A 144,179-nucleotide genomic window follows, 5' to 3' on the forward strand; every position below is an offset into this window, starting at 1 on the left:
GGGATGAGTGTGTATGGGGAGTGTAATGTGTGTGTGCGGCTGGGATGAGTGTGTGCGGGGAGTGTAATGTGTGTGTGCGGCCTGGATGAGTGTGTATGGGGAGTGTTATGTGTGTGTGCGGCTGGGATGAGTGTGTGTGGGGAGAGTAATGTGTGTGCGGCAGGGATGAGTGTGTGTGGGGAGTGTAATGTGTGTGCGGCTGGGATGAGTGAGTGTGGGGAGTGTAATGTGTGTGTGCGGCTGGGATGAGTGTGTGTGGGGAGTGTAATGTGTGTGTGCGGCTGGGATGAGTGTGTGTGGGGAGTGTAATGTGTGTGTGCGGCTGGGATGAGTGTGTGTGGGGAGTGTAATGTGCGTGTGCGGCTGGGATGAGTGTGTGTGGGGAGTGTAATGTGTGTGTGCGGCTGGGATGAGTGTGTGCGGGGAGTGTAATGTGTGTGTGCGGCTGGGAAGTGTGCGTATGGGGAGTGTAATGTGTGTGTGCGGCTGGGATGAGTGTGTGTGGGGAGTGTAATGTGTGTGTGCGGCTGGGATGAGTGTGTGCGGGGAGTGTAATGTGTGTGTGCGGCTGGGAAGTGTGCGTATGGGGAGTGTAATGTGTGTGTGCGGCTGGGATGAGTGTGTGTGGGGAGTGTAATGTGTGTGTGCGGCTGGGATGAGTGTGTGTGGGAAGTGTAATGTGTGTGTGCGGCTGGGATGGTGTGTGGGGAGAGTGTAATGTGTGTGTGCGGCTGGGATGGTGTGTGTGGAGAGTGTAATGTGTGTGTGCGGCTGGGATGAGTGTGTGTGGGGAGTGTAATGTGTGTGTGCGGCTGGGATGAGTGTGTGTGTGGAGTGTAATGTGTGTGTGCGGCTGGGATGAGTGTGTGGGGAGTGTAATGTTTGTGCGCGGCTGGGATGAGTGTGTGTGCGGAGTGTCATGCCTGTGTGCGGCTGGGATGAGTGTGTGTGGGGAGTTTAATGTGTGTGTGCGGCTGGGATGAGTGTGTGTGGGGAGTGTAATGTGTGTGTGTGGCTGGCATGAGTGTGTGTGGGGAGTGTAATGTGTATGTGCGGCTGGGATGAGTGTGTGTGGGGAGTGTAATGTGTGTGTGCGGCTGGGATGAGTGTGTGTGGGGAGTGTAATGTGTGTGCGGCTGGGATGAGTGTGTGTGGGGAGTGTAATGTGTGTGTGCGGCTGGGATGGTGTGTGTGGGGAGTGTAATGAGTGTGTGCGGCTGGGATGAGTGTGTGCGGGGAGTGTAATGTGTGTGTGCGGCTGGGGTGAGTGTGTGTGGGGAGTGTAATGTGTGTGTGCGGCTGGGGTGAGTGTGTGGGGAGTGTACTGTGTGTGCGCGGCCGGGATGAGTGTGTGTGCGGCTGGGATGAGTGTGTGTGGGGAGTGTAATGTGTGTGCGCGGCTGGGATGAATGTGTGTGGGGAGTGTAACATGTGTGTGCGGCTGGGTTGAGTGTGTGTGGGGAGTGTAATGTGTGTGTGCGGCTGGGATGAGTGTGTGTGGGGAGTGTAATGTGTGTGCGCGGCTGGGATGAGTGTGTGTGCGGCTGGGATGAGTGTATGTGGGGTGTGTAATGTGTGTGCACGGACGGGATGAGTGTGTGTGGGGAGTGTAATGTGTGTGTGCGGCTGGGATGAGTGTGTGTGCGGAGTGTAATGTGTGTGTGCGGCTGGTATGAGTGTGTGTGGGGAGTGTAAGTGTGTGTGCGGCTGGGATGAGTGTGCGTGGGGAGTGTAATGTGTGTGTGCGGCTGGGATGAGTGTGTGTGGGGAGTGTAATGTGTGTGTGTGGCTGAGATGAGTGTGAGTGGGGAGTGTAATGTGTGTGTGCGGCTGGGATGAGTGTGTGTGGGGAGTGTAATGTGAGTGTGCGGCTGGGATGGTGTGTGTGGGGAGTGTAATGTGTGTGTGCGGCTGGGATGAGTGTGTGTGGGGTGTGTAATGTGTGTGTGTGGCTGGGATGAGGTGTGTGGGGAGTGTAATGTGTGTGTGCGGCTGGGAAGAGTGTGTGTGCGGCTGGAATGAGTGTGTGTGGGGAGTGTAATGTGTGTGTCCGGCTGGGATGAGTGTGTGTGGGGAGTGTAATGTGTGTGTGCGGCTGGGATGAGTGTGTGTGGGGAGTGTAATGTGTATGTGCGGCTGGGATGAGTGTGTGTGGGGAGTGTAATTTGTGTGTGCGGCTGGGATGAGTGTGTGTGGGGAGTGTAATGTGTGTGTGCGGCTGGGAAGAGTGTGTGTGCGGCTGGGATGAGTGTGTGTGGGGAGTGTAATGTGTGTGTGCGGCTGGGATGAGTGTGTGTGGGGAGTGTAATGTGTGTGTGCGGCTGGGATGAGTGTGTGTGGGGAGTGTAATGTGTGTGTGCGGCTGGGATGAGTGTGTGTGGGGAGTGTAATGTGTATGTGCGGCTGGGATGAGTGTGTGTGGGGAGTGTAATGTGTGTGTGCGGCTGGGATGAGTGTGTGTGGGGAGTGTAATGTGTGTGTGCGGCTGGGATGAGTGTGTGTGGGGAGTGTAATGTGTGTGTGCGGCTGGGATGAGTGTGTGTGGGGAGTGTAATGTGTGTGTGCGGCTGGGATGAGCGTGTGTGGGGAGTGTAATTTGTGTGTGCGGCTGGGATGAGTGTGTGTGGGGAGTGTAGTGTGTGTGTGGGGAGTGCAATGTGTGTGTGCGGCTGGGATGAGTGTGTGTGGGAAGTGTAATGTGTGTGTGCGGCTGGGGTGAGTGTGTGTGGGGAGTGTAATGTGTATGTGCGGCTGGGATGAGTGTGTGTGGGGAGTGTAATGTGTGTGTGCGGCTGGGATGAGTGTGTGTGGGGAGTGTAATGTGTGTTTGCGGCTGGGATGAGTGTGTGTGGGGAAGGTAATGTGTGTATGCGGCTGGGATGAGTGTGTGTGGGGATTGTAATGTGTGTGAGGCTGGGATGAGTGTGTGTGGGGAGTGTAATGTGTGGCGCGGCTGAGATGAGTGTGTGTGGGGAGTGTAATGTGTGTGTGCGGCTGGGATGAGTGTGTGTGGGGAGTGTAATGTGTGTGTGCGGCTGGGATGAGTGTGTGTGGGGAGTGTAATGTGTGTGAGCGGCTTGGGTGAGTGTGTGTGGGGAGTGTAGTGTGTGTGCGGCTGGGATGAGTGTGTGTGGGGAGTGTAATGTGTGTGTGCGGCTGGGATGAGTGTGTGTGGGGAGTGTAATGTGAGTGCGCGGCTGGGATGAGTGTGTGGAGAGTGTAATGTGTGTGTGCGGCTGGGATGAGTGTGTGGGGAGTGTAATGTGTGTGTGCGGCTGGGATGAGTGTGTTTGGGGAGTGTAACATGTGTGTGCGGCTGGGATGAGTGTGTGGGGAGTGTAATGTGTGTGTGTGGCTGGGATGAGTGTGTGTGTGGCTGGGATGAGTGTGTGTGGGGAGTGTAATGTGTGTGTGTGGGGAGTGTAATGTGTGTGTGGCTGGGATGAGTGTGTGCGGGGAGTGTAATGTGTGTGCGAGGCTGGGATGTGTGTGTGGGGAGTGTAATGTGTGTGTGCGGCTGGGATGAGTGTGTGTGCGGCTGGGATGAGTGTGTGTGGGAAGTGTAATGTGCGTGTGCGGCTGGGATGAGTGTGTGTGGGGAGTGTAATGTGTGTGTGCGGCTGGGATGAGTGTGTGCGGGGAGTGTAATGTGTGTGTGCGGCTGGGATGAGTGTGTATGGGGAGTGTAATGTGGGTGCGCGGCTGGGATGAGTGTGTGCGGGGAGTGTAATGTGTGTGTGCGGCTAGGATGAGTGTGTATGGGGAGTGTAATGTGTGTGTGCGGCTGGGGTGAGTGTGTGTGGGGAGAGTAATGTGTGTGCGGCAGGGATGAGTGTATGTGGGGAGTGTAATGTGTGTGCGGCTGGGATGAGTGTGTGTGGAGAGTGGAATGTGTGTGTGCGGCTGGGATGAGTGTGCGTGGGGAGTGTAATGTGTATGTGCGGCTGGGATGAGTGTGTGTGGGGAGTGTAATGTGTGTGCGGCTGGGATGAGTGTGTGTGAGGAGTGTAATGTGTGTGTGCGGCTGGGATGAGTGTGTGTGCGGCTGGGATGAGTGTGTGTGGGAAGTGTAATGTGCGTGTGCGGCTGGGATGAGTGTGTGTGGGGAGTGTAATGTGTATGTGCGGCTGGGATGAGTGTGTGTGGGGAGTGTAATGTGTGTGCGGCTGGGATGAGTGTGTGTGAGGAGTGTAATGTGTGTGTGCGGCTCGGACGGTGTGTGTGGGGAGTGTAATGTGTGTGTGCGGCTGGGATGAGTGTGTGCGGGGAGTGTAATGTGTGTGTGCGGCTGGGATGAGTATGTGTGGGGAGTGTAATGTGTGTGTGCGGCTGGGGTGAGTGTGTGGGGAGTGTACTGTGTGTGCGCGGCCGGGATGAGTGTGTGTGCGGCTGGGATGAGTGTGTGTGGGGAGTGTAATGTGTGTGTGCGGCTGGGATGAGTGTGTGTGGGGAGTGTAACATGTGTGTGCGGCTGGGTTGAGTGTGTGGGGAGTGTAATGTGTGTGTGCGGCTGGGATGTGTGTGTGTGGGGAGTGTAATGTGTGTGTGCGGCTGGGATGAGTGTGTGTGCGGCTGGGATGAGTGTGTGTGGGGAGTGTAATGTGTGTGTGCGGCTGGGAAGAGTGTGTGTGTGGAGTGTAAGTGTGTGTGCGGCTGGGATGAGTGTGCGTGGGGAGTGTAATGTGTGTGTGCGGCTGGGATGAGTGTGTGTGCGGCTGGGATGAGTGTGTGTGGGGAGTGTAATGTGTATGTGCGGCTGGGATGAGTGTGTGTGGGGAGTGTAATGTGTGTGTGCGGCTGGGATGAGTGTGTGTGGGGAGTGTAAGTGTGTGTGCGGCTGGGATGAGGGTGCGTGGGGAGTGTAATGTGTATGTGTGGCTGAGATGAGTGTGTGTGGGGAGTGTAATGTGTGTGTGCGGCTGGGATGAGTGTGTGTGGGGAGTGTAATGTGTGTGTGCGGCTGGGATGAGTGTGAGTGGGGAGTGTAATGTGTGTGTGCGGCTGGGATGAGTGTGTGTGCGGCAGGGATGAGTGTGTGTGGGGAGTGTGTTGGCTGGGATGAGTGTGTGTGGGGAGTGTAATGTGTGTGTGCGGCCGGGAAGAGTGTGTGTGCGGCTGGGATGAGTGTATGTGGGGAGTGTAATGTGTGTGTGCGGCTGGGATGAGTGTGTGTGGGGAGTGTAATGTGTATGTGCGGCTGGGATGAATGTGTGTGGGGAGTGTAATGTGTGTGCGCGGCTGGGATGAGTGTGTGTGGGGAGTGTAATGTGTGTGTGCGGCTGGGATGAGTGTGTGTGGGGAGTGTAATGTGTGTGTGGCTGGGATGAGTGTGTGTGGAGAGTGGAATGTGTGTGTGCGGCTGGGATGAGTGTGCGTGGGGATTGTAATGTGTGTGTGCGGCTGGGATGAGTGTGTGTGCGGCTGGGATGAGTGTGTGTGGGAAGTGTAATGTGCGTGTGCGGCTGGGATGAGTGTGTGTGGGGAGTGTAATGTGTATGTGCGGCTGGGATGAGTGTGTGTGGGGAGTGTAATGTGTGTGCGGCTGGGATGAGTGTGTGTGGGGAGTGTAATGTGTGTGTGCGGCTCGGACGGTGTGTGTGGGGAGTGTAATGTGTGTGTGCGGCTGGGATGAGTGTGTGCGGGGAGTGTAATGTGTGTGTGCGGCTGGGATGAGTATGTGTGGGGAGTGTAATGTGTGTGTGCGGCTGGGGTGAGTGTGTGGGGAGTGTACTGTGTGTGCGCGGCCGGGATGAGTGTGTGTGCGGCTGGGATGAGTGTGTGTGGGGAGTGTAATGTGTGTGTGCGGCTGGGATGAGTGTGTGTGGGGAGTGTAACATGTGTGTGCGGCTGGGTTGAGTGTGTGGGGAGTGTAATGTGTGTGTGCGGCTGGGATGTGTGTGTGTGGGGAGTGTAATGTGTGTGTGCGGCTGGGATGAGTGTGTGTGCGGCTGGGATGAGTGTGTGTGGGGAGTGTAATGTGTGTGTGCGGCTGGGAAGAGTGTGTGTGGGGAGTGTAAGTGTGTGTGCGGCTGGGATGAGTGTGCGTGGGGAGTGTAATGTGTGTGTGCGGCTGGGATGAGTGTGTGTGCGGCTGGGATGAGTGTGTGTGGGGAGTGTAATGTGTATGTGCGGCTGGGATGAGTGTGTGTGGGGAGTGTAATGTGTGTGTGCGGCTGGGATGAGTGTGTGTGGGGAGTGTAAGTGTGTGTGCGGCTGGGATGAGTGTGCGTGGGGAGTGTAATGTGTATGTGTGGCTGAGATGAGTGTGTGTGGGGAGTGTAATGTGTGTGTGCGGCTGGGATGAGTGTGTGTGGGGAGTGTAATGTGTGTGTGCGGCTGGGATGAGTGTGAGTGGGGAGTGTAATGTGTGTGTGCGGCTGGGATGAGTGTGTGTGCGGCAGGGATGAGTGTGTGTGGGGAGTGTGTTGGCTGGGATGAGTGTGTGTGGGGAGTGTAATGTGTGTGTGCGGCCGGGAAGAGTGTGTGTGCGGCTGGGATGAGTGTATGTGGGGAGTGTAATGTGTGTGTGCGGCTGGGATGAGTGTGTGTGGGGAGTGTAATGTGTATGTGCGGCTGGGATGAATGTGTGTGGGGAGTGTAATGTGTGTGTGCGGCTGGGATGAGTGTGTGTGGGGAGTGTAATGTGTGTGTGGGGAGTGTAATGTGTGTGTGCGGCTGGGATGAGTGTGTGTGGGGAGTGTAATGTGTTTGTGTGGCTGGGATGAGTGTGTGTGGGGAGTGTAGTGTGTGTGTGGGGATTGCAATGTGTGTGCGCGGCTGGGATGAGTGTGTGTGGGAAGTGTAATGTGTGTGTGCGGCTGGGATGAGTGTGTGTGGGAAGTGTAATGTGTGTGTGCGGCTGGGGTGAGTGTGTGTGGGGAGTGTAATGTGTATGTGCGGCTGGGATGAGTGTGTGTGGGGAGTGTAATGTGTGTGTGCGGCTGGGATGAGTGTGTGTGGGGAGTGTAATGTGTGTGTGCGGATGGGATGAGTGTGTGTGGGGAGTGTAATGTGTGTGAGGCTGCGATGAGTGTGTGTGGGGAGTGTAATGTGTGTGTGCGGCTTGGGTGAATGTGTATGTGCGGCTGGGATGAATGTGTGTGGGGAGTGTAATGTGTGTGCGCGGCTGGGATGAGTGTGTGTGGGGAGTGTAATGTGTGTGTGCGGCTGGGATGAGTGTGTGTGGGGAGTGTAATGTGTGTGTGAGGCTGGGATGAGTGTGTGTGGGGAGTGTAACGTGAGTGCGCGGCTGGGATGAGTGTGTGGGGAGTGTAATGTGTGTGTGCGGCTGGGATGAGTGTGTGTGGGGAGTGTAATGTGTGTGTGCGGCTGGGATGAGTGTGTGTGGGGAGTGTAATGTGTATGTGCGGCTGGGATGAGTGTGTGTGGGGAGTGTAATGTGTGTGCGCGGCTGGGATAAGTGTGTGTGGGGAATGTAATGTGTGTGTGCGGCTGGGATGAGTGTGTGTGGGGAGTGTAATGTGTGTGTGCGGCTGGGATGAGTGTGTGTGGGGAGTGTAATGTGTGTGTGCGGCTGGGATGAGTGTGTGTGGGGAGTGTAATGTGTGTGTGCGGCTGGGATGAGTGTGTGTGGGGAGTGTAATGTGTGTGTGCGGCTGGGACGAGTGTGTGTGGGGAGTGTAATGTGTGTGTGGCTGGGATGAGTGTGTATGGGGAGTGTAATGTGTGTGTGCGGCTGCGATGAGTGTGTGTGGGGAGTGTAATGTGTGTGTACGGCTGGGATGAGTGTGTGTGGGGAGTGTAATGTGTGTGTGTGGCTGGGGTGAGTGTGTGGGGAGTGTAATGTGTGTGTGCGGCTGGGATGAGTGTATATGGGGAGTGTAATGTGAGTGCGCGGCTGGGATGAGTGTGTGGGGAGTGTAATGTATGTGTGCGGCTGGGATGACTGTGTATGGGGAGTGTAATGTGTGTGTGCGGCTGGGGTGAGTGTGTGTGGGGAGTGTAATGTGTGTGTGCGGCTGGGATGAGTGTGTGTGGGGAGTGTAATGTGTGTGTGCGGCTGGGGTGAGTGTGTGTGGGGAGTGTAGTGTGTGTGTGCGGCTGGGATGAGTGTGTGTGGGGAGTGTAATGTGCGTGTGCGGCTGGGATGAGTGTGTGTGGGGAGTGTAATGTGTGTGTGCGGCTGGGGTGAGTGTGTGTGGGGAGTGTAGTGTGTGTGTGCGGCTGCAGCTTGTCAGCCTCCCGGTCGAAGTGTTCCACGCGGGGCCGGTCGATATGTTCCACGCGGGGCCGGTCGATGTGTTCCACGTGGGGCCGGTCGATGTGTTCCACGCGGGATCAGTCGATGTGTTCCACGCGGGGCCGGTCGATATGTTCCACGCTGGGCCGGTCGATGTGTTCCACTCGGGGCCGGTCGGTGTGTTCCACGCGGGGTCGGTCGATGTGTTCCACGCGGGGTCGGTCGATGTGTTCCATTCGGGGCCGGTCGATGTGTTCCACGCGGGGCCGGTCGATGTGTTCCACGCGGGGCCGGTCGATGTGTTCCACGCGGGGCCGGTCGATGTGTTCCACGCGGGGTCGGTCGATGTGTTCCACGCGGGGTCGGTCGATGTGTTCCACGTGGGGCCGGTCGATGTGTTCCACGCGGGGTCGGTCGATGTGTTCCACGCGGGGCCGGCCGATGTGTTCCACGCGGGGCCGGTCGATGTGTTCCACGCGGGGTCGGTCGATGTGTTCCACGCGGGGCCGGTCGATGTGTTCCACGCGGGGTCGGTCGATGTGTTCCACGCGGAGTCGGTCGATGTGTTCCACGCGGGGCCGGTCGATGTGTTCCACGCGGGGTCAGTCGATGTGTTCCTCGCGGGGACGATCGATGTGTTCCACGCGGGGTCGGTCGATGTGTTCCACGCGGGGCCGGTCGATGTGTTCCACGCGGGGCCGGTCGATGTGTTCCACGTGGGGCCGGTCGATGTGTTCCACGTGGGGCCGGTCGATGTGTTCCACGCGGGGTCGGTCGATGTGTTCCACGCGGGGTCGGTCGATGTGTTCCACGCGGGGACGGTCGATGTGTTCCACGCGGGGTCGGTCGATGTGTTCCACGCGGGGTCGGTCGATGTGTTCCACGCGGGGTCGGTCGATGTGTTCCACGCGGGGTCGGTCGATGTGTTCCACGCGGGGCCGGTCGATGTGTTCCACGCGGGGTCGGTCGATGTGTTCCACGCGGGGTCGGTCGATGTGTTCCACGCGGGGTCGGTCGATGTGTTCCACGCGGGGTCGGTCGATGTGTTCCACGCGGGGCCGGTCGATGTGTTCCACGCGGGGCCGGTCGATGTGTTCCACGCGGGGTCGGTCGATGTGTTCCACGCGGGGTCGGTCGATGTGTTCCACGCGGGGTCGGTCGATGTGTTCCACGCGGGGCCGGTCGATGTGCTCCACTCGGGGCCGGTCGATGTGGTCCACGCGGGGTCGGTCGATGTGTTCCACGCGGGGTCGGTCGATGTGTTCCACGCGGGGCCGGTCGATGTGCTCCACGCGGGGCCGGTCGATGTGCTCCACGCGGGGCCGGTCGATGTGTTCCACGCGGGGCCATTCGATGTGTTCCACGCGGGGTCGGTCGATGTGTTCCACGCGGGGCCGGTCGATGTGTTCCACGCGGGGCCGGTCGATGTGTTCCACGCGGGGCCGGTCGATGTGTTCCACGCGGGGCCGGTCGATGTGTTCCACGCGGGGCTAGTCGATGTGTTCCACGCGGGGCCGGTCGATGTGTTCCACGCGGGGCCGGTCGATGTGTTCCACGCGGGGTCGGTCGATGTGTTCCACGCGGGGCCGGTCGATGTGTTCCACGCGGGGCCGGTCGATGTGTTCCACGCGGGGTCGGTCGATGTGTTCCACGCGGGGCCGGTCGATGTGTTCCACGCGGGGCCGGTCGATGTGTTCCACGCGGGGCCGGTCGATGTGTTCCACGCGGGGCTAGTCGTTGTGTTCCACGCGGGGTCGGTCCATGAGGTCCGAAAAGCAGCATACAGGGAGCTAGGAAGGAAGTTAAGAAATCGGACCTCGAAGGTAGTGATCTCAGGATTACTACAGGTGTCACGTGCTAGTCAGAGTAGAAATGACAGGATATATAGGATGAATACGTGGAGTATGGGTGGGGTTGCTGGAGGAATCATGGAGAGGTGGAGCATCACAGAGGGGCGGAGCATCATGGAGGGGTGGGGCATCACAGAGGGGCGGAGCATCATGGAGAGGTGGAGCATCACAGAGGGGTGGAGCATCATGGAGGGGTGGAGCATCATGAGAAGGCGGAGCATCATGGAGAGGTGGAGCATCACAGAGGGGCGGAGCATCATGGAGGGGTGGAGCATCACAGAGGGGCGGTGCATCATGTAGAGGTGGAGAACACAGAGGGGTGGAGCATCACAGAGGGGTGGAGCATCATGAGAAGGTGCAGCATAATGGAGAGGTGGAGCATCATGGAGAGGTGCAGCATAATGGAGAGGTGGAGCATCACAGAGGGGCGGAGCATCATGGAGAGGTGGAGCATCATGAGAAGGTGGAGCATAATGGAGAGGTGGAGCATCACAGAGGGGTGGAGCATCATGGAGAGGTGGAGCATCACAGAGGGGTGGAGCATCATGGAGAGGTGCAGCATAATGGAGAGGTGGAGCATCACAGAGGGGCAGAGCATCATGGGAAGGTGGAGCATCATGGAGAGGTGGAGCATCACAGATGGGTGGAGCATCATGGAGGGGTGGAGCATCACAGAGGGGCGGAGCATCATGAGAAGGTGGAGCATCATGGAGAGGTGGAGCATCACAGAGGGGCGGAGCATCATGAGAAGGTGGAGCATCACAGAGAGGTGGAGCATCATGGAGAGGTGGAGCATCACAGAGGGGCGGAGCATCATGGAGAGGTGGAGCATCATGGAGGAGTGGAGCATCAAGGAGTGGTGGAGCATCACAGAGGGGCGGAGCATCATGGAGGAGTGGAGCATCATGGAGGAGTGGAGCATCACAGAGGGGCAGCCCGGTAGCATTGTGGATAGCACAATTGCTTCACAGCTCCAGGGTCCCAGGTTCGATTCTGGCTTGGGTCACTGTCTGCACGTCCTCCGCATGTGTGCGTGGGTTTCCTCCGGGTGCTCCGGTTTCCTCCCACAGTCCAAAGACGTGCAGGTTAGGTGGATTGGCCATGATAAATTGCCCTTAGTGTCCAAAATTGCCCTTAGTGTTGGGTGGGGTTGCTGGGTTATGGGGATGGGGTGGAGGTGTTGACCTTGGATAGGGTGCTCTTTCCGAGAGCCGGTGCAGACTCGATGGGCCGAATGGCCTCCTTCTGCACTGTAAATTCTATGATAATCTATGATAATCATGGAGAGGTGGAGCATCACAGAGGGGCGGAGCATCATGGAGGGGTGGAGCATCATGGAGAGGTGGAGCATCACAGAGGGGTGGAGCATCATGGAGAGGTGGAGCATCATGGAGAGGTGGAGCATCACAGAGGGGCGGAGCATCATGGAGAGGTGGAGCATCATTGAGAGGTGGAGCATCATGGAGAGGTGGGGCATCACAGAGGTGCGGAGCATCATGGAGAGGTGGAGCATCACAGAGGTGCGGAGCATCATGGAGAGGTGGAGCATCACAGAGGGGCGGAGCATCATGGAGAGGTGGAGCATCATGGAGAGGTGGAGCATCATGGAGAGGTGGAGCATCATTGAGAGGTGGAGCATCATGGAGAGGTGGGGCATCACAGAGGTGCGGAGCATCATGGAGAGGTGGGGCATCACAGAGGTGCGGAGCATCATGGAGAGGTGGAGCATCACAGAGGGGCGGAGCATCATGGAGAGGTGGAGCATCATGGAGAGGTGGAGCATCATGGAGAGGTGGAGCATCACAGAGGGGCGGAGCATCATGGAGAGGTGGAGCATCACAGAGGGGCGGAGCATCATGGAGAGGTGGAGCATCACAGAGGGGCGGAGCATCATGGAGAGGTGGAGCATCATGGAGAGGTGGAGCATCATGGAGAGGTGGAGCATCACAGAGGGGCGGAGCATCATGGAGGGGTGGAGCATCACAGAGGGGCGGAGCATCATGGAGAGGTGGAGCATCATGGAGGCGTGGAGCATCATGGAGAGGTGGAGCATCATGGAGGCGTGGAGCATCATGGAGAGGTGGAGCATCATGGAGAGGTGGAGCATCATGGAGAGGTGGAGCATCATGGAGAGGTGGAGCATCATGGAGGGGTGGAGCATCATGGAGTGCAGAGCATTACGCAGAGGCGGAGATTTGCAGAGGGGCGGAGAATCACGGAGGGGCGGAACATCACAAATTGGCGTAGCATAAAGTCTCCAACCTGCTAATGAGACTAAAATCCATGCAAATGGGGGTTTTGATGGACCCGCCGCCGCCGGGTGCAAATATTGATATTGGCACCAGCGAGGAACTGGGGTTCGGTGTCGAAATCTGACGTGAAATGGACTTTTTCCATTTCGCGTGATTCTCCACCCGATCGTGATTCTCTCTTCCGGCTTCACAAAGCCCAATGACATTTTCTTCCCAATTTTTGGTTTGAGGAAATAGTTTCTTGCCCAGGACTGGATGTCGGACAGTTTGGGAAGTTAAACGCAGCGTTACCCTAAAATTTACAGATTAATCCTGTGATCTAGCAATTGGTTCTTTTTAACCTCAGTTTTCCAAGAAATCATTTCAAAGTTTGTTCTCCTGAATTTGAGATTCCAAACTCTAACAACTTTTCTATCGTACGTTTCTTTAACAGGAAACAAAATAAAAGGAGAAATGTCAAAACTGAACTTAATGAAGTTCAACTCAGTTCAGTCTGAGAGGGAGACAGTTCTACTCTTACACACGAGGGCGCATTTTAACTAAATTGTCAATGTTTCTATGAATCACATGTTTAAAAATTATTGAACATTACCAGACTGGAGAAAAGATCAGAGTGAGCGTCCTTTCAGACGGTTTATACACTAATGCTCTCAGTTACTGAGACATTCTCTTACCATCACTCCCTGCTCTCCACCAATGGGACATTCTGTGAATTGAAGTCCAATTCTCCCAGCAAGACAACGGGACAAGAATAGATTTACCAGCAAATCTATTAGGACACGTCAACCATGGAGAGTACGCAGTGGGGCAATGAGAGATGGACCTTTAGTTTAGTTAAATATTTAAACCTAGGGTCTGGAGTCGGTAGATGTTTAATTACCATGTTGTGCAAGTAAAACAGATTGTAAACAATCTAAACCTTCACCTCTCACAAGGAATTCTGCGTGTTATTAAATAAAACAAGGTCAAGGTTTCTTTGATTCACGCTAATTGTAGATTAACCGAGATGTTTAACAGTCAAACGACACCAGAGGAACAAGACTCACCTTGGGCGTCATTCTCCGACCCCCCGCCGGGTCGGAGAATGGCCGTTGGCCGCCGTGAATCCCGCCCCCGCCCCCGCCGAAGTCTCCGAAGGGAGAAAAGTCGGCGGGGCGTTAATGGCGCCGCTGCCGCGGAGAATGTCACGGGTCTGCGCAAGGCAGCCGATTTTCGGCCTGCCGATATTCTCCCTTCCGGATGGGCCGAAGTCCCGTCGACGTGATGACCGTTCACGTCGACGTCAATCAAACCTCCTTTTCATCGGCGTGACCCGGTGCTCCAGGCTCACGCCGACCAGCGAGGAGGTGAGTGACGGCCTGGGGGGTTGGCTCTGGGCAGGAAATGGCGTGGCCGCAGACTGATTGCCTGAGGAGAGGTGTGTCTCGGCTTGTGTGTGTGTGCGGCGGGGGCTGGGGGGGGTGGTTAGAGTAGGCTGGGCTCCGGGGGAGTGCCGGGAGGGGGTCCGTGCCGGGGTGGAGGTTGGGGGTTGGGGAGGGGGTCCGTGCCGGGGTGGAGGTTGGGGGTTGGGGAGGGGGTCCGTGCCGGGGTGGAGGTTGGGGAGGGGGTCCGTGCCGGGGTGGAGGTTGGGGGTTGTGGAGGGGGTCCGTGCCGGGGTGGAGGTTGGGGGGGGGGGGTCCGTGCCGGGGTGGAGGTTGGGGGTTGGGGAGGGGTTCCGTGCCGGGGTGGAGGTTGGGGGGGGGTCCGTGCTGGGGTGGAGGTTGGGGGTTGGGGAGGGGGTCCGTGCCGGGGTGGAGGTTGGGGATTGGGGAGGGGGGTCCGTGCCGGGGTGGAGGTTGGGGGGGGGGGTCCGTGCCGGGGTGGAGGTTGGGGAGGGGGTCCGTGCCGGGGTGGAGGTTGGGGGTTGTGGAGGGGGTCCGTGCCGGGGTGGAGGTTGGGGGGGGGGGTCCGTGCCGGGGTGGAGGTTGGGGAGGGGGTCCGTGCCGGGGTGGAGGTTGGGGGGGGGGGGTGCCGTGCTGGGGTGGAGGTTGGGGGGTTGGGGAGGGGTTCCGTGCCGGGGTGGAGGTTGGGGGGGGGGGTCCCGTGCTGGGGTGGAGGTTGGGGGTTGGGGAGGGGGTCCGTGCCCGGGGTGGAGGTTGGGGGGGGGGGTCCGTGCCGGGGTGGAGGTTGGGGAGGGGGTCCGTGCCGGGGTGGAGGTTGGGGAGGGGGGTCCGTGCCGGGGTGGAGGTTGGGGGTTGTGGAGGGGGTCCGTGCCGGGGTGGAGGTTGGGGGGGGGGGTCCGTGCCGGGGTGGAGGTTGGGGGTTTAGGGGGGTGTCAGTGCCGGGGTGGAGGTTGGGGGGGGGGGGTCCGTGCCGGGGTGGAGGTTGGGGGTTGTGGAGGGGGTCCGTGCCGGGGTGGAGGTTGGGGGGGGGGGGTCCGTGCCGGGGTGGAGGTTGGGGGTTGGGGAGGGGTTCCGTGCCGGGGTGGAGGTTGGGGGGGGGTCCGTGCTGGGGTGGAGGTTGGGGGTTGGGGAGGGGGTCCGTGCCGGGGTGGAGGTTGGGGGTTGGGGAGGGGGTCCGTGCCGGGGGTGGAGGTTGGGGGGGGGGGGGGTCCGTGCCGGGGTGGAGGTTGGGGAGGGGGTCCGTGCCGGGATGGGAGGTTGGGGAGGGGTCCGTGCCGGGGTGGAGGTTGGGGAGGGGGTCCGTGCCGGGGTGGAGGTTGGGGGTTGTGGAGGGGGTCCGTGCCGGGGTGGAGGTTGGGGGGGGGGGTCCCGTGCCGGGGTGGAGGTTTGGGGAGGGGGGTCCGTGCCGGGGGTGGAGGTTGGGGGTTGCGGAGGGGGTCCGTGCCGGGGTGGAGGTTGGGGGTTGGGGAGGGGGGTCCGTGCCGGGGTGGGTGATGGGAGGGCAAATGAGTTGGTCCACCTGGCCAGGTGCCAGCCTCCAACAGTTGGACCCATGCGGTCCATGCCACCTGGCTGGGGGGAGGAGGGGATATGGGCAATGATGACATGTCGTCGTTCCCCTCCCCCCCACCAGGCCGTCATGTTTTCAGATCATCCAGCGATGTTGGCCGCCGTGGTGGCAGCCGCTCATGTGTATGTTGCCCTGGATGAGGAGGAGGAGGAGGAGGAGGAGGAGGAGCGTGCCAGAGAGGCGGCGCAGGCTGCCGCAGAGGGGCAGGCGGCAGCCGCCCAGGCTGGAGGGACACCTGACCGACAGGACGAGGAGGGGGAGGAGGACGTCGCGGCCCCACGGCAACGGAGGCACCCGAGGGCGCCCCGTGTGTACCGGCCCCGGCAGTCATACCAGGACCTCACGGACCGGGAATGCAGGAGGAGACTCCGGATGAGCCGGGAAACCGTGGCACACATCTGCCACCTGCTGGCACACCTGTCACCGCGTGGCACTGGCGGGGGACACCCTCTCCCCGTGTCCGTCAAGGTTACGGTGGCCCTGAACTTTTATGCAACGGGGTCATTCCAGGCACCGAGTGGGGACCTGTCCGGCATATCGCAGACATCGGTGCATCGGTGCATCCGGGCAGTGACAGATGCCCTTTATGCCATGGCGCACCGCTACATCCGCCTTCCCCGTGGACCGGGCCAGCCAAGATGCCCGGGCCGTGGGCTTCTCTGCCATTGCCGGGTTCCCCATGGTCCAGGGCGCGATCGATGGGATGCACCTCGCTGTGCGGCCACCTGCAGATAACAGGGCCGTGTTCACCAATAGGAAGGGGACCTATTCGATGAACGTACAGGTGGTCTGCGACCACCGCATGATGATCCTGCACGTCTGCGCCCGTTACCCAGGCAGTGTACACGACTCATTCGTGTTGTCGCGGTCATCCATCCCCGGCATGTACGAGGGACGCCATCCCCGGCTGAGGGGCTGGTTGCTGGGCGACAGGGGCTACCCATTGCGATCGTGGCTGATGACGCCTATACGGAGGCCACGCAATGAGGCGGAGAACCGCTACAATGATGCCCATGTAGCGACAAGGGGAGTGATCGAGAGGTGCTTTGGCGTGCTGAAGATGCGTTTCAGGTGCCTGGACCTCTCTGGGGGCGCCCTCCAGTATCGGTCAGATAGGGTCGGCCGCATCATTGTGGTGTGCTGCGTTCTGCACAACATAGCCCAGCAGAGGGGCGATGTGCCGCAGGCAGAGGAGGGCGGAGTGGAGGAGCAGCAGGAAGAGGCCCAGTCCTCCCCAGATGAGGGGGATGGGGGCAATGGTCAGGGCAGACGGGGTAGACACAGACGGGTGGCTGTCCACCGTTACCGGCTGGCCCAGCGGGCACGGGACAGACTGATAGACGCCCGCTTCACTGACTAGATGGGCGTGGGAATCGGGTAGTATGGCCACAGACCGCACACCATGACAACAGCCGACCACCCACACCCCCCACCCATCCATCCACCCAGCACCATCACCCCCCTCCCCAACCCCCACACACCCCACCCGCATGCACACCACCCCCCCACTCCCAATTGCCGATCCACCGGCGGCACAACGGGCCGGGCTCACCCAGTTGCGGGTGGACGCGTGTCTATCGCAGGCCATGGAGGATGATGACAACCCGCCCTGCGGTGAGCTCCTGGCTCTACATCGTTGGACTATGTCTGACTCATGGCCACAGTACCACCATCCACCCGGACCATCCCTGCATGCGGCTGTGACACTGCAGCGCACGGTCCCGTCCTCTGCCCGGGGGATGTTGATGGCGGCCCAGGGGGAAGGGTGCAGACTCACCTGGGGCTGAGGTAAGACCACACCTCACACACACACTTGCGCTCAACGTACATGACACCCCCGCACACTTTGGACGGAGCACAAAGGCAGCTTCGGTAGGTGTAACATTGACTTTAATAACCAAAGGAGTTCATGCACGTGCCCTAGCGCCTAAAACTCATCTGTGCCCTGCACCCGTGCCAACTTACTCAGTGTCTAATTGTTTGGGTCTACGTGGTTCCCCAGACGGTACAGCAGAACTGGAGGTGGACTCCTGTGATTCCTGCCCTCTGACACTGGATCCCTTTGGCGGCCGTTTCCTGGGGCGTCCTGGCCTAGATGGGCCAGGCTGCGGCCCGGGCGACTGGGATGGCGAGCTGCCAGCCTGTCCTGCCCGTTGCCCACCCGATGCACCTGGGACGGAAGGGGGGAGTCCGAGGTGTCGCGGTGTACCGGGACCTCCCCTACAGAGGGAGCCGGGACGGACCCACACCACCTCCTCCTCCCCTCGGGGTGCCCGATGGCCCCCAGGCCTCTACATGGGTGGGGGGATGCGAACGGACTGGCCATCCGACGCGCCCCCGACATCTGGCGCTGCCAGTCCTGGAGGCCCGTGCTGGTATCGACAGGGGTCTGCAGGTTTGCAGCCATGGAGCCCAGGGGTTGTCGAACCCTGTCTGCGACAGTGCGACGCCAGCTCGCACATGGCCACTGGCGCCGATGCCCTCAGCGATGGCCTGCTGAGACTGGGCCATGGCCTGCAGAGACTGGGCCATGGCCTGCAGAGACTGGGCTATGGCCTGCTGAGACTGGGCCATGGCCTGCTGAGACTGGGCTATGGCGTTGAGCGCCTCTGCCATCTGGCGCTGGCACTGGCTCATGGCCTCCTGTGAGAGGGCAGCCATTTCCTGGGCCACAGACGCCGCCTGCACGGAAGGCCCCAGGCCTCGCAAACCGTTCCCCATGTCTGACACCGTCGCACCCATTGCCTCCACCGCGGACGCCACCCGTGCGGTGTCAGCCTGGGTGGCACGCATGACCGGGACCACTCCCAGCTCCTGGACGCGGGTGGACTCCTCCACCTGCGACCGCAGCCGCCGCAAGCCACCCGTCACCCTATTCGCTCGTCTCCGTGTCGGTGGTTGCATCGGATCTATGTGTGGGTGTGGTAACTGCAGGAACCCGGGATCCATCTGGGCGGCAGATGTTCGCTTGGCCTGGGCTGCCCTCCGACCGCCCGGTCCCTCTGCTGCTCCTACCTCCACCTGCTGTACCGGGACGGGCTGTGTTTGTGCGCACCAGTGAGTGTACCAGACGCCTCATCACTAAAGTGCCCAACCGTGGTGAGTGTTTCTGCGATGGTGGAGGGTGTTGGTGACAGCAGTGGCGTTGTGTCGTGCTCTTCGTCCCACTCTGAGTCCATGGCACTTTGGGGTGGGGGTTCGTCTCCACCCCATCCACTCTGAGTCACTGTCCGGTATTTCGTCTTCCCGGTAGGGGTGTCCTGGGTAGTGCTGTCCCGGGTAGTGCTGTCCCGGGTAGTGCTGTCCCGGGTAGGGGTGTCCTGGGTAGTGGTGTCCCGGGTAGGGGTGTCCTGGATAGTGGTGTCCTGGGTAGTGGTGTCCTGGCTCGGATGTGACGGGGGCCTGTGGCTGCCCCCCTCATCGCTGGGTGGTCGCTCCCGCACGTGACGGGGGTGTCGTCTCCCTGTTGCTCCAGGTCTCTCCGTCTCCCGTGGTCTCCGAGGGGCATCCTGCGGGCGTCGCATGCTGGAGGGTTCGGGTCTCTCCGTCTCCCGTGGTCTCCGAGGGGCATCCTGCGGGCGTCGCATGCTGGAGGGTTCGGGTCCTCTCCGTCTCCCGTGGTCTCCGAGGGGCATCCTGCGGGCGTCGCATGCTGGAGGGTGCGGGTCTCTCCGTCTCCTGTGGTCTCCGAGGGGCATCCTGCGGGCGTCGCATGCTGGAGGGTGCGGGTCTCTCCGTCTCCCGTGGTCTCCGAGGGGCATCCTGCGGGCGTCGCATGCTGGAGGGTCCGGGTCTCTCCGTCTCCCGTGGTCTCCGAGGGGCATCCTGCGGGCGTCGCATGCTGGAGGGTGCGGGTCTCTCCGTCTCCCGTGGTCTCGGAGGGGCATCCTGCGGGCGTCGCATGCTGGAGGTGCGGGTCTCTCCGTCTCCCGTGGTCTCCGAGGGGCATCCTGCGGGCGGTCTGCATCTGCGGGGATGGGTGCCTGGACCGTTTGGTCCTGCGATACACAATGAAGCATGCATGGTTAGACATCAGGCAGTGATCAGGTGATACGGTGAGAGGGGGATATAGGGGAGGGGGGATATGGGGACGGGCTGTTGGTGGCTCACTTGCTCGTGGGGGCCCCGACCTCTGCATCAGCAACCTCCCGGTCCTCAGGTCCGCCAGCCAGTTCCAGGGCCCTTTCCTCGTGTACGGTCAGTGGCCTCTCATCAGCGGGCCCTCCTCCAGTCCTCACATGCTCCCTATTGTTGTGTGCGCGCTTCTCCTGGGGGGGGGGGGGGTGGTGGCAGGGGTAAAAGGCAACAGTGTTAGGCAGGTATATGAATGCACGCCATCGGTTGCGCGTGCATTGCAGAGGGTAAGGTTAGGGCTGGATTCACTTGGGGATATGGGGGAGGGGGGACATGGGGGAGGGGGGGATATGGGGGAGGGGGGATATGGGGGATATGGGGGAGGGGGGATATGGGGGATATGGGGGAGGGGGGATATGGGGGATATGGGGGAGGGGGGATATGGGGGATATGGGGGAGGGGGGGAATATGGGGGATATGGGGGAGGGGGGATATGGGGGAGGGGGGATATGGGGGAGGGGGGATATGGGGAATATGGGGGAGGGGGGATATGGGGGAGGGGGGGATATGGGGGAGGGGGGGATATGGGGGATATGGGGGAGGGGGGATATGGGGGAGGGGGGATATGGGGGAGGGGGGGATATGGGGGATATGGGGAGGGGGGAATATGGGGGAGGGGGGATATGGGGGATATGGGGGAGGGGGGGATATGGGGGAGGGGGATATGGGGGAGGGGGGGATATGGGGGAGGGGGGGATATGGGGGAGGGGGGGATATGGGGGAGGGGGGATATGGGGGATATGGGAGGGGGAATATGGGGATATGGGGGGGGATATGGGGATATGGGGGAGGGGGGGATATGGGGGAGGGGGGATATGGGGGAGGGGGGGATATGGGGGAGGAGGGGATATGGGGGGAGGGGGGGATATGGGGGAGGGGGGATATGGGGGAGGGGGGATATGGGGGGAGGGGGGGATATGGGGGAGGGGGGATATGGGGGAGGGGGGAGGGGGGGGATATGGGGGAGGGGGGGGGATATGGGGGAGGGGGGATATGGGGGAGGCTCACTCTGCCTGCTCTGACGAGGTCGTTCACCTTCTTGTGGCACTGGGTGCCTGTCCGTGGTGTCAGGGCCACAGCGGTGACGGCCTCTGCCACCTCCCTCCACAGACGCCGGCTGTGGCGTGGGGCAACTCTGCGGCCGTGCCCGGGATACAGGGCGTCCCTCCTCTGCTCCACCGCATCCAGGAGCGCCTCCACATCGCGTGACTCGAACCTCGGGGCTGAGCGACGGCCAGCCATCCAGTCGGGTGTTGCGGTCGGCTGTTCCGGTCGGGTGGGGGGGAGCTGCGCGGCCTTATGAGCCGTCACGCCGTGCAGCGCGTATGACGCTGCACGGCGTGAACCACTGCGCAAGCGCGGATCCCGTTACGTCGCTGCTAGCCCATTTCGGGCCGCAGACTATCGGCCCATTTTTATGACGTGACGCAAGTGGGATTTGCGCCGTTTTTGCGCCGATCGGCGGAGTTTCCGCCGATAACGGAGAATTTCGCCCCACGTTTATATTACAAAGCATCTTCCAAAGTCTTGCTGCCCTTCTGACAAAAATGAAGAGGTTGCACGATATTGGGATTTAAAGTTTGGCACTGAGAGATGATGGACGCGATTCTCCGGAAACATTTCCAAGCGCTGTAGCGAGCGGGAATTGCCACGAATTTCCTGGCCCAGCGAGGCCGGGCAACACTGTTCAACGTTAATTGGTTCACTTAACGAGCCTGACGGGCTTCCTGCCCTGAATGCCGGCTCACCAGCTGATTCACGGGACCGCGCACGCCAGCCCCCACTAACAATGTCAAGCAGCACTTAAGATGCACTTGCTCAGCCAATCCCATCCTGCTTGCAGAGGCGACCTGCCCAAGATTCAGCAACTCTGACCTCAGGAGGCACCTGGACGCAGTGGAGGCATCAATGGGGCCGAGGTGGAGATGGTTGACAGCTTCAAATTCCTAGATGTGAATATCACCAAAAATCTGTCCTGGTCCATCCACATCGACACTGCGACCAAGAAAGCACAACAGCGCCTATACTTTCTCAGGAAACTAAGGAAATTCGGCATGTCCTCATTGACTTACCAACGTTTACAGATGCACCATAGAAAGCATCCTATCGGCTGCATCACAGCCTGGTATGGCAACTGCTCGGCCCAGGACCGCAAGAAACTTCAGAGAGTCGTGGGACACCGCCCAGTCCATCACACAAACCTGCCTCCCATCCATTGGACTCTGTCTACACCTCCCGCTGCCTGGGGAAAGCGGGCAGCATAATCAAAGACCCCTCCCACCCGGCTTACTCACTCTTCCAACTTCTTCCATCGGGCAGGAGGTACAGAAGTCTGAGAACACGCACGAACAGACTCAAAAACAGCTCCTTCCAGGGTCAGCACGGTGGCGCAGTGGGTTAGCACTGCTGCCTCACGGCACCGAGGTCCCCAGGTTCGATCCCGGCTCTGGGTCACTGTCCGTGTGGAGTTTGCACATTCTCCCCGTGTTTGTGAGGGTTTCACCCCCACAACCCAAAAGATGTGCAGGGTAGGATTGGTCACGCTAAATTGGCCATTAATTGGGAAAAAAAATAATTGGGAATCTAAATTCATTTAAAAAAACAGCTTCTTCCTCGCTGTTACCAGACTCCTAAACGACCCTCTTATGGACTGACCTCATTAACACTACACCCTGTATGCTTCATCCGATGCCAGTGCTTATGTAGTTACATATGTATTTTTATTAATTTCCTTTTCTTTTCATGTACTTAATGATCTGTTGAGCTGCTCGCTGTACCTCGGTACACGTGACAGTAAACAAATCCAATCCAATCCAATCCCAAGGATGTCCTGTTCCCCCAAGGATCCCGGAGGGGTCAGTCACACGCAGCCAGTGCTGCCTGGGCCGAGGGTGACGGTAGCTGTGAGCCGGGAATGTGACCGGGACGACTGGCTTCCAGTGTCAGAAAGGTCATCGACCTATCGTGGATGCACGAGTGAGTGGACACCAACGTCCCCCCCCAGGGAGCACCCCCTCAGGTAACCCCCAACCCTCCCTCCATCCCCCTCCCCCTTCAACACTCCCTCCACCCAACCCTCCCTCCATCCCCCTCCCCCTTCAACACTCCCTCCACCCAACCCTCCCTCCATCCCCCTCCCCCTTCAGCACTCCCCTCCACCCAACCCTCTCTCCATCCCCCTCCCCCTTCAACACTCCCTCCCACCCAACCCTCCCTCCATCCCCCTCCCCCCTTCAGCACTCCCTCCACCCAACCCTCTCTCCATCCCCCTCCCCCTTCAACACTCCCTCCACCCAACCCTCTCTCCATCCCCCTCCCCCCTTCAGCACTCCCTCCACCCAACCCTCCCTCCATCCCCCTCCCCCTTCAGCACTCCCTCCACCCAACCCTCCCTCCATCCCCCTCCCCCTTCAGCACTCCCTCCACTCCAACACCCCCCACTACAACCGTGAACCACGTGTGTGGCGAACGATGTCCTCTCCGTGTCCCCTCAGGAAAAGCTTTCCCAAAATCGGTGGGAGAGGGCCCAGGCTGGTGGTGGGGTGTCGGATTTGAGAATCCTCCCCTCCTTCGAGGAGCAGGCCCTGGAGGTGACTGAGGTGGCCAAGGGCAGGGCAGTCACCAACGCGGAGGCAGACAGATGCCGGAGAGGTGAGGAACCACGAGGCCTCACCCAGAGGACCTGTCCAACATGAGTTGTTACTGCTTTACTGACTGACCCATCCCTCCCACTGACCACATGTCTATTCCCACTGACCAGACGACGGTGCCGGCCAATCCCAGGTGGTCCCCCCTCCTGGCTCCGAGGAAACCACCTCAGAGGAGATCCCCGGGGACGTCACCGTAATAGTCGCGGCACAGCTGTCACCCCACCCTCCCCCAGCGCAGATACTCTCACCTCGGTGGGAAATGTTGGTGGTCAAGCTTCTGGGCCACAATCTGGTGAGCACCACACTGCTGCTGATGTACATCAGGTGGAGGCAGGAACCCCCCCAGGCGAGACAGACTCGTGCACTAGCACACCCAGGTCTCTCTGCACAGCAGCATGTTTTAATATTTTATCATTTAAATAATAATCCCTTTTGCTGTTATTCCTACCAAAATGGATAACCTCACATTTGTCAACATTGTATTCCATCTGCCAGACCCTAGTCCATTCACTTAGCCTGTCCAAATCCCTCTGCAGACTTCCAGTATCCTCTGCACTTTTTGCTTTACCACTCATCTTAGTGTCGTCTGCAAACTTGGACACATTGCCCTTGGTCCCCAACTCCAAATCATCTATGTAAATTGTGAACAGTTGTGGGCCCAACACTGATCCCTGAGGGACACCACTAGCTACTGATTGCCAACCAGAGAAACACCCATTAATCCCCACTCATTGCTTTCTATTAATTAACCTGAAGGGGCAGCCAGGGCTCGAACCAGCTGCCCCTCCATCCCAAGGTGAACCCCAGGGCCCTCTGGTCACCGGGTGGGGGGAGGGGGCACTGAGTGCCAACCCGGACCCATCTCATGGAGCGTCAATGGTGGCACAAGCTCCCCACGTTCCACCCCTCTGATGAGGCCGTGTCTCGGGGTCAGCACACGGGACAGGGTGGCCCCGCTGTACTTGTGCCGCTGACAAGTGAGCCGGGCCCTCCGACCCCAGAGCCCCCAGTGGACGCCCTCCAAGGGCATTGAAGGACACGGGATGAGGTAAGCAGCTGGCTGCCCCCCCCTCAGATGTGCATCCTGGGGAAACACTTAGATGTAGCGGGAGAGCTCGGAGGGCCAAGCACTTTGAGGATCACTGAGGGCACCGGGGGAGGGGGGAGGGGGTGGGGTTGGGGGCTGGGGGTTTGAGGGGCAGCAGTATCAGGAATGGAGTATTGTCCAGCACATCAAACAAGTCTTGACACAAATATTCCCTATCTGTCACTTTCTCCTGCAATGCGGCTGACCCCCAGACCCTTTGCCTGTCTCTCCAGACCACTCCCCCTCCTCCCCGTGGCACCCACCCACCCTCCGGCCGTGGCCGTTTCCCGGGAGCTGTGTCCCATCGCCTGGGTGTTCAGATGTTGGTTGCTGCGTGTGTCGCCTCCCGCAGTGTCCAGGCATCAGGGTCTGATTGGGACACTCGGCAATGCCTCCCACATGTTACATGGCCCACCCACCCATGGGGAACCCGCTTGGGTTGTGTCAAGCGCTCACTTAACCATGCTTGCCAATTCCCTATCAGTGATAGCCTTCAGCCGCACATCCAGGGCTCTCGGCAGTCGGTGGGGGTTATGGGTGATCAGTGGGGCAGACGGGCAGGGACAAGGGTTGCTCCAGGTATGGGGTTGGGATCCAGGGGTTGGCATGGTGGTGCCGTGAGTGATTGCCCCCAAAGAACCTCCCACCCTCCCATGGCGGCCCCCCCTCTGTGGACAGAACCCCACCGCCCGCCGAGCACTGGGTCGGCAATGCATCGCCCCCGGCCTGTTTGCCTGTGAGCACAGATGGCTACTCCCCTCCTCGGCTCCCCGCACAAGCCCTTCGCCAGGTTGACGTTTCCCAAAAGGAGTACTAATCGTCACCAGCGTGACCACTCGCTGGGGAGGCCGCTGGATATGGGGTGGCTCCCGTTAATTGTATGGAAATGGGGTTTAATCCATTTGCTTCTCGAGTGAGCGTCCCATGGACATCTCTGAGGCGAGGACTCGTTTTAAACTCACAAATGAGCAAATGCTTTCTACGTAACAGCTTCTCGTGGCGAGTTCTCCCTCTCACTCTCGATTTCATTCTCTGTAAAGATCTCGCAAAGTATTCAGATTACAAAAGGTGCTGAGTACGGTGTCAGTATTCACCTTGTTCTGATTCTCACTCAGCCCAACATCCCCCTGATTACTCACAGCGTGGGGCCAATGGGATTGAGCGTAGGGTCCAGTCCTGGGTAGACTGCGCCCCGTGTGGCTCCGACCCTCACATTGCCCAGAATTCATACTTCACTCTGATACCTCCGATAATATTTGGATAATTTCTCCGAGTCGCTCTCTGTTTAAAGCAGTGTGGCTGGAATCTCACTTCCTGGTCCCCGTTCATGACAGAATTGCTGGTGAGAGTTGAGGGTCAGTGTTGAGGGTCAGAGTTCAGGGTCAGAGTTGAGGGTCAGAGTTGAGGGTCAGAGTTGAGGGTCAGAGTTGAGGGTCAGAGTTCAGGATCAGAGTTCAGGGTCAGAGTTGAGGACGGCTGTAAAACCCACCAAGTGACACAAATCCTGGTCTGAGGGGCCAGTTTATGCACATTAACGCCACCAATGCTGTATCTTGACAGTGGATGTTGACACAGTAACCATGGTTACATCCTGCACAGCCTCAGGTTCTGAACAACAGCACCAGAATTCTCCATTTGGGAAACTCGAGTCTCCGATTTTGAGGCTATGTCCTGACGCCGGTCTGGGATCAGCGTAAAATGGGCATCCTCCGGGGGCGAGCATGCCGACCACCGATCCTCTGTGTGGCCCGGGGCGAGCATGCCGACCACCGATCCTCTGTGTGGCCCGGGGCGAGCATGCCGGCCACCGATCCTCTGTGTGGCTGGGGGCGAGCATGCCGGCCACCGATCCTCTGTGTGGCCCGGGGCGAGCATGCCGGCCACCAATCCTCTGTGTGGCTGCGGGCGAGCATGCCGACCACCGATCCTCTGTGTGGCCCGGGGCGAGCATGCCGACCACCGATCCTCTGTGTGGCCCGGGGCGAGCATGCCGACCACCGATCCTCTGTGTGGCCCGGGGCGAGCATGCCGACCACCGATCCTCTGTGTGGCTGGGGGCGAGCATGCCGACCACCGATCCTCTGTGTGGCCCGGGGCGAGCATGCCGACCACCGATCCTCTGTGTGGCTGCGGGCGAGCATGCCGGCCACCGATCCTCTGTGTGGCTGGGGGCGAGCATGCCGGCCACCGATCCTCTGTGTGGCTGGGGGCGAGCATGCCGACCACCGATCCTCTGTGTGGCTGGGGGCGAGCATGCCGGCCACCGATCCTCTGTGTGGCTGGGGGCGAGCATGCCGGCCACCGATCCTCTGTGTGGCCCGGGGCGAGCATGCCGGCCACCGATCCTCTGTGTGGCTGGGGGCGAGCATGCCGGCAGTGTAGAGCACCCGGCCCGAGCTGCCGATACGGCCGGAGGATTGCCGGGTCCGTGGCCGCGCATGCTCGCGGCGTTGGCCTGCAGCGGCCGCACCGTGTGCTGCCCCCCGCAGTGCCCCCAGCCCTTGACAAAGTCCCTCCTGCTCACGGATTGCAAACCCCCCGCCCCCCCCCCCCCCCCCCCCGATTGTGGTGGTGCTGGATTGAGAATCCGCAGCCGAGTTCCTGACGGATGAGACCACACGTGCCCCGCGCCATCGGGAACTCGGCATCAGGCAATGTCCTGAGGCCATCGATATGGTGGGTGGTATGGCGGGGGCGGGGCTTCGCAAAACCGGCACCGCCCCCCCATTTGATGGGAATCGGTGATTCTCCGGCCGATCGCTGAGCGCTATTCTGGCGACCGGAGAATCCTGCCCTCGGGATGAATCCTCACCCTCCCCATCGCCAGCATCAGGATTCCCCATTCCCGCCGTTGGCCAATGGGATTTCCCATCGGAGCCACACCACGTCACTGGGAACCCCGCAGATGGGAGTGCGCTGCAGTATGGGAATTCACCCAATATGCTCCCGTCAGAGATGAATCACCACTGACTTGGTCTCACATTGGGAGCACAAATCCGGAAGATTCACTATCCAACGTCATGAAGATTTATTCAGGGAAAGGATTGTGAGGGATTCCCTCTTGAATCCCACCATTATGAGCGGACAGCCAAATAGACGCCCCCCCCCCCCTGCAATGCAGTTCAGACCCCCCATTTCTTTTTCTGGGTCATTCCCCCTACAGTACAAGGGTGACCCCCCCCACCAATGCCCCACCGGATACCCCCATGTGAGAGACCCCCACCAGGCACCCCCAAATTACAGAGATCCCCCATAAGAAAGACCTCTACCAGAGACCCCCCAAAAGAGAGACCCCTGCTTGGCAGTCCCCATAAGAAATACCCCATAGCTGTGGGCTTCCAAGTACACAGCTGTGAAACTAACCACAATGTTTTTAAACATCTAGCTGTGATTGGCAGCTCCTGGACCATATCAAAGTCAGCTAAGTGCTTTTTGTAGAGACAAAGAGGAAGTGAGAGCAGTTAACGCACTTATCTGGTTAGTTTCACAGCTGGACCTTGAAAGTCACTGAAGGTGACGGTGATGAACAGAACAATGCAGACAGCAGCGTGTGTAAGAAGGCTGCCAATCACAGCCTAGTAAAATCAATTTCACTCGAAATGAATGACAGGCTTTCATATCAAAGACCGGAGGGATTTAAACCCAGCTGACTGGTTTTCTCTTTCCAGAAATTGCCAGGTGCTGCTTCCTGGGTCTGAGCCAGCAGATGCATTGCCCAGGTGAGTGTTAAAAGCAGGTGCATTGGCAAGGTGAGTGTTAAAGCAGGTGTACTGCTCAGGTGAGTGTTAAAGCGGGTATATTGCCCAGGTGAGTGTTAAAGCAGGTGTATTGCCCAGGTGTGTTAAAGCAGGTGTATTGTCCAGGTCAGGGTTAAAGCAGGTGTATTGCCCAGGTGAGTGTTAAAGCGGGTATATTGCCCAGGTGAGTGTTAAAGCAGGTGTATTGCACAGGTAAGTATTAAAGCGGGTATATTGCCCAGGTGAGTGTTAAAGCAGGTGTATTGTCCAGGTCAGGGTTAAAGCAGGTGTATTGCCCAGGTGAGTGTTAAAGCGGGTATTTTGCACAGGTGAGTGTTAAAGCAGGTGTATTGCACAGGTAAGTATTAAAGCGGGTATATTGCCCAGGTGAGTGTTAAAGCAGGTGTATTGCCCAGGTGAGTGTTAAAGCAGGTGTATTGCACAGGTGTGTTAAAGCGGGTATATTGCCCAGGTGAGTGTTAAAGCAGGTGTATTGACCAGGTGAGTATTAAAGCAGGTGTATTGCCCAGGTGAGCATTAAAGCAGGTGTATTGCTCAGGTGAGCGTTAAAGCAGGTGCATTGCACAGGTGAGTGTTAAAGCGGGTGCATTGCACAGGTGAGTGTTAAAGCGGGTATATTGCCCAGGTGAGTGTTAAAGCAGGTGTATTGCCCAGGTGAGTGTTAAAGTGGGTATATTGCCCAGGTGAGTGTTAAAGCAGGTGTACTGCCCAGGTGAGTGTTAAAGCAAGTGTATTGCCCAGGTGAGTGTTAAAGTGGGTATATTGCCCAGGTGAGTATTAAAGCAGGTGTACTGCCCAGGTGAGTGTTAAAGCAAGTGTATTGCCCAGGTGAATGTTAAAGCAGGTGCATTGCCCAGGTGAGTGTTAAAGCAGGTGTATTGCCCAGGTGAGTGTTAAAGCAGGTGTATTGCACAGGTGAGTGTTAAAGCAGGTGTACAGCCCAGGTGAGTGTTAAAGCAAGTGTATTGCCCAGATGAGTGTTAAAGTGGGTATATTGCCCAGGTAAGTGTTAAAGCAGGTGTATTGTCCAGGTGAGTGTTAAAGCAGGTGTATTGCCCAGGTGAGTGTTAAAGCAGGTGTATTGCCCAGGTGAGTGTTAAAGCAGGTGTATTGCCCAGGTGAATGTTAAAGCAGGTGCATTGTCCAGGTGAGTGTTAAAGCAGGTGTATTGCCCAGGTGAGTGTTGAAGCAGGTGCATTGCCCAGGTGAATGTTAAAGCAGGTGCATTGTCCAGGTGAGTGTTAAAGCAGGTGTATTGCCCAGGTGAGTGTTGAAGCAGGTGCATTGCCCAGGTGAATGTTAAAGCAGGTATATTGCCCAGGTGAGTGTTAAAGCGGGTATATTGACCAGGTGAGTGTTAAAGCAGGTGTATTGCCCAGGTGAGTGTTGAAGCAGGTGCATTGCCCAGGTGAATGTTAAAGCAGGTGCATTGTCCAGGTGAGTGTTAAAGCAGGTGTATTGCCCAGGTGAGTGTTAAAGCAGGTGTATTGCCCAGGTGAATGTTAAAGCAGGTGCATTGTCCAGGTGAGTGTTAAAGCAGGTGTATTGCCCAGGTGAGTGTTGAAGCAGGTGCATTGCCCAGGTGAACGTTAAAGCAGGTGCATTGTCCAGGTGAGTGTTAAAGCAGGTGTATTGCCCAGGTGAGTGTTGAAGCAGGTGCATTGCCCAGGTGAATGTTAAAGCAGGTATATTGCCCAGGTGAATGTTAAAGCGGGTATATTGACCAGGTGAGTGTTAAAGCAGGTGTATTGCCCAGGTGAGTGTTGAGCAGGTGCATTGCCCAGGTGAATGTTAAAGCAGGTGCATTGTCCAGGTGAGTGTTAAAGCAGGTGTATTGCCCAGGTGAGTGTTGAAGCAGGTGTATTGCACAGGTGAGTGTTAAAGCAGGTGCATTGCCCAGGTGAGTGTTAAAGCAGGTGCATTGCCCAGGTGAGTGTTAAAGCAGGTGCATTGTCCAGGTGAATGCTAAAGCGGGTATATTGCCCAGGAGAGTGTTAAAAGTGAGTTTTTGCACTGCTCTCTAGCTTCCAGGCAGGGGTCTTTCTTATGGGGGTCTCTGGTGGGGTTCTCTGTATTATGGGCATGGTCTCTGTAATTGGTGAGTCTCTGGTGGGGGGAGGGAGGGTCTGGTGATTGGGTGGTGGGCAGGATTTGCATTGTGGGGAGAGGGTGGCCCTTTGATGGACCTTCGGGCAATTCCCTTACCCCCTTGGTCCACCGTGAGGTCCACCTTTATAAATATCTGCACCAATTCCCGCCCATGTGATTCCTTGTCCGGAGGACCGAAGATTCACGGAGCCCGGAGAATATGGTGCTCAACCTGTTAATAGGTTGTAAATAGATCTTAATGACCCACCTGCATCCTGCCGCTGCTGCGGGACGCGATCCCCGATCCCCTCACCAGCACGGCACCGGAGGGTGGCGATCTGGATTCTGTGCCTGCTGGCAAATCGCCGTTCCTGTGTTGAGAAACGAAGCATCCAGCTCCAAATCTGACAGAGCTCTCTCTCCCCAAAGATTCAGCCTCAGTCTGGCTGACTTTACTGGTCTCAGGTAGGAGCAGCCTGATCCCTCATTTTACCAAAAGGGTCAGGGAGGGAGTCATTGACAGAGTCCTTCCCTTGATTGTTATCCGTGTCCGTGTGAGTATCGGTTAAAACATGAGGAGGGTCTAAGGTGGGAAAACTGGCAACGTTTATTGTGAATACTTCACAGCAACACCTGGAGCGACTGTGGGACCTTTGCATCAACAATGGACAGGGTGGAGCGGGCTGCGGAGTCGCCAGCCAGCATCATGGAGGACCCACTCTCTCAATGAAAGATTACAGCCCTAATTTCACTGCGAGGGTTTGGGTTGGTGGTGGGGAGAGGGGGGGTGGGGTGCAGGGACAACAATGAGTATGAGGCCTGGGAGATTTAAATCTTTAAATTCTCCAACATCGACAATCATCCAAAAAGCAATGGGAATGATGTCACCCCAGAGGGAAGGCGGCAATATTCCTGACAGAGAAGTCAGATGTTTCCAGGAACCCACAGGAATAATTCCTGTCAAGGGGAGTATGGGCTGGGGGAGTGGGCTCAGGAAAGCCCTGGGCCAAGGGAGGCCTAGGGGTAAAGGCTTGTGAGGCCTAGACCCCCCTTGTCTAAACCAGGAGCAGAGCCTGGGTGGTCTGTCTCTAATCCTGTCACTAATCTCAGTGCCCGTTTCTCTGGTGGGGAGTCAGGTTCCTAGTTTGAATAATGAAAGGTTACCAAGCTGTGAGTCACAACTGAATTCAGGGGCGAAATTCTCTGGAAACGGCGCGATGTCTGCCGACTGGCGCCCAAAATGGCGCAAATCAGTCGGGCATCGCGCCGCCCCAAAGGTCCGCATCATTGGGGGCCGAGCCCCAACCTTAAGGGGCCAGGCCCACGCCGGACGAATTTCCGCCCCGCCAGCTGGCGGAAAAGGCCTTTGGTGCCCCGCCAGCTGGCGCGGAAATGACATCCCCGGGCGGCGCATGCGCAGGAGCGTCAGCGGCCGCTGACGGCATTCCCGCGCATGCGCTGTGGAGGGAGTCTCCTCCGCCTCCGCCATGGTGGAGACCGTGGCGAAGGCGGAAGGGAAAGAGTGCCCCCATGGCACAGGCCCGCCTGCGGATCGGTGGGCCCCGATCGCGGGCCAGGCCACCGTAGGGGCACCCCCCGGGGCCAGAACGCCCCGCGCCCCCCCCAGGACCCCGGAGCCCGCCCGCGCCGCCTTGTCCCGCCGGTAAGGTAGGTGGTTTAATCTACGCCAGTGGGACAGGCATTTTAGCGGCGGGACTTCGGCCCATCCGGGCCGGAGAATCGCGGGGTGGGGTCCCGCCAACCGGCGCGGCGCGATTCCCGCCCCACCGAATATCCGGTGGTGGAGAATTCGGCAACCGGCGGGGGCGGGATTCACGCCAGCCCCCGGCGATTCTCCAACCCGGCGGGGGGGTCGGAGAATCTCGCCCCAGGTCTGTAAAATGGTGGCGATGAAATCAGAAATGAAAATGAAATGAAATGAAAATCGCTTATTGTCACGAGTAGGCTTCAAATGAATTTACTATGAAAAGCCCCTAGTCGCCACATTCCGGCACCTGTTCGGGGAGGCTGGTACGGGAATTGAACCGTGCTGCTCTCTTGCCTTTGTCTGCTTTCGAAGCCAGCTATTTAGCCCTGTGCTAAACAGCCTCTAATGATGAGATGCAACCCCCATCCTCCCAAATCCTCACCCCCCCCCCCCCCCATCATCTCCAAACACACCCAAATCTTCAGCCCACTCCGCCTGTCCCCACCCCAGCAGCCAGCCTGGTCTCTAATTATCTCTTGTTATTAACCATGTCCATAAATAGAAATGTTCACAATTGAGGAATTACAGACCAATAATTAATGTAAACTGTGCATTCATTAGTAATTAAACATTCAGCATGAGATTCCTGAGCATTTGCAGTGAGCCAGGGCAGTTATGATTACGGAGTGCTTTGCAGTATGCTGCAGTTTGCAATGGTCTCTGTTACTTTGCTCTGAGTTAGTCCCATCGTCCGTGTGAAAGACGCACTGTGACCTCCCCACATCAGTCACATGTCCTTGATTGGAGAGTTTGATAGTTTCTGTTCTTGTGAGCAGTTGCTCTGGGCGAGGTCTGTGAGACTGACTCGTTACCACAGTAACCAGGGCCAGAGTTGCTCTTGCTCTTTGGGCACAGTCTATGTATCACTGAAATGTTGGTCTCCTGTCAAAGTTCTTGATGAATTTCCGCTGGTTTGATCCATTGAAAAATTAAAACGCATTCTGGATTTGATGTTCTATTGACGAGTGTGTCTGGTGTTATTTGGGAGTTCCATCTTTAAGAAGACGTTAGTACTTTATAATAAAGGTGTCATTGTGGGTTGAGCTCTGTCAGATGAAGTTTAGCAATTCGGGGAAGCCTGCAGCGTGAGCCCTGTGTGTGACCGGTGCAACGCTAAAGGCCAGAGAGCTACCAGCAAGTGTGTCTGCTCCTATAGGGAGCACTGGGAGTTCGCACCCTGCTCAGGGCCAGTTTGTGATTATCACACTCCGCCCTTTTCAGACCAAATTTCAAACTTTCCTCCAATCTGACGCTTTCTCACAGATGGAGCCGTGGTGGAGTGTTGGTGTGTGTCTGGTGGAAGGAATGAGTCGGATAAACCATCTCCTCGTTTGGGGCAGTCATCATAGAACAAATACTGTCGTGGCTTTTCAGGACAGAGCTGAAATATTTCAGCTCCTCACTCAGCTGTTTAATCTCCTTCCGTAACACTGCGTTTGCTTTTTCCAACTGTTCACTTTCCTGCAAAGAAAAAGATAGAAACATTGGCAACATTTCTGGAAGTTTAAACATTGCTTTGGTCAAACATTGGGGGAGTTTTAAATAGGCAGGGGGTAAAGTCTGAACAATCGCAATCCGAACCCCCCCTCCAGACAGCGACCCAGTTCACAACGTTACTGTAATAATGAGGCCAAGGTGCTGATTGTCATTCAGATTTTTGAATGAACTCTGATGTGTCAGGTCTCCCACGGATCGGGAGCTTCATTGAAGTCAAAACATGGTGGACACAGGAGGTGACGACCTTTACACCGATAACCTGGATCTAGGACCAACCCGAGGCCTCAGCGCTCCGAAAGCTAGTGACATCGAAACAAACCTGTTGGACTTTAACCTGGTGTTGTAAGACTTTGTACTGTGCTCACCCCAGTCCAACGCCGGCATCTCCACATCATACTTATATTAGAGGTTGTACGGTAGAACCTGCACTACAAGTTCGCCTGTGGCCCCTGCCTGCTGGCTCCGCCCAGGAGGCGGGGTATAAATATGCGTGGCCTCCAGCTCGCAGCCATTTTGCCAGCTGCTGTGGGAGGCCACGCATCTGATACTAATAAAGCCTCAGTTTGGATTCAACTTTCGTCTTAAAGTCAAATTGATCGTGCCTCAATTTATTGGTGTCAGTTTCGAAGGATGGACCTCCAGATTAAACCAGATCGCCTGCAGCTGGATCCACACGCAAGCGACGCCAGAAAGGACTTCCAGCGCTGGCGAGCTTGTTTTGAAGCGTATATCAACGCGGCGCCGACCCCTGTTCCAGAGACTCAGAAGATCCAGATCTTATACTCCAGGCTCAGCTCCAAAGTCTTCCCGTTGATCCAGGATGCGCCAAACTACGCCGAAGCCATGACTCGACTCGAGGACAATTACGAGCAAAAGACAAACACGCTCTTCGCCCGGCACGCGCTCGCAACTTGTTCTCAACTACCGGGTGAGTCCATCAAAGACTTCTGGAGGGCCCTAATCCCACTAGTCCGGGACTGGGACTGCCAGGACGTTGCAGCTAAGGAACACTCAGACCTCCTTATGAGGGACGCCTTTGTGACCGGAATTGGGTCAGACATCATACGGCAGCGGCTCTTAGAAGGGGCCACGCGCGACCTCGCAGAGACTAAAACGCTAGCGCTCTCCATGACGGTCACCCTGTGCAACGTCCAGTCCTACGCCCCAGCCATGCGGCCCACCATTCCTACGCTTCATGGACCTCACAGGCAGCCGCCCCAGCGGGGGCACTGTCCACCCAATACGCCTGCGCTACACGCCAGCCAGCAAACCCCGGGGGGCCCCGATGCTACTTTTGCAGCCAGCAAAAGCACCCCCGCCAACGCTGCCCGGCCCGCGCTGCCCTTTGCAAAGCCTGCGGGAAGAAGGGCCACTTCGCCGCGGTGTGCCAGGCCCGTTCACTGGCCGTGATCGCCCCCCCCCCCCCCCCCCAGTCACGGACAATGGGCGCCGCCATCTTCTCCTCCCCCCAGACCATGTGCGATCAGTGGGCACCGCCATCTTCCCCTCCGCGCAACACGTGTGTTTCATGGGTGCCGCCATCTTGCTCCACGCCTGCAACGTGCGTTCCATGGACGCTGCCATTTGTAACCCCCAAGATCTCCGGGCGCCGTCATCTTGTGCACCCCTCAGCACATGGACACCACCAGCGTTCCAAGATCTGAACTCAACGGCTGCCCCATTACCCGACAACCAACCAAGGCTCGCCCCCATGTCACTCGACCAGTCTCGCCCGCATAACCTGACCAACGTATCCACCAGCGTGAAAATCGACGGCCATGTGACCTCTTGCCTGCTGGGCTCCGAGGAGCATCGAGATCTTTATACACCCAGATACGGTAAGGCGCTGCTCCCTCACGATACACCCCGCCAATCAAAAAATCTCCCTGGCCTCCGGATCCCATTGCGTAGCGATCCGGGGGTACTGCACGGTCACGCTCACAGTCCAAGGCGTAGATTTCCACGGCTTCCGCCTCTACGTCCTCCCTAACCTCTGCGCTGCACTTATCCTCGGCCTGGACTTCTAGTGCAACCTCCAGAGCCTAACCCTGAAATTCGGCGGACCCTTACCACCCCTCACTGTGTGCGGTCTCGCGATCCTAAAGGTCGACCCACTTTCCCTCTTTGCTAATCTAACTCCAGATTGCAAACCTGTCGCTACCAGGAGCAGATGGAATAGCACCCAGGACAAGACCTTCATCAGATCCGAGGTCCAGCGGCTGCTTTGGGAAGGCATCATCGAGGCCAGCAACAGCCCCTGGAGAGCTCAAGTGGTAGTGGTTAAATCTGGGGAGAAACACCGAATGCTCGTGGACTACAGCCAGACTATCAATCGGTACACACAGCTCGACGTGTACCCCCTCCCACATATATCTGACATGGTTAACCAGATTGCACAGTACCGGGTCTTCTCAACGGTACTCCCGCCCCTTTGAACGCCTCAGCATGGACTTCAAAGGCCCCCTCCCCTCCACCGATCGTCACACATATTTCCTCAGTGTGATCGATGAATACTCCCGGTTCCCCTTCGCCACCGTCATTAAAGCCCTCAATTCTATCTTCACTCTGTCCAGTTTCCCCGCCTACATCCACAGTGACAGGGGATCCTCATTCATGAGTGATGAGCTACGTCAGTTCCTGCTCAGCAGGGGTATCGCCTCCAGCAGAACGACGAGCTACAACCCCCGGGGAAACGGACAGGTAGAAAGGGAGAATGGGACGGTATGGAGGGCCGTCCAGCTGGCCCTACGGTCCAGAAATCTCCCGGCCTCCCGCTGGCAAGAGGTCCTCCCTGATGCACTACATTCCATTCGCGCATTACTCTGCACTGCCACTGACAGTACACCGCATGAACGTCTTTTTGCCTTCCCCAGGAAGTCCACATCCGGGGTGTCACTCCCGACTTGGCTCACAGCTCCGGGAACCGTGCTTCTCCGTAAACATGTGCGGCTCCACAAGGCGGATCCGTTGGTGGAAAGGGTGCACTTGCTCCAGTCAAGGCTGGTTTAGCACAGGGCTAAATCGCTGGTTGAAAGCAGACCAAGGCAGGCCAGCAGCACGGTTCAATTCCCGTGCCAGCCTCCCCGAACAGGCGCCGGAATGTGGCGACTAGGGGCTTTTCACAGTAACTTCATTTGAAGCCTACTTGTGACAATAAGCGATTTTCATTTTCAAACCCCCAGTACGCCGATGTGGCGTTCCCCGACGGCCGCCAGGATACCGTCTCCCTCAGGGACCTGGTACCAGCACGTTCCACCCCCACACCACCCCCGTCGCCCCCGGCCCCTCCCTCCCTGTCGCTCGCAGCACCACCCCCCAGGACCGTCCATCCTCCCCATGCCCACGCCCGTCGATGAAGAGGATTTCGGCACTCTCCCGGAGTCACCAGCGACCAGGTCAGCACCAACATCGCCGTCACCACTCCGTCGCTCTCAAAGAACCATCAAGGCCCCGGACCGGCTGAACCCCTGACCGGCCCACCGGACGCCAAGAGACATTTGTGTTGCTCTGTAAATATTAAAATCATGATTGGATATAGTTATCCACCAGCCCCGCCAGACTCATTTTTAACAGGGGATGAATGTGGTAAACCACCTTTGTACTTATATTAGAGGTTGTACGGTAGAACCTGCACTACAGGTTCGCCTGTGGCCCCTGCCTGCTGGCTCCGCCCAGGAGGCGGGGTATAAATATGCGTGTCCTCCAGCTCGCAGCCATTTTGCCAGCTGCTGTGGGAGGCCACACATCTGATACCAATAAAGCCTCAGTTTGGATTAGTCTTTAAGTCAAATTGATCGTGCCTCACCCTGTCACCCCCACCGTGAGGACCCCAAAACTGACCCAACCCCCCCCCCCCCCCCCGGGAGGACCCTGAACCCCCCCACACCCACCCCCGGGAGGACCCTCAACCCCCCCCCACCTCCACCGTGAGGACCCTGAACCCACCCCCACCTCCACTGGGAGGACCCTGAACCCCTCCCAGCTCCACTAGGAGGACACTGAGCCCCCCCCCCCCTCTCCACTGGGAGGATCCTGAGCCCCCCCTCTCCACTGGGAGGACCCTGAACCCCTCCCAGCTCCACTAGGAGGACCCTGAGCCACACCCTCTCCACTGGGAGGATCCTGAGCCCCCCCCCTCTCCACTGGGAAGACCCTGAACCCCTCCCAGTTCCACTAGGAGGACCCGGATCCCCCCCCCCCCCCCACCCCCACCGTGAGGACATCAGAACAGGAGCAGGCCATTCAGCCCCTCAAGCTTGTCCCACCATTGAAGAGATCATGGCTGATCTGTGACTGAACCCCCGATACCTGCCTTTGGCCCACATCCCTTAATAATAATAATAATAATAATAATAATCTTTAATAGTGTCACAAGTAGGATTACACCAACACTGCAATGAAGTTACTGTGAAAAGCCCCTAGTCGCCACACTCCGGCGCCTGTTCGGGTACATAGAGGGAGAATTCAGAATGTCCAAATCACCTAACAACACGGGCGGAATTCTCCCACCCCCCGCCGGGTCGGAGAATCGCTGGGGGGGGGGGGCGGCGCGAATCCCGCCCCCGCCGACTGCCGTATTCTCCGGTGCCGGGGGTTTGGAGGAATTGCGCTGCGCCGGTCGGCGGACATTGGCAGCGGCCCCCCCCCCCGGAAAATCTCCGGCCCGCGATGGGCTAAATGGTCGCCCGTTTCCGGCGGTCCCGCTGGTGTTACTCCAGGTATTTGCCGGCTGGACCTGGATGGGCGGGCAGCCTCCGGGGTCCTCGGAGGACGTGGGGGGAATCTGCCCCGGGGAGGTGCCCCCACGGTGGCCTGGCCCGCAATCGTGGCCCACCGATCCGGGGGCGGGCCTGTGCCGTGGGGGCACTCTATTCTTCCACGTCGGCCGCTGTGGTCCTCCGCCATGGCCGACGCGGAGATGAACCCCCCCCTGCGCATGTGCTGGAATGACGCCAGCAGACACTGGCGCTCCCGCGCTTGCGCCAACTCGTGCCGGCGGGCGGAGGCCCTTCGGCGCCGGTTGACGTGGTGCCAGCCCCCTCCCCGCCAGCCGGACCCCGCAAACCACTCTGGCGCCAGCCTAGCCCCTGAAGGTGTGGAGGAACAGGTCTAATTTATTCTCCTCGTAACTCAACCCCTGCAGTCCAGGTATCATTCTTGTAAACCTACGTTACTCTCCCTCCAAGGCTAAAATATCCTTCCTAAGGTGTGGTGCCCAGAACTGCTCGCAGTGACTCTGAGTGGGGTCTAACCAGGGGTTTGTAAAGCTGCAGCATAACCCCCGTGTCTTTATATTCCAATCCTCTCGGTATTAAGGCCAGCATTCCATTCGCCTGCTTGATTAGTTTCTGCACTTGTTCCTGACATTTTCAGGATCTATGCACCTGAGCCCCCAAGTCTCTTTGGACACCCACTGTACCCAACCTCTGTCCATTTAGAAAGTACTCTGCTCCATCCATTTTTGGTCCGAAATAGATCACCTCACACTTGCTTACATTAAATTCAATCTGCCACAATTTTACCCATTCACCTCGTCTGTCAATATCACCTTGCAATTTTATGCTATTATCTGGTCTGTCTACAAAGCCACCTAACTTTGTATCATTCACAAATTTGGATATATAACTTTCTATACCATCGTTCAAGTAATTAATGAATAATGTGAATAATCGAGGCCCTAACACCGATCCCGGTGGCATACCACGAGCCACTTCCTGCCAATTAGAGTAATTACTCATTATCCCCGCACTGTCCCCTGCACCGAACCAGTTTCCTAACCACGTCAATACTTTGCCCTCAACTCTGTGGGCTTTCCCTGAGTTAACAGTCTCTTGTGTGGGACTTTATCAAATGCCTTCTGGGAGTCCATATAAATAACATCCATAGACATTCCCCTGTCCACTACCATAATCATCTCTTCAAAAAATTCAGCAAGATTAGCCAAGCATGGCCTTCCTTCACTCATCCACGCCGGCTCACCCTGATTGCCCAACATTTCTGAGGTGTTCAGTTACCCCATCCCTGATTATAGACTCCAGCAATTTCCCCACCACAGATGTTAGGTTAACCGCTCTGTAATTCCCAGGTTTCCCCCTTTCACCTCTCTTAAACAGTGGAGTGACATGTGAAATTTTCCAATCCAGGTGGACGACAGAATCTCGGGAACTCTGGGAGATTATAGTTCGGGCATCTACAATGTGCTCCCCTACTTCCTTCAACACCCTTGGATGGAAACCGTCAGGTCCCGGCCCCCCCCATCTCCACTGAGAGGATCCTGACCCCTCACCTCCACTGTGAGGCCTCTGACCCCTCACCTCCACTGTGAGGCCTCTGACCCCTCACCACCACTGTGAGGCCTCTGACCCCTCACCACCACTGTGAGGCCTCTGACCCCTCACCTCCACTGTGAGGCCTCTGACCCCTCACCTCCACTGTGAGGCCTCTGACCCCTCACCTCCACTGTAAGGCCTCTGACCCCTCACCTCCACTGTGAGGCCTGTGGCATTCCCCCCATCCAGCATGAGGCATCTCACCCCACCCACCCACACCAGCTCCACCATGAAGCTTCGGAACACTCCCCCCCCCCCCCCCACCCCCCCACCCCACCCTGTTCCTGGGCTCTCCAACCATCCCCCTTACGTCTCCGCCCTCCCCCTACCACAGGAGACTGATTGGTAGTGCAATAAATTGACCAATCAGACTTGACTTCTGGGTGAGGGTGCAATGGGTGGTGTACTTATGAAGAACATCAGCTCCACAAGTGTGAGCAGGAATTGATTTTTCTGAGTTGCCCACACTCTTCAGCTCAGTCACAGCCACTGAGGTTAATAAGAATTCTGCTCATTTAGTAGCTCTGGTTTGGAGAGTCGCTGGACCGGGCATAAGCCAATGAACAAGTCGTAAGAGTAAATTTTCTGCAGCATTTTGAGTAAGAATTTAAATTATTCAAAAGCAGATTGTGGGGAAGAATATTGGAATGTTCGCCTGGGGAATCGGGGGTCTGAAACAATGACAGTTACTGAGGCACCGTGGTATTTTTCAGAAAGTTTTTAACAAGCGTTCTAATCATTATCAGACAAAAAGATCAGCAATTCTCTCCTCGCTCACGCTGCTTCTACCAAAGGGGGGCGGCAGATCACAAGGTGATGGAAATTCTTGACATTTTTTTTTCATGGAAACAGTTAAACTTTTCTCGCCCACACCCTCTATGATGCAAACTATTTTGTGAATTTGGATACTGAGTGCAAAGTCACACGTGAATAATACACTCACTCGCCACCCCTTCTCCCTCTCGGTGTCATTTTGTTTAAATTCGCTCACGGGACGTGGGCATCACTGATTGGGCCAGTATTTGTTGCCCATTCCTAATTACCCCAACTGAGTGACTTGCTCGGCCATTTCAGAGGGCATTTATGAGTCAACCCACATTGCTGTGGGTCTGGAGTCACGTGTAGGCCAGACCAGGTGTGGTAAACCACTGTGTTCCTATATTAAGGGTTGTCCGGTAGAACCTGCACTACAGGTTCACCTGGGCCCCTGCATGCTAGCTCCGCCCAGGAGGCGGGGTATAAATATGCTGAGGAGGTCGTGGACATCACGTTCAGTGAGTTGGTCACACCGCAGGTTAGGGTTGGTGAGGGAGACAGGGAATGGGTGACCAAAAGGCAGAGAAAGAGCAGGAAGGCAGTGCAGGTGTCCCCTGCGGTCATCTCCCTCCAAAACAGGTGTACCGTTTTGGATACTGTTGGGGGAGATGACACAACAGGGGAAGGCAGTAGTAGCCAGGCTCATGGCACCGTGGCTGGCTCTGCTGCAGAGAAGGGCAGGAAAAAGACTGGCAGGGCTATAGTCATAGGGGATTCAATCGTAAGGGGAGTAGACAGACGTTCCTGTGGTCGGAAATGAGACTCCAGAATGGTATGTTGCCTCCCGGGTGCACGGGTCAGGGATGTCTCAGATCGGCTGCAGGACATACTGAAGGGGCACAGTGAACAGCCAGTTGTCGTGGTGCATATAGGCACCAACGATATAGGTAAAAAACGGGATGAGGTCCTACAATCAGAATTTAGGGAGTTAGGAGATAAGTTAAAAAGTAGGACCTCAAAGGTAGTCATCTCAGGATTGCTACCAGTGCCACGAGACAGTCAGAGTAGAAATTCAAGAATAGTCAGAATGAATACGTGGCTTGAGAGATGGTGCAGGAGGGAGGGAGGGAGGGATTCAGATTTTTGGGACATTGGAACCGGTTCTGGGGGCGGTGGGACCATTACAAATCGGATGGTCTACACCAGGGCAGGACTGGAACCAATGTCCTAGGGGGTGCTTTTGCTAACACTGTTGGGGGGGTTTTAAACTAATGTGGCAGGCGGATGGGAACCAGGGGAGAAATTCTCTGGAAACGGCGCGATGTCCGCCGACTGGCGCCAAAACGGCGCAAATCAGACGGGCATCGTGCCGCCCCAAAGGTGCGGAATGCTCCGCATCTTTGGGGGCCGAGCCCCAACATTGAGGGGCTAGGTCGGCGCCAGACAAATTTCCGCCCCGCCAGCTGGCGGAAAAGGCCTTTGCTGCCCTGCCAGCTGGTGCGGAAATGACATCTCCGGATGGCGCCTGCGCGGGAGCGTCAGTGGCCGCTGACAGCTTCCCACGCATGCGCAGTGGGGAGAGTCTCTTCTGCCTCTGCCATGGTGGAGACCGTGGAGAAGGCGGAAGGAAAAGAGTGTCCCCACGGCACAGGCCTGCCCGCGGATCAGTGGGCCCCGATCGCGGGCCAGGCCACCGTAGGGGCACCCCCCGGGGCCAGATCGCCCCGCGCCCCCCCCAGGACCCCGGAGCCCGCCCGCGCCGCCTTGTCCCGCTGGTAAGGTAGGTGGTTTAATTTATGCCGGCGGAACAGGCATTTTAGCGGCGGGACTTCGGCCCATCCAGGCCGGAGAATCCAGCGGGGGGGCCCGCCAACCGGCGCGGCGCGATTCCCGCCCCCGCCGAATCTCCGGTGCCGGAGACTTCGACAACCGGCGGGGAAGGGATTCACGCCAGCCCCCGGCCTATCTCCGAACCGGCAGGGCGTTGGAGAATCTCGCCCCAGATTAGGAAGTTAGAGGTCAGTAAAGAGGCAGCAACTAAAGCCAGTAAGGTACTAGATAATAAACTCAATGTGACTAAGGGGAAGAGTAGACAGGGAAGAGATGATGAACGCAAAGGGACAGGTGGTCTGAGGTGCATTTGTTTCAAAGCAAGAAGTGTAGCAGGTAAGGCAGATGAACTTAGGGCTTGGATTAGTACCTGGGAATATGATGTTATTGGTATTACTGAGACTTGGTTGAGGGAAGGGCAAAACTGGCAACTAAATATCCCAGGGGGATGCTTCAGGAGGGATAGAGAGGGAGGTAAAAGGGGTGGAGGAGTTGCATTACTGGTCAGAGATGATATCACAGATGTGATTAAGGAGGGCACGATGGAGGATTCGAGCACTGAGGCAATATGGGAAGAGCAAAGAAATAGGAAGGGTGCAGTAACATTGTTGGGACTTTACTACAGGCCTCCCAAAAGCGAGCGTGAAGTAGAGGTCTGGAGTCTGGAGAAGGGGGTGTAGATAGCCTGGGTCACATTGTGATCCAAGAAGACGAGGTGTTGGGTGTCTTAAAAAATATTAAGGTAGATAAGTCCCCAGGGCCTGATGGGATCTACCCCAGAATACTGAAGGAGGCTGGAGAGGAAATTGCTGAGGCCTTGACAGAAATCTTTGGATCCTCGCTGTCTTCAGGGGATGTCCCGGAGGACTGGAGAATAGCCAATGTTGTTCCTCTGTTTAAGAAGGGTAGCAAGGATAATCCCGGGAACTACAGGCCGGTGAGCCTTATTTCAGTGGTAGGGAAATTACTGGAGAGAATTCTTCGAGACAGGATCTACTCCCATTTGGAAGCAAATGGACGTATTAGTGAGAGGCAGCACGGTTTTGTGAAGGGGAGGTCGTGTCTCACTAACTTGATAGAGTTTTTCGAGGAGGTCACAAAGATGATTGATGCAGGTAGGGCAGTAGATGTTGTCTATATGGACTTCAGTAAGGCCTTGACAAGGTCCCTCATGGTAGACTAGTACAAAAGGTGAAGTCACACGGGATCAGGGGTGAGCTGGCAATGTGGATACAGAACTGGCTAGGCCATAGAAGGCAGAGAGTAGCAATGGAGGGATGCTTTTCTAATTGGAGGGCTGTGACCAGTGGTGTTCCACAGGGATCAGTGCTGGGACCTTTGCTCTTTGTAGTATATATAAATGATTTGGAGGAAAATGTAACTGGTCTGATTAGTAAGTTTGCAGACGACACAAAGGTTGGTGGAATTGCGGATAGCGATGAGGACTGTCGGAGGATACAGCAGGATTTAGATTGTCTGGAGACTTGGGCGGAGAGATGGCAGATGGAGTTTAATCCGGACAAATGTGAGGTAATGCATTTTGGAAGGTCTAATGCAGGTAGGGAATATACAGTGAATGGTAGAACCCTCAAGAGTATTGAAAGTCAAAGAGATCTAGGAGTACAGGTCCACAGGTCATTGAAAGGGGCAACACAGGTGGAGAAGGTAGTCAAGAAGGCATACGGCATGCTTGCCTTCATTGGCCGGGGCATTGAGTATAAGAATTGGCAAGTCATGTTGCAGCTGTATAGAACCTTAGTTAGGCCACACTTGGAGTATAGTGTTCAATTCTGGTCGCCACACTACCAGAAGGATGTGGAGGCTTTAGAGAGGGTGCAGAAGAGATTTACCAGAATGTTGCCTGGTATGGAGGGCATTAGCTATGAGGAGCGGTTGAATAAACTCGGTTTGTTCTCACTGGAACGAAGGAGGTTGAGGGGAGACCTGATAGAGGTATACAAAATTATGAGGGGCATAGACAGAGTGGATAGTCAGAGGCTTTTCCCCAGGGTAGAGGGGTCAATTACTAGGGGGCATAGGTTTAAGGTGAGAGGGGCAAGGTTTAGAGTAGATGTACGAGGCAAGTTTTTTACGCAGAGGGTAGTGGGTGCCTGGAACTCGCTACCGGAGGAGGTAGTGGAAGCAGGGACGATAGGGACATTTAAGGGGCATCTTGACAAATATATGAATAGGATGGGAATAGAAGGATACGGACCCAGGAAGTGTAGAAGATTGTAGTTTAGTCGGGCAGCATGGTCGGCACGGGCTTGGAGGGCCGAAGGGCCTGTTCCTGTGCTGTACATTTCTTTGTTCTAGGTACAAATATGTAGACAGATTATAGAAAAATGTAGGAGCAATAGGGTGGTCGTGATGGGAGATTTTAAGTTCCCCAACATTGAATGGGACTCATGTAATGTTGGAGGCGTTGATGGAGCAGAATTTGTAAGGAGCATCCAGGAGAGTTTTTTTAGAGCAGCATGTAAATAGTCCAACTCGGGAAGGGGCCATACTGGACCTGGTATTGGGGAATGATCCCGGACAGGTGGTTGAAGTTTCAGTCAGTGATTACTTTGAGAATAGCGATCACAATTCCGTAAGTTTTAGAATACTCATGGACAAAGACGAGAGTGGGCCTAAAGGAAGAGTGCTAAATTGGGGAAAGGCCAAGTATAACAAAGTTCGGCAGGAGCTGGGGAATGTGGATTGGGAGCAGCTGTTTAAGGGTAAATCCACATTTGGAATGTGGGAGTCTTTTAAGGAAAGGTTGATTAGTGTGCAGGACAGACATGTCCCTGTGAAAATGAGGGATAGAAATGGCAAGATTAGGGAACCATGGATGACGTGTGGAATTGTGAGACTAGCTAAGATGAAAAAGAAAGCATACATAAGATCTAAGCGACTTAAATCTGATGAAGCTTTGGAGGAATATCGGGAAAGTAGGACAAATCTCAAATGCGCAATAAAGAGGGCTAAAAGGGGTCATGAAATATCTTTGGCTAGCAGAATTAAGGAAAATTCCAAAGCCTTTTATTCGTATATAAGGAGCAAGAGGGTAACTAGAGAAAGGATTGGCCCACTCAAAGACAAAAGAGGGAATTTATGCGTGGAGTCAGAGGAAATGGGTGAGATTCTTAATGAGTACTTTGCATCGGTATTCACCAAGGAGAGGGACATGACGGATGTTGAGGCGAGGGATGGATGTTTAAATACTCTAGGTCAAGTCAGCATCAGGAAGGGGGAAGTTTTGGGTATTCTAAAAGGCATTAAGGTGGACAAGTCCCCAGGACCGGATGGGATCTATCCCAGGTTACTGAGGGAAGCGAGGGAAGAAATAGCTGGGGCCTTAACAGATATCTTTACAGCATCCTTGAGCACGGGTGAGGTCCCGGAGGACTGGAGAATTGCTAATGTTGTCCCTTTGTTTAAGAAGGGTAGCAGGGATAATCCAGGGAATTATAGACCTGTGAGCTTGACGTCAGTGGTAGGCAAACTGTTGGAGAAGATACTGAGGGATAGGATCTATTCACATTTGGAAGAAAATAGACTTATCAGTGATAGGCAGCATGGTTTTGTGCAGGGAAGGTCATGTCTTACAAACCTAATAGAATTCTTTGAGGAAGTGACAAAGTTAATTGATGAGGGAAGGGCTGTAGATGTCATATACATGGACTTCAGTAAGGCGTTTGATAAAGTTTCCCATGGCAGGTTGATGGAACAAGTGAAGTCGTATGGGGTTCAGGGTGTACTAGCTAGATGGATAAAGAACTGGCTGGGCAACAGGAGACAGAGAGTAGTGGTGGAAGGGAGTGTCTCAAAATGGAGAAAGGTGACTAGTGGTGTTCCACAGAGATCCGTGCTCGGACCACTGTTGTTTGTGATATACATAAATGAACTGGACGAAGGTATAGGTGGTCTGATTAGCAAGTTTGCAGATGATACTAAGATTGGTGGAGTTGCAGATAGTGAGGAGGACTGTCAGAGAATACAGCAAAATATAGATAGATTGGAGAGTTGGGCAGAGAAATGGCAGATGGAGTTCAATCCAGGCAAATGCGAGGTGATGCATTTTGGAAGACCTAATTCAAGAGCGGACTATACGGTCAATGGAAGAGTCCTGGGGAAAATTGATGTACAGAGAGATCTGGGAGTTCAGGTCCATTGTACCCTGAAGGTGGCAACGCAGGTCGATAGAGTGGTCAAGAAGGCATACAGCATGCTTGCCTTCATCGGACGGGGTATTGAGTACAAGAGTCGGCAGGTCATGTTACAGTTGTATAGGACTTTGGTTAGGCCACATTTGGAATACTGCATGCAGTTCTGGTCGCCACATTACCAGAAGGATGTGGATGCTTTAGAGAGGGTGCAGAGGAGGTTCACCAGGATGTTGCCTGGTATGGAGGGTGCTAGCTATGAAGAAAGGTTGAGTAGATTAGGATTGTTTTCGTTGGAAAGACAGAGATTGAGGGGGAACCTGATTGAGGTCTACAAAATTATGAGAGGTATGGACAGGGTGGATAGCAACAAGCTTTTTCCAAGAGTGGGGGTGTCAATTACAAGGGGTCACGATTTCAAGGTGAGAGGGGGAAAGTTTAAGGGAGATGTGCGTGGAAAGTTTTTTACGCAGAGGGTGGTGGGTGCCTGGAACGCTTTGCCAGCGGAGGTGGTAGAGGCGGGCACGATAGCATCATTCAAGATGCTTCTAGACAGATATATGAACGGGCGGGGAACAGAGGGAAGTAGATCCTTGGAAAATAGGTGACAGGTTTAGATAAAGGATCTGGATCGGCGCAGGCTGGGAGGGCCGAAGGGCCTGTTCCTGTGCTGTAATTTTCTTTGTTCTTTGTTCAGCTAGCAGCCATTTTGTCAGCTGCTGTAGGAGGCCACACATCAGATACTAATAAAGCCTCAGTTTGAATTCAACTTCGTCTCCAGCCAAATTGATCGTGCCTCAATGTATTAGTCTCTGATTCAGAAGATGGACCTCTGGATTAAACCAGATCGCCTGCAGCTGGATCCACACGCAAGCGACGCCAGAAAGGACTTCCAGCGCTGGCGAGCTTGTTTTGAAGCGTATATCAACGCGGCACCAACCCCTGTTCCAGAGGCTCAGCAGATTCAAATCTTGTACTCCAGACTCAGCTCCAAAGTCTTCCCGCTGATCCAGGATGCGCCCAATTACGCTGACGCTATGACTCGACTCAAAGAGAGTTATGAGCAGAAGATGAACACGCTCTTCGCCAGACACGCTCTCGCAACTCATGCTCAACTACCTGGTGAGTCAATCGAGGACTTCTGGAGGGCCCTGATCCCACTAGTTCGGGACTGTGACTGCCAGGACGTTACAGCTAAGGAGCACTCAGATCTCCTTATGCGGGACGCTTTTGTAACTTGGATTGAGTCCGATGTTATCAGGCAGCGGCTCCGAGAAGGGGCCTCGCGCGACCTCGCAGAGACTAAAACACTAGCGTTTTCCATGACGGTCGCCCTGTGCAATGTCCAGTCCTACGCCCCCAACCGCGGGGCTCACTCCTCCTACACTTCATGGGCCCCACAGGCAGCCGCCCCAGCGGGGGCGCTACCCACCCAGTACGCCTGCGCTACGCGCCAGTCGGTGAAATCCGGGGGGCCCTGATGCTATTTTTGCGGCCAAGAAAGACACCCCCGCCAACGCTGCCCAGCCCGCGCTGCCCTTTGTAAGGCCTGCGGGAAGAAGGGCCACTACGCAGCGGTGTGCCAGGCCCGCTCAGCGGCAGCCCCCACTCCCCCCGTCCACGGACAATGGGCGCCACTATCCTCCCCTCCTCCCCAGGCCATGTGCGAGCAATGACGCCGCCATCTCCTCCCCCGCGCAACATGTGCGTTTCATGGGTGCCGCCATCTTGCTCCACCCCAGCAATGTGCGTTCCATGGGCGCCGCTATTTTGTGACCCCCAGGACCTCCGGGCGCCGCCATCTTGTCCACGCCGCAGCACACGGAGACCAACAGCGTTTCAGGACCCCGACGCAGCGGCCGCCTCACTACCCGACGATCAACCACGACTCGCATCCATGGTAATCGACCAATCCAGACCACACACTCTGATCAACGCATCCACCAGGGTGAAAGTCAACGGCCACGTGACCTCCTGCCTACTGGACTCCGGAAGCACCGAGAGCTTTGTACATCCAAATACGGTAAGGCGCTGCTCCCTTAAGGTACACCCTACCAATCAAAGTATCTCCCTGGCCTCCGGATCCCATCGCGTAGCGATCCGGGGGTACTGCACGGTCACGCTCACAGTCCAAGGCGTAGAGTTCCGCGGTTTTCGCCTCTACGTCCTCCCTAACCTCTGCGCTGCACTTATCCTCGGCCTGGATTTTCAGTGCAACCTCCAGAGCCTGACCCTTAAATTCGGCGGACCCTTACTACCCCTCACTGTGTGCGGTCTCGCGACCCTAACGGTCGATCCTCCTTCCCTCTTTGCCAATCTAACTCCAGATTGCAAACCCGTCGCCACCAGGATCAGACGGTACAGTACCCAGGATAAGGCCTTCATCAGGTCTGAGGTCCAGTGGTTGCTTCAGGAGGGAGTCATCGAGGCAGCAACAGCCCCTGGAGAGCTCAAGTGGTAGTGGTTAAGTCTGGGGAGAAAAATCGAATGGTCGTGGACTACAGCCAGACCATCAACAGGTACACGCAGCTCGACGCGTACCCCCTCCCACGCATATCTGACATGGTTAACCAGATTACACAGTACCGGGTCTTCTCAATGGTGGACCTGAAATCCGCTTACCACCAGCTCCCCATCCGCAAATCGGACCGGCCGTACACCGCCTTCGAGGCAGACGGCCGGCTATATCACTTCCTTAGGGTCCCCTTCAGCGTCACCAATGGGGTTTCGGTCTTCCAAAGGGAGATGGACCGAATGGTCGACCGGTACGGCTTGCAGGCCACGTTTCCGTACCTCGACAATGTGACCGTCTGCGGCCACGATCAGCAGGACCACAACGCCAACCTCGCTAAATTTCTCCGTACCGCCACTCTCCTAAACCTCACGTACAAGGAGAAGTGTGTGTCCCGTACAAACCGCTGAGCCACCCTCGGTTACGTAGTCCAGAACGGAGTTCTGGGGCCTGATCCCGACCGCATGCGCCCCCTCATGGAGCTTCCCCTCCCCCACTGCCCCAAGGCCCTCAAACGCTGCCTGGGGTTCTTCTCGTATTACGCTCAGTGGGTCCCAAACTATGCGGAAAGGCCCGCCCACTCATACAGTCAACCCATTTCCCCCTGACGGCCGAGGCCCAACAGGCTTTCGCCCGGATCAGAGCTGATATTGCCAAAGCTGGAATGCACGCTGTAGACGAAACACTTCCTTTCCAAGTAGAAAGCGACGCATCGGACGTCACCCTTGCCGCCACCCTCAACCAGGCAGGCAGGCCCGTGGCATTCTATTCCCGCACCCTCTATGCCTCCGAAATTCGGCACTCATCCGTCGAAAAGAAGGCCCAGGCTATCGTTGAGGCTGTGCGACATTGGAGGCATTACCTGGCCGGCAGGAGATTCACTCTCCTCACTGACCAGCGGTCGGTAGCCTTCATGTTCAACAACACGCAGCGGGGCAAGATCAAAAATGATAAAATCTTGTGGTGGAGAATCGAGCTCTCCACCTATAACTACGAGATTAAGTATCGCCCTGGCAAATTCAATGAGCCCCAGACGCCCTATCCCGAGGTACATGTTCCAGCGCACAAGTAGACCGATTCCGGGCCCTGCACGACAGCCTTCGTCACCCAGGGGTCACTCGATAGTACCACTTCATTAAGGCACAAAATTTGCCCTACTCAGTCGAGGACGTAAGGACGATCACCAAGGACTGCCAGGTCTGGGCGGAGTGCAAGCCGCACTTCTACCGGCCGGACCGCGCGTGCCTGGTGAAGGCCTCCCGCCCCTTTGAACGCCTCAGCGTGGATTTCAAAGGCCCCCTCCCCTCCTCCGACCGACACCCGTATTTCCTCAGTGTGTTCGATGAATACTCCCGGTTCCCCTTCTCCATCCCATCCCCGACATGACGTCTGCCACTGTCATTAAAGCCCTTAATTCTATCTTCACTCTGTTCGGCTTCCCCGCCTACATCCACAGTGACAGGGATCCTCATTCATCAGTGACGAGCTGCGTCAGTTCCTGCTCAGCAGGGGTATCGCCTCCAGCAGAACGACGAGCTACAACCCCCGGGGAAACGGACAGGTAGAAAGGGAGAATGGGACGGTATGGAGGGCCGTCCAGCTGGCCCTACGGTCCAGAAATCTCCCGGCCTCCCGCTGGCAAGAGGTCCTCCCTGATGCACTACATTCCATTCGCTCATTGCTTTGCACTGCTACTAACAGGACACCGCATGAACGTCTTTTTGCCTTCCCCAGGAAGTCCACATCCGGGGTGTCACTCCCGACTTGGCTCACAGCTCCGGGAACCGTGCTTCTCCGTAAACATGTGCGGCTCCACAAGGCGGACCCGTTGGTGGAAAGGGTGCACCTGCTCCACGCAAACCCACAGTACGCCGATGTGGCGTTCCCCGACGACCGCCAGGATACCGTCTCCCTCAGGGACCTGGCTCCAGCAGGTTCCACCCCCACACCACCCCCGTCGCCCCCGGCGCCACCCTCCCCTCCCCTGCCGCCCCCATCACCCCCCCTAGGACTGTCCGTCCTCCCCCTGCCCATCCCCGTTGATGAAGAGGATTTCGGCACGCTCCCGGAGTCAACTTCGACCACGACAGCACCAACATCGCCGGCTCCACTTCGTCGATCCCAGAGGACGATCAAGGCGCCGGACCGGCTGAACCTCTGACCGGCCCCCCGGATGACCAGAGACATTTTGTTTTCACTGTTCTGTAAATATTAAAGATTGCGAATTGTATATAGTTATCCACCCCCCCCGCTGGACTCAATTTTAACAGGGGGTGAATGTGGTAAACCACTGTGTTCCTATATTAAGGGTTGTACGGTAGAACCTGCACTACAGGTTCACCTGGGCCCCTGCATGCGAGCTCCGCCCAGGAGGCGGGGTATAAATATGCGTGGCCTCCAGCTCGCAGCCATTTTGTCAGCTGCTGTAGGAGGCCACACTTCAGATACTAATAAAGCCTCAGTTTGAATTCAACTTCATCTCCAGCCAAATTGATCGAGCCTCACCGGGTAAGGACATTTCCTGCCCTAAAGGACATTAGTGAACCAGATGGGTTTTTAAGATAATCGACAATGCTTCATGGTCATCGTTTGATATCAAATTTCACGTTACAAACTGATTGATTCAAGGTGTCGTAAATTAAAATTGTTTAATTTCTTTATTGCTACGAGATTGTGGGGGGGTCAAAGCTCCAGATTATTTCGACACTGATCAAAACATGCATGATGACACAGTGAGGGAGAGAATGGCGGGGGAGATAAGGAGATTTTTGTAAAGACTGAAATGGTTTCCTGGTAGAAGCAGCTTTCTGATTCATGCATTTCGGAATATAGGACATTTGTTAAATTAATGTAACCAACCAACTGCAGGAAGTGTGCAGTCATCAGCCACTTAGACACCAGATTCACTGCTTCCTCTGAAGTTTCACAACCACAAATGTATCTCCAACCGTGAGATTGTGCTGCTATTCGGCAAGAAACATTGCACGCGATGCAGATTGAGAGGAGTGAATATTACACAAACAGCACACACCTCCTGGGTCAACTATTTGGAGGATATGCAGCAAAGGAAATGGAAGCAAGGAAATATCCCACTGCTTCCTGGAAGTCCCGTGTGTATCCCAACTGAGGGGAAAGTCCAGGACAGATCAGCCATTGGTAAAATTATTGAATACATCAGAAACCTGGACACAGAAGGATGGACTTGACATGAATTAATCAAAGTTCGTCTTATGTTGTTCCCTTCACAGGTGGACATGGGATGGAAATTTTTGGGCACAGGGAGAGGCAGATTGAAGCAGGGGAGACCTTTACGCTGGTTGAAAGCAGCAGTCTGTTGCGATGTGTTTCGTTTCTCAGGGATGATGCGAGGACAGGACATGGCACCAAAAAATCAGAAGCATTGCAAGCAAAAGTGTTTTTAAAGCAGAGTTGTGAGAGGGTTGGACTGCTGGGGTGGTGCGTACAGGTAGAATTGGGGCTCTCGATAAAGAAATGGGGAAATATTTGAAGGAGAAATAATTGCAGGGAGTGGGGAAACAGTAGGGGAGCGGGACAAACTTGATTGTTCTCGGAAGGAGCAGGTGGACACTCGATTCGCTGAATGGTCTGTGCGATACGATTCGATATTCCCAGGACGTGGTTAGTCAGGAGACTGAAAAATAATTGTGTTCCCATTGCACCTTTTACATGATCAGGATATTAGTGAGCTTCTCATAACCGACGGTTTGATTTTTTAAATGTTATTACTTTGGCTAAGAACAGTGGCAAATATACCAAAAGCAAAATGCCTCAAAGAGAGAGAAATTAAGTTATTTGTTCACAAGCCCTTTGGTGAAATAGAAATATTTATCAGAAGTTCCTCAAATAAAGTAACTGAGTTTTCAAAGTGACCTGAACAGCCAAACATTCACAGCTCAACATCTGACAGTGCAGCACTCCCTCAGTACTGACCCTCTGACAGTGCGGCGCTCCCTCAGTACTGACCCTCTGACAGTGCAGCACTCCCTCAGTACTGACCCACTGACAGTGCAGCACTCCCTCAGTACTGACCCACTGACAGTGCAGCACTCCCTCAGTACTGACCCTCTGACAGTGCGGCGCTCCCTCAGTACTGACCCTCTGACAGTGCAGCACACCCTCAGTACTGACCCTCTGACAGTGCGGCACTCCCTCAGTACTGACCCTCTGACAGTGCGGCACTCCCTCAGTACTGACCCTCTGACAGTGCGGCACTCCCTCAGTACTGACCCTCTGACAGTGCGGCACTCCCTCAGTACTGACCATCTGACAGTGCGGCACTCCCTCAGTACTGACCCTCTGACAGTGCAGCACTCCCTCAGTACTGACCCTCTGACAGTGCAGCACTCCCTCAGTACTGACCATCTGACAGTGCAGCACTCCCTCAGTACTGACCCTCTGACAGTGCAGCACTCCCTCAGTACTGGCCATCTGACAGTGCAGCACTCCCTCAGTACTGACCCTCTGACAGTGCGGCGCTCCCTCAGTACTGACCCTCTGACAGTGCGGCACTCCCTCAGTACTGACCCTCTGACAATGCAGCACTCCCTCAGTACTGACCCTCTGACAGTGCGGCACTCCCTCAGTACTGACCCTCTGACAGTGCGGCACTCCCTCAGTACTGACCCTCTGATTGTGCAGCACTCCCTCAGTACTGACCCTCTGACAGTGCAGCACTCCCTCAGTACTGACCCTCTGACAGTGCGGCACTCCCTCAGTACTGACCCTCTGACAGGGCAGCACTCCCTCAGTACTGACCCTCTGACAGTGCAGCACTCCCTCAGTACTGACCCACTGACAGTGCAGCACTCCCTCAGTACTGACCCTCTGACAGTGAAGCACTCCCTCAGTACTGACCCTCTGACAGTGCAGCACTCCCTCAGTACTGACCCTCTGACAGTGCGGCACTCCCTCAGTACTGACCCTCTGACAGGGCAGCACTCCCTCAGTACTGACCCTCTGACAGTGCAGCACTCCCTCAGTACTGACCCTCTGACAGTGCAGCACTCCCTCAGTACTGACCCTCTGACAGTGCGGCACTCCCTCAGTACTGACCCTACGGCAGTGCAGCACTCCCTCAGTACTGACCCTCTGACAGGGCAGCACTACCTCAGTACTGACCCTTTGACAGTGAGGCACTCCCTCAGTACTGACCCTCTGACAGTGCGGCACTCCCTCAGTACTGACCCTCTGACAGTGCAGCACTCCCTCAGTACTGACCCTCTGACAGTGCGGCACTCCCTCAGTACTGACCCTCTGACAGTGCGGCACTCCCTCAGTACTGACCCTCTGACAGTGCGGCACTCCCTCAGTACTGACCCTATGGCAGTGCAGCACTCCCTCAGTACTGACCCTCTGACAGTGCAGCACTCCCTCAGTACTGACCCTCTGACAGTGAAGCACTCCCTCAGTACTGACCCTCTGACAGTGCAGCACTCCCTCAGTACTGACCCTCTGACAGTGCGGCACTCCCTCAGTACTGACCCTATGGCAGTGTAGCACTCCCTCAGTACTGACCCTCTGACAGTGCAGCACTCCCTCAGTACTGACCCTCTGACAGTGCGGCACTCCCCCAGTACTGACCCTCTGACAGCGCAGCACTCCCTCAGTACTGACCCTCTGACAGCGCGGCACTCCCTCAGTACTGACCCTCTGACAGGGCAGCACTCCCTCAGTACTGACCCTCTGACAGTGCAGCACTCCCTCAGTACTGACCCTCTGACAGTGCAGCACTCCCTCAGCACTGACCCTCTGACAGTGCGGCACTCCCTCAGTCCTGACCCTCTGACAGTGCGGCACTCCCTCAGTACTGACCCTCTGACAGTGCGGCACTCCCTCAGTACTGACCCTCTGACAGTGCAGCACTCCCTCAGTACTGACCCTCTGACAGTGCAGCACTCCCTCAGTACTGACCCTCTGACAGTGCGGCACTCCCTCAGTCCTGACCCTCTGACAGTGCGGCACTCCCTCAGTACTGACCCTCTGACAGTGCGGCACTCCCTCAGTACTGACCCTCTGACAGTGCGGCACTCCCTCAGTACTGACCCTCTGACAATGAGGCACTCCCTCAGTACTTACCCTCTGACAGTGCAGCACTCCCTCAGTACTGACCCTCTGACAGTGCAGCACTCCCTCAGTACTGACCCTCTGACAGTGCGGCACTCCCTCAGTACTGACCCTCTGACAGCGCGGCACTCCCTCAGTACTGACCCTCTGACAGGGCAGCACTCCCTCAGTACTGACCCTCTGACAGGGCAGCACTCCTTCAGTACTGACCCTCTGACAGTGCGGCACTCCCGCAGTACTGATCCTCTGACAGTGCGGCACACCCTCAGTCCTGACCCTCTGACAGTGCGGCACTCCCTCAGTACTGAACCTCTGACAGTGCGGCACTCCCACAGTACTGACCCTCTGACAGTGCGGCACTCCCTCAGTCCTGACCCTCTGACAGTGCGGCACTCCCCCAGTACTGACCCTCTGACAGTGCAGCACTCTCTCAGTACTGACCGTCTGACAGTGCAGCACTCCCTCAGTACTGACCCTCTGACAGTGCAGCACTCCCTCAGTACTGAACCTCTGACAGTGCGGCACTCCCTCAGTCCTGACCCTCTGACAGTGCGGCACTCCCCCAGTACTGACCCTCTGACAGTGCAGCACTCCCTCAGTACTGACCCTCTGACAGAGCGGCGCTCCCTCAGTACTGACCCTCTGACAGTGCAGCACTCCCTCAGTACTGACCCTCTGACAGAGCGGCGCTCCCTCAGTACTGACCCTCTGACAGAGCAGCGCTCCCTCAGTACTGACCCTCTGACAGTGCGGCCCTCCCTCAGTACTGACCCTCTGACAGTGCTGCACTCCCCCAGGACTGAGCCTCTGACAGTGCAGCACTCCCTCAGTACTGACCCTCCGACAGTGCAGCACACCCTCAGTTCTGACCCTCTGACAGTGCAGCACTCCCTCAGTACTGACCCTCTGACAGTGCGGCACTCCCTCAGTCCTGACCCTCTGACAGTGCGGCACTCCCTCAGTACTGACCCTCTGACAGGGCAGCACTCCCTCAGTACTGACCCTCTGACAGGACAGCACTCCCTCAGTACTGACCCTCTGACAGTGCAGCACTCCCTCAGTACTGACCCTTTGACAGTGCAGCACTCCCTCAGTACTGACCCTCTGACAGTGCAGCACTCCCTCAGTACTGACCCTCTGACAGTGCAGCACTCCTTCAGTACTGACCCTCTGACAGTGCGGCACTCCCGCAGTACTGATCCTCTGACAGTGCGGCACACCCTCAGTCCTGACCCTCTGACAGTGCGGCACTCCCTCAGTACTGAACCTCTGACAGTGCAGCACTCCCTCAGTACTGAACCTCTGACAGTGCGGCACTCCCTCAGTCCTGACCCTCTGACAGTGCGGCACTCCCCCAGTACTGACCCTCTGACAGTGCAGCACTCCCTCAGTACTGACCCTCTGACAGAGCGGCGCTCCCTCAGTACTGACCCTCTGACAGTGCAGCACTCCCTCAGTACTGACCCTCTGACAGAGCGGCGCTCCCTCAGTACTGACCCTCTGACAGAGCAGCGCTCCCTCAGTACTGACCCTCTGACAGTGCGGCCCTCCCTCAGTACTGACCCTCTGAGAGTGCTGCACTCCCCCAGGACTGAGCCTCTGACAGTGCAGCACTCCCTCAGTACTGACCCTCCGACAGTGCAGCACACCCTCAGTTCTGACCCTCTGACAGTGCAGCACTCCCTCAGTACTGACCCTCTGACAGTGCGGCACTCCCTCAGTCCTGACCCTCTGACAGTGCGGCACTCCCTCAGTACTGACCCTCTGACAGCGCGGCACTCCCTCAGTACTGACCCTCTGACAATGCAGCACTCCCTCAGTACTGACCCTCTGACAGTGCGGCACTCCCCCAGTACTGACCCTCTGACAGCGCAGCACTCCCTCAGTACTGACCCTCTGACAGCGCGGCACTCCCTCAGTACTGACCCTCTGACAGGGCAGCACTCCCTCAGTACTGACCCTCTGACAGGACAGCACTCCCTCAGTACTGACCCTCTGACAGTGCGGCACTCCCTCAGTACTGACCCTCTGACAGTGCAGCACTCCCTCAGTACTGACCCTCTGACAGTGCAGCACTCCCTCAGCACTGACCCTCTGACAGTGCGGCACTCCCTCAGTCCTGACCCTCTGACAGTGCGGCACTCCCTCAGTACTGACCCTCTGACAGTGCGGCACTCCCTCAGTACTGACCCTCTGACAGTGCAGCACTCTCTCAGTACTGACCCTCTGACAGTGCAGCACTCCCTCAGTACTGACCCTCTGACACTGCAGCACTCTCTCAGTACTGACCCTCTGACAGTGCAGCACTCCCTCAGTACTGACCCTCTGACAGTACAGCACTCCCTCAGTACTGACCCTCTGACAGTGCAGCACTCCCTCAGTACTGACCCTTTGACAGTGCAGCACTCCCTCAGTACTGACCCTCTGACAGTGCAGCACTCCCTCAGTACTGACCCTCTGACAGTGCGGCACTCCCTCAGTCCTGACCCTCTGACAGTGCGGCACTCCCTCAGTACTGACCCTCTGACAGTGCGGCACTCCCTCAGTACTGACCCTCTGACAGTGCGGCACTCCCTCAGTACTGACCCTCTGACAATGAGGCACTCCCTCAGTACTTACCCTCTGACAGTGCAGCACTCCCTCAGTACTGACCCTCTGACAGTGCAGCACTCCCTCAGTACTGACCCTCTGACAGTGCGGCACTCCCTCAGTACTGACCCTCTGACAGCGCGGCACTCCCTCAGTACTGACCCTCTGACAGGGCAGCACTCCCTCAGTACTGACCCTCTGACAGGGCAGCACTCCTTCAGTACTGACCCTCTGACAGTGCGGCACTCCCGCAGTACTGATCCTCTGACAGTGCGGCACACCCTCAGTCCTGACCCTCTGACAGTGCGGCACTCCCTCAGTACTGAACCTCTGACAGTGCAGCACTCTCTCAGTACTGACCGTCTGACAGTGCAGCACTCCCTCAGTACTGACCCTCTGACAGTGCAGCACTCCCTCAGTACTGAACCTCTGACAGTGCGGCACTCCCTCAGTCCTGACCCTCTGACAGTGCGGCACTCCCCCAGTACTGACCCTCTGACAGTGCAGCACTCCCTCAGTACTGACCCTCTGACAGAGCGGCGCTCCCTCAGTACTGACCCTCTGACAGTGCAGCACTCCCTCAGTACTGACCCTCTGACAGAGCGGCGCTCCCTCAGTACTGACCCTCTGACAGAGCAGCGCTCCCTCAGTACTGACCCTCTGACAGTGCGGCCCTCCCTCAGTACTGACCCTCTGACAGTGCTGCACTCCCCCAGGACTGAGCCTCTGACAGTGCAGCACTCCCTCAGTACTGACCCTCCGACAGTGCAGCACACCCTCAGTTCTGACCCTCTGACAGTGCAGCACTCCCTCAGTACTGACCCTCTGACAGTGCGGCACTCCCTCAGTCCTGACCCTCTGACAGTGCGGCACTCCCTCAGTACTGACCCTCTGACAGGGCAGCACTCCCTCAGTACTGACCCTCTGACAGGACAGCACTCCCTCAGTACTGACCCTCTGACAGTGCGGCACTCCCTCAGTACTGACCCTCTGACAGTGCGGCACTCCCTCAGTACTGACCCTCTGACAGTGCAGCACTCCCTCAGCACTGACCCTCTGACAGTGCAGCACTCTCTCAGTACTGACCCTCTGACAGTGCAGCACTCCCTCAGTACTGACCCTCTGACACTGCAGCACTCTCTCAGTAGTGACCCTCTGACAGTGCAGCACTCCCTCAGTACTGACCCTCTGACAGTACAGCACTCCCTCAGTACTGACCCTCTGACAGTGCAGCACTCCCTCAGTACTGACCCTTTGACAGTGCAGCACTCCCTCAGTACTGACCCTCTGACAGTGCAGCACTCCCTCAGTACTGACCCTCTGACAGTGCGGCACTCCCTCAGTCCTGACCCTCTGACAGTGCGGCACTCCCTCAGTACTGACCCTCTGACAGTGCGGCACTCCCTCAGTACTGACCCTCTGACAGTGCGGCACTCCCTCAGTACTGACCCTCTGACAATGAGGCACTCCCTCAGTACTTACCCTCTGACAGTGCAGCACTCCCTCAGTACTGACCCTCTGACAGTGCAGCACTCCCTCAGTACTGACCCTCTGACAGTGCGGCACTCCCTCAGTACTGACCCTCTGACAGCGCGGCACTCCCTCAGTACTGACCCTCTGACAGGGCAGCACTCCCTCAGTACTGACCCTCTGACAGGGCAGCACTCCTTCAGTACTGACCCTCTGACAGTGCGGCACTCCCGCAGTACTGATCCTCTGACAGTGCGGCACACCCTCAGTCCTGACCCTCTGACAGTGCGGCACTCCCTCAGTACTGAACCTCTGACAGTGCAGCACTCTCTCAGTACTGACCGTCTGACAGTGCAGCACTCCCTCAGTACTGACCCTCTGACAGTGCAGCACTCCCTCAGTACTGAACCTCTGACAGTGCGGCACTCCCTCAGTCCTGACCCTCTGACAGTGCGGCACTCCCCCAGTACTGACCCTCTGACAGTGCAGCACTCCCTCAGTACTGACCCTCTGACAGAGCGGCGCTCCCTCAGTACTGACCCTCTGACAGTGCAGCACTCCCTCAGTACTGACCCTCTGACAGAGCGGCGCTCCCTCAGTACTGACCCTCTGACAGAGCAGCGCTCCCTCAGTACTGACCCTCTGACAGTGCGGCCCTCCCTCAGTACTGACCCTCTGACAGTGCTGCAGTCCCCCAGGACTGAGCCTCTGACAGTGCAGCACTCCCTCAGTACTGACCCTCCGACAGTGCAGCACACCCTCAGTTCTGACCCTCTGACAGTGCAGCACTCCCTCAGTACTGACCCTCTGACAGTGCGGCACTCCCTCAGTCCTGACCCTCTGACAGTGCGGCACTCCCTCAGTACTGACCCTCTGACAGTGCAGCACTCCCTCAGTACTGACCCTCTGACAGTGCAGCACTCCCTCAGAACTGACCCTCTGACAGTGCGGCACTCCCTCAGTCCTGACCCTCTGACAGTGCGGCACTCCCTCAGTACTGACCCTCTGACAGTGCGGCACTCCCTCAGTACTGACCCTCTGACAGTGCAGCACTCCCTCAGTACTGACCCTCTGACAGTGCAGCACTCCCTCAGTACTGACCCTCTGACAGTGCGGCACACCCTCAGTCCTGACCCTCTGACATTGCGGCACTCCCTCAGTACTGACCCTCTGACAGTGCAGCACTCCCTCAGTACTGACCCTCTGACAGTGCGGCACTCCCTCAGTACTGACCCTCTGACAGTGCGGCACTCCCTCAGTACTGACCCACTGACAGTGCGGCACTCCCTCAGTCCTGACCCTCTGACATTGCGGCACTCCCTCAGTACTGACCCTCTGACAGTGCAGCACTCCCTCAGTACTGACCCTCTGACAGTACAGCACTCCCTCAGTACTGACCCTCTGACAGTGCGGCACTCCCTCAGTACTGACCCTCTGACAGTGCAGCACTCCCTCAGTACTGACCCTCTGACAGTGCGGCACCCCCTCAGTACTGACCCTCTGACAGAGCGGCGCTCCCTCAGTACTGACCCTCTGACAATGAGGCACTCCCTCAGTACTTACCCTCTGACAGTGCAGCACTCCCTCAGTACTGACCCTCTGACAGTGCAGCACTCCCTCAGTACTGACCCTCTGACAGTGCGGCACTCCCTCAGTACTGACCCTCTGACAGCGCGGCACTCGCTCAGTACTGACCCTCTGACAGGGCAGCACTCCCTCAGTACTGACCCTCTGACAGGGCAGCACTCCTTCAGTACTGACCCTCTGACAGTGCGGCACTCCCGCAGTACTGATCCTCTGACAGTGCGGCACACCCTCAGTCCTGACCCTCTGACAGTGCGGCACTCCCTCAGTACTGAACCTCTGACAGTGCAGCACTCCCTCAGTACTGAACCTCTGACAGTGCGGCACTCCCTCAGTCCTGACCCTCTGACAGTGCGGCACTCCCCCAGTACTGACCCTCTGACAGTGCAGCACTCCCTCAGTACTGACCCTCTGACAGAGCGGCGCTCCCTCAGTACTGACCCTCTGACAGTGCAGCACTCCCTCAGTACTGACCCTCTGACAGAGCGGCGCTCCCTCAGTACTGACCCTCTGACAGTGCAGCACTCCCTCAGTACTGACCCTCTGACAGTGCGGCCCTCCCTCAGTACTGACCCTCTGACAGTGCTGCACTCCCCCAGGACTGAGCCTCTGACAGTGCAGCACTCCCTCAGTACTGACCCTCCGACAGTGCAGCACACCCTCAGTTCTGACCCTCTGACAGTGCAGCACTCCCTCAGTACTGACCCTCTGACAGTGCGGCACTCCCTCAGTCCTGACCCTCTGACAGTGCGGCACTCCCTCAGTACTGACCCTCTGACAGCGCGGCACTCCCTCAGTACTGACCCTCTGACAATGCAGCACTCCCTCAGTACTGACCCTCTGACAGTGCGGCACTCCCCCAGTACTGACCCTCTGACAGCGCAGCACTCCCTCAGTACTGACCCTCTGACAGCGCGGCACTCCCTCAGTACTGACCCTCTGACAGGGCAGCACTCCCTCAGTACTGACCCTCTGACAGGACAGCACTCCCTCAGTACTGACCCTCTGACAGTGCAGCACTCCCTCAGTACTGACCCTCTGACAGTGCGGCACTCCCTCAGTACTGACCCACTGACAGTGCGGCACTCCCTCAGTCCTGACCCTCTGACATTGCGGCACTCCCTCAGTACTGACCCTCTGACAGTGCAGCACTCCCTCAGTACTGACCCTCTGACAGTACAGCACTCCCTCAGTACTGACCCTCTGACAGTGCGGCACTCCCTCAGTACTGACCCTCTGACAGTGCAGCACTCCCTCAGTACTGACCCTCTGACAGTGCGGCACCCCCTCAGTACTGACCCTCTGACAGAGCGGCGCTCCCTCAGTACTGACCCTCTGACAATGAGGCACTCCCTCAGTACTTACCCTCTGACAGTGCAGCACTCCCTCAGTACTGACCCTCTGACAGTGCAGCACTCCCTCAGTACTGACCCTCTGACAGTGCGGCACTCCCTCAGTACTGACCCTCTGACAGCGCGGCACTCCCTCAGTACTGACCCTCTGACAGGGCAGCACTCCCTCAGTACTGACCCTCTGACAGGGCAGCACTCCTTCAGTACTGACCCTCTGACAGTGCGGCACTCCCGCAGTACTGATCCTCTGACAGTGCGGCACACCCTCAGTCCTGACCCTCTGACAGTGCGGCACTCCCTCAGTACTGAACCTCTGACAGTGCAGCACTCCCTCAGTACTGAACCTCTGACAGTGCGGCACTCCCTCAGTCCTGACCCTCTGACAGTGCGGCACTCCCCCAGTACTGACCCTCTGACAGTGCAGCACTCCCTCAGTACTGACCCTCTGACAGAGCGGCGCTCCCTCAGTACTGACCCTCTGACAGTGCAGCACTCCCTCAGTACTGACCATCTGACAGAGCGGCGCTCCCTCAGTACTGACCCTCTGACAGTGCAGCACTCCCTCAGTACTGACCCTCTGACAGTGCGGCCCTCCCTCAGTACTGACCCTCTGACAGTGCTGCACTCCCCCAGGACTGAGCCTCTGACAGTGCAGCACTCCCTCAGTACTGACCCTCCGACAGTGCAGCACACCCTCAGTTCTGACCCTCTGACAGTGCAGCACTCCCTCAGTACTGACCCTCTGACAGTGCGGCACTCCCTCAGTCCTGACCCTCTGACAGTGCGGCACTCCCTCAGTACTGACCCTCTGACAGCGCGGCACTCCCTCAGTACTGACCCTCTGACAATGCAGCACTCCCTCAGTACTGACCCTCTGACAGTGCGGCACTCCCCCAGTACTGACCCTCTGACAGCGCAGCACTCCCTCAGTACTGACCCTCTGACAGCGCGGCACTCCCTCAGTACTGACCCTCTGACAGTGCGGCACTCCCTCAGCACTGACCCTCTGACAGTGCGGCACTCCCTCAGTCCTGACCCTCTGACAGTGCGGCACTCCCTCAGTACTGACCCTCTGACAGTGCGGCACTCCCTCAGTACTGACCCTCTGACAGTGCAGCACTCTCTCAGTACTGACCCTCTGACAGTGCAGCACTCCCTCAGTACTGACCCTCTGACACTGCAGCACTCTCTCAGTACTGACCCTCTGACAGTGCAGCACTCCCTCAGTACTGACCCTCTGACAGTACAGCACTCCCTCAGTACTGACCCTCTGACAGTGCAGCACTCCCTCAGTACTGACCCTTTGACAGTGCAGCACTCCCTCAGTACTGACCCTCTGACAGTGCAGCACTCCCTCAGTACTGACCCTCTGACAGTGCGGCACTCCCTCAGTCCTGACCCTCTGACAGTGCGGCACTCCCTCAGTACTGACCCTCTGACAGTGCGGCACTCCCTCAGTACTGACCCTCTGACAGTGCGGCACTCCCTCAGTACTGACCCTCTGACAATGAGGCACTCCCTCAGTACTTACCCTCTGACAGTGCAGCACTCCCTCAGTACTGACCCTCTGACAGTGCAGCACTCCCTCAGTACTGACCCTCTGACAGTGCGGCACTCCCTCAGTACTGACCCTCTGACAGCGCGGCACTCCCTCAGTACTGACCCTCTGACAGGGCAGCACTCCCTCAGTACTGACCCTCTGACAGGGCAGCACTCCTTCAGTACTGACCCTCTGACAGTGCGGCACTCCCGCAGTACTGATCCTCTGACAGTGCGGCACACCCTCAGTCCTGACCCTCTGACAGTGCGGCACTCCCTCAGTACTGAACCTCTGACAGTGCAGCACTCTCTCAGTACTGACCGTCTGACAGTGCAGCACTCCCTCAGTACTGACCCTCTGACAGTGCAGCACTCCCTCAGTACTGAACCTCTGACAGTGCGGCACTCCCTCAGTCCTGACCCTCTGACAGTGCGGCACTCCCCCAGTACTGACCCTCTGACAGTGCAGCACTCCCTCAGTACTGACCCTCTGACAGAGCGGCGCTCCCTCAGTACTAACCCTCTGACAGTGCAGCACTCCCTCAGTACTGACCCTCTGACAGAGCGGCGCTCCCTCAGTACTGACCCTCTGACAGAGCAGCGCTCCCTCAGTACTGACCCTCTGACAGTGCGGCCCTCCCTCAGTACTGACCCTCTGACAGTGCTGCACTCCCCCAGGACTGAGCCTCTGACAGTGCAGCACACCCTCAGTACTGAGCCTCTGACAGTGCAGCACTCCCTCAGTACTGACCCTCCGACAGTGCAGCACACCCTCAGTTCTGACCCTCTGACAGTGCAGCACTCCCTCAGTACTGACCCTCTGACAGTGCGGCACTCCCTCAGTCCTGACCCTCTGACAGTGCGGCACTCCCTCAGTACTGACCCTCTGACAGGGCAGCACTCCCTCAGTACTGACCCTCTGACAGGACAGCACTCCCTCAGTACTGACCCTCTGACAGTGCGGCACTCCCTCAGTACTGACCCTCTGACAGTGCGGCACTCCCTCAGTACTGACCCTCTGACAGTGCAGCACTCCCTCAGCACTGACCCTCTGACAGTGCAGCACTCCCTCAGTACTGACCCTCTGACAGTGCGGCACTCCCTCAGTACTGACCCTCTGACAGTGCAGCACTCCCTCAGTACTGACCCTCTGACACTGCAGCACTCCCTCAGTACTGACCCTCTGACACTGCAGCACTCCCTCAGTACTGACCCTCTGACACTGCAGCACTCCCTCAGTACTGACCCTCTGACAGTGCAGCACTCCCTCAGTACTGACCCTCTGACAGTGCGGCACTCCCTCAGTACTGACCCTCTGACAGCGCGGCACTCCCTCAGTACTGACCCTCTGACAGGGCAGCACTCCCTCAGTACTGACCCTCTGACAGGGCAGCACTCCTTCAGTACTGACCCTCTGACAGTGCGGCACTCCCGCAGTACTGATCCTCTGACAGTGCGGCACACCCTCAGTCCTGACCCTCTGACAGTGCGGCACTCCCTCAGTACTGAACCTCTGACAGTGCAGCACTCTCTCAGTACTGACCGTCTGACAGTGCAGCACTCCCTCAGTACTGACCCTCTGACAGTGCAGCACTCCCTCAGTACTGAACCTCTGACAGTGCGGCACTCCCTCAGTCCTGACCCTCTGACAGTGCGGCACTCCCCCAGTACTGACCCTCTGACAGTGCAGCACTCCCTCAGTACTGACCCTCTGACAGAGCGGCGCTCCCTCAGTACTGACCCTCTGACAGTGCAGCACTCCCTCAGTACTGACCCTCTGACAGAGCGGCGCTCCCTCAGTACTGACCCTCTGACAGAGCAGCGCTCCCTCAGTACTGACCCTCTGACAGTGCGGCCCTCCCTCAGTACTGACCCTCTGACAGTGCTGCACTCCCCCAGGACTGAGCCTCTGACAGTGCAGCACTCCCTCAGTACTGACCCTTCGACAGTGCAGCACACCCTCAGTTCTGACCCTCTGACAGTGCAGCACTCCCTCAGTACTGACCCTCTGACAGTGCGGCACTCCCTCAGTCCTGACCCTCTGACAGTGCGGCACTCCCTCAGTACTGACCCTCTGACAGGGCAGCACTCCCTCAGTACTGACCCTCTGACAGGACAGCACTCCCTCAGTACTGACCCTCTGACAGTGCGGCACTCCCTCAGTACTGACCCTCTGACAGTGCGGCACTCCCTCAGTACTGACCCTCTGACAGTGCAGCACTCCCTCAGCACTGACCCTCTGACAGTGCAGCACTCTCTCAGTACTGACCCTCTGACAGTGCAGCACTCCCTCAGTACTGACCCTCTGACACTGCAGCACTCTCTCAGTACTGACCCTCTGACAGTGCAGCACTCCCTCAGTACTGACCCTCTGACAGTACAGCACTCCCTCAGTACTGACCCTCTGACAGTGCAGCACTCCCTCAGTACTGACCCTTTGACAGTGCAGCACTCCCTCAGTACTGACCCTCTGACAGTGCAGCACTCCCTCAGTACTGACCCTCTGACAGTGCGGCACTCCCTCAGTCCTGACCCTCTGACAGTGCGGCACTCCCTCAGTACTGACCCTCTGACAGTGCGGCACTCCCTCAGTACTGACCCTCTGACAGTGCGGCACTCCCTCAGTACTGACCCTCTGACAATGAGGCACTCCCTCAGTACTTACCCTCTGACAGTGCAGCACTCCCTCAGTACTGACCCTCTGACAGTGCAGCACTCCCTCAGTACTGACCCTCTGACAGTGCGGCACTCCCTCAGTACTGACCCTCTGACAGCGCGGCACTCCCTCAGTACTGACCCTCTGACAGGGCAGCACTCCCTCAGTACTGACCCTCTGACAGGGCAGCACTCCTTCAGTACTGACCCTCTGACAGTGCGGCACTCCCGCAGTACTGATCCTCTGACAGTGCGGCACACCCTCAGTCCTGACCCTCTGACAGTGCGGCACTCCCTCAGTACTGAACCTCTGACAGTGCAGCACTCTCTCAGTACTGACCGTCTGACAGTGCAGCACTCCCTCAGTACTGACCCTCTGACAGTGCAGCACTCTCTCAGTACTGAACCTCTGACAGTGCGGCACTCCCTCAGTCCTGACCCTCTGACAGTGCGGCACTCCCCCAGTACTGACCCTCTGACAGTGCAGCACTCCCTCAGTACTGACCCTCTGACAGAGCGGCGCTCCCTCAGTACTGACCCTCTGACAGTGCAGCACTCCCTCAGTACTAACCCTCTGACAGAGCGGCGCTCCCTCAGTACTGACCCTCTGACAGAGCAGCGCTCCCTCAGTACTGACCCTCTGACAGTGCGGCCCTCCCTCAGTACTGACCCTCTGACAGTGCTGCACTCCCCCAGGACTGAGCCTCTGACAGTGCAGCACTCCCTCAGTACTGACCCTCCGACAGTGCAGCACACCCTCAGTTCTGACCCTCTGACAGTGCAGCACTCCCTCAGTACTGACCCTCTCACAGTGCGGCACTCCCTCAGTCCTGACCCTCTGACAGTGCGGCACTCCCTCAGTACTGACCCTCTGACAGTGCAGCACTCCCTCAGTACTGACCCTCTGACAGTGCAGCACTCCCTCAGAACTGACCCTCTGACAGTGCGGCACTCCCTCAGTCCTGACCCTCTGACAGTGCGGCACTCCCTCAGTACTGACCCTCTGACAGTGCGGCACTCCCTCAGTACTGACCCTCTGACAGTGCAGCACTCCCTCAGTACTGAACCTCTGACAGTGCAGCACTCCCTCAGTACTGACCCTCTGACAGTGCGGCACACCCTCAGTCCTGACCCTCTGACATTGCGGCACTCCCTCAGTACTGACCCTCTGACAGTGCAGCACTCCCTCAGTACTGACCCTCTGACAGTGCGGCACTCCCTCAGTACTGACCCTCTGACAGTGCGGCACTCCCTCAGTACTGACCCTCTGACAGTGCGGCACTCCCTCAGTACTGACCCTCTGACAGAGCGGCGCTCCCTCAGTACTGACCCTCTGACAATGAGGCACTCCCTCAGTACTTACCCTCTGACAGTGCAGCACTCCCTCAGTACTGACCCTCTGACAGTGCAGCACTCCCTCAGTACTGACCCTCTGACAGTGCGGCACTCCCTCAGTACTGACCCTCTGACAGCGCGGCACTCCCTCAGTACTGACCCTCTGACAGGGCAGCACTCCCTCAGTACTGACCCTCTGACAGGGCAGCACTCCTTCAGTACTGACCCTCTGACAGTGCGGCACTCCCGCAGTACTGATCCTCTGACAGTGCGGCACACCCTCAGTCCTGACCCTCTGACAGTGCGGCACTCCCTCAGTACTGAACCTCTGACAGTGCAGCACTCCCTCAGTACTGAACCTCTGACAGTGCGGCACTCCCTCAGTCCTGACCCTCTGACAGTGCGGCACTCCCCCAGTACTGACCCTCTGACAGTGCAGCACTCCCTCAGTACTGACCCTCTGACAGAGCGGCGCTCCCTCAGTACTGACCCTCTGACAGTGCAGCACTCCCTCAGTACTGACCCTCTGACAGAGCGGCGCTCCCTCAGTACTGACCCTCTGACAGTGCAGCACTCCCTCAGTACTGACCCTCTGACAGTGCTGCACTCCCCCAGGACTGAGCCTCTGACAGTGCAGCACTCCCTCAGTACTGACCCTCCGACAGTGCAGCACACCCTCAGTTCTGACCCTCTGACAGTGCAGCACTCCCTCAGTACTGACCCTCTGACAGTGCGGCACTCCCTCAGTCCTGACCCTCTGACAGTGCGGCACTCCCTCAGTACTGACCCTCTGACAGCGCGGCACTCCCTCAGTACTGACCCTCTGACAATGCAGCACTCCCTCAGTACTGACCCTCTGACAGTGCGGCACTCCCCCAGTACTGACCCTCTGACAGCGCAGCACTCCCTCAGTACTGACCCTCTGACAGCGCGGCACTCCCTCAGTACTGACCCTCTGACAGGGCAGCACTCCCTCAGTACTGACCCTCTGACAGGACAGCACTCCCTCAGTACTGACCCTCTGACAGTGCGGCACTCCCTCAGTACTGACCCTCTGACAGTGCAGCACTCCCTCAGTACTGACCCTCTGACAGTGCAGCACTCCCTCAGCACTGACCCTCTGACAGTGCGGCACTCCCTCAGTCCTGACCCTCTGACAGTGCGGCACTCCCTCAGTACTGACCCTCTGACAGTGCGGCACTCCCTCAGTACTGACCCTCTGACAGTGCAGCACTCTCTCAGTACTGACCCTCTGACAGTGCAGCACTCCCTCAGTACTGACCCTCTGACACTGCAGCACTCTCTCAGTACTGACCCTCTGACAGTGCAGCACTCCCTCAGTACTGACCCTCTGACAGTACAGCACTCCCTCAGTACTGACCCTCTGACAGTGCAGCACTCCCTCAGTACTGACCCTTTGACAGTGCAGCACTCCCTCAGTACTGACCCTCTGACAGTGCAGCACTCCCTCAGTACTGACCCTCTGACAGTGCAGCACTCCCTCAGTACTGACCCTCTGACAGTGCGGCACTCCCTCAGTACTGACCCTCTGACAGTGCGGCACTCCCTCAGTACTGACCCTCTGACAATGAGGCACTCCCTCAGTACTTACCCTCTGACAGTGCAGCACTCCCTCAGTACTGAACCTCTGACAGTGCAGCACTCTCTCAATACTGACCGTCTGACAGTGCAGCACTCCCTCAGTACTGACCCTCTGACAGTGCAGCACTCCCTCAGCACTGAACCTCTGACAGTGCGGCACTCCCTCAGTCCTGACCCTCTGACAGTGCAGCACTCCCTCAGTACTGACCCTCTGACAGAGCGGCGCTCCCTCAGTACTGACCCTCTGACAGTGCAGCACTCCCTCAGTACTGACCCTCTGACAGAGCGGCGCTCCCTCAGTACTGACCCTCTGACAGAGCAGCGCTCCCTCAGTACTGACCCTCTGACAGTGCGGCCCTCCCTCAGTACTGACCCTCTGACAGTGCTGCACTCCCCCAGGACTGAGCCTCTGACAGTACAGCACTCCCTCAGTACTGACCCTCCGACAGTGCAGCACACCCTCAGTTCTGACCCTCTGACAGTGCAGCACTCCCTCAGTACTGACCCTCTGACAGTGCGGCACTCCCTCAGTCCTGACCCTCTGACAGTGCGGCACTCCCTCAGTACTGACCCTCTGACAGTGCAGCACTCCCTCAGTACTGACCCTCTGACAGTGCAGCACTCCCTCAGAACTGACCCTCTGACAGTGCGGCACTCCCTCAGTCCTGACCCTCTGACAGTGCGGCACTCCCTCAGTACTGACCCTCTGACAGTGCGGCACTCCCTCAGTACTGACCCTCTGACAGTGCAGCACTCCCTCAGTACTGACCCTCTGACAGTGCAGCACTCCCTCAGTACTGACCCTCTGACAGTGCGGCACACCCTCAGTCCTGACCCTCTGACATTGCGGCACTCCCTCAGTACTGACCCTCTGACAGTGCAGCACTCCCTCAGTACTGACCCTCTGACAGTGCGGCACTCCCTCAGTACTGACCCTCTGACAGTGCGGCACTCCCTCAGTACTGACTCTCTGACACTGCGGCACTCCCTCAGTACTGACCCTCTGACAGTGCGGCACCCCCTCAGTACTGACCCTCTGACAGAGCGGCGCTCCCTCAGTACTGACCCTCTGACAATGAGGCACTCCCTCAGTACTTACCCTCTGACAGTGCAGCACTCCCTCAGTACTGACCCTCTGACAGTGCAGCACTCCCTCAGTACTGACCCTCTGACAGTGCGGCACTCCCTCAGTACTGACCCTCTGACAGCGCGGCACTCCCTCAGTACTGACCCTCTGACAGGGCAGCACTCCCTCAGTACTGACCCTCTGACAGGGCAGCACTCCTTCAGTACTGACCCTCTGACAGTGCGGCACTCCCGCAGTACTGATCCTCTGACAGTGCGGCACACCCTCAGTCCTGACCCTCTGACAGTGCGGCACTCCCTCAGTACTGAACCTCTGACAGTGCAGCACTCCCTCAGTACTGAACCTCTGACAGTGCGGCACTCCCTCAGTCCTGACCCTCTGACAGTGCGGCACTCCCCCAGTACTGACCCTCTGACAGTGCAGCACTCCCTCAGTACTGACCCTCTGACAGAGCGGCGCTCCCTCAGTACTGACCCTCTGACAGTGCAGCACTCCCTCAGTACTGACCCTCTGACAGAGCGGCGCTCCCTCAGTACTGACCCTCTGACAGTGCAGCACTCCCTCAGTACTGACCCTCTGACAGTGCGGCCCTCCCTCAGTACTGACCCTCTGACAGTGCTGCACTCCCCCAGGACTGAGCCTCTGACAGTGCAGCACTCCCTCAGTACTGACCCTCCGACAGTGCAGCACACCCTCAGTACTGACCCTCTGACAGTGCTGCACTCCCCCAGGACTGAGCCTCTGACTGTGCAGCACTCCCTCAGTACTGACCCTCCGACAGTGCAGCACACCCTCAGTTCTGACCCTCTGACAGTGCAGCACTCCCTCAGTACTGACCCTCTGACAGTGCGGCACTCCCTCAGTCCTGACCCTCTGACAGTGCGGCACTCCCTCAGTACTGACCCTCTGACAGCGCGGCACTCCCTCAGTACTGACCCTCTGACAATGCAGCACTCCCTCAGTACTGACCCTCTGACAGTGCGGCACTCCCCCAGTACTGACCCTCTGACAGTACAGCACTCCCTCAGTACTGACCCTCTGACAGTGCAGCACTCCCTCAGTACTGACCCTCTGACAGTGCGGCACTCCCTCAGTACTGACCCTCTGACAGTGCAGCACTCCCTCAGTACTGACCCTCTGACAGTGCAGCACTCCCTCAGTACTGACCCTCTGACAGTGCGGCACTCCCCCAGTACTGACCCTCTGACAGTACAGCACTCCCTCAGTACTGACCCTCTGACAGTGCAGCACTCCCTCAGTACTGACCCTCTGACAGTGCGGCACTCCCTCAGTACTGACCCTCTGACAGTGCAGCACTCCCTCAGTACTGACCCTCTGACAGTGCAGCACTCCCTCAGTACTGACCCTCTGACAGTGCGGCACACCCTCAGTCCTGACCCTCTGACATTGCGGCACTCCCTCAGTACTGACCCTCTGACAGTGCAGCACTCCCTCAGTACTGACCCTCTGACAGTGCGGCACTCCCTCAGTACTGACCCTCTGACAGTGCGGCACTCCCTCAGTACTGACCCACTGACAGTGCGGCACTCCCTCAGTCCTGACCCTCTGACATTGCGGCACTCCCTCAGTACTGACCCTCTGACACTGCAGCACTCTCTCAGTACTGACCCTCTGACAGTGCAGCACTCCCTCAGTACTGACCCTCTGACAGTACAGCACTCCCTCAGTACTGACCCTCTGACAGTGCAGCACTCCCTCAGTACTGACCCTTTGACAGTGCAGCACTCCCTCAGTACTGACCCTCTGACAGTGCAGCACTCCCTCAGTACTGACCCTCTGACAGTGCGGCACTCCCTCAGTCCTGACCCTCTGACAGTGCGGCACTCCCTCAGTACTGACCCTCTGACAGTGCGGCACTCCCTCAGTACTGACCCTCTGACAGTGCGGCACTCCCTCAGTACTGACCCTCTGACAATGAGGCACTCCCTCAGTACTTACCCTCTGACAGTGCAGCACTCCCTCAGTACTGACCCTCTGACAGTGCAGCACTCCCTCAGTACTGACCCTCTGACAGTGCGGCACTCCCTCAGTACTGACCCTCTGACAGCGCGGCACTCCCTCAGTACTGACCCTCTGACAGGGCAGCACTCCCTCAGTACTGACCCTCTGACAGGGCAGCACTCCTTCAGTACTGACCCTCTGACAGTGCGGCACTCCCGCAGTACTGATCCTCTGACAGTGCGGCACACCCTCAGTCCTGACCCTCTGACAGTGCGGCACTCCCTCAGTACTGAACCTCTGACAGTGCAGCACTCTCTCAGTACTGACCGTCTGACAGTGCAGCACTCCCTCAGTACTGACCCTCTGACAGTGCAGCACTCCCTCAGTACTGAACCTCTGACAGTGCGGCACTCCCTCAGTCCTGACCCTCTGACAGTGCGGCACTCCCCCAGTACTGACCCTCTGACAGTGCAGCACTCCCTCAGTACTGACCCTCTGACAGAGCGGCGCTCCCTCAGTACTGACCCTCTGACAGTGCAGCACTCCCTCAGTACTGACCCTCTGACAGAGCGGCGCTCCCTCAGTACTGACCCTCTGACAGAGCAGCGCTCCCTCAGTACTGACCCTCTGACAGTGCGGCCCTCCATCAGTACTGACCCTCTGACAGTGCTGCACTCCCCCAGGACTGAGCCTCTGACAGTGCAGCACTCCCTCAGTACTGACCCTCCGACAGTGCAGCACACCCTCAGTTCTGACCCTCTGACAGTGCAGCACTCCCTCAGTACTGACCCTCTGACAGTGCGGCACTCCCTCAGTCCTGACCCTCTGACAGTGCGGCACTCCCTCAGTACTGACCCTCTGACAGGGCAGCACTCCCTCAGTACTGACCCTCTGACAGGACAGCACTCCCTCAGTACTGACCCTCTGACAGTGCGGCACTCCCTCAGTACTGACCCTCTGACAGTGCGGCACTCCCTCAGTACTGACCCTCTGACAGTGCAGCACTCCCTCAGTACTGACCCTCTGACACTGCAGCACTCTCTCAGTACTGACCCTCTGACAGTGCAGCACTCCCTCAGTACTGACCCTCTGACAGTACAGCACTCCCTCAGTACTGACCCTCTGACAGTGCAGCACTCCCTCAGTACTGACCCTCTGACACTGCAGCACTCTCTCAGTACTGACCCTCTGACAGTGCAGCACTCCCTCAGTACTGACCCTCTGACAGTACAGCACTCCCTCAGTACTGACCCTCTGACAGTGCAGCACTCCCTCAGTACTGACCCTCTGACAGTGCGGCACTCCCTCAGTACTGACCCTCTGACAGTGCAGCACTCCCTCAGTACTGACCCTCTGACAGTGCGGCACTCCCTCAGTACTGACCCTCTGACAGTGCGGCACACCCTCAGTCCTGACCCTCTGACATTGCGGCACTCCCTCAGTACTGACCCTCTGACAGTGCAGCACTCCCTCAGTACTGACCCTCTGACAGTGCGGCACTCCCTCAGTACTGACCCTCTGACAGTGCGGCACTCCCTCAGTACTGACCCACTGACAGTGCGGCACTCCCTCAGTCCTGACCCTCTGACATTGCGGCACTCCCTCAGTACTGACCCTCTGACAGTGCAGCACTCCCTCAGTACTGACCCTCTGACAGTACAGCACTCCCTCAGTACTGACCCTCTGACAGTGCGGCACTCCCTCAGTACTGACCCTCTGACAGTGCAGCACTCCCTCAGTACTGACCCTCTGACAGTGCGGCACTCCCTCAGTACTGTCCCTCTGACAGTGCGGCACTCCCTCAGTACTGACCCTCTGACAGTGCGGCACTCCCTCAGTACTGACTCTCTGACACTGCGGCACTCCCTCAGTACTGACCCTCTGACAGTGCGGCACCCCCTCAGTACTGACCCTCTGACAGAGCGGCGCTCCCTCAGTACTGACCCTCTGACAGTGCAGCACTCCCTCAGTACTGACCCTCTGACAGTGCGGCACTCCCTCAGTCCTGACCCTCTGACAGTGCGGCACTCCCTCAGTACTGACCCTCTGACAGTGCAGCACTCCCTCAGTACTGACCCTCTGACAGTGCGGCACTCCCTCAGTACTGACCCTCTGACAGTGCGGCACTCCCTCAGTACTGACCCTCTGACAGTGCGGCACTCCCTCAGTACTGACCCTATGGCAGTGCAGCACTCCCTCAGTACTGACCCACTGACAGTGCAGCACTCCCTCAGTACTGACCCTCTGACAGTGCGGCACTCCCTCAGTACTGACCCACTGACAGTGCAGCACTCCCTCAGTACTGACCCTCTGACAGTGCGGCACTCCCTCAGTACTGACCCACTGACAGTGCAGCACTCCCTCAGTACTGACCCTCTGACAGTGCGGCACTCCCTCAGTACTGACCCTCTGACAGTGCGGCACTCCCTCAGTACTGACCCACTGACAGTGCGGCACTCCCTCAGTACTGACCCTCTGACAGTGCAGCACTTCCTCAGTACTGACCCTCTGACAGTGCGGCACTCCCTCAGTACTGACCCTCTGGCAGTGCAGCACTCCCTCAGTACTGACCCTCTGACAGTGCAGCACTCCCTCAGTACTGACCCTCTGACAGTGCGGCACTCCCTCAGTACTGACCCTCTGACAGTGCGGCACTCCCTCAGTACTGACCCTCTGACAGGGCGGCACTCCCTCAGTACTGACCTTCTGACAGTCCAGCACTCTCTAAGTACTGACCCTCTGACAGTGCAGCACTCCCTCAGTACTGACCCTCTGACAGTGCAGCACTCCCTCAGCACTGACCCTCTGACAGTGCGGCACTCCCTCAGTCCTGACCCTCTGACAGTGCGGCACTCCCTCAGTACTGACCCTCTGACAGTGCGGCACTCCCTCAGTACTGACCCTCTGACAGTGCAGCACTCTCTCAGTACTGACCCTCTGACAGTGCAGCACTCCCTCAGTACTGACCCTCTGACACTGCAGCACTCGCTCAGTACTGACCCTCTGACAGTGCAGCACTCCCTCAGTACTGACCCTCTGACAGTACAGCACTCCCTCAGTACTGACCCTCTGACAGTGCAGCACTCCCTCAGTACTGACCCTTTGACAGTGCAGCACTCCCTCAGTACTGACCCTCTGACAGTGCAGCACTCCCTCAGTACTGACCCTCTGACAGTGCAGCACTCCCTCAGTACTGACCCTCTGACAGTGCGGCACTCCCTCAGTACAGAGCCTCTGACAGTGCGGCACTCCCTCAGTACTGACCCTCTGACAGTGCGGCACTCCCTGAGTACTGACCCTCTGACAGTGCGGCACTCCCTCAGTACTGACCCTCTGTCAGTGCGGCACTCCCTCAGTACTGACCCTCTGACAGTGCGGCACTCCCTCAGTACTGACCCTCTGACAGTGTGGCACTCCCTCAGTACTGACCCTCTGACAGTGCGGCACTCCCTCAGTACTGACCCTCTGACAGTGCAGCACTCCCTCAGTACTGACCCTCTGACAGTGCAGCACACCCTCAGTCCTGACCCTCTGACATTGCGGCACTCCCTCAGTACTGACCCTCTGACAGTGCAGCACTCCCTCAGTACTGACCCTCTGACAGTGCGGCACTCCCTCAGTACTGACCCTCTGACAGTGCGGCACTCCCTCAGTACTGACTTTCTGACATTGCGGCACTCCCTCAGTACTGACCCTCTGACAGTGCAGCACTCCCTCAGTACTGACCCTCTGACAGTACAGCACTCCCTCAGTACTGACCCTCTGACAGTGCGGCACTCCCTCAGTACTGACCCTCTGACAGTGCAGCACTCCCTCAGTACTGACCCTCTGACAGTGCGGCACTCCCTCAGTACTGACCCTCTGACAGTGCGGCACTCCCTCAGTACTGACCCTCTGACAGTGCGGCACTCCCTCAGTACTGACCCTCTGACAGTGCGGCACTCCCTCAGTACTGACCCTCTGACAGAGCGGCGCTCCCTCAGTACTGACCCTCTGACAGTGCAGCACTCCCTCAGTACTGACCCTCTGACAGTGCGGCACTCCCTCAGTCCTGACCCTCTGACAGTGCGGCACTCCCTCAGTACTGACCCTCTGACAGTGCAGCACTCCCTCAGTACTGACCCTCTGACAGTGCGGCACTCCCTCAGTACTGACCCTCTGACAGTGCGGCACTCCCTCAGTACTGACCCTCTGACAGTGCGGCACTCCCTCAGTACTGACCCTATGGCAGTGCAGCACTCCCTCAGTACTGACCCTCTGACAGTGCAGAACTCCCTCAGTACTGACCCTCTGACAGTGCGGCACTCCCTCAGTACTGACCCACTGACAGTGCAGCACTCCCTCAGTACTGACCCTCTGACAGTGAAGCACTCCCTCAGTACTGACCTTCTGACAGTGCAGCACTCCCTCAGTACTGACCCTCTGACAGTGCGGCACTCCCTCAGTACTGACCCTATGGCAGTGTAGCACTCCCTCAGTACTGACCCTCTGACAGTGCAGCACTCTCTCAGTACTGACCCTCTGACAGTGCGGCACTCCCTCAGTACTGACCCTCTGAGAGTGCGGCACTCCCTCAGTACTGACCCTCTGACAGGGCGGCACTCCCTCAGTACTGACCCTCTGACAGTGCGGCACTCCCTCAGTACTGACCCTCTGACAGTGCGGCACTCCCTCAGTACTGACCCACTGACAGTGCAGCACTCCCTCAGTACTGACCCTCTGACAGTGCAGCACTCCCTCAGTACTGACCCTCTGACAGTGCGGCACTCCCCCAGTACTGACCCTCTGACAGCGCAGCACTCCCTCAGTACTGACCCTCTGACAGCGCGGCACTCCCTCAGTACTGACCCTCTGACAGTACAGCACTCCCTCAGTACTGACCCTCTGACAGTGCAGCACTCCCTCAGTACTGACCCTTTGACAGTGCAGCACTCCCTCAGTACTGACCCTCTGACAGTGCAGCACTCCCTCAGTACTGACCCTCTGACAGTGCGGCACTCCCTCAGTCCTGACCCTCTGACAGTGCAGCACTCCCTCAGTACTGACCCTCTGACAGTGCGACACTCCCTCAGTCCTGACCCTCTGACAGTGCGGCACTCCCTCAGTACTGACCCTCTGACAGTGCGGCACTCCCTCAGTACTGACCCTCTGACAGTGCGGCACTCCCTCAGTACTGACCCTCTGACAATGAGGCACTCCCTCAGTACTGACCCTCTGACAGTGCGGCACTCCCTCAGTACTGACCCTCTGACAGCGCGGCACTCCCTCAGTACTGACCCTCTGACAGGGCAGCACTCCCTCAGTACTGACCCTCTGACAGGGCAGCACTCCCTCAGTACTGACCCTCTGACAGTGCGGCACTCCCTCAGTACTGATCCTCTGACAGTGCGGCACACCCTCAGTCCTGACCCTCTGACAGTGCAGCACTCCCTCAGTACTGACTCTCTGACAGTGCGGCACACCCTCAGTACTGACCCTCTGACAGTGCGGCACTCCCTCAGTACTGACCCTCTGACAGTGCAGCACTCCCACAGTACTGACCCTCTGACAGTGCAGCACTCCCTCAGTACTGACCCTCTGACAGCGCGGCACTCCCTCAGTACTGACCCTCTGACAGTGCGGCACTCCCTCAGTTCTGACCCTCTGACAGAGTCCCATTTCCTGCACTAACTGCTTGCCAGTGCAGGAGAGATTGGTGAACTCCCCAGCATGGGCCCCAGACCTGCCCCCCCCCCCTCAATGTCCCACCGTACCAATGAGGGGATCCCTGAGCTCCCTGCACCCCACCTCATGAGGGCAGTGGACCCCAGGCCAATCCCTGTCGCAGGCCAAATTCCACATGGGCACCTTGGCACTGCCAGCCTGGCACTGTGGCAGTGCCTGGGTGACATCAGGGTGCCCGGGTACCACCCTGCCCCAAACCCAACCATCCAGGGTCCCCCGTGCACCCGGGACCACCCCCCCCCCCCCCACCCTGCCCGCAAGTGCTTCTACACCTCCCCACGTCTGCCAGTGCACGATGGTGCTCGCTCGGGTTCTCCAAGATGATCTCATGAGATCCTGCGCCTCCACCAACGTGCGTGAGGTGTAGCAGAACTTGGGCGGCCTCCCGGGCGATCGGGAGACCCTGGGTAGTTGGGCTCTGGGCAGGGTGGCACACTGATGCCGCTCAGGCACTGGACCTGGATAACTCTGGCAGGAACATATTCCAGGGAGCCTGATTGCACACAAATTTGCAAATAGCGGGATCCAGATTGCGAAGCCTCACGAGATCCCGTTAGACCTCATGAGGTGTAAGGAGGCTATTCAATCCAGTGAGAGGCATTTCGTCCGGCAGGACACGGCCGTGACCTCACTGAAATATACCAGAGTTCTTTCAATTTGCTTTTTACAGGATGTGGGTGTCGCTGGTTAGGCCAGCATTTATTGTCCATCCCTAGTTGCCCTTCAGAAGGTGGTGCTGATCTGCCGGAGGTGTAGGTACATCCACTGTGCTGTTAGGGAGGGAGTTCCAGGATGTTGCCCCAGCGACAGTGAAGGAACGGCGATATATTTCCCAGTCAGGGTGGTGAGTGACTTGGGAGGGGAACCTCCAGGTGGTGGGGTTCCCAGGTATCTACTGCTCTTGACCTTCTAGATGGTAGTGGGCGTGGGTTTGGAAGGTGTTGACTAATAACAAGGGGTAAAATCACAGAATAACAAGCCGATCATTTAGGACTGAGATTTCCCACAAGGCGTTGTGAATCTTTGGAATTCACTTTCCCAGAGGGTTATTGGGTGGTCAGTCAGTGAATATATTCAGGACTCACTTCAATGGGGGTTTCTTTCAGGGACAGGGGGAGTGGGCGGGAAATGGAGTGAAGGCTGAAGATCAGCCATGATTTTACTGAGCAGAGGAGCTGAATCGGCTGATCCTCCTCCTATTTTCTATGTTCTTGTGAGAAAGAAACATCAGTGAAGATGCAAAAGAAGATTTTTGAGACTGAGGAGGGAGAATATATCGAACAGAAATAATTGAGCCGGTTGTGGCTGTTAGCTTTTCAAAAGAGAAGGCAGAGGGGTGACCTGAAAGGGATCTTCAAGATGCTAAAAGAGTTTGATAGGGTTGACAATGAGTGAAATGCTTCCACTTGCAGGTGAGATCAGAGCTTGAGCACAGTCCTAAGATGTGCAGGTTAGGTGGATTGGCCACGCTAAATTGCTCTTAGTGTCCAAAAAGGTTAGGAAGGGGTTATTGGGTTCGGGGAATATGGTGGAGGTGAGGGCTTAAGTGGGTCGGTGCAGACTGGATGGGCCAAATGGCCTCCTTCTGCACTGGATGTTCTCTGTAACTAATAATCCCAATTGAGAATTCAGGAGAAATATCTTTATCCATAGAGAGCTGAGTGTGTGAAGCTGACTCCCCAGGGAGTGCTCGAGGTGAATAGTGGAGACACGTTGAAGGGGAAACCAGAAAGGAATAGAAGGACACATTGACAGGGTGATATGCGCGGGGTATGAAGAAGCTCATGTGATTATGTCAGTCTGTCTGCTTGACTCGATTCCTTTACCTGATGTAGTGTGTCTGCTTTCAGAGTCTGTCGCTGTCGACTCTTCTGAGCAGCAAGGCGGTTCTTCTCCCTTCTCATGACTTTCTTTTTCTCCTCAAAGTTTTCCTGAAATATGTAAGAGAAGTTTGGATAATTATTCAGTAAATCTAGACACGGAATGTGTGCAACACTCAGGAGCTCGGAATTGTGTACAGCAGCACCGTGCTGTGTACAGAATGATGCCCTGGGTGTACAGGAATGTTTCAATATGGTATGGCATCGACACAATGCTGCTGCGGACACTGAACCCTTATCTGTTTCTAGCCATCAAACCAACTCTCAGTCCGTGACACAACAATCGCCCCAATGCTGTATCTATTTTAATTTTGTATATTACTGCCATGTATATTACTCCATGTATATTACTCCGTGTATATTACTCCGTGTATATTACTCCGTGTATATTACTCCGTGTATATTACTCCGTGTATATTACTCCGTGTATATTACTCCGTGTATATTACTCCGTGTATATTACTCCGTGTATATTACTCCGTGTATATTACTCCGTGTATATTACTGCCATTTATATTACAGTGACAGAGCTGATTAACTGTGTAATTTCTGACTATCTCTCAGACTGCACATCACCACAGACAACATCATTTTTAAATTATTAGTTTGCAAAATAAAATGATTTATTAAAAATATCAACATTTTACGATTGTTAAGTAGATGAACATCTGCCTGTTACGACGAGCATGTGACCAGAGTGAAAATGTTTGGGGGCATAATTCCAATTAGCAGGATAGACGCCACATCTTAATGGAGTCACCCTGTGCTGCTGGCGAATATCAGCGGCGTCTGGGACCATTTTTTCTGTGTTAAAGTTTCTATATAAATGTAAGTTATTGTTATTGTGTCTTTAGCCCTGCCCTCTGGCTCTCTCAACACTTACAATCAGTTACCGGTCACCAGGCTAATTCCTGGAGAGTTTACATATCAAACAGACAGGGATGTTTGAAGGAGTTGACAATTTATAAAATTGGTAGCATGTTCATAAATTCAATGTTGAGTTAATCCCTCATGATCTTGTGCACAAGTTACAGGATGAAATCTTTCACCCGAATGAGTGTGTTCCACCCCTCAATCAGATCATGTCCAATGCAGGATCTTGACTCCATCAACCCAAATATGCTCCCTATTCCTTGTCCCCCAATACCATCCAATAAAAAACCATCAATCTTAGTCCTTGGAAATGGTTACCAATCCAGAGCCTCAACAGATTTGAGGGGGAGAGAGTTCCACATTTCCACTTCCCTTTGTGTGAGGAAGTCTTTCTTGACATCAGCCCTGCACGATCGGACTCGAATTTTAATATTCTGTCCCTTGGATTTCCCCACAGTATTTTTCTAAATTGAACCTATCAAATGCTTCAACTATTTTAGAACCTCGATTGGACTTTCCATCAGACAGATTTCTGCATCTTGTCCTGATAATTAAAGCTGAAAAAACGAGCAAATGAGAGTAAACTAAAAAACACGCAGAAATTAATTTTGCACAAAGTGAATAGAAATAATTATCTTACAGATTTAAAAATATGTCAACCATATATCATTTTGCACCAGCAGATGAAGATCACCGTTATATATTGGATAAATGAATGAAGCAACATTTATCAAGTAAGAAGTCTTACAACCCCAGGTTAAAGTCCAACAGGTTTATTTGGAATCACCAGCTTTCGGAGCGCTGCTCCTTCCTCAGGTGAGTGAAGAGGTGGGTTACACAAACCTACCTCTGTTTGTGTAACTGACCTCTTCACTCACCGGAGGAAGGAGCAGCGCTCCGAAAGCTAGTGATTCCAAATAAACCTGTTGGACTTTAACCTGGTGTTGTAAGACTCCGTACTGTGCTCACCCCAGTCCAACGCTGGGATCTCCACATCACATTTATAAAGCACCTAACAATCATATCACAGAACATAACAAGTTTGCATGTTACACATTGTTTCACAAAGGCTTCAAGGTAGGAAAATCAACCAGCGCCCTGTCCTCGTCAAACACTCCCAGGGGTTAGATACAGTGTAAAGCTCCCTCTACACTGTCCCCATCAAACACTCCCAGGACAGGTACAGCACGGGGTTAGATACAGAGTAAAGCTCCCTCTACACTGTCTCCATCAAACACTCCCAGGACAGGTACAGCACGGGGTTAGATACAGAGTAAAGCTCCCTCTACACTGTCCCCATCAAACACTCCCAGGACAGGTACAGCACGGGGTTAGATACAGAGTAAAGCTCCCGCTACACTATCCCCATCAAACACTCCCAGGACAGGTACAGCACGGGGTTAGATGCAGAGTAAAACTCCCTCTACACTGTCCCCATCAATCACTCCCAGGACAGGTACAGCACGGGGTTAGATACAGAGTAAAGCTCCCTCTACACTGTCCCCATCAAACACTCCCAGGACAGGTACAGCACAGGGTTAGATACAGAGTAAAGCTCCCTCTACACTGTCCCCATCAAACACTCCCAGGACAGGTACAGCACGGGGTTAGATACAGAGTAAAGCTCCCTCCACACTGCCCCCATCAAACACTCCCAGGACAGGTACAGCACAGGGTTAGATACAGAGGAAAGCTCCCTGTATACTGTCCTCATCATACACTCCCAGGACAGGTACAGCACGGGGTTAGATACAGAGTAAATCTCCCTCTACACTGTCCCCATCAAACACTCCCAGGACAGGTACAGCACGGGGTTAGATACAGAGGAAAGCTCCGTCTACACTGTCCCCATCAAACACTCCCAGGACAGGTACAGCACGGGGTTAGATACAGAGTAAAGCTCCCTCTACACTGCCCCATCAAACACTCCCAGGACAGGTACAGCACGGGATTAGATACAGAGTAAAGCTCCCTCTACACTGTCCCCATCAAACACTCCCAGGACAGGTACAGCACGGGGTTAGATACAGTGTAAAGCTCCCTCTACACTGTCCCCATCAAACACTCCCAGGACAGGTACAGCACGGGGTTAGATGCAGAGTAAAACTCCCTCTACACTGTCCCCATCAAACACTCCCAGGACAGGTACAGCACGGGGTTAGATACAGAGTAAAGCTCCCTCTACACTGTCCCCATCAAACACTCCCAGGACAGGTACAGCACGGGGTTAGATGCAGAGTAAAACTCCCTCTACACTGTCCCCATCAAACACTCCCAGGACAGGTACAGCACGGGGTTAGATACAGAGTAAAGCTCCCTCTACACTGTCCCCAGCAAACACTCCCAGGACAGGTACAGCACGGGGTTAGATACAGAGTAAAGCTCCCTCTACACTGTCCCCATCAAACACTCCCAGGACAGGTACAGCACGGGATTAGATACAGAGTAAAGCTTCCTCTACATTGTCCCATCAAACACTCCCAGAACAGGTACAGCACGGGGTTAGATACAGAGTAAAGCTCCCTCTACACTGTCCACATCAAACACTCCCCGGACAGGTACAGCACGGGGTTAGATACAGAGTAAAGCTCCCTCTACACTGTCTCCATCAAACACTCCCAGGATAGGTACAGCATGGGGTTAGATACAGAGTAAAGCTTCCTCTACACTGTCTCCATCAAACACTCCCAGGACAGGTACAGCATGGGGTTAGATACAGAGTAAAGCTCCCTTTACACTGTGCCCATCAAACACTCCCAGGACAGGTACAGCACGGGGTTCGATACAGAGTAAAGCTCCCTCTACACTGTCTCCATCAAACACTCCCAGGACAGGTACAGCATGGTGTTAGATACAGAGTAAAGCTTCCTCTACACTGTCTGCATCAAACACTCCCAGGACAGGTACAGCATGGGGTTAGATACAGAGTAAAGCTCCCTCTACACTGTCCCCATCAAACACTCCCAGGACAGGTACAGCACGGGGTTAGATACAGAGTAAAGCTCCCTCTACGTTGTCCCATCAAACACTCCCAGGACAGGTACAGCACGGGGTTAGATACAGAGTAAAGCTCCCTCTACGTTGTCCCATCAAACACTCCCAGGACAGGTACAGCATGGGGTTAGATACAGAGTAAAGCTCCCTCTACACTGTCCCCATCAAACACTCCCAGGACAGGTACAGCATGGGGTTAGATACAGAGTAAAGCTCCCTCTACACTGTCCCCATCAATCACTCCCAGGACAGGTACAGCACGGGATTAGATACAGAGTAAAGCTCCCTCTACACTGTCCCCATCAAACACTCCCAGGACAGGTACAGCACGGGGTTAGATACAGTGTAAAGCTCCCTCTACACTGTCCCCATCAAACACTCCCAGGACAGGTACAGCACGGGGTTAGATGCAGAGTAAAACTCCCTCTACACTGTCCCCATCAAACACTCCCAGGACAGGTACAGCACGGGGTTAGATACAGAGTAAAGCTCCCTCTACACTGTCCCCATCAAACACTCCCAGGACAGGTACAGCACGGGGTTAGATGCAGAGTAAAACTCCCTCTACACTGTCCCCATCAAACACTCCCAGGACAGGTACAGCACGGGGTTAGATACAGAGTAAAGCTCCCTCTACACTGTCCCCAGCAAACACTCCCAGGACAGGTACAGCACGGGGTTAGATACAGAGTAAAGCTCCCTCTACACTGTCCCCATCAAACACTCCCAGGACAGGTACAGCACGGGATTAGATACAGAGTAAAGCTTCCTCTACATTGTCCCATCAAACACTCCCAGAACAGGTACAGCACGGGGTTAGATACAGAGTAAAGCTCCCTCTACACTGTCCACATCAAACACTCCCCGGACAGGTACAGCACGGGGTTAGATACAGAGTAAAGCTCCCTCTACACTGTCTCCATCAAACACTCCCAGGATAGGTACAGCATGGGGTTAGATACAGAGTAAAGCTTCCTCTACACTGTCTCCATCAAACACTCCCAGGACAGGTACAGCATGGGGTTAGATACAGAGTAAAGCTCCCTTTACACTGTGCCCATCAAACACTCCCAGGACAGGTACAGCACGGGGTTCGATACAGAGTAAAGCTCCCTCTACACTGTCTCCATCAAACACTCCCAGGACAGGTACAGCATGGTGTTAGATACAGAGTAAAGCTTCCTCTACACTGTCTGCATCAAACACTCCCAGGACAGGTACAGCATGGGGTTAGATACAGAGTAAAGCTCCCTCTACACTGTCCCCATCAAACACTCCCAGGACAGGTACAGCACGGGGTTAGATACAGAGTAAAGCTCCCTCTACGTTGTCCCATCAAACACTCCCAGGACAGGTACAGCACGGGGTTAGATACAGAGTAAAGCTCCCTCTACGTTGTCCCATCAAACACTCCCAGGACAGGTACAGCATGGGGTTAGATACAGAGTAAAGCTCCCTCTACACTGTCCCCATCAAACACTCCCAGGACAGGTACAGCATGGGGTTAGATACAGAGTAAAGCTCCCTCTACACTGTCCCCATCAATCACTCCCAGGACAGGTACAGCACGGGATTAGATACAGAGTAAAGCTCCCTCTACACTGTCCCCATCAAACACTCCCAGGACAGGTACAGCACGGGGTTAGATACAGTGTAAAGCTCCCTCTACACTGTCCCCATCAAACACTCCCAGGACAGGTACAGCACGGGGTTAGATGCAGAGTAAAACTCCCTCTACACTGTCCCCATCAAACACTCCCAGGACAGGTAAAGCACGGGGTTAGATACAGAGTAAAGCTCCCTCTACACTGTCCCCATCAAACACTCCCAGGACAGGTACAGCACGGGGTTAGATACAGAGTAAAGCTCTCTCTACACTGCCCCCATCAAACACTCCCAGGACAGGTACAGCATGGGGTTAGAGACAGAGTAAAGTTCCCTCTACACTGTCCCCATCAAACACTCCCAGGACAGGTACAGCACGGGATTAGATACAGAGTAAAGCTCTCTCTACATTGTCCCATCAAACACTCCCAGGACAGGTACAGCACGGGGTTAGATACAGAGTAAAGCTCCCTCTACATTGTCCCATCAAACACTCCCAGGACAGGTACAGCACGGGGTTAGATACAGAGTAAAGCTTCCTCTACATTGTCCCATCAAACACTCCCAGGACAGGTACAGCACGGGGTTAGATACAGAGTAAAGCTCCCTCTACACTGTCCCCATCAAACACTCCCAGGACAGGTACAGCACGGGGTTAGATACAGAGTAAAGCTCCCTCTACACTGTCCCCATCAAACACTCCCAGGACAGGAACAGCACGGGGTTAGATACAGAGTAAAGCTCCCTCTACACTGTCCCCATCAAACACTCCCAGGACAGGTACAGCACCGGGTTAGATACAGAGGAAAGCTCCGTCTACACTGTCCCCATCAAACACTCCCAGGACAGGTACAGCACGGGGTTAGATACAGAGTAAAGCTCCCTCTACACTGCCCCATCAAACACTCCCAGGACAGGTACAGCACGGGATTAGATACAGAGTAAAGCTCCCTCTACACTGTCCCCATCAAACACTCCCAGGACAGGTACAGCACGGGGTTAGATACAGTGTAAAGCTCCCTCTACACTGTCCCCATCAAACACTCCCAGGACAGGTACAGCACGGGGTTAGATGCAGAGTAAAACTCCCTCTACACTGTCCCCATCAAACACTCCCAGGACAGGTACAGCACGGGGTTAGATACAGAGTAAAGCTCCCTCTACACTGTCCCCATCAAACACTCCCAGGACAGGTACAGCACGGGGTTAGATGCAGAGTAAAACTCCCTCTACACTGTCTCCATCAAACACTCCCAGGATAGGTACAGCATGGGGTTAGATACAGAGTAAAGCTTCCTCTACACTGTCTCCATCAAACACTCCCAGGACAGGTACAGCATGGGGTTAGATACAGAGTAAAGCTCCCTTTACACTGTCCCCATCAAACACTCCCAGGACAGGTACAGCACGGGGTTCGATACAGAGTAAAGCTCCCTCTACACTGTCTCCATCAAACACTCCCAGGACAGGTACAGCATGGTGTTAGATACAGAGTAAAGCTTCCTCTACACTGTCTGCATCAAACACTCCCAGGACAGGTACAGCATGGGGTTAGATACAGAGTAAAGCTCCCTCTACACTGTCCCCATCAAACACTCCCAGGACAGGTACAGCACGGGGTTAGATACAGAGTAAAGCTCCCTCTACGTTGTCCCATCAAACACTCCCAGGACAGGTACAGCACGGGGTTAGATACAGAGTAAAGCTCCCTCTACGTTGTCCCATCAAACACTCCCAGGACAGGTACAGCATGGGGTTAGATACAGAGTAAAGCTCCCTCTACACTGTCCCCATCAAACACTCCCAGGACAGGTACAGCATGGGGTTAGATACAGAGTAAAGCTCCCTCTACACTGTCCCCATCAATCACTCCCAGGACAGGTACAGCACGGGGTTAGATACAGAGTAAAGCTCCCTCTACACTGTCCCCATCAAACACTCCCAGGACAGGTACAGCACAGGGTTAGATACAGAGTAAAGCTCCCTCTACACTGTCCCCATCAAACACTCCCAGGACAGGTACAGCACGGGGTTAGATACAGAGTAAAGCTCCCTCCACACTGCCCCCATCAAACACTCCCAGGACAGGTACAGCACAGGGTTAGATACAGAGGAAAGCTCCCTGTATACTGTCCTCATCATACACTCCCAGGACAGGTACAGCACGGGGTTAGATACAGAGTAAAGCTCCCTCTACACTGTCCCCATCAAACACTCCCAGGACAGGTACAGCACGGGGTTAGATACAGAGGAAAGCTCCGTCTACACTGTCCCCATCAAACACTCCCAGGACAGGTACAGCACGGGGTTAGATACAGAGTAAAGCTCCCTCTACACTGCCCCATCAAACACTCCCAGGACAGGTACAGCACGGGATTAGATACAGAGTAAAGCTCCCTCTACACTGTCCCCATCAAACACTCCCAGGACAGGTACAGCACGGGGTTAGATACAGTGTAAAGCTCCCTCTACACTGTCCCCATCAAACACTCCCAGGACAGGTACAGCACGGGGTTAGATGCAGAGTAAAACTCCCTCTACACTGTCCCCATCAAACACTCCCAGGACAGGTACAGCACGGGGTTAGATACAGAGTAAAGCTCCCTCTACACTGTCCCCATCAAACACTCCCAGGACAGGTACAGCACGGGGTTAGATACAGAGTAAAGCTCTCTCTACACTGCCCCCATCAAACACTCCCAGGACAGGTACAGCATGGGGTTAGAGACAGAGTAAAGTTCCCTCTACACTGTCCCCATCAAACACTCCCAGGACAGGTACAGCACGGGATTAGATACAGAGTAAAGCTCTCTCTACATTGTCCCATCAAACACTCCCAGGACAGGTACAGCACGGGGTTAGATACAGAGTAAAGCTCCCTCTACATTGTCCCATCAAACACTCCCACGACAGGTACAGCACGGGGTTAGATACAGAGTAAAGCTCCCTCTACACTGTCCCCATCAAACACTCCCAGGACAGGTACAGCACGGGGTTAGATACAGAGTAAAGCTCCCTCTACACTGTCCCCATCAAACACTCCCAGGACAGGTACAGCACGGGGTTAGATACAGAGTAAAGCTCCCTCTACACTGTCCCCATCAAACACTCCCAGGACAGGTACAGCACGGGGTTAGATGCAGAGTAAAACTCCCTCTACACTGTCCCCATCAAACACTCCCAGGACAGGTACAGCACGGGGTTAGATACAGAGTAAAGCTCTCTCTACACTGCCCCCATCAAACACTCCCAGGACAGGTACAGCATGGGGTTAGAGACAGAGTAAAGTTCCCTCTACACTGTCCCCATCAAACACTCCCAGGACAGGTACAGCACGGGATTAGATACAGAGTAAAGCTCTCTCTACATTGTCCCATCAAACACTCCCAGGACAGGTACAGCACGGGGTTAGATACAGAGTAAAGCTCCCTCTACATTGTCCCATCAAACACTCCCAGGACAGGTACAGCACGGGGTTAGATACAGAGTAAAGCTCCCTCTACACTGTCCCCATCAAACACTCCCAGGACAGGTACAGCACGGGGTTAGATACAGAGTAAAGCTCCCTCTACACTGTCCCCATCAAACACTCCCAGGACAGGTACAGCACGGGGTTAGATACAGAGTAAAGCTCCCTCTACACTGTCTCCATCAAACACTCCCAGGACAGGTACAGCATGGGGTTAGATACAGAGTAAAGCTCCCTCTACACTGTCTGCATCAAACACTCCCAGGACAGGTACAGCATGCGGTTAGATACAGAGTACAGCTCCCTCTACACTGTCCGCCATCAAACACTCCCAGGACAGGCACAGCACGGGGTTGGATACAGAGTAAAGCTCCCTCTACACTGTCCCCATCAAACACACCCAGGACAGGTACAGCACGGGGTTAGATACAGAGTAAAGCTCCCTCTACACTGTCCCCATCAAACACTCCCAGGACAGGTACAGCACGGGATTAGATACAGAGTAAAGCTTCCTCTACATTGTCCCATCAAACACTCCCAGGACAGGTACAGCATGGGGTTAGATACAGAGTAAAGCTTCCTCTACACTGTCCCCATCAAACACTCCCAGGACAGGTACAGCACGGGGTTAGATACAGAGTAAAGCTCCCTCTACACTGTCTCCATCAAACACTCCCAGGATAGGTACAGCATGGGGTTAGATACAGAGTAAAGCTTCCTCTACACTGTCTCCATCAAACACTCCCAGGACAGGTACAGCATGGGGTTAGATACAGAGTAAAGCTCCCTTTACACTGTCCCCATCAAACACTCCCAGGACAGGTACAGCACGGGGTTCGATACAGAGTAAAGCTCCCTCTACACTGTCTCCATCAAACACTCCCAGGACAGGTACAGCATGGTGTTAGATACAGAGTAAAGCTTCCTCTACACTGTCTGCATCAAACACTCCCAGGACAGGTACAGCATGGGGTTAGATACAGAGTAAAGCTCCCTCTACACTGTCCCCATCAAACACTCCCAGGACAGGTACAGCACGGGGTTAGATACAGAGTAAAGCTCCCTCTACGTTGTCCCATCAAACACTCCCAGGACAGGTACAGCACGGGGTTAGATACAGAGTAAAGCTCCCTCTACGTTGTCCCATCAAACACTCCCAGGACAGGTACAGCATGGGGTTAGATACAGAGTAAAGCTCCCTCTACACTGTCCCCATCAAACACTCCCAGGACAGGTACAGCATGGGGTTAGATACAGAGTAAAGCTCCCTCTACACTGTCCCCATCAATCACTCCCAGGACAGGTACAGCACGGGGTTAGATACAGAGTAAAGCTCCCTCTACACTGTCCCCATCAAACACTCCCAGGACAGGTACAGCACAGGGTTAGATACAGAGTAAAGCTCCCTCTACACTGTCCCATCAAACACTCCCAGGACAGGTACAGCACGGGATTAGATACAGAGTAAAGCTCCCTCTACACTGTCCCCATCAAACACTCCCAGGACAGGTACAGCACGGGGTTAGATACAGTGTAAAGCTCCCTCTACACTGTCCCCATCAAACACTCCCAGGACAGGTACAGCACGGGGTTAGATGCAGAGTAAAACTCCCTCTACACTGTCCCCATCAAACACTCCCAGGACAGGTACAGCACGGGGTTAGATACAGAGTAAAGCTCCCTCTACACTGTCCCCATCAAACACTCCCAGGACAGGTACAGCACGGGGTTAGATGCAGAGTAAAACTCCCTCTACACTGTCCCCATCAAACACTCCCAGGACAGGTACAGCACGGGGTTAGATACAGAGTAAAGCTCCCTCTACACTGTCCCCAGCAAACACTCCCAGGACAGGTACAGCACGGGGTTAGATACAGAGTAAAGCTCCCTCTACACTGTCCCCATCAAACACTCCCAGGACAGGTACAGCACGGGATTAGATACAGAGTAAAGCTTCCTCTACATTGTCCCATCAAACACTCCCAGAACAGGTACAGCACGGGGTTAGATACAGAGTAAAGCTCCCTCTACACTGTCCACATCAAACACTCCCAGGACAGGTACAGCACGGGGTTAGATACAGAGTAAAGCTCCCTCTACACTGTCTCCATCAAACACTCCCAGGATAGGTACAGCATGGGGTTAGATACAGAGTAAAGCTTCCTCTACACTGTCTCCATCAAACACTCCCAGGACAGGTACAGCATGGGGTTAGATACAGAGTAAAGCTCCCTTTACACTGTCCCCATCAAACACTCCCAGGACAGGTACAGCACGGGGTTCGATACAGAGTAAAGCTCCCTCTACACTGTCTCCATCAAACACTCCCAGGACAGGTACAGCATGGTGTTAGATACAGAGTAAAGCTTCCTCTACACTGTCTGCATCAAACACTCCCAGGACAGGTACAGCATGGGGTTAGATACAGAGTAAAGCTCCCTCTACACTGTCCCCATCAAACACTCCCAGGACAGGTACAGCACGGGGTTAGATACAGAGTAAAGCTCCCTCTACGTTGTCCCATCAAACACTCCCAGGACAGGTACAGCACGGGGTTAGATACAGAGTAAAGCTCCCTCTACGTTGTCCCATCAAACACTCCCAGGACAGGTACAGCATGGGGTTAGATACAGAGTAAAGCTCCCTCTACACTGTCCCCATCAAACACTCCCAGGACAGGTACAGCATGGGGTTAGATACAGAGTAAAGCTCCCTCCACACTGCCCCCATCAAACACTCCCAGGACAGGTACAGCACAGGGTTAGATACAGAGGAAAGCTCCCTGTATACTGTCCTCATCATACACTCCCAGGACAGGTACAGCACGGGGTTAGATCCAGAGTAAAGCTCCCTCTACACTGTCCCCATCAAACACTCCCAGGACAGGTACAGCACGGGGTTAGATACAGAGGAAAGCTCCGTCTACACTGTCCCCATCAAACACTCCCAGGACAGGTACAGCACGGGGTTAGATACAGAGTAAAGCTCCCTCTACACTGCCCCATCAAACACTCCCAGGACAGGTACAGCACGGGATTAGATACAGAGTAAAGCTCCCTCTACACTGTCCCCATCAAACACTCCCAGGACAGGTACAGCACGGGGTTAGATACAGTGTAAAGCTCCCTCTACACTGTCCCCATCAAACACTCCCAGGACAGGTACAGCACGGGGTTAGATGCAGAGTAAAACTCCCTCTACACTGTCCCCATCAAACACACCCAGGACAGGTACAGCACGGGGTTAGATACAGAGTAAAGCTCTCTCTACACTGCCCCCATCAAACACTCCCAGGACAGGTACAGCATGGGGTTAGAGACAGAGTAAAGTTCCCTCTACACTGTCCCCATCAAACACTCCCAGGACAGGTACAGCACGGGATTAGATACAGAGTAAAGCTCTCTCTACATTGTCCCATCAAACACTCCCAGGACAGGTACAGCACGGGGTTAGATACAGAGTAAAGCTCCCTCTACATTGTCCCATCAAACACTCCCAGGACAGGTACAGCACGGGGTTAGATACAGAGTAAAGCTTCCTCTACATTGTCCCATCAAACACTCCCAGGACAGGTACAGCACGGGGTTAGATACAGAGTAAAGCTCCCTCTACACTGTCCCCATCAAACACTCCCAGGACAGGTACAGCACGGGGTTAGATACAGAGTAAAGCTCCCTCTACACTGTCCCCATCAAACACTCCCAGGACAGGTACAGCACGGGGTTAGATACAGAGTAAAGCTCCCTCTACACTGTCTCCATCAAACACTCCCAGGACAGGTACAGCATGGGGTTAGATACAGAGTAAAGCTCCCTCTACACTGTCTGCATCAAACACTCCCAGGACAGGTACAGCATGCGGTTAGATACAGAGTACAGCTCCCTCTACACTGTCCGCCATCAAACACTCCCAGGACAGGCACAGCACGGGGTTGGATACAGAGTAAAGCTCCCTCTACACTGTCCCCATCAAACACACCCAGGACAGGTACAGCACGGGGTTAGATACAGAGTAAAGCTCCCTCTACACTGTCCCCATCAAACACTCCCAGGACAGGCACAGCACGGGATTAGATACAGAGTAAAGCTTCCTCTACATTGTCCCATCAAACACTCCCAGGACAGGTACAGCATGGGGTTAGATACAGAGTAAAGCTTCCTCTACACTGTCCCCATCAAACACTCCCAGGACAGGTACAGCACGGGGTTAGATACAGAGTAAAGCTCCCTCTACACTGTCTCCATCAAACACTCCCAGGATAGGTACAGCATGGGGTTAGATACAGAGTAAAGCTTCCTCTACACTGTCTCCATCAAACACTCCCAGGACAGGTACAGCATGGGGTTAGATACAGAGTAAAGCTCCCTTTACACTGTCCCCATCAAACACTCCCAGGACAGGTACAGCACGGGGTTCGATACAGAGTAAAGCTCCCTCTACACTGTCTCCATCAAACACTCCCAGGACAGGTACAGCATGGTGTTAGATACAGAGTAAAGCTTCCTCTACACTGTCTGCATCAAACACTCCCAGGACAGGTACAGCATGGGGTTAGATACAGAGTAAAGCTCCCTCTACACTGTCCCCATCAAACACTCCCAGGACAGGTACAGCACGGGGTTAGATACAGAGTAAAGCTCCCTCTACGTTGTCCCATCAAACACTCCCAGGACAGGTACAGCACGGGGTTAGATACAGAGTAAAGCTCCCTCTACGTTGTCCCATCAAACACTCCCAGGACAGGTACAGCATGGGGTTAGATACAGAGTAAAGCTCCCTCTACACTGTCCCCATCAAACACTCCCAGGACAGGTACAGCATGGGGTTAGATACAGAGTAAAGCTCCCTCTACACTGTCCCCATCAATCACTCCCAGGACAGGTACAGCACGGGGTTAGATACAGAGTAAAGCTCCCTCTACACTGTCCCCATCAAACACTCCCAGGACAGGTACAGCACAGGGTTAGATACAGAGTAAAGCTCCCTCTACACTGTCCCCATCAAACACTCCCAGGACAGGTACAGCACGGGGTTAGATACAGAGTAAAGCTTCCTCCACACTGCCCCCATCAAACACTCCCAGGACAGGTACAGCACAGGGTTAGATACAGAGGAAAGCTCCCTGTATACTGTCCTCATCATACACTCCCAGGACAGGTACAGCACGGGGTTAGATACAGAGTAAAGCTCCCTCTACACTGTCCCCATCAAACACTCCCAGGACAGGTACAGCACGGGGTTAGATACAGAGGAAAGCTCCGTCTACACTGTCCCCATCAAACACTCCCAGGACAGGTACAGCACGGGGTTAGATACAGAGTAAAGCTCCCTCTACACTGCCCCATCAAACACTCCCAGGACAGGTACAGCACGGGATTAGATACAGAGTAAAGCTCCCTCTACACTGTCCCCATCAAACACTCCCAGGACAGGTACAGCACGGGGTTAGATACAGTGTAAAGCTCCCTCTACACTGTCCCCATCAAACACTCCCAGGACAGGTACAGCACGGGGTTAGATGCAGAGTAAAACTCCCTCTACACTGTCCCCATCAAACACTCCCAGGACAGGTACAGCACGGGGTTAGATACAGAGTAAAGCTCCCTCTACACTGTCCCCATCAAACACTCCCAGGACAGGTACAGCACGGGGTTAGATACAGAGTAAAGCTCTCTCTACACTGTCCCCATCAAACACTCCCAGGACAGGTACAGCATGGGGTTAGAGACAGAGTAAAGTTCCCTCTACACTGTCCCCATCAAACACTCCCAGGACAGGTACAGCACGGGATTAGATACAGAGTAAAGCTCTCTCTACATTGTCCCATCAAACACTCCCAGGACAGGTACAGCACGGGGTTAGATACAGAGTAAAGCTCCCTCTACATTGTCCCATCAAACACTCCCAGGACAGGTACAGCACGGGGTTAGATACAGAGTAAAGCTTCCTCTACATTGTCCCATCAAACACTCCCAGGACAGGTACAGCACGGGGTTAGATACAGAGTAAAGCTCCCTCTACACTGTCCCCATCAAACACTCCCAGGACAGGTACAGCACGGGGTTAGATACAGAGTAAAGCTCCCTCTACACTGTCCCCATCAAACACTCCCAGGACAGGTACAGCACGGGGTTAGATACAGAGTAAAGCTCCCTCTACACTGTCTCCATCAAACACTCCCAGGACAGGTACAGCATGGGGTTAGATACAGAGTAAAGCTTCCTCTACACTGTCTGCATCAAACACTCCCAGGACAGGTACAGCATGCGGTTAGATACAGAGTACAGCTCCCTCTACACTGTCCGCCATCAAACACTCCCAGGACAGGCACAGCACGGGGTTGGATACAGAGTAAAGCTCCCTCTACACTGTCCCCATCAAACACACCCAGGACAGGTACAGCACGGGGTTAGATACAGAGTAAAGCTCCCTCAACGTTGTCCCATCAAACACTCCCAGGACAGGTACAGCACAGGGTTAGATACAGAGTAAAGCTCCCTCTACGTTGTCCCATCAAACACTCCCAGGACAGGTACAGCATGGGGTTAGATACAGAGTAAAGCTTCCTCTACACTGTCCCCATCAAACACTCCCAGGACAGGTACAGCATGGGGTTAGATACAGATTAAAGCTCCCTCTACACTGTCCCCATCAATCACTCCCAGGACAGGTACAGCACTGGGTTAGATTATATTAATCTATTCAGCTCTCTCCACTGTCCTTGCTGGATTTAATTATCAATTTTTCATTTTTTCATTTGCTCAAGATGAACTGAAAACAGCAAAATGTGCAACTGTGGAAATGAGAATTTCAAAACTACAGCTAAATGACTTTTGTGTAATAAAAACAGAAAGTGGTGAAAAAACTCAGCAAGTCTGGCAGCATCTGTGGAGAGAATGTTAATGTTTCGAGTCTGTATTGCTCCAATCATATTGGACTCGAAACATTAACTGTTTTTCTCTCTCTCTCGGTCTCTTTCTCGCTGTCTCTCACTCTCTCTCTCCACAGATGCTGCCCGACCTGCTGAGATTTTCCAGTATTTTTTGATTTTATTTCAGAGTTGCCGCAGTATTTTGCTTTAATTTTGGTTTTGTGCCAGGCTGTGTTGCAGTCACCAGTAGTGCACAGTTAAAGATGAATTGTGCCACAATGTGTCTCTGAGTTTGTTGATGTGAGAGTGAATTCTGCTGTGGTTCCAGCCCTGACTCAGAGAGAAATCCTTCTGAATTTGTCCTGTTGGGGGACGCACAATTAGTGAATAATTGGGTGGAAGTGTAATGATTATTGTTAAACCTGCTTCTTTTGAACAATGTATAATTTCATGTTTTATATTTCAGGCAATGGTTAATTTAGAAACATCCATTTTGCTCTGTCATCACACTAACAATCAAATCTAAAATCACTCCTTCAACAACACAAATAGATAAAAACAGTTGACACTAGAATGAATGAGATTCTGGGACTGCCACTACCCTCTAGGAGTTGGCAATGCAGACTGACGTGAACAATGTGTGAATACAGAGAGAGAGAGAAAGAGAGCGAGACAGAGAGAGAGACAGAGACAGAGAGAGAGCGACAGAGAGAGAGAGAGAGACAGAGAGAGAGAGAGTCAGAGAGAGACAGAGACAGAGAGACAGAGACAGACAGAGACAGAGAGACAGACAGAAAAACAGAGAGCAAGACAGAGAGAGAGAGACAGAGACTGAGACAGAGAGAGAAATAGGGAGAGAAAGACAGAGAGAGACAGAGAGAGAGAGCTACAGAGAGAGAGAGAGAGAGAGAGACAGGTGACAGAGAGAGACAGGAGACAGAGAGGTAGTGTGAAAGAGATAGAGAGAGCGAGACAGAGAGAGAGTGGGAGACAGAGAGAGAGAAAAAGAGAGAGATAGTGAGAGATGGAGAGAAAGAGACAGCCAGACTGAGAGACATAGAGAGAGAGACAGAGAGTGAGAGACAGAAAGAGAAAGAGACAGAGAGAGAAAGAGACAGAGAGAGAGTGAGAGACAGAGAGAGAGTGAGAGACAGAGAGAGATACCGAGAGAGACAGAGAGAGTGGGAGACAGAGAGAGAGAGACAGAGAATGACAGTGAGATAGGAGACAGAGAGTGAGAGAGAGAGACAGACAGAGAGAGAGGGAGAGAGACCGTGAGAGATGGAGAGATAGAGACAGGGAGAGGGAGAGAGACAGAGAGAGAGACAGGAAGAGAGAGACAGACAGAGAGAGAGAGTCAAGGAGAGAGACAGAGAGAGAGAGAGAGACAGAGACAGAGAGACACAGGGAGAGATAGAGAGAGACAGACACAGAGAGAGACAGACAGAGACAGAGAGAGAGACAGAAAGAGAGAGAGAGAGAGTTCCAACACATACTTTTACTGAAACCAATCGGAACATCAGTCACAGCTGCACAAAGCTGAAGAATTTTGGTAACCAAATTTGAAGCTGGCTGTTAATTTATGTTTAAATTCCATGTGTGAGGAAGCGGCTCCTTTAGAACACGTGGCTGCTGAGAATTTCATGTTGAAAGCCTCTGAAAAATCTTGGGGAAACATTCAAACCAAAAACAAAATGAGTTGAGCATAAGGCGCAGAGTGATCTGAGTTTCAAACTGAGCTATTTTGAGCAGCGGGAAGGGGCTGGCAGAGAGAGGCTGCTGAGGAAGCACATGTAGCAGGGTCATTCAGAACAGAATCCAGCCTGACTCTCATTCAAACATTCCCTGTGCTGGCAAACCGCACACAATACTCACCTCTGCTACGGCAAACCACACACAATACTCACCTCTGCTACGGCAAACCACACACAATACTCAACTCTGCTCTGGCAAACTCCACACAATACTCAACTCTGCTCTGGCAAACCGCACACAATACTCAACTCTGCTACGGCAAACCACACACAATACTCAACTCTGCTCTGGCAAACTCCACACAATACTCACCTCTGCTACGGCAAACCTCACACAATACTCAACTCTGCTCTGGCAAACCTCACACAATACTCAACTCTGCTACGGCAAACCACACACAATACTCAACTCTGCTCTGGCAAACCTCACACAATACTCAACTCTGCTACGGCAAAACCACACACAATACTCAACTCTGCTCTGGCAAACTCCACACAATACTCAACTCTGCTAGGGCAAACCACACACAATACTCAACTCTGCTATGGCAAACCACACACAATACTCAACTCTGCTACGGCAAACCTCACACAATACTCAACTCTGCTACGGCAAATCACACACAATACTCAACTCTGCTCTGGCAAACTCCACACAATACTCAACTCTGCTACGGCAAACCTCACACGATACTCACCTCTGCTCTGGCAAACCGCACACAATACTCAACTCTGCTACGGCAAAACCACACACAATACTCACCTCTGCTACGGCAAACCACACACAATACTCAACTCTGCTACGGCAAACCTCACACAATACTCACCTCTGCTCTGGCAAACCACACACAATACTCAACTCTGCTACGGCAAACCACACACAATACTCAACTCTGCTCTGGCAAACCTCACACAATACTCACCTCTGCTCTGGCAAACCACACACAATACTCAACTCTGCTCTGGCAAACCTCACACAATACTCAACTCTGCTACAGCAAACCGCACACAATACTCAACTCTGCTACGGCAAAACTCACACAATACTCAACTCTGCTACGGCAAACCAAACACAATACTCACCTCTGCTACGGCAAACCTCACACAATACTCAACTCTGCTACGGCAAACCTCACACAATACTCACCTCTGCTCTGGCAAACCTCACACAATACTCAACTCTGCTACGGCAAACCAAACACAATACTCACCTCTGCTACGGCAAACCTCACACAATACTCACTTCTGCGATGGCAAACCTCACACAATACTCAACTCTGCTCTGGCAAACCGCACACAATACTCACCTCTGCTCTGGCAAACCTCACACAATACTCAACTCTGCTCTGGCAAACCTCACACAATACTCAACTCTGCTACGGCAAACCTCACACAATACTCAACTCTGCTCTGGCAAACTCCACACAATACTCAACTCTGCTCTGGCAAACCGCACACAATACTCAACTCTGCTACGGCAAACTCCACACAATACTCACCTCTGCTCTGGCAAACCTCACACAATACTCAACTCTGCTATGGCAAACCTCACACAATACTCAACGCTGCTCTGGCAAACTCCACACAATACTCAACTCTGCTCTGGCAAACCTCACACAATACTCAACTCTGCTACGGCAAACCTCACACAATACTCACCTCTGCTACGGCAAACCTCACACAATACTCAACTCTGCTACGGCAAACCTCACACAATACTCACCTCTGCGATGGCAAACCTCACACAATACTCAACTCTGCTACGGCAAACCTCACACAATACTCAACTCTGCTCTGGCAAACACCACACAATACTCACCTCTGCTCTGGCAAACTCCACACAATACTCACCTCTGCTCTGGCAAACCTCACACAATACTCAACTCTGCTCTGGCAAACCTCACACAATACTCAACTCTGCTCTGGCAAACTCCACACAATACTCAACTCTGCTCTGGCAAACCGCACACAATACTCAACTCTGCTCTGGCAAACTCCACACAATACTCACCTCTGCTCTGGCAAACCTCACACAATACTCAACTCTGCTCTGGCAAACTCCACACAATACTCAACTCTGCTCTGGCAAACCTCACACAATACTCACCTCTGCTACGGCAAACCTCACACAATACTCAACTCTGCTACGGCAAACCTCACACAATACTCAACTCTGCTCTGGCAAACCTCACACAATACTCAACTCTGCTACGGCAAACTCCACACAATACTCAACTCTGCTACGGCAAACCTCACACAATACTCACCTCTGCTACGGCAAACCTCACGCAATACTCACCTCTGCTCTGGCAAACTCCACACAATACTCACCTCTGCTCTGGCAAACCTCACACAATACTCACCTCTGCTACGGCAAACCGCACACAATACTCAACTCTGCTCTGGCAAACTCCACACAATACTCGCCTCTGCTACGGCAAACCTCACACAATACTCAACTCTGCTACGGCAAACCTCACACAACACTCAACTCTGCTCTGGCAAACCGCACACAATACTCAACTCTGCTACGGCAAACCTCACACAACACTCAACTCTGCTCTGGCAAACCGCACACAATACTCAACTCTGCTCTGGCAAACGCCACATAATACTCAACTCTGCTACGGCAAACCTCACACAATACTCAACTCTGCTCTGGCAAACGCCACACAATACTCAAATCTGCTACGGCAAACCTCACACAATACTCAACTCTGCTACGGCAAACTCCACACAATACTCAACTCTGCTACGGCAAACTCCACACAATACTCACCTCTGCTACGGCAAACCGCACACAATACTCAACTCTGCTCTGGCAAACTCCACACAATACTCAACTCTGCTACGGCAAACCTCACACAATACTCAACTCTGCTACGGCAAACCTCACACAATACTCACCTCTGCTACGGCAAACCTCACACAATACTCAACTCTGCTACGGCAAACCTCACACAATACTCACCTCTGCTATGGCAAACCTCACACAATACTCAACTCTGCTCTGGCAAACGCCACACAATACTCACCTCTGCTACGGCAAACCAAACACAATACTCAACTCTGCTCTGGCAAACGCCACACAATACTCAACTCTGCTCTGGCAAACCTCACACAATACTCAACTCTGCTACGGCAAACCTCACACAATACTCAACTCTGCTACGGCAAACCTCACACAATACTCACCTCTGCTATGGCAAACCTCACACAATACTCAACTCTGCTCTGGCAAACGCCACACAATACTCACCTCTGCTACGGCAAACCAAACACAATACTCAACTCTGCTCTGGCAAACGCCACACAATACTCAACTCTGCTCTGGCAAACCTCACACAATACTCAACTCTGCTACGGCAAACCTCACACAATACTCAACTCTGCTCTGGCAAACCTCACACAATACTCAACTCTGCTCTGGCAAACCTCACACAATACTCAACTCTGCTACGGCAAAACTCACACAATACTCAACTCTGCTCTGGCAAACCTCACACAATACTCAACTCTGCTCTGGCAAACCTCACACAATACTCAACTCTGCTACAGCAAACCTCACACAATACTCAACTCTGCTCTGGCAAACCTCACACAATACTCAACTCTGCTACGGCAAACCTCACACAATACTCAACTCTGCTCTGGCAAACGCCACACAATACTCAACTCTGCTCTGGCAAACCTCACACAATACTCAACTCTGCTACGGCAAACCTCACACAATACTCAACTCTGCTCTGGCAAACCTCACACAATACTCAACTCTGCTACGGCAAAACTCACACAATACTCAACTCTGCTCTGGCAAACCTCACACAATACTCAACTCTGCTCTGGCAAACCTCACACAATACTCAACTCTGCTACGGCAAACCTCACACAATACTCACCTCTGCTCGACAGGAGCCATGGGAACTAGTCCAACAAAAGGGAAAAGGAAAGGAGGAAGCTTCGAACACAGTACACAGCTGCACACTGTTTTCCTGGTACATTATCAAACAGTGCAAAAAAAGATATTTAACAAAGAGGGATTAATGCTGAGAAAGATTGAGGAAGCATCTCAAACTGAAATACACAACACAACACATCAGCCACTCAGTGGGCCCACCCCGCTTTTACCTGTTTGCCTCTGGGTGGCTGGTACCTGCTGTAGCTGCTGTCACTACTGTCAGAATCCTGAGCCATGCCTTGTGTAACAGTCCTTCGCGCCCTCACTCTGCCTCTCACTGGCTAAAGCGCTCATCTCACTTTTCTTAAAGTCTCAACCAACCACTTCTGGTAAGTAACATGTCCTGTTAAACTGGAAGTCACATGGTTGCGACAGAAACTGTGTCACACAGAACTGGGAATAGAAGCAACAAAACCCCAGCAAAAAAACCCGCGAGTGTCAGTGAGTGGGAGGGTTTTCACAGAAGAGAAACAAACTATCTACACACAGAGACAAGAGAACAGCCACAATGGTCACAGGAGACTGGGAGAAAACTTTTAAACACATCCACTTCACACACACACTGAGGATCAGATATTTATTCACTTCAAAAAGTTCAAGCATTTCCGAACTATTCATAAGTTTTTCAGAATTCAGACATTCTGAAAAAGAACTGGGTCTGTTTAAATGTATTCCACAGTGGAAATGAAAAGATACGATTGTGCCAATGAAATCCCCAATATCACATTCGACTTGAGAAAGAATAAGAGAGATCAGTATTTTGCTGATAACCCTGAATCCTGGAGTAGATTTATTTTGCATTAGATTAACTTTCTTTGTCAGCTCTGTGTAGCCTGGAGTTTCCACAATGTGAGATCGGATATTGATCATTGCAGAGTGTGTGAATATTGATCATTGCAGAGTGTGAATAGATATTGATCATCGCAGAGTGTGAATAGATATTGATCATTGCAGAGTGTGTGAATAGATATTGATCATTGCAGAGTGTGTGAATATTGCTCATTGCAGAGTGTGAATAGATATTGATCATTGCAGAGTGTGTGAATATTGATCATTGCAGAGTGTCAATAGATATTGATCATTGCAAAGTGTGTGAATATTGATCATTGCAGAGTGTGAATAGATATTGATCATTGCAGAGTGTGTGAATAGATATTGATCATTGCTGAGTGTGAATAGATATTGATCATTGCAGAGTGTGAATAGATATTGATCATTGCAGAGTGTGAATAGATAGTGATCATTGCTGAGTGTGAATAGATATTGATCATTGCTGAGTGTGAATAGATATTGATCATTGCAGAGTGTGAATAGATATTGATCATTGCAGAGTGTGTGAATAGATATTGATCATTGCAGAGTGCGAATAGATATTGATCACTGCAGAGTGTGAATAGATATTGATCATCGCAGAGTGTGAATAGATACTGATCATTGCAGAGTGTGACTAGATACTGATCATTGCTGAGTGTGAATAGATATTGATCATTGCAGAGTGTGAATAGATATTGATCATTGCAGAGTGTGAATAGATATTGATCATTGCTGAGTGTGAATAGATATTGATCATGGCAGAGTGTGAATAGATACTGATCATTGCAGAGTGTGAATAGATATTGATCATTGCAGAGTGTGAATAGATACTGATCATTGCAGAGTGTGAATAGATACTGATCATTGCTGAGTGTGAATAGATATTGATCATTGTAGTGTGTGAATAGATACTGATCATTGTAGTGTGTGAATAGATATTGATCATTGCAGAGTGCGAATAGATATTGATCATTGCAGAGTGTGAATAGATATTGATCATTGCAGAGTGTGAATAGATATTGATCATTGCAGAGTGTGTGAATATTGATCATTGCAGAGTGTGAATAGATATTGATCATTGCAGAGTGTGTGAATATTGATCATTGCAGAGTGTGAATAGATATTGATCATCGCAGAGTGTGAATAGATATTGATCATTGCAGAGTGTGTGAATATTGATCATTGCAGAGTGTGAATAGATATTGATCATTGCAGAGTGTGTGAATAGATATTGATCATTGCTGAGTTTGAATAGATATTGATCATTGCAGAGTGTGAATAGATATTGATCATTGCAGAGTGTGAATAGATATTGATCATTGCTGAGTGTGAATAGATATTGATCATTGCTGAGTGTGAATAGATATTGATCATTGCAGAGTGTGAATAGATATTGATCATTGCAGAGTGTGTGAATAGATATTGATCATTGCAGAGTGCGAATAGATATTGATCACTGCAGAGTGTGAATAGATATTGATCATCGCAGAGTGTGAATAGATACTGATCATTGCAGAGTGTGACTAGATACTGATCATTGCTGAGTGTGAATAGATATTGATCATTGCAGAGTGTGAATAGATATTGATCATTGCAGAGTGTGAATAGATATTGATCATTGCTGAGTGTGAATAGATATTGATCATGGCAGAGTGTGAATCGATATTGATCATTGCAGAGTGTGAATAGATACTGATCATTGCAGAGTGTGAATAGATACTGATCATTGCTGAGTGTGAATAGATATTGATCATTGTAGTGTGTGAATAGATACTGATCATTGTAGTGTGTGAATAGATATTGATCATTGCAGAGTGCGAATAGATATTGATCATTGCAGAGTGTGAATAGATATTGATCATTGCAGAGTGTGAATAGATATTGATCATTGCAGAGTGTGAATAGATATTGGTCATTGTAGTGTGTGAATAGATATTGATCATTGCAGACTGCGAATAGATATTGATCATTGCAGAGTGTGAATAGATATTGATCATTGCAGAGTGTGAATAGATATTGATCATTGCAGAGTGTGTGAATAGATATTGATCATTGCAGAGTGTGAATAGATATTGATCATTGCTGAGTGTGAATAGATATTGATCATTGCAGTGTGTGAATAGATATTGATCATTGCAGTGTGTGAATAGATATTGATCATTGCTGAGTGGGAATAGATATTGATCATCGCAGAGTGTGAATAGATATTGATCATTGCTGAGTGTGAATAGATATTGATCATCGCAGAGTGTGAATAGATACTGATCATTGCAGAGTGTGACTAGATACTGATCATTGCTGAGTGTGAATAGATATTGATCATTGCAGAGTGTGAATAGATATTGATCATTGCTGAGTGTGAATAGATATTGATCATTGCAGAGTGTGAATAGATACTGATCATTGCAGAGTGTGAATAGATATTGATCATTGCAGAGCGTGTGAATAGATATTGATCTTTGCAGAGTGTGAATAGATATTGATCATTGCAGAGTGTGAATAGATATTGATCATTGCAGAGTGTGTGAATAGATATTGACCATTGCAGAGTGTGTGAATAGATATTGATCATTGCAGAGTGTGAATAGATATTGATCATTGCAGAGTGTGAATAGATATTGATCATTGCAGAGTGTGAATAGATATTGATCATTGCAGTGTGTGAATAGATATTGATGATTGCAGAGTGTGAATAGATATTGATCATTGCAGAGTGTGAATAGATATTGATCATTGCAGAGTTTGAAAGATATTGATCATTGCAGAGTGTGAAAGATATTGATCATCGCAGAGTGTGAATAGATATTGATCATTGCAGAGTGTGTGAATAGATATTGATCATTGCAGAGTGTGGATAGATATTGATCATTGCAGAGTGTGTGAATAGATATTGATCATTGCAGAGTGTGAATAGATATTGATCATCGCAGAGTGTGAATAGATATTGATCATTGCTGAGTGTGAAAGATATTGATCATTGCAGAGTGAGAATAGATATTGATAATTGCAGAGTGCGAATAGATATTGATCATTGCAGAGTGTGAAAGATATTGATCATTGCTGAGTGTGAATAGATATTGATCATTGCAGAGTGTGTGAATAGATATTGATCATTGCAGAGTGTGTGAATAGATATTGATCATTGTAGAGTGCGAATAGATATTGATAATTGCAGAGTGCGAATAGATATTGATCATTGCAGAGTGTGAATAGATATTGATCATTGCTGAGTGTGAAAGATATTGATCATTGCAGAGTGTGAATAGATACTGATCATTGCAGAGTGTGAATAGATATTGATCATTGCAGAGTGTGAATAGATATTGATCATTGCTGAGTGTGAAAGATATTGATCATTGCAGAATGTGAATAGATATTGATCATTGCAGAGTGCGAATAGATACTGATCATTGCAGAGTGTGTGAATATTGATCATTGCTGAGTGTGAATAGATACTGATCATTGTAGTGTGTGAATAGATATTGATCATTGCAGAGTGTGTGAATAGATATTGATCATTGCTGAGTGTGAAAGATATTGATCATTGCAGAGTGTGAATAGATATTGATCATTGCAGAGTGTGAATAGATACTGATCATTGCAGAGTGTGAATAGATATTGATCATTGCAGAGTGTGAATAGATACTGATCATTGCTGAGTGTGAATGGATATTAATCATTGTAGTGTGTGAATAGATATTGATCATTGCAGAGTGTGAATAGATATTGATCATTGCAGAGTGTGAATAGATACTGATCATTGCAGAGTGTGAATAGATATTGATCATTGCAGAGTGTGAATAGATACTGATCATTGCTGAGTGTGAATAGATATTGATCATTGTAGTGTGTGAATAGATATTGATCATTGCAGAGTGTGAATAGATACTGATCATTGCAGAGTGTGAATAGATACTGATCATTGCAGAGTGTGAATAGATATTGATCATTGCAGAGTGCGAATAGATATTGATCATTGCAGAGTGTGAATAGATATTGATCATTGCAGAGTGTGAATAGATATTGATCATTGCAGTGTGTGAATAGATATTGATCATTGCAGAGTGTGTGAATAGATATTGATCATTGCAGAGTGTGAATAGATATTGATCATTGCAGAGTGTGAATAGATATTGATCATTGCAGTGTGTGAATAGATATTGATCATTGCAGAGTGTGAATAGATACTGATCATTGCAGAGTGTGAATAGATATTGATCATTGCAGAGTGTGAATAGATACTGATCATTGCTGAGTGTGAATAGATATTGATCATTGTAGTGTGTGAATAGATACTGATCATTTTAGTGTGTGAATAGATATTGATCATTGCAGAGTGTGAATAGATACTGATCATTGCAGAGTGTGAATAGATATTGATCATTGCAGAGTGCGAATAGATATTGATCATTGCAGAGTGTGAATAGATATTGATCATTGCAGAGTGTGAATAGATATTGATCATTGCAGTGTGTGAATAGATATTGATCATTGCAGAGTGTGTGAATATTGATCATTGCAGAGTGTGAATAGATATTGATCATTGCAGAGTGTGAATAGATATTGATCATTGCAGAGTGTGAATAGATATTGATCATTGCAGAGTGTGAATAGATATTGATCATTGCAGAGTGTGAATAGATATTGATCATTGCAGAGTGTGAATAGATATTGATCATTGCAGAGTGTGAATAGATATTGATCATTGCAGAGTGTGAATAGATATTGATCATTGCTGAGTGTGAATAGATATTGATCATTGCAGTGTGTGAATAGATATTGATCATTGCAGAGTGTGTGAATATTGATCATTGCAGAGTGTGAATAGATATTGATCATTGCAGAGTGTGAATAGATATTGATCATTGCAGAGTGTGAATAGATATTGATCATTGCAGAGTTTGAAAGATATTGATCATTGCAGAGTGTGAAAGATATTGATCATCGCAGAGTGTGAATAGATATTGATCATTGCAGAGTGTGTGAATAGATATTGATCATTGCAGAGTGTGAATAGATATTGATCATTGCAGAGTGTGTGAATAGATATTGATCATTGCAGAGTGTGAATAGATATTGATCATCGCAGAGTGTGAATAGATATTGATCATTGCTGAGTGTGAAAGATATTGATCATTGCAGAGTGAGAATAGATATTGATAATTGCAGAGTGCGAATAGATATTGATCATTGCAGAGTGTGAATAGATATTGATCATTGCAGAGTGTGAAAGATATTGATCATTGCTGAGTGTGAATAGATATTGATCATTGCAGAGTGTGTGAATAGATATTGATCATTGCAGAGTGTGTGAATAGATATTGATCATTGTAGAGTGTGAATAGATATTGATAATTGCAGAGTGCGAATAGATATTGATCATTGCAGAGTGTGAATAGATATTGATCATTGCTGAGTGTGAAAGATATTGATCATTGCAGAGTGTGAATAGATACTGATCATTGCAGAGTGTGAATAGATATTGATCATTGCTGAGTGTGAAAGATATTGATCATTGCAGAATGTGAATAGATATTGATCATTGCAGAGTGCGAATAGATACTGATCATTGCAGAGTGTGTGAATATTGATCATAGCTGAGTGTGAATAGATACTGATCATTGTAGTGTGTGAATAGATATTGATCATTGCAGAGTGTGTGAATAGATATTGATCATTGCTGAGTGTGAAAGATATTGATCATTGCAGAGTGTGAATAGATATTGATCATTGCAGAGTGTGAATAGATACTGATCATTGCAGAGTGTGAATAGATATTGATCATTGCAGAGTGTGAATAGATACTGATCATTGCTGAGTGTGAATGGATATTAATCATTGTAGTGTGTGAATAGATATTGATCATTGCAGAGTGTGAATAGATATTGATCATTGCAGAGTGTGAATAGATACTGATCATTGCAGAGTGTGAATAGATATTGATCATCGCAGAGTGTGAATAGATATTGATCATTGCAGAGTGTGAATAGATATTGATCATTGCAGTGTGTGAATAGATATTGATCATTGCAGAGTGTGTGAATAGATATTGATCATTGCAGAGTGTGAATAGATATTGATCATTGCAGAGTGTGAATAGATATTGATCATTGCAGTGTGTGAATAGATATTGATCATTGCAGAGTGTGAATAGATACTGATCATTGCAGAGTGTGAATAGATATTGATCATTGCAGAGTGTGAATAGATACTGATCATTGCTGAGTGTGAGTAGATATTGATCATTGTAGTGTGTGAATAGATACTGATCATTTTAGTGTGTGAATAGATATTGATCATTGCAGAGTGTGAATAGATACTGATCATTGCAGAGTGTGAATAGATATTGATCATTGCAGAGTGCGAATAGATATTGATCATTGCAGAGTGTGAATAGATATTGATCATTGCAGAGTGTGAATAGATATTGATCATTGCAGTGTGTGAATAGATATTGATCATTGCAGAGTATGTGAATATTGATCATTGCAGAGTGTGAATAGATATTGATCATTGCAGAGTGTGAATAGATATTGATCATTGCAGAGTGTGAATAGATATTGATCATTGCAGAGTGTGAATAGATATTGATCATTGCAGAGTGTGAATAGATATTGATCATTGCAGAGTGTGAATAGATATTGATCATTGCAGAGTGTGAATAGATATTGATCATTGCTGAGTGTGAATAGATATTGATCATTGCAGTGTGTGAATAGATATTGATCATTGCAGAGTGTGTGAATATTGATCATTGCAGAGTGTGAATAGATATTGATCATTGCAGAGTGTGAATAGATACTGATCATTGCAGAGTGTGAATAGATATTGATCATTGCAGAGTGTGAATAGATATTGATCATTGCAGAGTGTGAATAGATATTGATCATTGCTGAGTGTGAAAAGATATTGATCATTGCAGAGTGTGAATAGATATTGATCATTGCTGAGTGTGAATAGATATTGATCATTGCAGAGTGTGAATAGATATTGATCATTGCAGAGTGTGAATAGATACTGATCATTGCAGAGTGTGAATAGATATTGATCATTGCAGAGTGTGAATAGATATTGATCATTGCAGAGTGTGAATAGATATTGATCATTGCTGAGTGTGAATAGATATTGATCATTGCAGTGTGTGAATAGATAATGATCATTGCAGAGTGTGAATAGATACTGATCATTGCAGAGTGTGAATAGATATTGATCATTGCAGAGTGTGAATAGATATTGATCATTGCAGAGTGTGAATAGATATTGATCATTGCTGAGTGTGAATAGATATTGATCATTGCAGAGTGTGAATAGATATTGATCATTGCAGAGTGTGAATAGATATTGATCATTGCAGAGTGTGAATAGATACTGATCACTGTAGTGTGTGAATAGATATTGATCATTGCTGAGTGTGAATAGATATTGATCATTGCAGAGTGTGAATAGATATTGATCATTGCAGAGTGTGAATAGATACTGATCATTGCAGAGTGTGTGAATAGATATTGATCATTGCAGAGTGTGAATAGATATTGATCATTGCAGAGTGTGAATAGATATTGATCATTGCAGAGTGTGAATAGATATTGATCATTGCAGAGTGTGAATAGATATTGATCATTGCTGAGTGTGAATAGATATTGATCATTGCAGAGTGTGAATAGATATTGATCATTGCAGAGTGTGAATAGATATTGATCATTGCAGAGTGTGAATAGATACTGATCACTGTAGTGTGTGAATAGATATTGATCATTGCAGAGTGTGAATAGATATTGATCATTGCAGAGTGTGAATAGATATTGATCATTGCTGAGTGTGAATAGATATTGATCATTGCAGAGTGTGAATAGATATTGATCATTGCAGAGTGTGAATAGATATTGATCATTGCAGAGTGTGAATAGATATTGATCATTGCTGAGTGTGAATAGATACTGATCACTGTAGTGTGTGAATAGATATTGATCATTGCTGAGTGTGAATAGATATTGATCATTGCAGAGTGTGAATAGATATTGATCATTGCAGAGTGTGAATAGATACTGATCATTGCAGAGTGTGTGAATAGATATTGATCATTGCAGAGTGTGAATAGATATTGATCATTGCAGAGTGTGAATAGATATTGATCATTGCAGAGTGTGAATAGATATTGATCATTGCAGAGTGTGAATAGATATTGATCATTGCAGAGTGTGAATAGATACTGATCATTGCAGAGTGTGAATAGATATTGATCATTGCAGAGTGTGAATAGATATTGATCATTGCAGAGTGTGAATAGATATTGATCATTGCAGAGTGTGAATAGATATTGATCATTGCAGAGTGTGAATAGATATTGATCATTGCAGAGTGTGAATAGATACTGATCATTGCAGAGTGTGAATAGATATTGATCATTGCAGAGTGTGAATAGATATTGATCATTGCAGAGTGTGAATAGATATTGATCATTGCAGAGTGTGAATAGATATTGATCATTGCAGAGTGTGAATAGATACTGATCATTGCAGAGTGTGAATAGATATTGATCATTGTAGTGTGTGAATAGATATTGATCATTGCAGAGTGTGAATAGATATTGATCATTGCAGAGTGTGAATAGATACTGATCACTGTAGTGTGTGAATCTTGTGAATCATCTTGATTAACTGAGTTCTATATAAACACAGACATAAAGCTCACTCAGTAACCTTGCGCACGGTGAAGTTGAGACATCCTGGACGTGATTCTCCCAGACCTGGGCCGGGCTGGAGCATCCCCGCGACCGGGCCACACCGGCCCAACGCTGGGCTGCAATTCTCCGCTCTGCGGAGAATCGGCGCCATTGGCACCGGCGTGGTTGGCACGCCGCCAGTCACGGGCCGCTCTGTGCGGCCTCCCCACGATTCTCTGTCCCCGATGGGCCGAACGGCCGTTAAAAAAAACGAGTCCCACCGGCGCCGTTCTAACCTGCTCTGAGCCGGTGAAACCTCGGCGTGGGAGGGTCGGGTGGGGGGGGAGGGGGATCCGACACCAGGGGGGCCCTCCAATGTGGCCTGCCCGCGATCGGGGCCCACCGATCGGCGTGCCAGCCTCTCTGACTGGGGGCCTCCTTTCCTACACACCGGCCCCTGTAGCCCTGCACCATGTTGTGCCGGGACCGGTGCATTGAAGTAGGCCACTGCGCATGCGCAGATCCCGCAGCACCAAGTTTGCACCCGGATCGGCAGTTGAAGCGGCGCAAACCGCTCCAGCACCGTGCTGGCCCCCTGTAGGGGCCAGAATTTGTCCTGGCAGCAGCCCTTTCATGCCATTGTAAAACGCAACGGCGTTTACGATGGCGTAGACACTCTGCCGCGGGATTAGAGAATCCCGCCCGCTGAGTGAGTGAGACAGCTCGAGTGAGGTGAAACTTGGTAGTTGGTGCAGTGAGGTATCAAGAAAGGTAAATGGTAAATCTAATTTTGCTGTTTTGCAGTTACAAGTGCAGTGTCTAGCTTAGTGTCTGATTGGCTGAATCTGCCCCCAGAGATCCAGAGAGCATCCCGGGAAGGTAAGTGATTTTAATACCTTTTCAAATTGTGGGGGCGGGGGAAACTGAAGTGATATCACAGTAAAGCTGTGACCTGATTGGCTGGTTGGGAATCTGTTAAATTTGAAAAAAAATAATATTGCAAAACAAATCTCATTAATTAACTAGATAGTGCAGTAACTAAACCTGAGCGCAGAGATCGGTATTTAGCATTTAATTTTACAGTAAAAATCTATCGTCAGGACCATATAGTTAATTGCAACTCAATCTAACAATAATTCAAGTGTTTATTTTAAATTCATTCATCAGTGCTTAAATGTCACTCAGCGGGGTGTAGTGCTCCAACTGTGAGATGTGGCAGATCTGGGACGCTTCCAGGGTTCCGGTCGACTACATCTGCAGCAAATGTAACTAATGGCAGCTCCTCACAGACCGCATGGTTCGGTTGGAGCAGCAATTGGATGCACTCAGGAACATGCAGTTGGTGGAAAGCATCATAGATAGGAGTTATAGAGATGTTGTCACACCCAAGGTGCAGGCAGAGAGATGGGTGACCACCAGAAGGGGCGGTCAGTCAGTGCAGGAATCCCCTGTGGTTATCCCCCTCTCGAACAGGTATACCGCTTTGGATACTGTTGGGGGGAATAGCCTATCAGGGGAAAACAACAGCAGCCAGAGCAGTGGCAACACGGCTGGCTCTGATGTTCAGAAGGGAGGGTCAAAGCGCAGAAGAGCAATAGTCAAAGGGGACTCTACAGTCAAGGGCACAGATAGGCGCTTCTGTGGACGTGAAAGAGACTCCAGGATGGTATGTTGCCTCCCTGGTGCCAGGGTCCAGGATGTCTCCGAACAGGTAGAGGGCATCCTGAAGGGGGAGGGCAAACAGGCAGAGGTCATGGTGCACATTGGTACTAATGACATAGGCAGGAAGGGGGATGAGCTGCAGCAGGAGTTCAGGGAGCTAGGCAGAAAGTTAAAAGACAGGACCTCGAGGGTTGTAATCTCGGGATTACTCCCTGTGCCACGTGCCAGTGAGGCTAGAAATAGGAAGATAGAGCAGCTAAACACATGGCTAAACAGCTGGTGTAGGAGGGAGAGTTTCAGTTACCTGGACCACTGGGAGCTCTTCCGGGACAGGTGTGACCTGTATAAGAAGGACAGGTTGCATCTAAACTGGAGAGGCATAAATATCCTAGCCGCGAGGTTTGCTAGTGTCACACGGGAGGGTTTAAACTAGTATGGCAGGGGGGTGGGCACGGGAGCAATAGGTCAGAAGATGAAAAAATTGAGGGGGAACGAGGGAATAGGGCCAGTATGGCTCTGGGGCAGAGCAGACAGGGTGAAGTTGCTGAACACAGCAGGTCTGGTGGCCTGAAGTGCATATGTTTTAATGCAAGAAGTATTACGGGTAAGGCAGATGAACTTAGAGCTTGGATTAGTTCTTGGAATTATGATGTTATTGCCATTACAGAGACCTGGTTGAGGGAAGGACAGGATTGGCAGCTAAACATTCCAGGATTTAGATATTTCAGGCGGGATAGAGGGGGATGTAAAAGGGGTGGAGGAGTTGCGCTACTGGTTAGGGAGAATATCACAGCTGTACTGCGAGAGGACACCTCAGAGGGCAGTGAGGCTATATGGGTAGAGATCAGGAATAAGAAGGGTGTAGTCACAATGTTGGGGATTTACTACAGGCCTCCCAACAGCCAGCGGGAGATAGAGGAGCAGATAGGTAGACAGATTTTGGAAAGGAGTAAAAGAAACAGGGTTATTGTGATGGGAGACTTTAACTTCCCCAATATTGACTGGGACTCACTTAGTGCCAGGGGCTTGGACGGGGCAGAGTTTGTAAGGAGCATTCAGGAAGGATTCTTAAAACAATTTGTGGATAGTCCAACTAGGGAAGGGGCTGTACTGGACCTGGTATTGGGGAATGAGCCCAGCCAAGTGGTAGAAGTTTCAGTAGGGGAGCATTTTGGGAACAGTGACCACAATTCAGTAAGTTTTAAGATGCTGGTGGACAAGGATAAGAGTGGTCCTAGGATGAATGTGCTAAATTGGGGGAAGGCTAATTATAACAATATTAGGCGGGAACTGAAGAACCTAGATTGGGGGCGGATGTTTGAGGGTAAATCAACATCTGACATGTGGGATGCTTTCAAGTGTCAGTTGAAAGGAATTCAGGACCGGCATGTTCCTGTGAGGAAGAAGGATAAATACGGCAAATTTCGGGAACCTTGGATAACGAGTGATATTGTAGGCCTCGTCAAAAAGAAAAAGGAGGCATTTGTCAGGGTTAAAAGGCTGGGAACAGACGAAGCCTGTGTGGAATATAAGGAAAGTAGGAAGGAACTTAAGCAAGGAGTCAGGAGGGCTAAAAGGGGTCACAAAAAGTCATTGGCAAATAGGGTTAAGGAAAATCCCAAGGCTTTTTACATGTACATAAAAAACAAGAGGGTAGCCAGGGAAAGGGTTGGCCCACTGAAGGATAGGCAAGGGAATCTATGTGTGGAGCCAGAGGAAATGGGTGAGGTACTAAATGAATACTTTGCATCAGTATTCATCAAAGAGAAGGAATTGGTGGATGTTGAGTCTGGAGAAGGGTGTGTAGATAGCCTGGGTCACATTGAGATCCAAAAAGACGAAGTGTTGGGCGTCTTGAAAAATATTAAGGTAGATAAGTCCCCAGGGCCTGATGGGATCTACCCCAGAATACTGAAGGAGGCAAGAGAGGAAATTGCTGAGGCCTTGACAGAAATATTTGGATCCTCACTGTCTTCAGGTGATATCCCGGAGGACTGGAGAATAGCCAATGTTGTTCCTTTGTTTAAGAAGGGTAGCAAGGATAATCCAGGGAACTACAGGCCGGTGAGCCTTCCTTCATGGTAGGGAAATTACTGGAGAGAATTCTTCGAGACAGGATTGACTCCCATTTGGAAGCAAATGGACGTATTAGTGAGAGGCAGCATGGTTTTGTGAAGAGGAGGTCGTGTCTCACTAACTTGATAGAGTTTTTCGAGGAGGTCACAAAGATGATTGATGCAGGTAGGGCAGTGGATGTTGTCTATATGGACTTCAGTAAGGCCTTTGACAAGGTCCCTCATGGCAGACTGGTACAAAAGGTGAAGTCACACGGGATCAGGGGTGAGCTGGCAAGGTGGATACAGAACTGGCTAGGTCATAGAAGGCAGAGAGTAGCAATGGAAGGGTGCTTTTCTAATTGGAGGGCTGTGGCCAGTGGTGTTCCGCAGGGATCAGTGCTGGGACCTTTGCTATTTGTAGTATATATAAATGATTTGGAGGAAAATGTAACTGGCCTGATTAGTAAGTTTGCAGACGACACAAAGGTTGGTGGAATTGCGGATAGCGATGAGGACTGTCAGAGGATACAGCAGGATTTAGATTGTATGGAGACTTGGGCGGAGAGATGGCAGATGGAGTTTAATCCGGACAAATGTGAGGTAATGCATTTTGGAAGGTCTAATGCAGGTAGGGAATATGCAGCCCAGCCTGACCTTTCTCAGTAAATTCCTGACTGATGCCACCATGCAGCAGTTGGAAGGACATCCTTCAGGATGACAAGTTGCAAGTCGAGGTCCCGGAGGCCCAAGGTGGAGAGTCATCCAATTAGAATCCAGTTGACAAGTTAAAAGAGGTTATTGAGGTCAATAATATAAAAGCAAATTACTGCAGATGCTGGAATCTGAAACAAAAACAGAAAATACTGGACAATCTCAGCATATCTGACAGCCTCTGTGGAGAGAGAAGGGAATGAACATTTTGAGTCTGGGTGACTCTTTGGATGATAATGCTCTGACAAAGAGCCATCCAGACGGGAAACATCAGCTCCCTTTTCTCTCCGCAGACGCTGTCACACCTGCTGAGATTGTCCAGGATTTTCTGTTTCTGTTATTGAGGTCGATACGAGGCTGTGCCTGCTGTGTCACAAAAAGTTTAATGATCTCACCAGAGCTATCAAGTTAAGAATATTGTGCTATCCAGAATAGCGGAAGCTCCAGCTGCCTGCTCCCAAACACACTGCTGTTTGCAGCACACTTTGATAACCACTGCTGCAGGATTCCACAAAATATCCCTCCCAATAGTTGCTGGTGAATAGTTTTTCTGTTTGTAACTAAATAGTTGTCTTTATCTTCTGGTGATCACATGGCGTGATCGTTACCATGGCGATGATGGTGCGATGAGCTGCGGAGGTACTTGTACTGGGAGAAGTAAATGGAGAGGCTTTCCCGAACGAGACAACCAGAGATAGTTCATTACTCTCAACATCAATGGAAGTCCCCTGATAGACTGGGATACTGATCTCCCGGGGATGCACCCGGGATACTGATCTCCCGGGGATGCACCCGGGATACTGATCTCCCGGGGATGCACCCGGGATACTGATCTCCCGGGGATGCACCCGGGATACTGATCTCCCGGGGATGCACCCGGGATACTGATCTCCCGGGGATGCACCCGGGATACTGATCTCCCGGGGATGCACCCGGGATACTGATCTCCCGGGGATGCACCCGGGATACTGATATCCCGGGGATGCGGACCGGGATACTGATCTCCCGGGGATGCACCCGGGATACTGATATCCCGGGGATGCACCCGGGATACTGATATCCCGGGGATGCGGACCGGGATACTGATCTCCCAGGGATGCGGACCGGGATATTGATATCCCGGGGATACGGACCGGGATACTGATATCCCGGAGATACGGACCGGGATACTGATATCCCGGGGATACGGGCCGGGATACTGATATCCCGGGGATACGGACTGTCCAGGATTTTCTGTTTCTGTTTCTGTTATTGAGGTCGATACCAGGCTATAGATATCCCGGGGATACGAATCGGGATATAGATATCCCGGGGATACGGACCGGGATACTGATATCCTGGGGATACGGACCGGGATATAGATATCCCAGGGATACGGACCGGGATATAGATATCCCAGGGATACGGACCGGGATACTGATATCCCGGGGATACGGACCGGGATACTGATATCCCGGGGATACGGACCAGGACATTGATCTCCCGGGGATGCGGACCGGGATATACATATCCCGAGGATACGGACCGTTATACTCATATCCCGGGGATACGGGCCAGGATATTGATATTGATATTGATATTGAGGTAAAACTCCCTCTACACTGTCCCCATCAAACACTCCCAGGACAGGTACAGCACGGGGTTAGATACAGAGTAAAGCTCCCTCTACACTGTCCCCATCAAACACTCCCAGGACAGGTACAGCACGAGGTTAGATACAGAGTAAAGCTCCCTCTACACTGTCCCCATCAAACACTCCCAGGACAGGTACAGCACGGGGTTAGATACAGAGTAAATCTCCCTCTACACTGACCCATCAAACACTCCCAGGACAGGTACAGCACGGGGTTAGATACAGAGTAAAGCTCCCTCTACACTATACCCATCAAACATTCCCAGGACAGGTACAGCACGGGGTTAGATACAGAGTAAAGCTCCCTCTACACTGTCCTCATGAAGCACTCCCAGGACAGGTACAGCACGGGGTTAGATACAGAGTAAAGCTCCCTCTACACTGTCCCCATCAAACACTCCCAGGACAGGTACAGCACGGGGTTGGATACAGAGTAAAGCTCCCTCTACACTATCCCCATCAAACACTCCCAGGACAGGTACAGCACGGGGTTAGATACAGAGTAAAGCTCCCTCTACACTGTCCCTATCAAACACTCCCAGGACAGGTACAGCACGGGGTTAGCTACAGAGTAAAGCTCCCTCTACACTGTCCTCATGAAGCACTCCCAGGTCAGGTACAGCACGGGGGTTAGATACAGAGTAAAGCTCCCTCTACACTGTCCACATCAAACACTCCCAGGACAGGTACAGCACGGGGTTAGATACAGAGTAAAGCTCCCTCTACACTGTCCTCATGAAGCACTCCCAGGACAGGCACAGCACGGGGTTAGATACAGAGTAAAGCTCCCTCTACACTGTCCCCATCAAACACTCCCAGGACAGGTACAGCACGGGGTTGGATACAGAGTAAAGCTCCCTCTACACTGTCCCTATCAAACACTCCCAGGACAGGTACAGCACGGGGTTAGCTACAGAGTAAAGCTCCCTCTACACTGTCCTCATGAAGCACTCCCACGACAGGTACAGCACGGGGTTAGATACAGGATAAAGCTCCCTCTACACTGTCCCCATCAAACACTCCCAGGACAGGTACAGCACGTGGTTAGATACAGGATAAAGCTCCCTCCACACTGTCCCCATCAAACACTCCCAGGACAGGTACAGCACGGGGTTAGATACAGAGTAAAACTCATCTACATTGTCCCCATCAAACACTCCCAGGATAGGTACAGCACGGGGTTAGATACAGAGTAAAGCTCCCTCTGCACTGTCCCCATCAAACACTCCCGGGACAGGTACAGCACAAGGTTAGATGCAGAGTAAAACTCCCTCTACACTGTCCCCATCAAACACTCCCAGGACAGGTACAGCACGGGGTTAGATACAGAGTAAAGCTCCCTCTACACTGTCCCCATCAAACACTCCCAGGACAGGTACAGCATGGGGTTAGATACAGAGTAAAGCTCCCTCTACACTGTCCCCATAAAACACTCCCAGGACAGGTACAGCACGCGGTTAGATACAGAATAAAGCTCCCTCTAGGTACCAACGACATAGGTAGGAAAAGGGATAGGGATGTAAGGCAGGAATTCAGGGAGCTAGGGTGGAAACTTAGATCTAGGACAAACAGAGTTATTATCTCTGGGTTGTTACCCATGCCACGTGATAGCGAGACGAGGAATAGGGAGAGAGAGGAATTGAACACGTGGCGACAGGGATGGTGCAGGAGGGACGGTTTCAGATTTCTGGATAATTGGGGGGTTGGTGGGACCTCTACAAACGGGATGGTCTACACCTGGACCAGAGGGGTACCAATATCCTGGGGGGGAAATTTGCTAATGCTCTTCTGGAGGGTTTAAACTAGTTCAGCAGGGGCTTGGGAACCTGAATTGTAGCTCCAGTATACAGGAGGTTGAGAGTAGTGAGGTCATGAGTAAGGTTTCAAAGTTGCAGGAGTGTACTGGCAGGCAGGAAGGTGGTTTAAAGTGTGTCTTTTTCAATGCCAGGAGCATCCGGAATAAGGTGGGTGAACTTGCGGCATGGGTTGGTACCTGGGACTTCGATGTTGTGGCCATTTCGGAGACATGGATAGAGCAGGGACAGGAATGGTTGTTGCAGGTGCCGGGGTTTAGATATTTCAGTAAGCTCAGGGAAGGTGGTAAAAGAGGGGGACGGGTGGCATTGTTAGTCAAGGACAGTATTACGGTGGCAGAAAGGACGTTTGATGAGGACTCGTCTACTGGGGTAGTATGGGCTGAGGTTAGAAACAGGAAAGGAGAGGTCACCCTGTTAGGGGCTTTCTATAGGCCTCCGAAAAGTTCCAGAGATGTAGAGGAAAGGATTGCAAAGATGATTCTGGATAGGAGCGAAAGCAACATGGTGGTTGTTATGGGGGACTTTAACTTTCCAAATGTTGACTGGAAACGCTATAGTTCGAGTACTTTAGATGGTTCCGTTTTTGTCCAATGTGTGTAGATAGGCCAACAAGGGGCGAGGCCATATTGGATTTGGTACTGGGTAATGAACCAGGACAGGTGTTAGATTTGGAGGTAGGTGAGCACTTTGGTGATAATGACCACAATTCGATTACGTTTACTTTAATGATGGAAAGGGATAGGTGTATACCGCAGGGCAAGAGTTATATCTGGGGGAAAGGCAATTATGATGCGATGAGGCAAGACTTAGGATGCATCGGATGGAGAGGAAAACTGCAGGGGATGGGCACAATGGAAATGTGGAGCTTGTTCAAGGAACAGCTGCTGCGTGTCCTTGATAAGTATGTACCTGCCAGGCAGGGAGGAAGTGGTCGAGATAGGGAACCGCGGTTTACTAAGGCAGTCAAAACACTTGTCAAGAGGAAGAAGGAGGCTTATAGAACATAGAACATAGAATGATACAGCGCAGTACAGGCCCTTCGGCCCACAATGTTGCTTATGTGAAGGTGAGACATGAAGGTTCAGTTAGGGCGCTCGAGAGTTACAAGTTAGCTTGGAAGGACCTAAAGAGAGAGCTAAGAAGAGCCAGGAGGGGACATGAGAAGTCTTTGGCAGGTAGGATCAAGGATAACCCTAAAGCTTTCTATAGATATGTCAGAAATAAAAGAATGACTAGGGGAAGAGTAGGGCCAGTCAAGGACAGTAGTGGGAAGTTGTGCGTGGAGTCCGAGGAGATAGGAGAGGTGCTAAATGAATATTTTTCGTCAGTATTCGCACAGGAAAAAGACAATGTTGTTGAGGAGAATACTGAGATTCAGGCTACTAGACTAGAAGGGCTTGAGGTTCATAAGGAGGAGGTGTGAAAATAGATAAGTCCCCTGGGCTGGTTGGGATTTATGCTAGGATTCTCTGGGAAGCCAGGGAGGAGATTGCTGAGCCTTTGGCTTTGATCTTTAAGTCATCTTTGTCAACAGGAATAGTGCCAGAAGACTGGAGGATAGCAAATGTTGTCCCCTTGTTCAAGAAGGGGAGTAGAGACAACCCCGGTAACTATAGACCAGTGAGCTTTACTTCTGCTGTGGGCAAAATCTTGGAAAGGTTTATGAGAGATAGGATTGGAAAGGAATAATTTGATTAGAGATAGTCAACACGGTTTCGTGAAGGGTAGGTCGTGCCTCACAAACCTTATTGAGTTCTTTGAGAAGGTGACCAAACAGGTGGATGAGGGTAAAGCAGTTGATGTGGTGTATATGGATTTCAGTAAAGCATTTGATAAGGTTCCCCACGGTAGGCTACTGCAGAAAATACGGAGGTATGGGATTCAGGGTGGTTTAGCAGTTTGGATCAGAAATTGGCTAGCTGGAAGAAGACAAAAGGTGGTGGTTGATGGGAAATGTTCAGACTGGAGTCCAGTTACTAGTGGTGTACCACAAGGGTTTTGGGGCCACTGCTGTTTGTCATTTTTATAAATGACTTGGAGGAGGGTGTAGAAGGATGGGTGAGTAAATTTGCAGATGACACTAAAGTCGGTGGAGTTGTGGACAGTGCGGACGGATGTTACAAGTTACAGAAGGACATAGATAAGCTGCAGTGCTGGGCTGAGAGGTGGCAAATGGAGTTTAATGCAGAAAAGTGTGAGGTGATTCATTTTGGAAGGAATAACAGGAAGACAGAGTACTGGGCTAATGGTAAGATTCTTGGCAGTGTGGATGAGCAGAGAGATCTCGGTGTCCATGTACATAGATCCCTGAAAGTTGCCACTCAGGTTGAGAGGGTTGTTAAGAAGGCGTACGGTGTGTTAGCTTTTATTGGTAGAGGGATTGAGTTTCGGAGCCATGAGGTCATGTTGCAGCTATACAACACTCTGGTGCGGCCGCATTTGGAGTATTGCGTGCAATTCTGGTCGCCACATTATAGGAAGGATGTGGAAGCATTGGAAAGGATGCAGAGGAGATTTACCAGAATGTTGCCTGGTATGGAGGGAAGATCTTATGAGGAAAGGCTGAGGGACTTGAGGCTGTTTCGTTAGAGAGAAGAAGGTTAAGAGGTGACTTAATTGAGGCATACAAGATGATCAGAGGATTAGATAGGGTGGACAGTGAGAGCCTGTTTCCTCGGATGGTGATGTCTAGCACGAGGGGACATAGCTTTAAATTGAGGGGAGATAGATATAGGACAGATGTCAGAGGTAGGTTCTTTACTCAGAGAGTAGTAAGGGGATGGAATGCCCTGCCTGCAACAGTAGTGGACTCGCCAACACTAAGGGCATTTAAATGGTCATTGGATAGACATATGGACGATAAGGGAATAGTGTAGATGGGCTTTCGAGTGGTTTCACAGGTCGGTGCAACATCGAGGGCCGAAGGGCCTGTACTGCGCTGTAATGTTCTATATAGAACATAGAAAATACAGCACAGAACAGGCCCTTCGGCCCACGATGTTGTGCCGAACCTTTGTCCTAGATTAATCATAGATTATCAATGAATTTACAGTGCAGAAGGAGGCCATTCGGCCCCCTGAGTCTGCACCGGCTCTTGGAAAGAGCACCCCACCCAAACTCAACACCTCCACCTAACACCAAGTGCAGTTTTGGACACTAAGGGCAATTTATCATGGCCAATCCACCTACCCTGCACATCTTTGGACTGTGGGAGGAAACCGGAGCACCCGGAGGAAACCCACGCAGACACGGGGAGGACGTGCAGACTCCGCACAGACAGTGACCCAAGCCGGAATCGAACCTGGGACCCTGGAGCTGTGAAGCAATTGTGCTATCCACAATGCTACCGTGCTGCCCTTAAGAACAAATAAATCTACACTATATCATTTTACTGTAATCCATGTACCTATCCAATAGCTGCTATGTTCTATGTACACTGTCCCCATCAAACACTCCCTGGACAGGTACAGCACGGGGTTAGATACAGAGTAAAGCTCCCTCTACACTGTCCCCATCAAACACTCCCAGGACAGGTACAGCACGGGGTTAGATACAGAGTAAAGCTCCCTCTACACTGTCCCCGTCAAACACTCCCAGGACAGGTACAGCACGGGGTTAGATACAGAGTAAAGCTCCCTCTTCACTGTCCCCATCAAACACTCCCAGGACAGGTACAGCACGGGGTTAGATACAGAGTAAAGCTCCCTCTACACTGTCCCCATCAAACACTCCCAGGACAGATACAGCACGAGGTTAGATACAGAGTAAAGCTCCCTCTACACTGTCCCCATCAAACACTCCCAGGACAGGTACAGCACGGGGTTAGATACAGAGTAAAGCTCCCTCTACACTGTCCCCATCAAACACTCCCAGGACAGGTACAGCACGGGGTTAGATACAGAGTAAAGCTCCCTCTACACTGTCCCCATCAAACACTCCCAGGACAGGTACAGCACGGGGTTAGATACAGAGTAAAGCTCCCTCTACACTGTCCCCATCAAACACTCCCAGGACAGGTACAGCACGGGGGTTAGATACAGAGTAAAGCTCCCTCTACACTGTCCCCATCAAACACTCCCAGGACAGGTACAGCACGGGGTTAGATACAGAGTAAAGCTCCCTCTACACTGTCCCCATCAAACACTCCCAGGACAGGTACAGCACGGGGTTAGATACAGAGTAAAGCTCCCTCTACACTGTCCCCATCAAACACTCCCAGGACAGGTACAGCACGGGGGTTAGATACAGAGTAAAGCTCCCTCTACACTGTCCCCATCAAACACTCCCAGGACAGGTACAGCACGGGGTTAGATACAGAGTAAAGCTCCCTCTGAATACTGTCTCCTTGTAGAAATGCACTCCAACTTTTTATTTGAAGTTTTTTTTTACAAAGCAGAGGTTTTGCTGAAGGTGTGAAGTTTGTGAACTTCCCTCAGTTTTACACCGTGGGTGCATGCTGGAGCAGGCTGAGACTGGAGTTTCCAATTGACTTTGAATCGTTAGTGACAGTAAACAGATCTCATCTTCTCATAACACCGTTCAGTGATAATAACTGACTGAGCTCATTGTAATAACACATAAGGATGATGTGTGTCTCAGAACGCTGTGTAGTTGGTGCAGTGAGAGTGAGGATGAACTCCAGAGACATCACCGCCTCTAACATTTGAAAGGTTGAATTATTTAATCAATTATTGCAATTACGGATTGTAATTACGAATTCTCCTCCAAAAATACTTTTAACCACCTTAAAAAGTCAAAGGACTCCAGATCTATTGGCCTACCCTCTCTGCCCTGGGATGGGTCGGCTTGCTGGGCCATTTCAGAGTTAACCACATTTCTGTGAACCTGAGGTCACATGTAGGCCAGACAGGGTAAGGACAGCGGATTTCCTTGCTTAGAACCATAGAATCCCTACAGAAGGAGGCCATTCGGCCCATCGAGTCTGCAATCATCCTCTAAAGAACACCTCACCTAGGACCACTTCCCTCCCTACCCCCATAACTCTGCACATCGATCGTGGCCAATCCACCTACCCTGCACATCTTTGGTATGTGGGAGGAAACCGGAGCACCCGGAGGAAACCCACGCACACACGGGGAGGATGTGCAGACTCCGCACAGACAGTGACCCAAGCCGGGAATCGAACCTGGGACCCTGGCGCTGTGAACTCCGCACAGACAGTGACCCAAGTCGGGAATCGAACCCACTGTGTCACTGTGCCGCCCATAAGGGCAGTGAACCAGGTGGGTGTTTACCACAATCAGCGAATGTGTCACGGTCACCATTAGACTTTTAATTCCAGATTCTTTTCATTGAATTCAAGTTTCATCTGGCATGGTGGGATTTGGACCTGGTCCCCCCTGGATTACAAGCCCAGCGACACAACACTGCACTCCCAACTCCCCCATATGGAGGCAGCATGAGAATGGTGAGAATTACAAATGTTACCCTTGCTGTTTAACAGGTGATGAGGAATGAATCAAGCAAGGACAGCGCAGGCAGTCTAATGTTCATTTTGAAACAACAATGCTGTGAACACGGATAATTCATTTGAAAACAGAAAGGACAGCAAGTACCTTTTCCATTTTGGGGCAAGGTCACAAAGTTCAAAGGTTGGGAAAGATGTTCTGCTTGCACCTCCGCGACTCGTGGTGGGTGGGGCAGGTTTGGGGTGATGGAAAGTCAGTTTAACGCCTGCAGCAATATCGTTTAGAATGTTCTTCTGCCGACTTTGATAACAGATTAAAAACAGATCAAAATTCCCACTCAGCTTGTGAGAAATTTGCATATCAATAATACTCATTAAAAAACCAACTAACTGGAATTATGTCGCCTCCAAATGAGGTGGCGTCGGTGAGAATCCCAAACAGGCTCCTTCCCAAATGTATATAAATAGTACAAAGTCTTACAACACCAGGCTAAAGCCCAACAGGTTTGTTTCGAATCACTAGCTTTCGGAGCACTGCTCCTTCCTCAGGTGAATGAAGAGGTATGTTCCAGAAACATATATATAGACAGATTCAAAGATCTCCACATCATATATAAATAGTCTTCTGGCAAGCTTCACTCCGTCACTGACTGTGAGATGGTGTTCCCCTGGCAGGATTCACTCCGTCACTGACTGTGAGATGGTGTTCCCCTGGCAAGATTCACTCCGTCACTGACTGTGAGATGGTGTTCCCCTGGCAGGATTCACTCCGTCACTGACTGTGAGATGGTGTTCCCCTGGCAAGCTTCACTCTGTCACTGACTGTGAGATGGTGTTCCCCTGGCAGGATTCACTCCGTCACTGACTGTGAGATGGTGTTCCCCTGGCAAGATTCACTCCGTCACTGTCTGTGAGATGGTGTTCCCCTGGCAGGATTCAGTCCATCACTGACTGTGAGATGGTGTTCCCCTGGCAGGATTCACTCCATCACTGACTGTGAGATGGTGTTCCCCTGGCAGGATTCACTCCGTCACTGACTGTGAGATAGTGTTCCCCTGGCAGGATTCACTCCATCATTGACTGTGAGATGGTGTTCCCCTGGCAGGATTCACTCCGTCACTGACTGTGAGATGGTGTTCCCCTGGCAGGATTCACTCCATCACTGACTGTGAGATGGTGTTCCCCTGGCAAGATTCACTCCGTCACTGACTGTGAGATGGTGTTCCCCTGGCAGGATTCACTCCGTCACTGACTGTGAGATGGTGTTCCCCTGGCAGGATTCACTCCATCACTGACTGTGTGATGGTGTTCCCCTGGCAGGATTCACTCCGTCACTGACTGTGAGATGGTGTTCCCCTGGCAGGATTCACTCCATCACTGACTGTGAGATAGTGTTCCCCTGGCAGGATTCACTCCGTCACTGACTGTGAGATGGTGTTCCCCTGGCAAGCTTCACTCCGTCACTGACTGTGAGATGGTGTTCCCCTGGCAAGATTCACTCCTTCACTGACTGTGAGATGGTGTTCCCCTGGCAAGCTTCACTCCATCACTGACTGTGAGATAGTGTTCCCCTGGCAGGATTCACTCCATCACTGACTGTGAGATGGTGTTCCCCTGGCAGGATTCACTCCGTCACTGACTGTGAGATGGTGTTCCCCTGGCAAGCTTCACTCCGTCACTGACTGTGAGATGGTGTTCCCCTGGCAAGCTTCACTCTGTCACTGACTGTGAGATGGTGTTCCCCTGGCAGGATTCACTTCGTCACTGACTGTGAGATGGTGTTCCCCTGGCAGGATTCACTCCATCACTGACTGTGAGATGGTGTTCCCCTGGCAAGATTCACTCCATCACTGACTGTGAGATGGTGTTCCCCTGGCAGGATTCACTCCATCACTGACTGTGAGATGGTGTTCCCCTGGCAAGATTCACTCCGTCACTGACTGTGAGATGGTGTTCCCCTGGCAGGATTCACTCCATCACTGACTGTGTGATGGTGTTCCCCTGGCAGGATTCACTCCGTCACTGACTGTGAGATGGTGTTCCCCTGGCAGGATTCACTCCATCACTGACTGTGAGATGGTGTTCCCCTGGCAGGATTCACTCCGTCACTGACTGTGAGATGGTGTTCCCCTGGCAAGCTTCACTCCATCACTGACTGTGAGATGGTGTCCCCTGGCAGGATTCACTCCATCACTGACTGTGAGATGGTGTCCCCTGGCAGGATTCACGCCGTCACTGACTGTGAGATGGTGTTCCCCTGGCAAGCTTCACTCCATCACTGACTGTGAGATGGTGTTCCCCTGGCAAGCTTCACTCCATCACTGACTGTGAGATAGTGTTCCCCTGGCAGGATTCACTCCATCACTGACTGTGAGATGGTGTTCCCCTGGCAGGATTCACTCCGTCACTGACTGTGAGATGGTGTTCCCCTGGCAAGATTCACTCCATCACTGACTGTGAGATGGCGTTCCCCTGGCAAGCTTCACTCCGTCACTGACTGTGAGATGGTGTTCCCCTGGCAAGCTTCACTCCGTCACTGACTGTGAGATGGTGTTCCCCTGGCAGGATTCACTCCGTCACTGACTGTGAGATGGTGTTCCCCTGGCAGGATTCACTCCGTCTCTGACTGTGAGATGGTGTTCCCCTGGCAGGATTCACTCCGTCTCTGACTGTGAGATGGTGTTCCCCTGGCAAGCTTCACTCCATCACTGACTGTGAGATGGTGTTCCCCTGGCAGGATTCACTCCGTCACTGACTGTGAGATGGTGCTCCCCTGGCAAGATTCACTCCATCACTGACTGTGAGATGGTGTTGCCCTGGCAAGCTTCACTCCATCACTGACTGTGAGATAGTGTTCCCCTGGCAGGATTCACTCCATCACTGACTGTGAAATGGTGTTTCCCTGGCAAGATTCACTCCATCACTGACTGTGAGATAGTGTTCCCCTGGCAAGATTCACTCCGTCACTGACTGTGAGATGGTGTTCCCCTGGCAGGATTCACTCCATCACTGACGGTGAGATGGTGTTTCCCTGGCAAGATTCACTCCATCACTGACTGTGAGATGGTGTTCCCCTGGCAGGATTCACTCCGTCACTGACTGTGAAATGGTGTTCCCCTGGCAAGATTCACTCCGTCACTGACTGTGAGATGGTGTTCCCCTGGCAGGATTCACTCCATCACTGACTGTGAAATGGTGTTCCCCTGGCAGGATTCACTCCGTCACTGACTGTGAGATGGTGTTCCCCTGGCAGGATTCACTCCGTCACTGACTGTGAGATGGTGTTCCCCTGGCAAGATTCACTCCATCACTGACTGTGAGATGGTGTTCCCCTGGCAGGATTCACTCCATCACTGACTGTGAGATGGTGTTCCCCTGGCAAGATTCACTCCGTCACTGACTGTGAGATGGTGTTCCCCTGGCAGGATTCACTCCATCACTGACTGTGAGATGGTGTTCCCCTGGCAAGATTCACTCCATCACTGACTGTGAGATGGCGTTCCCCTGGCAAGCTTCACTCCGTCACTGACTGTGAGATGGTGTTCCCCAGGCAAGCTTCACTCCGTCACTGACTGTGAGATGGTGTTCCCCAGGCAAGCTTCACTCCGTCACTGACTGTGAGATGGTGTTCCCCTGGCAGGATTCACTCCATCACTGACTGTGAGATGGTGTTACCCTGGCAGGATTCACTCCGTCACTGACTGTGAGATGGTGTTCCCCCGGCAGGATTCACTCCATCACTGACTGTGAGATGATGTTACCCTGGCAGGATTCACTCCGTCACTGACTGTGAGATGGTGTTCCCCTGGCAAGATTCACTCCATCACTGACTGTGAGATAGTGTTCCCCTGGCAAGCTTCACGCCGTCACTGACTGTGAGATGGTGTTCCCCTGGCAGGATTCACTCCGTCACTGACTGTGAGATGGTGTTACCCTGGCAGGATTCACTCCATCACTGACTGTGAGATGGTGTTCCCCTGGCAGGATTCACTCCGTCACTGACTGTGAGATGGTGTTACCCCGGCAGGATTCACTCCGTCACTGATTGTGAGATGGTGTTACCCTGGCAGGATTCACTCCGTCACTGACTGTGAGATGGTGTTCCCCTGGCAGGATTCACTCCGTCACTGACTGTGAGATGGTGTTCCCCTGGCAGGATTCACTCCGTCACTGACTGTGAGATGGTGTTACCCTGGCAGGATTCACTCCGTCACTGACTGTGAGATGGTGTTCCCCTGGCAGGATTCACTCCGTCACTGACTGTGAGATGGTGTTCCCCTGGCAGGATTCACTCCGTCACTGACTGTGAGATGGTGTTCCCCTGGCAGGATTCACTCCGTCACTGACTGTGAGATGATGTTCCCCTGGCAGGATTCACTCCATCACTGACTGTGAGATGGTGTTCCCCTGGCAAGCTTCACTCCGTCACTGACTGTGAGATTGTGTTCCCCTGGCAGGATTCACTCCGTCACTGACTGTGAGATGGTGTTCCCCTGGCAGCTTCACTCCATCACTGACTGTGAGATGGTGTTCCCCTGGCAAGCTTCACTTCATCACTGACTGTGAGATGGTGTTCCCCTGGCAGGATTCACTCCGTCACTGACTGTGAGATGGTGTTCCCCTGGCAAGCTTCACTCCATCACTGACTGTGAGATGGTGTTCGCCTGGCAGGATTCACGCCGTCACTGACTGTGAGATGGTGTTCCCCTGGCAAGATTCACTCCATCACTGACTGTGAGATGGTGTTCCCCTGGCAAGCTTCACTCCATCACTGACTGTGAGATAGTGTTCCCCTGGCAGGATTCACTCCATCACTGACTGTGAGATGGTGTTCCCCTGGCAAGATTCACTCCGTCACTGACTGTGAGATGGTGTTCCCCTGGCAGGATTCACTCCGTCACTGACTGTGAGATGGTGTTCCCCTGGCAGGATTCAGTCCGTCACTGACTGTGAGATGGTGTTCCCCTGGCAGGATTCACTCCGTCACTGACTGTGAGATAGTGTTCCCCTGGCAAGCTTCACTCCATCAATGACTGTGAGATGGTGTTCCCCTGGCAGGATTCACTCCGTCACTGACTGTGAGATGGTTTTCCCCTGGCAGGATTCACTCCGTCACTGACTGTGAGATGGTGTTCCCCTGGCAGCTTCACTCCGTCACTGACTGTGAGATGGTGTTCCCCTGGCAGGATTCACGCCGTCACTGACTGTGAGATGGTGTTCCCCTGGCAGGATTCAGTCCGTCACTGACTGTGAAATGGTGTTCCCCTGGCAGGATTCACTCCGTCACTGACTGTGAGATGGTGTTCCCCTGGCAGGATTCACTCCATCACTGACTGTGAGATAGTGTTCCCCTGGCAGGATTCACTCCATCATTGACTGTGAGATGGTGTTCCCCTGGCAGGATTCACTCCGTCACTGACTGTGAGATGGTGTTCCCCTGGCAAGCTTCACTCCGTCACTGACTGTGAGATGGTGTTCGCCTGGCAGGATTCACGCCGTCACTGACTGTGAGATGGTGTTCCCCTGGCAGGATTCACTCCATCACTGACTGTGAGATGGTGTTCCCCTGGCAAGCTTCACTCCGTCACTGACTGTGAGATGGTGTTCCCCTGGCAGGATTCACTCCATCACTGACTGTGAGATGGTGTTCCCCTGGCAAGCTTCACTCCGTCACTGACTGTGTGATGGTGCTCCCGTGGCAAGATTCACTCCATCACTGACTGTGAGATGGTGTTGCCTGGCAAGCTTCACTCCATCACTGACTGTGAGATAGTGTTCCCCTGGCAGGATTCACTCCATCACTGACTGTGAGATGGTGTTTCCCTGGCAAGATTCACTCCATCACTGACTGTGAGATAGTGTTCCCCTGGCAAGATTCACTCCGTCACTGACTGTGAGATGGTGTTCCCCTGGCAGGATTCACTCCATCACTGACGGTGAGATGGTGTTTCCCAGGCAAGATTCACTCCATCACTGACTGTGAGATGGTGTTCCCCTGGCAGGATTCACTCCGTCACTGACTGTGAAATGGTGTTCCCCTGGCAAGATTCACTCCGTCACTGACTGTGAGATGGTGTTCCCCTGGCAGGATTCACTCCGTCACTGACTGTGAGATGGTGTTCCCCTGGCAAGATTCACTCCATCACTGACTGTGAGATGGTGTTGCCCTGGCAAGCTTCACTCCATCACTGACTGTGAGATAGTGTTCCCCTGGCAGGATTCACTCCATCACTGACTGTGAGATGGTGTTTCCCTGGCAAGATTCACTCCATCACTGACTGTGAGATAGTGTTCCCCTGGCAAGATTCACTCCGTCACTGACTGTGAGATGGTGTTCCCCTGGCAGGATTCACTCCATCACTGACGGTGAGATGGTGTTTCCCAGGCAAGATTCACTCCATCACTGACTGTGAGATGGTGTTCCCCTGGCAGGATTCACTCCGTCACTGACTGTGAAATGGTGTTCCCCAGGCAAGATTCACTCCGTCACTGACTGTGAGATGGTGTTCCCCTGGCAGGATTCACTCCGTCACTGACTGTGAGATGGTGTTCCCCTGGCAGGATTCACTCCATCACTGACTGTGAGATGGTGTACCCCTGGCAGGATTCACTCCATCACTGACTGTGAGATGGTGTTCCCCTGGCAAGATTCACTCCATCACTGACTGTGAGATGGTGTTCCCCTGGCAAGATTCACTCCATCACTGACTGTGAGATCGTGTTCCCCTGGCAGGATTCACTCCATCACTGACTGTGAGATGGTGTTCCCCTGGCAAGCTTCACTCCATCACTGACTGTGAGATCGTGTTCCCCTGGCAGGATTCACGCCGTCACTGACTGTGAGATGGTATTCCCCTGGCAGGATTCACTCCATCACTGACTGTGAGATGGTGTTCCCCTGGCAGGATTCACTCCATCACTGACTGTGAGATAGTGTTCCCCTGGCAAGATTCACTCCATCACTGACTGTGAGATAGTGTTCCCCTGGCAGGATTCACTCCATCACTGACTGTGAGATGGTGTTCCCCTGGCAGGATTCACTCCGTCACTGACTGTGAGATGGTGTTCCCCTGGCAAGCTTCACTCCGTCACTGACTGTGAGATGGTGTTCCCCTGGCAGGATTCACTCCATCACTGACTGTGAGATGGTGTTCCCCTGGCAGGATTCACTCCGTCACTGACTGTGAGATGGTGTTCCCCTGGCAAGCTTCACTCCGTCACTGACTGTGAGATGGTGTTCCCCTGGCAGGATTCACTCCATCACTGACTGTGAGATGGTGTTCCCCTGGCAAGATTCACTCCATCACTGACTGTGAGATGGCGTTCCCCTGGCAAGCTTCACTCCGTCACTGACTGTGAGATGGTGTTCCCCTGGCAAGCTTCACTCCGTCACTGACTGTGAGATGGTGTTCCCCTGGCAAGCTTCACTCCGTCACTGACTGTGAGATGGTGTTCCCCTGGCAGGATTCACTCCATCACTGACTGTGAGATGGTGTTACCCTGGCAGGATTCACTCCGTCACTGACTGTGAGATGGTGTTCCCCCGGCAGGATTCACTCCATCACTGACTGTGAGATGATGTTACCCTGGCAGGATTCACTCCGTCACTGACTGTGAGATGGTGTTCCCCTGGCAAGATTCACTCCATCACTGACTGTGAGATAGTGTTCCCCTGGCAAGCTTCACGCCGTCACTGACTGTGAGATGGTGTTCCCCTGGCAGGATTCACTCCGTCACTGACTGTGAGATGGTGTTACCCTGGCAGGATTCACTCCATCACTGACTGTGAGATGGTGTTCCCCTGGCAGGATTCACTCCGTCACTGACTGTGAGATGGTGTTACCCCGGCAGGATTCACTCCGTCACTGATTGTGAGATGGTGTTACCCTGGCAGGATTCACTCCGTCACTGACTGTGAGATGGTGTTCCCCTGGCAGGATTCACTCCGTCACTGACTGTGAGATGGTGTTCCCCTGGCAGGATTCACTCCGTCACTGACTGTGAGATGGTGTTACCCTGGCAGGATTCACTCCGTCACTGACTGTGAGATGGTGTTCCCCTGGCAGGATTCACTCCGTCACTGACTGTGAGATGGTGTTCCCCTGGCAGGATTCACTCCGTCACTGACTGTGAGATGGTGTTCCCCTGGCAGGATTCACTCCGTCACTGACTGTGAGATGATGTTCCCCTGGCAGGATTCACTCCATCACTGACTGTGAGATGGTGTTCCCCTGGCAAGCTTCACTCCGTCACTGACTGTGAGATTGTGTTCCCCTGGCAGGATTCACTCCGTCACTGACTGTGAGATGGTGTTCCCCTGGCAGCTTCACTCCATCACTGACTGTGAGATGGTGTTCCCCTGGCAAGCTTCACTTCATCACTGACTGTGAGATGGTGTTCCCCTGGCAGGATTCACTCCGTCACTGACTGTGAGATGGTGCTCCCCTGGCAAGATTCACTCCGTCACTGACTGTGAGATGGTGTTCCCCTGGCAGGATTCACTCCGTCACTGACTGTGAGATGGTGTTCCCCTGGCAAGCTTCACTCCGTCACTGACTGTGAGATGGTGTTCCCCTGGCAAGCTTCACTCTGTCACTGACTGTGAGATGGTGTTCCCCTGGCAAGATTCACTCCGTCACTGACTGTGAGATGGTGTTCCCCTGGCAGGATTCAGTCCATCACTGACTGTGAGATGGTGTTCCCCTGGCAGGATTCAGTCCATCACTGACTGTGAGATGGTGTTCCCCTGGCAGGATTCACTCCATCACTGACTGTGAGATGGTGTTCCCCTGGCAGGATTCACTCCATCACTGACTGTGAGATGGTGTTCCCCTGGCAGGATTCACTCCGTCACTGACTGTGAGATAGTGTTCCCCTGGCAGGATTCGCTCCATCACTGACTGTGAGATGGTGTTCCCCTGGCAAGCTTCACTCCGTCACTGACTGTGTGATGCTGTTCCCCTGGCAGGATTCAGTCCGTCACTGACTGTGAGATGGTGTTCCCCTGGCAGGATTCACTCCATCACTGACTGTGAGATGGTGTTCCCCTGGCAGGATTCACTCCGTCACTGACTGTGAGATGGTGTTCCCCTGGCAGGATTCACTCCATCACTGACTGTGAGATGGTGTTCCCCTGGCAAGATTCACTCCGTCACTGACTGTGAGATGTTGTTCCCCTGGCAAGATTCACTCCGTCACTGACTGTGAGATGGTGTTCCCCTGGCAAGATTCACTCCGTCACTGACTGTGAGATGGTGTTCCCCTGGCAGGATTCACTCCGTCACTGACTGTGAGATGGTGTTCCCCTGGCAAGATTCACTCCGTCACTGACTGTGAGATGGTGTTCCCCTGGCAGGATTCACTCCGTCACTGACTGTGAGATGGTGTTCCCCTGGCAAGCTTCACTCTGTCACTGACTGTGAGATGGTGATCCCCTGGCAGGATTCACTCCGTCACTGACTGTGAGATGGTGTTCCCCTGGCAGGATTCACTCCGTCACTGACTGTGAGATGGTGTTCCCCTGGCAAGATTCACTCCGTCACTGACTGTGAGATGGTGTTCCCCTGGCAAGATTCACTCCGTCACTGACTGTGAGATGGTGTTCCCCTGGCAAGATTCACTCCGTCACTGACTGTGAGATGGTGTTCCCCTGGCAAGATTCACTCCGTCACTGACTGTGAGATGGTGTTCCCCTGGCAGGATTCACTCCGTCACTGACTGTGAGATAGTGTTCCCCTGGCAGGATTCACTCCGTCACTGACTGTGAGATGGTGTTCCCCTGGCAAGATTCACTCCGTCACTGACTGTGAGATGGTGTTCCCCTGGCAAGATTCACTCCGTCACTGACTGTGAGATGGTGTTCCCCTGGCAGGATTCACTCCATCACTGACTGTGAGATGGTGTTCCCCTGGCAAGATTCACTCCATCACTGACTGTGAGATGGTGTTCCCCTGGCAGGATTCACTCCATCACTGACTGTGAGATGGTGTTCCCCTGGCAAGATTCACTCCGTCACTGACTGTGAGATGGTGTTCCCCTGGCAGGATTCACTCCATCACTGACTGTGTGATGGTGTTCCCCTGGCAGGATTCACTCCGTCACTGACTGTGAGATGGTGTTCCCCTGGCAGGATTCACTCCATCACTGACTGTGAGATGGTGTTCCCCTGGCAGGATTCACTCCGTCACTGACTGTGAGATGGTGTTCCCCTGGCAAGCTTCACTCCATCACTGACTGTGAGATGGTGTCCCCTGGCAGGATTCACTCCATCACTGACTGTGAGATGGTGTCCCCTGGCAGGATTCACGCCGTCACTGACTGTGAGATGGTGTTCCCCTGGCAAGCTTCACTCCATCACTGACTGTGAGATGGTGTTCCCCTGGCAAGCTTCACTCCATCACTGACTGTGAGATAGTGTTCCCCTGGCAGGATTCACTCCATCACTGACTGTGAGATGGTGTTCCCCTGGCAGGATTCACTCCGTCACTGACTGTGAGATGGTGTTCCCCTGGCAAGATTCACTCCATCACTGACTGTGAGATGGCGTTCCCCTGGCAAGCTTCACTCCGTCACTGACTGTGAGATGGTGTTCCCCTGGCAAGCTTCACTCCGTCACTGACTGTGAGATGGTGTTCCCCTGGCAGGATTCACTCCGTCACTGACTGTGAGATGGTGTTCCCCTGGCAGGATTCACTCCGTCTCTGACTGTGAGATGGTGTTCCCCTGGCAGGATTCACTCCGTCTCTGACTGTGAGATGGTGTTCCCCTGGCAAGCTTCACTCCATCACTGACTGTGAGATGGTGTTCCCCTGGCAGGATTCACTCCGTCACTGACTGTGAGATGGTGCTCCCCTGGCAAGATTCACTCCATCACTGACTGTGAGATGGTGTTGCCCTGGCAAGCTTCACTCCATCACTGACTGTGAGATAGTGTTCCCCTGGCAGGATTCACTCCATCACTGACTGTGAAATGGTGTTTCCCTGGCAAGATTCACTCCATCACTGACTGTGAGATAGTGTTCCCCTGGCAAGATTCACTCCGTCACTGACTGTGAGATGGTGTTCCCCTGGCAGGATTCACTCCATCACTGACGGTGAGATGGTGTTTCCCTGGCAAGATTCACTCCATCACTGACTGTGAGATGGTGTTCCCCTGGCAGGATTCACTCCGTCACTGACTGTGAAATGGTGTTCCCCTGGCAAGATTCACTCCGTCACTGACTGTGAGATGGTGTTCCCCTGGCAGGATTCACTCCATCACTGACTGTGAAATGGTGTTCCCCTGGCAGGATTCACTCCGTCACTGACTGTGAGATGGTGTTCCCCAGGCAGGATTCACTCCGTCACTGACTGTGAGATGGTGTTCCCCTGGCAAGATTCACTCCATCACTGACTGTGAGATGGTGTTCCCCTGGCAGGATTCACTCCATCACTGACTGTGAGATGGTGTTCCCCTGGCAAGATTCACTCCGTCACTGACTGTGAGATGGTGTTCCCCTGGCAGGATTCACTCCATCACTGACTGTGAGATGGTGTTCCCCTGGCAAGATTCACTCCATCACTGACTGTGAGATGGCGTTCCCCTGGCAAGCTTCACTCCGTCACTGACTGTGAGATGGTGTTCCCCAGGCAAGCTTCACTCCGTCACTGACTGTGAGATGGTGTTCCCCAGGCAAGCTTCACTCCGTCACTGACTGTGAGATGGTGTTCCCCTGGCAGGATTCACTCCATCACTGACTGTGAGATGGTGTTACCCTGGCAGGATTCACTCCGTCACTGACTGTGAGATGGTGTTCCCCCGGCAGGATTCACTCCATCACTGACTGTGAGATGATGTTACCCTGGCAGGATTCACTCCGTCACTGACTGTGAGATGGTGTTCCCCTGGCAAGATTCACTCCATCACTGACTGTGAGATAGTGTTCCCCTGGCAAGCTTCACGCCGTCACTGACTGTGAGATGGTGTTCCCCTGGCAGGATTCACTCCGTCACTGACTGTGAGATGGTGTTACCCTGGCAGGATTCACTCCATCACTGACTGTGAGATGGTGTTCCCCTGGCAGGATTCACTCCGTCACTGACTGTGAGATGGTGTTACCCCGGCAGGATTCACTCCGTCACTGATTGTGAGATGGTGTTACCCTGGCAGGATTCACTCCGTCACTGACTGTGAGATGGTGTTCCCCTGGCAGGATTCACTCCGTCACTGACTGTGAGATGGTGTTCCCCTGGCAGGATTCACTCCGTCACTGACTGTGAGATGGTGTTACCCTGGCAGGATTCACTCCGTCACTGACTGTGAGATGGTGTTCCCCTGGCAGGATTCACTCCGTCACTGACTGTGAGATGGTGTTCCCCTGGCAGGATTCACTCCGTCACTGACTGTGAGATGGTGTTCCCCTGGCAGGATTCACTCCGTCACTGACTGTGAGATGATGTTCCCCTGGCAGGATTCACTCCATCACTGACTGTGAGATGGTGTTCCCCTGGCAAGCTTCACTCCGTCACTGACTGTGAGATTGTGTTCCCCTGGCAGGATTCACTCCGTCACTGACTGTGAGATGGTGTTCCCCTGGCAGCTTCACTCCATCACTGACTGTGAGATGGTGTTCCCCTGGCAAGCTTCACTTCATCACTGACTGTGAGATGGTGTTCCCCTGGCAGGATTCACTCCGTCACTGACTGTGAGATGGTGTTCCCCTGGCAAGCTTCACTCCATCACTGACTGTGAGATGGTGTTCGCCTGGCAGGATTCACGCCGTCACTGACTGTGAGATGGTGTTCCCCTGGCAAGATTCACTCCATCACTGACTGTGAGATGGTGTTCCCCTGGCAAGCTTCACTCCATCACTGACTGTGAGATAGTGTTCCCCTGGCAGGATTCACTCCATCACTGACTGTGAGATGGTGTTCCCCTGGCAAGATTCACTCCGTCACTGACTGTGAGATGGTGTTCCCCTGGCAGGATTCACTCCGTCACTGACTGTGAGATGGTGTTCCCCTGGCAGGATTCAGTCCGTCACTGACTGTGAGATGGTGTTCCCCTGGCAGGATTCACTCCGTCACTGACTGTGAGATAGTGTTCCCCTGGCAAGCTTCACTCCATCAATGACTGTGAGATGGTGTTCCCCTGGCAGGATTCACTCCGTCACTGACTGTGAGATGGTTTTCCCCTGGCAGGATTCACTCCGTCACTGACTGTGAGATGGTGTTCCCCTGGCAGCTTCACTCCGTCACTGACTGTGAGATGGTGTTCCCCTGGCAGGATTCACGCCGTCACTGACTGTGAGATGGTGTTCCCCTGGCAGGATTCAGTCCGTCACTGACTGTGAAATGGTGTTCCCCTGGCAGGATTCACTCCGTCACTGACTGTGAGATGGTGTTCCCCTGGCAGGATTCACTCCATCACTGACTGTGAGATAGTGTTCCCCTGGCAGGATTCACTCCATCATTGACTGTGAGATGGTGTTCCCCTGGCAGGATTCACTCCGTCACTGACTGTGAGATGGTGTTCCCCTGGCAAGCTTCACTCCGTCACTGACTGTGAGATGGTGTTCGCCTGGCAGGATTCACGCCGTCACTGACTGTGAGATGGTGTTCCCCTGGCAGGATTCACTCCATCACTGACTGTGAGATGGTGTTCCCCTGGCAAGCTTCACTCCGTCACTGACTGTGAGATGGTGTTCCCCTGGCAGGATTCACTCCATCACTGACTGTGAGATGGTGTTCCCCTGGCAAGCTTCACTCCGTCACTGACTGTGTGATGGTGCTCCCGTGGCAAGATTCACTCCATCACTGACTGTGAGATGGTGTTGCCTGGCAAGCTTCACTCCATCACTGACTGTGAGATAGTGTTCCCCTGGCAGGATTCACTCCATCACTGACTGTGAGATGGTGTTTCCCTGGCAAGATTCACTCCATCACTGACTGTGAGATAGTGTTCCCCTGGCAAGATTCACTCCGTCACTGACTGTGAGATGGTGTTCCCCTGGCAGGATTCACTCCATCACTGACGGTGAGATGGTGTTTCCCAGGCAAGATTCACTCCATCACTGACTGTGAGATGGTGTTCCCCTGGCAGGATTCACTCCGTCACTGACTGTGAAATGGTGTTCCCCTGGCAAGATTCACTCCGTCACTGACTGTGAGATGGTGTTCCCCTGGCAGGATTCACTCCGTCACTGACTGTGAGATGGTGTTCCCCTGGCAAGATTCACTCCATCACTGACTGTGAGATGGTGTTGCCCTGGCAAGCTTCACTCCATCACTGACTGTGAGATAGTGTTCCCCTGGCAGGATTCACTCCATCACTGACTGTGAGATGGTGTTTCCCTGGCAAGATTCACTCCATCACTGACTGTGAGATAGTGTTCCCCTGGCAAGATTCACTCCGTCACTGACTGTGAGATGGTGTTCCCCTGGCAGGATTCACTCCATCACTGACGGTGAGATGGTGTTTCCCAGGCAAGATTCACTCCATCACTGACTGTGAGATGGTGTTCCCCTGGCAGGATTCACTCCGTCACTGACTGTGAAATGGTGTTCCCCAGGCAAGATTCACTCCGTCACTGACTGTGAGATGGTGTTCCCCTGGCAGGATTCACTCCGTCACTGACTGTGAGATGGTGTTCCCCTGGCAGGATTCACTCCATCACTGACTGTGAGATGGTGTACCCCTGGCAGGATTCACTCCATCACTGACTGTGAGATGGTGTTCCCCTGGCAAGATTCACTCCATCACTGACTGTGAGATGGTGTTCCCCTGGCAAGATTCACTCCATCACTGACTGTGAGATCGTGTTCCCCTGGCAGGATTCACTCCATCACTGACTGTGAGATGGTGTTCCCCTGGCAAGCTTCACTCCATCACTGACTGTGAGATCGTGTTCCCCTGGCAGGATTCACGCCGTCACTGACTGTGAGATGGTATTCCCCTGGCAGGATTCACTCCATCACTGACTGTGAGATGGTGTTCCCCTGGCAGGATTCACTCCATCACTGACTGTGAGATAGTGTTCCCCTGGCAAGATTCACTCCATCACTGACTGTGAGATAGTGTTCCCCTGGCAGGATTCACTCCATCACTGACTGTGAGATGGTGTTCCCCTGGCAGGATTCACTCCGTCACTGACTGTGAGATGGTGTTCCCCTGGCAAGCTTCACTCCGTCACTGACTGTGAGATGGTGTTCCCCTGGCAGGATTCACTCCATCACTGACTGTGAGATGGTGTTCCCCTGGCAGGATTCACTCCGTCACTGACTGTGAGATGGTGTTCCCCTGGCAAGCTTCACTCCGTCACTGACTGTGAGATGGTGTTCCCCTGGCAGGATTCACTCCATCACTGACTGTGAGATGGTGTTCCCCTGGCAAGATTCACTCCATCACTGACTGTGAGATGGCGTTCCCCTGGCAAGCTTCACTCCGTCACTGACTGTGAGATGGTGTTCCCCTGGCAAGCTTCACTCCGTCACTGACTGTGAGATGGTGTTCCCCTGGCAAGCTTCACTCCGTCACTGACTGTGAGATGGTGTTCCCCTGGCAGGATTCACTCCATCACTGACTGTGAGATGGTGTTACCCTGGCAGGATTCACTCCGTCACTGACTGTGAGATGGTGTTCCCCCGGCAGGATTCACTCCATCACTGACTGTGAGATGATGTTACCCTGGCAGGATTCACTCCGTCACTGACTGTGAGATGGTGTTCCCCTGGCAAGATTCACTCCATCACTGACTGTGAGATAGTGTTCCCCTGGCAAGCTTCACGCCGTCACTGACTGTGAGATGGTGTTCCCCTGGCAGGATTCACTCCGTCACTGACTGTGAGATGGTGTTACCCTGGCAGGATTCACTCCATCACTGACTGTGAGATGGTGTTCCCCTGGCAGGATTCACTCCGTCACTGACTGTGAGATGGTGTTACCCCGGCAGGATTCACTCCGTCACTGATTGTGAGATGGTGTTACCCTGGCAGGATTCACTCCGTCACTGACTGTGAGATGGTGTTCCCCTGGCAGGATTCACTCCGTCACTGACTGTGAGATGGTGTTCCCCTGGCAGGATTCACTCCGTCACTGACTGTGAGATGGTGTTACCCTGGCAGGATTCACTCCGTCACTGACTGTGAGATGGTGTTCCCCTGGCAGGATTCACTCCGTCACTGACTGTGAGATGGTGTTCCCCTGGCAGGATTCACTCCGTCACTGACTGTGAGATGGTGTTCCCCTGGCAGGATTCACTCCGTCACTGACTGTGAGATGATGTTCCCCTGGCAGGATTCACTCCATCACTGACTGTGAGATGGTGTTCCCCTGGCAAGCTTCACTCCGTCACTGACTGTGAGATTGTGTTCCCCTGGCAGGATTCACTCCGTCACTGACTGTGAGATGGTGTTCCCCTGGCAGCTTCACTCCATCACTGACTGTGAGATGGTGTTCCCCTGGCAAGCTTCACTTCATCACTGACTGTGAGATGGTGTTCCCCTGGCAGGATTCACTCCGTCACTGACTGTGAGATGGTGCTCCCCTGGCAAGATTCACTCCGTCACTGACTGTGAGATGGTGTTCCCCTGGCAGGATTCACTCCGTCACTGACTGTGAGATGGTGTTCCCCTGGCAAGCTTCACTCCGTCACTGACTGTGAGATGGTGTTCCCCTGGCAAGCTTCACTCTGTCACTGACTGTGAGATGGTGTTCCCCTGGCAAGATTCACTCCGTCACTGACTGTGAGATGGTGTTCCCCTGGCAGGATTCAGTCCATCACTGACTGTGAGATGGTGTTCCCCTGGCAGGATTCAGTCCATCACTGACTGTGAGATGGTGTTCCCCTGGCAGGATTCACTCCATCACTGACTGTGAGATGGTGTTCCCCTGGCAGGATTCACTCCATCACTGACTGTGAGATGGTGTTCCCCTGGCAGGATTCACTCCGTCACTGACTGTGAGATAGTGTTCCCCTGGCAGGATTCGCTCCATCACTGACTGTGAGATGGTGTTCCCCTGGCAAGCTTCACTCCGTCACTGACTGTGTGATGCTGTTCCCCTGGCAGGATTCAGTCCGTCACTGACTGTGAGATGGTGTTCCCCTGGCAGGATTCACTCCATCACTGACTGTGAGATGGTGTTCCCCTGGCAGGATTCACTCCGTCACTGACTGTGAGATGGTGTTCCCCTGGCAGGATTCACTCCATCACTGACTGTGAGATGGTGTTCCCCTGGCAAGATTCACTCCGTCACTGACTGTGAGATGTTGTTCCCCTGGCAAGATTCACTCCGTCACTGACTGTGAGATGGTGTTCCCCTGGCAAGATTCACTCCGTCACTGACTGTGAGATGGTGTTCCCCTGGCAGGATTCACTCCGTCACTGACTGTGAGATGGTGTTCCCCTGGCAAGATTCACTCCGTCACTGACTGTGAGATGGTGTTCCCCTGGCAGGATTCACTCCGTCACTGACTGTGAGATGGTGTTCCCCTGGCAAGCTTCACTCTGTCACTGACTGTGAGATGGTGATCCCCTGGCAGGATTCACTCCGTCACTGGCTGTGAGATGGTGTTCCCCTGGCAGGATTCACTCCGTCACTGACTGTGAGATGGTGTTCCCCTGGCAAGATTCACTCCGTCACTGACTGTGAGATGGTGTTCCCCTGGCAAGATTCACTCCGTCACTGACTGTGAGATGGTGTTCCCCTGGCAAGATTCACTCCGTCACTGACTGTGAGATGGTGTTCCCCTGGCAAGATTCACTCCGTCACTGACTGTGAGATGGTGTTCCCCTGGCAGGATTCACTCCGTCACTGACTGTGAGATAGTGTTCCCCTGGCAGGATTCACTCCGTCACTGACTGTGAGATGGTGTTCCCCTGGCAAGATTCACTCCGTCACTGACTGTGAGATGGTGTTCCCCTGGCAAGATTCACTCCGTCACTGACTGTGAGATGGTGTTCCCCTGGCAGGATTCAGTCCATCACTGACTGTGAGATGGTGTTCCCCTGGCAGGATTCAGTCCATCACTGACTGTGAGATGGTGTTCCCCTGGCAGGATTCACTCCATCACTGACTGTGAGATGGTGTTCCCCTGGCAGGATTCACTCCGTCACTGACTGTGAGATAGTGTTCCCCTGGCAGGATTCACTCCGTCACTGACTGTGAGATGGTGTTCCCCTGGCAGGATTCACTACAACACTGACTGTGAGATGGTGTTCCCCTGGCAGGATTCACTCCATCACTGACTGTGAGATGGTGTTCCCCTGGCAGGATTCACTCCATCACTGACTGTGAGATGGTGTTCCCCTGGCAGGATTCACTCCGTCACTGACTGTGAGATGGTGTTCCCCTGGCAAGCTTCACTCCATCACTGACTGTGAGATGGTGTCCCCTGGCAGGATTCACTCCATCACTGTCTGTGAGATGGTGTCCCCTGGCAGGATTCACGCCGTCACTGACTGTGAGATGGTGTTCCCCTGGCAAGCTTCACTCCATCACTGACTGTGAGATGGTGTTCCCCTGGCAAGCTTCACTCCATCACTGACTGTGAGATAGTGTTCCCCTGGCAGGATTCACTCCATCACTGACTGTGAGATGGTGTTCCCCTGGCAAGCTTCACTCCGTCACTGACTGTGAGATGGTGTTCCCCTGGCAAGATTCACTCCATCACTGACTGTGAGATGGTGTTCCCCTGGCAAGCTTCACTCCATCACTGACTGTGAGATAGTGTTCCCCTGGCAGGATTCACTCCATCATTGACTGTGAGATGGTGTTCCCCTGGCAGGATTCACTCCGTCACTGACTGTGAGATGGTGTTCCCCTGGCAAGCTTCACTCCGTCACTGACTGTGAGATGGTGTTCCCCTGGCAAGCTTCACTCCATCACTGACTGTGAGATGGTGTTCGCCTGGCAGGATTCACGCCGTCACTGACTGTGAGATGGTGTTCCCCTGGCAGGATTCACTCCATCACTGACTGTGAGATGGTGTTCCCCTGGCAAGCTTCACTCCGTCACTGACTGTGAAATGGTGTTCCCCTGGCAGGATTCACTCCATCACTGACTGTGAGATGGTGTTCCCCTGGCAAGCTTCACTCCGTCACTGACTGTGAAATGGTGTTCCCCTGGCAGGATTCACTCCATCACTGACTGTGAGATGGTGTTCCCCTGGCAGGATTCACTCCGTCACTGACTGTGAGATGGTGTTCCCCTGGCAAGCTTCACTCCGTCACTGACTGTGAGATGGTGTTCCCCTGGCAAGCTTCACTCCATCACTGACTGTGAGATGGTGTTCGCCTGGCTGGATTCACGCCGTCACTGACTGTGAGATGGTGTTCCCCTGGCAAGATTCACTCCATCACTGACTGTGAGATGGTGTTCCCCTGGCAAGCTTCACTCCATCACTGACTGTGAGATAGTGTTCCCCTGGCAGGATTCACTCCATCACTGACTGTGAGATGGTGTTCCCCTGGCAAGATTCACTCCATCACTGACTGTGAGATGGTGTTCCCCTGGCAGGATTCACTCCGTCACTGACTGTGAGATGGTGTTCCCCTGGCAGGATTCAGTCCGTCACTGACTGTGAGATGGTGTTCCCCTGGCAGGATTCACTCCGTCACTGACTGTGAGATAGTGTTCCCCTGGCAAGCTTCACTCCATCAATGACTGTGAGATGGTGTTCCCCTGGCAGGATTCACTCCGTCACTGACTGTGAGATGGTTTTCCCCTGGCAGGATTCACTCCGTCACTGACTGTGAGATGGTTTTCCCCTGGCAGGATTCAGTCCGTCACTGACTGTGAGATGGTGTTCCCCTGGCAGCTTCACTCCGTCACTGACTGTGAGATGGTGTTCCCCTGGCAGGATTCACGCCGTCACTGACTGTGAGATGGTGTTCCCCTGGCAGGATTCAGTCCGTCACTGACTGTGAAATGGTGTTCCCCTGGCAGGATTCACTCCGTCACTGACTGTGAGATGGTGTTCCCCTGGCAGGATTCACTCCATCACTGACTGTGAGATGGTGTTCCTCTGGCAAGCTTCACTCCATCACTGACTGTCAGATAGTGTTCCCCTGGCAAGATTCACTCCGTCACTGACTGTGAGATGGTGTTCCCCTGGCAAGCTTCACTCCGTCACTGACTGTGAGATTGTGTTCCCCTGGCAGGATTCACTCCGTCTCTGACTGTGAGATGGTGTTCCCCTGGCAGGATTCACTCCGTC

General features: G+C 53.3%; 1 protein-coding gene across 1 annotated transcript; it reads right to left on the reverse strand.

Moving 5' to 3' along the window:
• Positions 1-32,275: 32,275 nt before the first annotated feature.
• On the reverse strand, positions 32,276-101,547 carry batf (basic leucine zipper transcription factor, ATF-like). Its single transcript, XM_072494585.1, has 3 exons — positions 101,372-101,547; positions 79,624-79,728; positions 32,276-33,200 (listed from the first exon to the last, which is right to left on the reverse strand). The coding sequence occupies exons 1-3, from the start codon at positions 101,435-101,437 to the stop codon at positions 32,997-32,999; spliced, it is 375 nt and encodes a 124-aa protein (XP_072350686.1). The 5' UTR covers positions 101,438-101,547; the 3' UTR covers positions 32,276-32,996.
• Between the last annotated feature and the right edge of the window lie 42,632 nt (positions 101,548-144,179).

Source organism: Scyliorhinus torazame, chromosome 2 (assembly GCF_047496885.1).
Source record: "Scyliorhinus torazame isolate Kashiwa2021f chromosome 2, sScyTor2.1, whole genome shotgun sequence".
Lineage (NCBI taxonomy): Eukaryota > Metazoa > Chordata > Chondrichthyes > Carcharhiniformes > Scyliorhinidae > Scyliorhinus > Scyliorhinus torazame.

Bases quoted from the DNA above. Each gene is read 5' to 3' on its own strand.
- batf (XM_072494585.1), bottom strand. From the start codon at position 101,437: ATGGCTCAGGATTCTGACAGTAGTGACAGCAGCTACAGCAGGTACCAG. The intron at 79,729-101,371 runs GTAAAAGCGGGG...TACATATTTCAG, and splicing joins AGCCACCCAGAGGCAAACAG to GAAAACTTTGAGGAGAAAAA. The intron at 33,201-79,623 runs GTAAAGGAATCG...TTTTCTTTGCAG, and splicing joins AAGCAGACACACTACATCAG to GAAAGTGAACAGTTGGAAAA.